The sequence below is a fragment of the Chelonia mydas genome, chromosome 20 (genome assembly GCF_015237465.2).
Source record: "Chelonia mydas isolate rCheMyd1 chromosome 20, rCheMyd1.pri.v2, whole genome shotgun sequence".
Lineage (NCBI taxonomy): Eukaryota > Metazoa > Chordata > Testudines > Cheloniidae > Chelonia > Chelonia mydas.
Genome location: NC_051260.2, coordinates 18,206,442 through 18,346,867, shown reverse-complemented (window position 1 = coordinate 18,346,867; position 140,426 = coordinate 18,206,442). Strand labels below are relative to the sequence as shown.

General features: G+C 60.6%; 1 protein-coding gene across 3 annotated transcripts; it reads right to left on the bottom strand.

Annotated features, from left to right (window-relative positions):
• Positions 1–44,724: 44,724 nt before the first annotated feature.
• OLFM2 (olfactomedin 2) lies at positions 44,725–133,270 on the bottom strand. Of its 3 annotated transcripts, none has more exons than XM_037887708.2 (6): positions 133,097–133,270; positions 81,491–81,640; positions 67,051–67,206; positions 54,147–54,366; positions 49,063–49,169; positions 44,725–45,629 (listed from the first exon to the last, which is right to left on the bottom strand). In XM_037887708.2, the coding sequence occupies exons 1-6, from the start codon at positions 133,151–133,153 to the stop codon at positions 44,952–44,954; spliced, it is 1,368 nt and encodes a 455-aa protein (XP_037743636.1). In that variant the 5' UTR covers positions 133,154–133,270; the 3' UTR covers positions 44,725–44,951. The 3 variants fall into 3 exon arrangements, with proteins under 3 accessions (XP_037743636.1, XP_037743635.1, XP_037743637.1); XM_037887707.2 differs by lacking the exon at positions 133,097–133,270 and adding an exon at positions 118,809–119,020; XM_037887709.2 differs by lacking the exons at positions 81,491–81,640; positions 133,097–133,270 and adding an exon at positions 72,181–72,507.
• Between the last annotated feature and the right edge of the window lie 7,156 nt (positions 133,271–140,426).

Here is a 140,426-nt window from a genome sequence, read left to right as displayed (position 1 = left end):
AGCGGGCCGCGCGGCATCCAGACACGCTGCCCTGAGCAGCATGGTAAGGGGGCTGGGCTGGGGCTGGGAGGGGGCGTTGGATAAGGGGCAGGGAGCGGTTGGAGGGGGCCGAGGTTCTGGGGGGCAGTCAGCGGACGGGGAACGGGTGGGGGGGGGTTGGGTAGGCGTGGGAGTTCCAGGGGTCTGTCGGGGTGGTGGTGGATGGGGTCAGGGCAGTCAGGGGACAGGGAGCGGGGCAAGTTGGGTAGGGGACAGTCAGGGGGGTGGGAACAGGGCGGGGCACAACCTTCCCTACTTGGCCCCCTATACAATTTTGCAACCCCGACGTAGCCCTCGGGCCAAAAAGTTTGCCCACCCCAGTCTAGTTTATTATTTTATTAACAGGGGTCGCACTTGTCTCATTCATTATGTTGATATGCATTTAATAAAGCACTACTTTGTGTCTATTGCAATAAACATGTAAAAATGGTTTTTATTTTTTTGATTGTTAAGTATGACTCCCCATGACTCAATGCATCGCTGCTTCTTATGGGGAAAGCTACAAAAAACACACACCGTGGCACATCCCTTCAATCAGGACTTTTCATAGGGAACCGGTGGTTAAGATTTTGGCAGCTCATCACTGCTGATATCCCACCACCATCTAGTATCAATGCAGACAGTAAACTAGTAAAACTCCCATGCAACATCACCAGGTTAATACTCCCTGCTCCGTCACATCCATCATTCCAAATTCCCCCTGATTCAAACCACCTGCCATCAAAGAATCAGCTGTGACATGTCTGACGACCTCCACCCTGGGATTAGTCACCAGTCGTATTTCTCCAGCCAATAATCCCAATGTTATTCTCTTTAACAGGTAATCCCTGGATGAATCTCCAGGCTTCATGTAATCTGCATTGGATAACGCCTTCATGGGTCTTTGACCTCTCTCTTTTCCTAACAGCATAATAAATCGTGGTATCAGCTGGTATGCTTCTGGCTGCCTGTCCAAAGCATTTTTCACTTGATCTACTGCCTGTCTAATCTCTCCAGTGGTAGCTGCCCTGATTAACCGACAAGATTCACTCATATTTAAATTCTCTGTTCCTCCTAATTCCGCCCACTGTACTAGACATGTAGCTAAATTTTTCATATTCACTGGGCCTAATGACTTTACCATCAACTGTAAGTCTGACGAACTCGCAGAAATTACTAGCGTTTGCTCTGACTGTATCTCCCCCATTGCATCCTTAATGGTTGATTTCCATTCTACCACTGCTGCAGACTTTCTGGTTTAGGTTCTCCCGGCCAGTTTCTTATTTCTTCCCTCAACTTAGTATAAAGCCCCTCTCAAGGTTGCCCAAATTTCCTTTTCTCTTGACCCCCTCGCAGATCCTCTCCATACCAAACATCATTGGAATCCAAATCCAAATCTCTCTCTTTTTGACACGTAGCCGTAAGTCGCAGGTCCTGTATTTTCACTTGTTTTTTCAGTGCTGCTACAGTTTTCTAGCACCATGTGTGAGCATCGCTTGTGATCTCCTCTTCCTTTTCCTTAGTCAAATCTCGAATTAACTGTTTCATTCCTATCACTTGATGGTCTAATTTATCTTTGTCTGCTTTAATCTTTTCCCGATCCATCATTCTTTTCTCCAATTCCCTATTTTGTTTCCCCATCTGTTCTGAGTTTGCATTATCTGTGCCTGCCTCACTTCCCGTTCCAAATTTTCCTGGCAAGTTTAAAAGGACCTAGGGGCCCCTGGGCTGGGGCCTGGAGTAGAGGGCGGCCCCGGATCCCTCCCTCTCCACTCCCCTCCTCTAGGACACTAGTGGGGCAGTTAATACCCCAGTTCAGGGGCAAGAAATGGTGCCCTGAACCCCCCACCAAGAAGAGAAAGCGCAAGACCCCTCATACTCGTGTAGGCAATTTGCCACCATTTGTAACTCTCAGAACATACAATTGTTTTTGCACAAAGCGTTCTAATGGTCCTTGACCTTAAGTCCTCGCTTTGGTTGCTAACTTGCAACGCACACATTCATGTCAAGTGCACGTCATTCGTACCAGGCCTCAGTGACCTATAACATATTAAAAGGATACATGAATCACTCTGTATATTGAGATATACACCCCAACACTGGGGAGGGGGGTAACACCCTTGGTCTGGGGCAGCAGAAAGAGCTCCTTCTCTTATCCATCAAAATAAACAAAAATGAACCAACATGCAGGGCAGCTGCTAGTGCAAAGGGGTGTGAAACACTCCCATTCCTGCTGGGTGGCATTTTACACTCACTTTGCAGGAGACAGAGGGCAACCTGGAGGGCAGGTGTACAAGCCCCAAAGAGCTTACAGTGTAAGTAGCTTGTTCACGCTGTGCAATGCGCGGCGCATAAATCCCTGCCCTGGGATCAGAAACGTCCTGTCACGGGGTGGATTCCACTGGGCTTTTTTTGGGGCGATCAAGCTCTGCTCGGACACAGCCCCCCCAGTCGCTCGTTATGGAGATTTGTTCACACAGACCACGCTTCACTGCAGCTGTCGTGTCCTGGGAACGCCCCTGCGACAGGCAGTCTCAATGACTCCGCTCCATTCCCAGAGGTCCCGCAGCTGGGGGGCAGCCACCCCGGCCGGTGCTGACATGCAAACAAAGGCTTTTCAATGGCCCAAGGAGCCCAGCGTGAGATCAGCTGCATCAGTGAAGAATGTCTCAGTTAATACGCTGAACCACAGGCAGGTGTGTGACTCTGTGTTTGTGTGTGCTTTTGGGCATGGGTGCATGCATGTGTGCGTGTGCGTGTGTGTGTGTGTGCGCGCGCCACACACGACTGCCATCTGAAAAATGAGTTGTTGCCATAGAAGTGAGTTGCAGGGGAGAGACCGGAGCAATGGACTCTGTGTGTGTGCGTGTGTGTGTGTGTGTGCGCGCAAGTGAGCAACACATGGCTGCAAACAAAAATAAGCGCTGGCTCTCCGTACAGCCGTGAAGGCGGCAGCCGCGCTGGTGACACAGAAACGTTCGGGAGGCCGTGATCATTCATTTAGCCCACGCAATAACCTGCAGCTGGAGAGAGACCCGCTGCGCAGCCTGGCGTACGGGGCAGAATGATCAAGGAGGGTCTGGAAGCAGCCAGGCCCCAGCCTTCCCAGCATGGAACTAATCGCTAGGTTTCTCTAACTGCAGCCATTCAGCCCAGGTGGGGATCCATAGCTATCAATTACCTCCGACGTGCGCACCCCCCAGGGCTGCTCAGTCCTTTCGGCTGAACATTCCCTGCTTCTGATGGATGATAAAGGCCTCACAGCGGCTGGGACTGATGGTGGCCTTGGAAACACAAGGGGGGGTCCCTAAAGGGGCAAACAGATACTGGAAGGCAGCGTGAAAAGCGATTTACAGTCCAGCCGAGGACAATTGCTTGAGGTTCGGTGCTTTCCTTTACGGGGACTGTTTTAAAGGTGACAGTTATACGCGCCTGCTGCGAACCGCTTCCCTTCCATAAATAAGCCTCAATTATCGTGCTCACACTGCATTTTGTTAGGGGAAGGTCCCTGGCGGGCTGTGAAGGGAGCAGCGGCTGCAAACACAACAGTAAGTCTCTGCTGTAAACATGATTAGTGTGCGTCCCCGTGCAGGCGGGAGCGGCGGCAGATCTATGGCTGCTTAACGATGAAGCAGGTTATTAATGGGGAACTCAGTGTTCCGTGAGCTGGGATCCCAGCCGGTCTCGGAGCAAGCATCACACAAGAGCTGTTTGGAGTTTGCAAAGTTAACCGCCAGGGTCTCCCAGGTGTCTGAGCCGCAGCAGGGCACGTGGGGAAAACGGTTGTGAGCCTGAGAGATCTGGCTTCAGGGCCTGGTTCTGCCCTTGGGCAACCCACTGCATCTCTCTGTACCTCAGCTGTGCCTAGCGAGCCTTCCTTTCTTCTGTCCCGTTGCCCAGTTAGACTTGGAGCTGCTTGGCCAGGGACTCTCTCCCGCTGGGCCCGTGCTGCGCTGGGCGCAATGGGGGCTGCTGAGCTAAGAGGCCTCCAGGCACGGCTAGACTATAACAATGGGCTGAAGTAACGTCGCACCGCTGTCTTTTCTGGGGGGTTTCCAAAGGAATCGAGGTCACCTACCGGCACAACACTGAGGGCAATGGGCTGATGGACCCAGAGGGGTGTTTGTGTGTGGACACGCGAGCGCGCCCTGCCAGGTTCGGTGGTAACAAGAAGGAGCGGGGCTCTTTGCAGCGTCTGCCGATTCTTCCCAGGGGTGGGAGCTGTCAGCTGTCCGGGCAGCGGCGTGGATTCTTCACCCAGCTGCAGGCATTTTGGAAATCCCTTCGTCTTACTGGGGCTCTTCAATCAAGGAGCCCGAGTTTCCGAACTGCTCCGCCCCAGCTCAGCCTGAGCCCCGCCAGGAACATCCCGCGGCTCCGGCAGTACATTTCCATACTGAGCTCGCTAGCGTCCCCGGCCCGGTCCCCAGCTGTCATTTCACGTGGACGACCAGCTCGGCTCCTGTGAGGTCTGATCCTTTGCAAGACTGACAACAAGCTGCAAAGCCCTGTCCGCAGAACAAGGGACTGAGGGACGAGGCCAGGGAGGGAGGCTGTTTTCCGGAAGAGTTTCTACGTGTGCAAGGCTATTACAGCCAGGAAGGCCCCGCCTAACAAATAACAGGACAAAAAGGAGGCGGTTTCCATCTTAACAGAAATCTCAGCTGTAGGGAAGAGGTGAGCGCCGGAGCAGCCGCTGGACTGTACCACTCCCAGTGAGTGGGTCACTAGATCGTAGCCACATTGACCGGTAGTAGCAGTCGTACCATCAGCGGAGACTGGGGACCCTGTCGGGCCAGGTGCTGTGCAGACACAGAGTGAGAGACCGTCGCTGCCCCTAGAGTGCACTGTAGACCATCACAGGAAGGATCAATAGCCCCATTTTACAGATGGGGAAACTGAGAAGCAGAGAGGCGAAGGCTGGGGCTGGGAACTAGGGGCTCCATTTCCATGGATTCGACCCCTGCAGGGTCCTTTAGGAACCACTGGCCAGCTCACAGAGGCACTGTGGGACCTTACAAGAGCAGAGGAAGCCCAGGAGGTAGCCTGGATCCCGGAGACTGTGAAATGGAGCAGGTTGTGGGGATAAACCCACTGGGGATGGGGCTGTGCACGTACCTAAGAGAGCTGCTGCCCATTGGCGAATGCTGTGACAGTGTGAACAGCAGGAGGGGAAGGAATTTGTAAAGATTTACCTCCTGCGGGGAATTTCTCTCTCCTCCTGGGCCTGCGGCTGTGGTAGTGGTGAAAGTGCTGAAGACAAAGTTCCCCCAGTAAAGCGATTCTGGCCAGGTGCGTTCACCTGGGGCACTGGTGCCAGGGCAGAGTGCCCACACCCTGTCTGGCTATTTTGGCAAAAGCCCTGTGCATTGTGGGTAGGCATCCCAGCATCTTCTGCACCACCGTAGGACTTGGCGCTGAGTACCCGGGGCAGCTGCTGTGCATTGTGGGATGCCTGCACGTCTCACAGGGAATTGTGGGAGCTTGGGGGTCACCCCCCTCCCCCACCGTTCCTCCTTGTCCCACGCTCACCAGCTCTTGCCTGTGCCTTTGCAACTAGCCCTGGCAGCCAGGGAACGTGGCGCCTGGCTCCACTGTAGGGCTGCCATCACTTCCTGCCAGCGAGTGGCAGGTTCCCAGGCTCCATGCTCGCTGGGCTTGGGCATCTGTGAGGCATTTCCCAGCAAACAGTTTCCTTGACTCATCCTGGGGCTTTGAGCCTTGGGCTGTTATGTGCAGCCACAGCCAGGCAAATTGCTTCTGTTCTGATCGGGTAACGCTCCACACCCACTCGTTGCACTGGTGTGACGTGACCGACGGCTTGGTGAGCTGGGCCACCGAGGGTCAGGCCCCTGAACCGTAAAGCCAGGAAGGAGCACAGGGACCCTCCATCGCCTCGCCCAGGGACTCCTGTATCCAGCCAATAGCTTGTGGATATGCCGGACTGGTTAGACAGAAGCATCGAAGAGCTGTTCCAGGGATGTTCCAGTTAGAGCCTTGCTGACTCCAACTTCCAGTCACTGGATTTAGTTTTGGGAGAACCCGGGAGAACCCAGGAGTCCTGGCTCCCAGCCCCGACTCGTGCAGGGGAAAGGTCTGTGTTCTGTGCTGCGCGCGTTTCCCTCCGACTGCTTTAAAAAACCACCTGCCATTTCCAGAGCCGCCCCGTCCCCCTGAGTGCACTCCTGCATCCTGCTGGATGTGAACTTGGCCCAGTACAATGAACTGGGTTTCAGAGGGTTCTGTAACAGCACGGGCAGCTCCTCCAGGTCTCTGTGTCGCCTTTCTCCTTGGCACGCCCCCTCCAGCTCACGCCTCTGAAACCAAGGCTATTCCCCACGTGGCAGCAGCTACGCTGGAGAGAGCTGGGCTCATTGCATTGACTGGCTCCCTCTGACGCCGCCTGTGTTGATGTTATTAATCAGAATTACAGTAGCCACGATGGACATCAGGGTCCCCCTTGTGCAGGACGCTGCCCAGACCCCGGCCGAGATCAGGGCCCCGTCGTGCCGAGCGCTGCCCAGACCCCGGCCGAGATCAGGGCCCCGTCGTGCCGAGCGCTGCCCAGACCCCGGCCGAGATCAGGGCCCCGTCGTGCCGAGCGCTGCCCAGACCCCGGCCGAGATCAGGGCCCCGTCGTGCCGAGCGCTGCCCAGACCCCGGCCGAGATCAGGGCCCCGTCGTGCCGAGCGCTGCCCAGACCCCGGCCGAGATCAGGGCCCCGTCGTGCCGGGCGCTGCCCAGACCCCGGCCGAGATCAGGGCCCCGTCGTGCCGGGCGCTGGCCAGACCCCGGTCGAGATCAGGGCCCCGTCGTGCCGGGCGCTGGCCAGACCCCGGTCGAGATCAGGGCCCCGTCGTGCCGGGCGCTGGCCAGACCCCGGTCGAGATCAGGGCCCCGTCGTGCCGGGCGCTGGCCAGACCCCGACCGAGATCAGGGCCCCGTCGTGCCGAGCGCTGCCCAGACCCCGGCCGAGATCAGGGCCCCGTCGTGCCGAGCGCTGCCCAGACCCCGGCCGAGATCAGGGCCCCGTCGTGCCGAGCGCTGCCCAGACCCCGGCCGAGATCAGGGCCCCGTCGTGCCGAGCGCTGCCCAGACCCCGGCCGAGATCAGGGCCCCGTCGTGCCGAGCGCTGCCCAGACCCCGGTCGAGATCAGGGCCCCGTCGTGCCGGGCGCTGCCCAGACCCCGACCGAGATCAGGGCCCCGTCGTGCCGAGCGCTGGCCAGACCCCGACCGAGATCAGGGCCCCGTCGTGCCGAGCGCTGGCCAGACCCCGACCGAGATCAGGGCCCCGTCGTGCCGAGCGCTGGCCAGACCCCGACCGAGATCAGGGCCCCTTCGTGCCGGGCGCTGCCCAGACCCCGGCCGAGATCAGGGCCCCGTCGTGCCGGGCGCTGCCCAGACCCCGGCCGAGATCAGGGCCCCGTCGTGCCGGGCGCTGCCCAGACCCCGGCCGAGATCAGGGCCCCGTCGTGCCGGGCGCTGGCCAGACCCCGGCCGAGATCAGGGCCCCGTCGTGCCGGGCGCTGCCCAGACCCCGGCCGAGATCAGGGCCCCGTCGTGCCGGGCGCTGCCCAGACCCCGGCCGAGATCAGGGCCCCGTCGTGCCGGGCGCTGCCCAGACCCCGGCCGAGATCAGGGCCCCGTCGTGCCGGGCGCTGCCCAGACCCCGGCCGAGACCAGGGCCCCGTCGTGCCGGGCGCTGCCCAGACCCCGGCCGAGACCAGGGCCCCGTCGTGCCGGGCGCTGCCCAGACCCCGGCCGAGACCAGGGTCCCGTCGTGCCGGGCGCTGCCCAGACCCCAGCCAAGATCAGGGCCCACATTGTGCTGGGCGCTGTAGAGATGCCATCTGAGATCGGAGCCACATCGCTCCAAAGACTGCCCAGAGGCAGAGTGAGAGGCAGGTGCTGCCCCAAAGCCATCCCAGGCTGTACAGACAAAGGATGGGAGAACAGAAGGATCGTGAGTCCTGTTTACAGGCTGGGGGAGGAGGCCCAGGGAAACCTGGGGACTTGCCTGGGTCACACAGGGTGTCTGCGGCAAAGCCAAGAAGTGAATTCAGGTTCCTAAGTTCCATTTTAGGGTCTGAACAACAGGACCAGCATGTCCAAAGGGACCCTGCTCCCACCCCGGAGCCGGCAGCCCCAGCCCCCGGCTGGCTGAGGGCAGCTGGAGTCTGAACCGGCAGGCGCGGGAGCTGACCGTTACTCCCTGGCACCTGCGCCTGGGTAATTTATTGTGGCTCGTAAGGCGCCATGGAGGGAATTACGACCTACAGGGGCATTACGCAGGAACCAGCGGAGTGTGTTACAGCCAGAGCTGGAATAGAGACATCGCTGACACATCCTCTGGCTCCTTTCCCGGCCCCACCACTCGTCGCTGATTTAACACGTGTGGCAAGTCTCTGGGCGCGGCGAAGAGCCCGGCCCCATCGCTATGGATCCAGCCTCACCAGCCCGTGGTTAGCAAGACGGGGAAATATTCCGTCTGGCTGCACCAGGCTCTGCAGGGTGGGAGGGCGATTTGTCGTCATGCAAACAGTGGGACAGCCCAGCCCCTGAGTGGGCTGCTTTTAAAGTCATTGCGGGGTAAGAAAAATGTAGTGGTTCCCCTCCTCCCCCACACAGCTCGGGGCTGGTCTAATGTTGTTTATTATGGTAGCAACTACGAGTCCATCATAGACCAGGTGCTAGGCTCTGTACATTGTTTGTTAGGTGTATTACGGTAGTGCCTAGGTGCTCCAGCCACAGACCAGGACCCTGCTGCGCTAGGCTCTGTACATTGTTTGTTAGGTGTATTACGGTAGTGCCTAGGTGCTCCAGCCACAGACCAGGACCCTGCTGCGCTAGGCGCTGTACAAATGCAGAGCAAAGGCCCTGCCCTGATCTAAGTCTAGGACAAGAGAAAACAGGTACAGCCAGACAACGGGGCGCACAACGAGACAACAGCCGCTACTAGGCAGCGTTATGGGGCGCGGGCTCCACCCACAAGCAGGCCCTGGATCACAAACTCCGTTTTCAGGCTCACCGTGTCTTCTTGGGGGTGGCTGCGCCTGCCCACTCAGCTGGTCTAATCACAGTGATTTGACTTCAGTCGCGGCTGACGCAACAGTAAATGGAAAGACCCTGCGCACGCCCGGCTGCAGCCGTGCCAGGCCTGTAATACTTGTGGGGAGGAGGCACTGAGCTCGGCGAGCCGGGCAGACCCCAGGGTGGCCCACAGTGGACAGGGGGCAGTGACCAGAACAGAGGCCGTGTTCGCTCCAGACGCTAATTCCCTTCCCTCCGGCGGCAGTGTGACAAAGTGGGACTGTTCTTCATGTTTCCTCTGAATAGTGTGGGGGTGCCTCAGTTTCCCCTAGGCAGTTCTTAAGTATCTCGGGGGTGGGGTAAGGGTGTATGATCCTTGCAGAGCCCTAGAGGGCAGGTGTGTGCAGGGGTCTGGACACAGACAATGGCCGACACCCTCTTTCCTGGCCACTGATGGCCTGGGCCCTTCCCCCCTGCAAGGTGAGCGCTAAAGGGTTGGAGAACAAAGGAATCAGGTGACCTCCTGGCCGGGGAAAGGGACAAAGCCCGGGGGGGGAGGGGGCTGGGAAGAGTTTCAGTTTGGGGCTGGCTGGGACGTGGAGTGAAGGGCAGACGTGGTTGTCTGGCTCACTGCCCCCCAAAATGGACCCGGCTGAGGGGTCCTTTTCTCTGCACCTGCAAGCTCTGTGTCAGACCATGTTCCTGTCGTCTAATAAACCTTCTGTGTTACTGGCTGGCTGAGAGTCCCGTCTGCCTGCGGAGTTGGGGGGCAGGACCCTCTGGCTTCCCCAAGACCCTGCCTGGGCGGACTCGCTGTGGGAAGTGCACGGATGGGCAGAGGAGGCTGAATGCTCCAAGGTCAGACCCAGGAAGGTGGAGCCGGGGGAGCTGTGTGTCCTGCAGACAGGCTGCTCCCAGAAAGGAGACTCCCCAGAGTCCTGACTGGCTTCGTAGGGAGCAGGTCCAGAGCATCGCCCAGGGACTCCGTGACAAGTGTCCAGACCCCTGCACACACCTGCCCTCTAGGGCTCTGCAAGGATCATACAGCCTTATCCCACCACCTAGAGACTTCAGAACTGCATAGGGGAAACTGAGGCACCCCCACACTATTCAGAGGAAACATGAAGAACAGTCCCGCTTCGTCACAGGCAGCACAAATGATTCCCCAGCATTAGCCGGGAAGGCGCCATAGCTCACCGGGCGCCACCGCTGCGGAGCTGAGAGGGTAAAGGCCTTGTACCATGCAAACCCCGCGGAAGCCATCGCGCAGCGAGCGCCCGGGGCAGACAGGCTGCGGGAGGGAGGGCGCGTCACAGGGAGATGCTGGAGGGACGGTGCGGGCCGGGCGGCAGAAGACTGAGGGGCATCGGCAGAGCCTGGCGTGGGGGGAGCCCAGGGCTGGGCTAGCAGGGGCTGCGGGTCGGGAGTGAGGGGCACTGGCAGCGCTGTGGGGGGGAGCCCAGGGCTGGGCTAGCAGGGGGTTTGTGCGTCAGGACTGAGGGGCATCGGCAGAGCTAGGCGTGGGGGGAGTCCAGGGCTGGGATAGCAGGGGCTGCGGGTCGGGAGTGAGGGGCACCGGCAGCGCTGTGGGGGGAGCCCAGGGCTGGGATAGCAGGGGGTTTGTGCGTCAGGACTGAGGGGCAGCAGCAGAGCTGTGTGCATGTTGTGGGGAGAGCCCCCCAGCTCTGCCGGTGCCACTCAATCCCGACCCACAGCCCCCTGCTGTCCCAGCCCTGGGTTCCTTTAGTCTTCCTCGTCTAGACGTCCGCCATGGCTCCAGCCCCTTCCTGCCAGTTCTCCCCTCATTAGGATTCACGGCCCTTTACAGGCCCCTGGGAATTCGTCTCCCATTTCTTACAGCTCCCTGGGCGAGGGCAGGCGGCCTGTGCCCCTCTGCAGAGCGGGGACAAAAGACCTGGGACACATCCCAGCGAGTCTGTATTAAGCCCTGTGGGTGGACGGGGGTGTGATGTTCTCCGGGCTCCCCGCCTAGGAGCAGCTGGGCCACGCCTGCCTGCTAATGCACACGTGTCTGGGGGAGCTGGCACGTCGTTCCACACAGGGCAGCCACTCTGGGAGCGCGGCTGGAGCCTGGCGGACCGATGGCCTCCACCGACCCCCTATGAAACACCCTGCGCATGGCCCGTGTAAGGCCCCGGCTGCTGCTGGAGTGAGAGGTGGCCATGAGGTCTCCCCGTCTGGCTCTGCCCTGTGTCCCGAGGCGAGGGCCGAGGCTGGCAGAGCTGGGGGGCTGGAGTTTTCACCGCAAGAGAAGGGGTGAAAGGGCTGCAGCTTGGGGAAGCGGCTCCTCTTGCAGGCAGCTCCCGGCAGAGGTGCAGGGCTGCGAGGGTGGGCGTGTTATGGCTTGTATGGCGGGGACCACAGGCTGTGGCCCAGGGTCTCTGTCCCTCGCTCTCCATCGGGGCCTCTAGGAGTGTCTGTGATCCAGACGTGAGCCCCCAGCCATGGTATGGCTCATGCCTGGTGCAGATTCAGCTGCAGCTCTGCAGCTTTGCTCAGCCCCATCCTGCTAATGTGATATATTGAGATCCTGGTCCCGGCTCCCCAAACGTTCCCTGCATGAGGGGCCCCACACCCTCAGCGTCCCCCTTCCTCTCACCGCCAGCTGCTGCGCATCACAGACTCCTCCGGCACCCATAACGCCGGCGCGGCCAGGAGAGACCCGGCAGCGGGGGTGGGTGGCGTGATCGCGGATGCTCTGCGCAGATGGCTGGTTAAACGCTGTCCGTCAGCGCCAGGGAGGGGGAGACGTGCTCAGAGACAACAGCTCTGCTCCACGGAGCAGGCAGCAGCGATTACAGAGAGCGATGGGCTGGCTGCATTCAAAGCCACTTAAATGTGGGAAAACCCTCTGTGTCCCCGGCTTATGCACGCGCTGCAGCAGCTCCTCAGCGTCGCGCCTCTCCGAGGGGCGAGGGACCCTGCCCTGACCCACGCCAGGAGCCCAGCGTAGGAGCTGCGATGACATAGACTCGCTTGGGCAATAAGGTTCATTTGCAGCCCAGATGTCCTGGGAAAGACACGTCCTTCCCCATGCTACCGCCTGGCAGTGGGTGCAGGCAGAGGATGCCAGGGCTAGGTACGTGCTGGCGAGGAGGCCCAGAGGTCAGAGTTCCTGTGTAACAAGGCCCACGGTGGGTATCGAACCCAGGACCACTGGCTCCTGTTTGCGCGAAGCACACAGCTCAGCCGCAGTAGCTGCGAGGGGGCAACAGTGAGTCCCTGTGCCAGCCAGGGGGATGGGTGCACTGTGCCGTGGGGAAGGCAGGGCGTCAGGAGATGAGCAAGTCCACTGGGGCCCTGGTTTCCAAAGTGCTCAGCTCCCTGCATGCTCCTTCCAGGACATGCTTTGGAAATCCAGCCCTGCTGTGGGTGCTGAGACAGGCTGGGACTCCAGCCTGAGTGCGGGAGCCCGCACCCAACAGGGCCTGTGACCAATTAACCCTGGGTGTTCCAGGCCAAACCAGCGAGCCGCGCACACCCCGACACTCGCAGGTTACAGAGCTGTGCCTGGCTGGGGGGGGCTGCCGCCCCTTTGCTAGCACAGCCCCAGGGGTGGAAATCCAGGAACACACTATGTCCCAGATGCAGTGAGATGAGGCGTGTGCAGTACGCGGCTTGCACTGGGCCTGGGCTGTGGTAAATCTCCTGGCTGATGAGTCCTCTGCGTCTCTGTCCTTCACGCTGGCCCAGCGCTGCGCTCTATCCACCCCGCCTGCCTTGCACAACACAGAGAAACCAACAGAGCTAACGAACCCCTCGCTCGCCCTCCCACCTTCCCGGCGGAGCCTTTCCAAAGTCTCAGCCCAATCAATCCTCATTACATAAGCTCAGGATCTCAGCACGGCCCAGAACAAACGTGGCATTTCGTGCCGGCTTGCAGAGGGCTCCGTCCTTGGGCTGAAGGTCGGGCGTGACCCCGCAGTCAGAGGACGCCGGCAGCGGGAAGGGCAGAGCGGCACTTGCAGGCAGACTGGGGGCTGGGTGCTCGGTCGATGGCCAGACAGCAGAGGCCTGAGCGAGGCTGGGGGTCACTTTGATCGGCAGGGTGTGTGGGCTGCTCTCCTGCAGTGCAGGGGCTAGCTGGAGCACACGGATCTTTTCTGTCCACTCAGCAGCTGCTGGAGGCCAAGCCAGACGGGCCCATTAGCTCCAGCCTGACCTGCCTAACACAGGCCACGACGTGGCTCCCAGGGACTCCTGCCCTGTGTGAGAGATACGCTCACCCCCGTCACCTGTGGCCAAGGGCTTGACACCCGCCGCTGGGGCTGGCTTTTGCTGCCAGCTCAGCACCCCCCACCCAGGGCTGTTCGGGAACTCAGGTGCACATGTTCAAACCTGGCTCCCAGTGCGGGTGCTCAGCCCCTCTGGAGAGCTGGGCCCTGGGTGTTTCTGCGCCTTGGGCCAGTGGGGCCCGGTTTGCTGCAAGACACCATCTTTTGTGGCACTGCTGGCATGGGGCTGTTCTGGGAGCAGGGGGCTGGATTGGGGCACAGGACACCTGGGTTCTATTCCCAGTGCTGACCTGGTGTGTGAGCTGGGCAGGTCCCTGTCCCTCTCTGTGCCTCTGTCCCCCCCCGCGTCGGGGGTGCCGGGTGCCACGGGGGCCTCACCATGCTGCTGCGATGCCGAGACCAAACAAAAACTGAATTTGCATTTAAATCACCAAAGCCCAGCGAGATGCCTCAGCAGAGGGCTGAATCAGCACCAGCGGGCTGCCAGCGTCCTTAGGGCTTTTATCACCTGCAGACGCGACAGGGGGAGAGTTAGAGAAAGCCAGCTGAGGGCTGCCAGCCCCAGCAGCCGGGGCCCGGCCCAGCCCGGCGCCCACAAACGGGCTTTATGGCTGCTCTGGCAGAGGAGTAAGTCAGCTGGGAAGGACACGTCGGACTTTTAGGGCCTCTTCCCACAGGCAGGATGCCAGATATGACCCCGGCCAGGAGTGCTTCTTCCGGGGCCCATCTGCCACATGCGATCTGCTCAGGGCTGGGGCTGGGGCTGGGGCTGGGGGAGCGCACCACTCCGCACCCTGAGCCCGGTAGGCCGGACTGGAACAGGAGCCTTGCAGCTGCATGAGGTGCGGGGTAGCGGGTACAAGGCGTCCTGGCAGCGTTGGCTATTTGGGTCCTTCTCTGGGGCATTCACCTGTCCCCCACGACCGGCCTTCGGTGGCCCCTGAGCCCCACTCCTTCAGCGGCCCCGGTGGCATCGCAAAGGCCCAGGGCCATGGGCAGAGCCGCTGGCCCTCGCTCCACGGCGTGTTTATTCAGGGCCCCGCCGGCACAGGTGCGGCTGATGCGCTGGTTTCACACCGGAAGCCGCTCCACAGGCCAGAGTTGATAGCGGCTGAAATATGGCCCCATTGCTCCAGCTGGTGAAATACCCGGCAGAACCCGGCTCTGGCGCTGCTCTCCCCTCGCCCGGCACAAGGCTCCTGCACCGCGGCTTGGCGGGACCAGTGCCTTTGGGTGGCTCCAGTTCATTCCGCTGTGGGGCTGGGGCCGCAGGACGCCATCTCTGAGCGGGGGCAGCCTGAGAGCTCGCGGGTGGCACATTTCACTGCACCCACTTGGGGGCTGGCACAGCTGCTTAAACTGGTGAGACTTGCAATACAGAGCGGGCCCTAGATGCCAACCAAGTGTTTCCCTTTGGGGTGCCCGGGGGCTCTGGCCACATCCCAGCCCCACTTGGAGAGACTCTGGAGAAAGCCGAAATCGAGAACAACCTTCCGGAGCGGCCAGCCTGGTGCTCATGTCTCCGGTTCCTGCCCGGCGGGTTTATCCCTGCGAGGCAGCCGTGGAAGCACCTTGCTCTGCCTGAGCTGGGTCCCTGGGCGATTCACGTGTCCCTGCCCAGAGACTGGCTCTCTTCATTAGCTCCTGTCACTCCAGGGCTATAAATAACTGTAATTGCTACAGACTGGAGCCCGCTTGGTCCCCAGCTCACCCCTCCTCTCCTGGGCTTTGGGGAGTCCTTCAGCGCCTTGGGCGTGGAGCCGAGTTGGCGGGGCAGGGCAGCGTGCCTGGAGATCTCCTGCGGGACTGGAGGCATGGTTTGCCGCGATGTTTCGATCCAGATCCAGCCTTTGGATCAATGGCAGAGTCCCAGCCTCGCTCCATGTCACTGGGTGTGACGGTGCCCCGAGCGGGCAGCAAACCTGTCACTTTAGCAATGACAGTGCTGTTAATTACAGTTGTTGTGTGTCTGGGCAGCACCCAACATGACAGGGCCCCCATCTCGGTTGCTGTGTGTCTGGGCAGCGCCCGGCGCGACGGGGCCCCCATCTCGGTCGCTGTGTGTCTGGGCAGGGCCCGGCGCGACGGGGCCCCAATCTCGGTCGCTGTGTGTGTGGGCAGGGCCCGGCGCGAAGGGGCCCCCATCTCGGTCGCTGTGTGTGTGGGCAGGGCCCGGCGCGAAGGGGCCCCAATCTCGGTCGCTGTGTGTCTGGGCAGGGCCCGGCGCGAAGGGGCCCCAATCTCGGTCGCTGTGTGTCTGGGCAGGGCCCGGCGCGAAGGGGCCCCCATCTCGGTCGCTGTGTGTGTGGGCAGGGCCCGGCGTGAAGGGGCCCCCATCCTGGTCGCTGTGTGTCTGGGCAGCACCCAACATGACAGGGCCCCCATCCTGGTCGCTGTGTGTCTGGGCAGCACCCAACATGACAGGGCCCCCATCTCGGTCGCTGTGTGTCTGGGCAGGGCCCGGCGCGACGGGGCCCCCATCTCGGTCGCTGTGTGTCTGGGCAGGGCCCGGCGCGAAGGGGCTCCCATCTCGGTCGCTGTGTGTGTGGGCAGGGCCCGGCGTGAAGGGGCCCCCATCTCGGTCGCTGTGTGTGTGGGCAGCACCCAACATGACAGGGCCCCCATCTCGGTCGCTGTGTGTCTGGGCAGGGCCCGGCGCGACGGGGCCCCAATCTCGGTCGCTGTGTGTCTGGGCAGGGCCCGGCGCGACGGGGCCCCCATCTCGGTCGCTGTGTGTGTGGGCAGGGCCCGGCGCGAAGGGGCCCCCATCTCGGTCGCTGTGTGTCTGGGCAGGGCCCGGCGCGAAGGGGCCCCCATCTCGGTCGCTGTGTGTGTGGGCAGGGCCCGGCGCGACGGGGCCCCCATCCCGGTCGCTGTGTGTCTGGGCAGCACCCAACATGACAGGGCCCCCATCTCGGTCGCTGTGTGTCTGGGCAGGGCCCGGCGCGACGGGGCCCCCATCTCGGTCGCTGTGTGTCTGGGCAGGGCCCGGCGTGAAGGGGCCCCCATCTCGGTCGCTGTGTGTCTGGGCAGGGCCCGGCGCGACGGGGCCCCCATCTCGGTCGCTGTGTGTCTGGGCAGGGCCCGGCGCGAAGGGGCTCCCATCTCGGTCGCTGTGTGTGTGGGCAGGGCCCGGCGCGAAGGGGCCCCCATCTCGGTCGCTGTGTGTGTGGGCAGGGCCCGGCGCGAAGGGGCCCCCATCTCGGTCGCTGTGTGTCTGGGCAGGGCCCGGCGCGAAGGGGCCCCCATCTCGGTCGCTGTGTGTGTGGGCAGGGCCCGGCGTGAAGGGGCCCCCATCCTGGTCGCTGTGTGTCTGGGCAGCACCCAACATGACAGGGCCCCCATCCTGGTCGCTGTGTGTCTGGGCAGCACCCAACATGACAGGGCCCCCATCTCGGTCGCTGTGTGTCTGGGCAGGGCCCGGCGCGAAGGGGCCCCCATCTCGGTCGCTGTGTGTGTGGGCAGGGCCCGGCGCGACGGGGCCCCCATCTCGGTCGCTGTGTGTGTGGGCAGGGCCCGGCGCGACGGGGCCCCCATCTCGGTCGCTGTGCGTCTGGGCAGGGCCCGGCGCGACGGGGCCCCCATCTCGGTCGCTGTGTGTCTGGGCAGGGCCCGGCGTGAAGGGGCCCCCATCTCGGTCGCTGTGTGTGTGGGCAGCACCCAACATGACAGGGCCCCCATCTCGGTCGCTGTGTGTCTGGGCAGGGCCCGGCGCGAAGGGGCTCCCATCTCGGTCGCTGTGTGTGTGGGCAGGGCCCGGCGCGAAGGGGCCCCCATCTCGGTCGCTGTGTGTCTGGGCAGGGCCCGGCGCGAAGGGGCCCCCATCTCGGTCGCTGTGTGTCTGGGCAGGGCCCGGCGCGAAGGGGCCCCCATCTCGGTCGCTGTGTGTGTGGGCAGGGCCCGGCGTGAAGGGGCCCCCATCCTGGTCGCTGTGTGTCTGGGCAGCACCCAACATGACAGGGCCCCCATCCTGGTCGCTGTGTGTCTGGGCAGCACCCAACATGACAGGGCCCCCATCTCGGTCGCTGTGTGTCTGGGCAGGGCCCGGCGCGAAGGGGCCCCCATCTCGGTCGCTGTGTGTGTGGGCAGGGCCCGGCGCGACGGGGCCCCCATCTCGGTCGCTGTGTGTCTGGGCAGGGCCCGGCGCGACGGGGCCCCCATCTCGGTCGCTGTGCGTCTGGGCAGGGCCCGGCGCGACGGGGCCCCCATCTCGGTCGCTGTGCGTCTGGGCAGGGCCCGGCGCGATGGGGCCCCCATCCCGGTCGCTGTGTGTCTGGGCAGGGCCCGGCGCGACGGGGCCCCCATCTCGGTCGCTGTGTGTCTGGGCAGGGCCCGGCGCGAAGGGGCCCCCATCCCGGTCGCTGTGTGTCTGGGCAGTGCTGACAGATGGTCACCCGATCACCACCCAGCCCCTGCTTAGCCAGGAGAGCTCACAGGCCGAACACTCAGAGGCGGATCAGTGGGGGCGGGGGAGGCTGTTTTACTGATGATCTGGCGAGGAACAGGCTGATGGATGCGATCACTGCCCTGTCCACGTGTCATGGCTGGAGCCCAGAGCAGGCTCCTGGCTCTGCTAGGTGGGGATGCTGTGCCCCCACACCCAGGTGCTGGTCATCGGCCGCCACGGCACTGCCAGGAGCTGGGAACCTGCTGCTATCTGTACCACTGAGGCACCTAGAGACCAAGGGCCTGTCATGCCAGGCGCTGCCCAGACCCCGACCGAGATCAGGGCCCCATCATGCCGGGCGCTGCCCAGACCCCGACCGAGATCAGGGCCCCGTCGTGCCAGGCGCTGCCCAGACCCCGACCGAGATCAGGGCCCCGTCGTGCCAGGCGCTGCCCAGACCCCGACCGAGATCAGGGCCCCGTCGTGCCAGGCGCTGCCCAGACCCCGACCGAGATCAGGTCCCCGTTGTGCCGGGCGCTGCCCAGACCCCGACCGAGATCAGGGCCCCGTCGTGCCAGGCCCTGCACAGACCCCGATCCATAAAGGATGGAAACATTCAAACTTCTCCTGGATGATGTTAGATTGCGATTCCTCCAGAGGGCAGCTCACTTACTTACCAGATCAGCAGTCGGGGTGACCGATGTGGTCCAACGTTGGCTGCATGTGTTCGTTCAGCGTGGTGTCCCAGCTCTGTGCAGGTCGCGGAGACAGCAGGCCTCAATTAAACTGCCCAATAAATTCCCAGACTCCGTTTTCCGCAAAGATGCCAGGCCAGGTTTATTGTCGATGGAGCACGGTAATAGCCCCTGGCAGACTCTACGAGGAGACTAGGACACGTCTGCCTGTGACAATGGACCAGCTCAGTCAGTGGTGGGACTTTCCAGTCCCCCCTCGGGTGGCCAAAGACACCCCCTCTGAGATACCTCTATACCCCGGTACAAACAAGTCAGTTCTGCCCCGACATAGTTACTGCCCCGACCTCGCCAGTTATCACCCATCACCTTGTACAGGTCGGTTCAATCAAAACATCTCTATTCATCATGCTGTCATCCTGACCGTATCTTTTAGGAGGGGTCAGTGCATTGCTGTTACCCTTGGGGAATGTGTCTGTACGATCCTTGACATCGGGATGTTCTGGTACCACGGGATGTGTTTGCCTGAGCACTGTGTGCCTAGCACGGCTTAGGAATGGGTATTTTTGCAATATCAGCCCTGTTCTTGCTAAATTCTGTGAGCAGGTCCTGCCTCATTCCAGGCCTCTAATACAAGGGCTTAGTCTCAGGCTCTCTTCCTACTACCCTCGTTAAATGAAAGCTGCGTATCTGACGTCACCATGAGTTGGGGCCCCGCGCACGGGCCTGTGGGGTACCTGGATTAAGGGGAGGGAGCCTTTTTAGGTACCTAGAGAGACAGAAGCAGAAACATCTCTCCCCCCCCCGCACACACACACACACTCACTGTCTGTAGCTCTGCACTTTCCCAGCTATCCTCTGTCAGGCCCCCATCGTTGCACTACCCGAGCCTCAGACTCTGCCGTGCATTCGTCCCCCGGAGGGCAGGGAAGCATCCCCCGCATGTTACAGCTGGGCTCGGAGACTGGGCAGACGCAGTGACTCCCCCAAGGTCACACGAACAGTCAGCAGCAGCGTATTGAACCCAGGTGTCCTGGGCCCCAGGATTGATGTTGCTCCCCCTTCAGCAATGATTGGTTAATAAAACTGGTGGAGCCGGGCCACCCTAATCCGCGGGCTGCCTTCTCTGCCCCTTTTCCCACCCCCAAGGGCAGAGGGAGGGGGCCGGGGCAGTGTTTCCTCGGTACCCTGCCAAACGCTGCCTGGAGCATGTTCTCCAAATCGATACCTGCGAAGAGCAGCTTTAGCCCTTCTCATGCCGCTGTTGCTATAGTGATGCGAAGATCCCTCCGCGCAGACGGGCCTGTGCTGACGTCTCCAGCTGCAAGACGGAGAACAAACTTTATAGCAAACGTGGAGCCTGGGAGAGCCCCCCAGCCCTCCCAGTGACTGAGTAGGGACATGACCCCTGGGCTCCCTCGGCAGGGGGTGCTCCGGGCTCTCCAGCACCCAGTACCTTGCACCAGCACATGCAAACTAGGTGGAAAACGCTGCTGAGCCAGCATCACGCTGGTGTCAAGGGCTGCACGACAGCCTGTCTGGGTCTCTTGCAAAGCCCCAGCTCCCTGCGCCCGGCCCACATTCGCAGCTGAGCTTGGGAGCGAAAAACAAACTGGGCAGGAAGTTTCTGCCCCTGGGGGCTGCAGAGGAAAGTGCGGGAACGTGGCCCCGGCAGGCTCAGGAACCGGACAGTGAGTGGAAGGAACCCACCACTGCTGATCCGTTTTACGATTTCATGATGTGGGGGCCTAGCTCCTGCCTGTTGCATGCCTGGGGCTGGTGATGTGGGCTCCAGGCACAGGGCAATATAGAACCAGGCCCTGCCTGCAATCTTACCCCAGAGCTCCCAGTCCTTTATCTCCCCCCGGCCCCCACCCTCCCTGCTAATCTGGGAACACCGGCCCCCGGCATGACCCCGCCACGCTGCGAGGAGCTCACCGGCTCTGCCGCGCTTGGTGCTAGAGCAAGTGACAGCTGGGAAGCCGGGGTCGTTCAGCGCCATGGCCAGCACCTGTGTGTGGCCAGCCAGCGCTTGCATCTTTCGCCAGCAGCACCGGGCCGGCTTGGGAACCCCTGGACTCACGGAGCCCGATTCCCGCCCACCCAGTACCACCCACAGCCATTGCACTAGGACAGGGTGGTCTCGCAATGCCACTGGTCACACCCAGGGTCACGTCCCGCCCCCTCTGGCTGGGTCCAGGGCAGCAGTCAGCCCGTTGCCCGTCCAGGGCAGAGCCCAGCCCAGGCAGCCAACGCGGGGCCGGGGCCTTGGAGAACCAGCCCCCCACCAGAGCAGGCTGTAGCCACCAACCTTCTGTAGAGACGCTGCGCCCAGGAGCCCTGCCCCTGGGGCCCTTGGCAAAGTGTGAGCGTGTGCACATGTAACGGTGTGCATGCATGGCGGTAGCGTGGACGTGAGCGTGTGCACATTGTGTTAGTGACTGCACAGGGGTGTGCATTGTGTCCCGGGGGGGAGGGGCCCGGGCGGATGCGAGGCACGCTGGTGAGGGGTTTGTGGGCCTTGTGCCTGCACCGGCCCTCATTCCCTCCAGGGAGGCTCCTGCGAGTTTAACGTGCTTGTTTGTTTGTCATGGGGAAACATAACCAGGCAGCCGTGCTGTGCCAGGCCCCCGGGAATTGCAGAGGGGGAGCAGCCGAAGGCAGGAGCCATTCAGAAGCCGAGCCTGATGGGGGCTACCGTCGGCCAGGCTCCCTGGAGACGCGGGGCTATGGGGCAGCAGCAGCCAGGGGGGATTTCACTCCCGTTCAAAGGCCCCAGTGCAGTCCCTAGGCAGCCCTGGCCCGTTTTGCACAGGGAAGGGAGCGGCAGGGCTGAGACGCCAGCAGCCGGGGCGTTGTGCATGCCCAGCGCGTCCGGGCTCGGAGGTCGGGCTGTCAATCGATAGTGCTGCCAGCGTCTTCATTTGGAAAACAAGGGCCCTGCAGCAGGAGCCTGCGGGGGAATCGATTGGCGGGGGCTGCAGTGACAGGGTGGCCGGTCAGGGCAGCGTGGGAGTGTCACCATCATTGACCAGCACCGGCTGGAAGGAGCCGCGGGGCCCAAGTCCCTGCAGCCGTCTGGCACCTCTTGGCTGCCTTGCTGCTCCAGAAGGCTGGGCTCTGAGCCCCCCTGGGCGCCTGGGGCCGCGTGCCGGGCTGGGCTCTAGGACACACAGGCAGAGAAATGCAGCCGCACCTCCCCATGCTCAGACCCTGCCCTGGGTCCCAACTCAGTTCCAAACGGCCACCCTGGGCAGCCTCGGCTGACCCTGCTGCATGGGCCCGCTCCAGCCCCTCCCACGCACATGCCCTGGCACCCAGGTCTGTAGCGTCCTTGTCAGCGCCAGCCCAAAGCGAGCATGAAGCGCTGCTCTGCTGGCTTTGGTGCAGCATCCCCAGCGGTGCCGGGAGAACCGGTGCCCTCAGCCCCTGGCCAATGCCGCTCGCCCTGCAATGCCACCACCGATAGGGCACAGCCTGCCCCTACCCCTGCCCCTTCATCATCTCCCCCCCCCCCCACCGCGCCTCTCTCCAGCACCTTCGGGGTGGGGGGGATGCTGTGAACTAGCCCCTGGGCGCTCAGGCTGGGGGCATTGCTCCAAGCGCTCCTAGCAGAGCCGGCTGCACAGAGCTCAACAGCTGGCAATTGGGAACCCCCATATGTCTGGGCCCCGTGCATGGGGTGGGGGGAAGAGGTGTTAGAGCCCCTGGGGCCCAGACGGGACACTCCACAGCACCCGCAGCTAATGGGCCAGTTTGCCTGGCCTAGCAGCTGCTTTGCCCCTTGGAAGAGAAGTTCATGAACTCAACTTACCTGCAAACGCTCCCTGGCTCATGCCCTCCCCAACCCAGCCCCCCACTAATAATGCTGGGCACACACACATGCATGGGTGCACGCACTGTGCACACCCCCCCACCTGTGCACACACAGGCCACAGCCCCCCCACACACACATGGGGGGCACACACGGGGTGCACACACACACACACATACACACTGGGGACACATACCCACACGCATTGTGTGCACACACAGGACACACACTGTGCACACAGAGGGCATGCACACACATACACACACACATGACACACACAGGACACACAGGGCATGCACACACACACAAACGACACACACTTTGCACACAAGGACACACACACACACATTCCTGCATGGTGCTTTGCAATCACCATTTAATCTCTCCCAGCAGCCAAAAGATAACAAATTAAAGCTCTTTGCAGGGCGGTGGCTCCCTGGAACTCAAGAGCAGCAGCTGCTGCTCCAGCCCAGAGCCAGATTAATATTCATGCCCACAGCTTGTTTAGCTCCCGCAATTACCGAGCCAGGGAGTTTCGGCTGGGCCCTAATTGCTAAACAACTGTCTGGGGGCGTCTTGTTTACTGTGCGCTGCCCGGGAGCAGGAGCGGATTGCCGCGCCGCTGATTACATTTTGAATTTGCCCTTTTACAAGAATGCCGTCCCGGCTCGCAGGGAGCGAGGGGGAGCTGAGAACGGTGCTGTACAGCACAGAGCGGAGATTGCCCTGCATATGCCACAACCTGTCAATGCTCAAAGAGCCTTCCCTTGCAGGAACAGAAGTCATTATGGGAAAGCAGCCTTCGCAGCTACAGGGCACTTGCCCCGTTGTTCTGAACTCCCTGGTGAGTGCCCCATGCCCTGGTCTCTTGCCTCCCCCCGGTGTTCCTCCCTCAGGTGCTCAGCCCACCCCCTAGGTCCTCTGTCCATAGAGAGCCACTTCCGCTCCCTTATGTCCTGGCTGGATAACCAGCCACCTGCCCCTCTCCCGGCAGGAGTGGTGCCTGCTGACAGGCACTGAGGGGTCTTGGGGAAATGCAGCCAGCTTGGTACCGCACACAGCAGGGACACTGACAATTGCCCAGACCGTCTAGTACTGGCATGACTGTGACGCCCAGACACCCCGCTGTGCTGGGTACTGCCTCAAAGAGCTCCCAGCTGCGCCAGACCCATTTCACACATGGAGACGGAGGCCCGGAGAGATCCAGGCTGGATTTTCAAAGCCACCTGGGCCATTCTCTGACCCTCGGTGACCTCTCCAAGGTCACCGCCGGGGTCTGCGGCACCATCAGGAATCAAACCCAGAAGACCCTAGAATCCGTCCTGTCTCATAGCCCCATGACTGTTCTTCCCCAAGGCCGTCAAGAAGTCAGCCCGGGCCATTTTCCCGCTGTAGATTTCTCTGCAGGAGGCTGAGTGGGGCTGGGCAGGTGTTTCATGGCCTCTCCCCATCCCGGTGAGATTCCAGTCAAGGTGGGCGATTCAACTGACCAAGATTTCATGGGATTCAGAGGGCAAAGCAGCAGCAGAAAGGCCAGTGACCGGCAGCGCCCCATGACTGCAGCCGTCCCTGGGGGCAGCCCGGCTACGCAGAGTTTGCTCCGGCCTTTCCCGACTGAGTGGGAAGTTTCACAGGCAAAAAGAGCAATAAAGAAGTGACAGACACACTGGCTGGCTCTGGGCAAAGTGCTCCCCGCCTCCGCCCGGCTGTGTTTAATAACGGTTTCCCCAAGACGTGAGGAGCTGGCTGGTGTTTCTCTCGCTCACTGTCTCCAGCAGCCCACGCATTCCTGGCAGCAAATTAAACTCCCTGCCTGCCCTGGGAGCTGCAGCCCCAGCGGGAACCAGAGCCAGTGGGGAGCCCAGCTTCCCTGCTAACAGGCGGGGTGGGCAGAGAGCCGCAGGGGCTGGGCTGAGCTGCAGAGCGGGAAAGGCATCGCTCCAGGGCAGAGTGACTAGGGTGACCAGATGTCCCAATTTTATAGCAACAGTCCTGATTTTGGGATCTTTTTCTTAAATAGGCTCCTATTACCCCCCACCCCAGTCCCGATTTTTCACACTTGCTGTCTGGTCACCCTAAGGGCAAAGTCAAGAAGGGCCCCAGCTCTGCCGGGCCCAGCTCACCGCTGGGTCCTGTGCACAGGGGGCGACTTCCACCCTCTGGGACCAAGCGCCAGCAGCGGGGGACGCGTGGCCGGTTTGCACTCTGCTCCCACTGCAGCTGCCCGGCGGGAGCCAGCCCCTGGGAATGGAGTCGATGGGACAGGCCCTGGGTGGCTGGGGAGGGAGCGAGGAAGCCAGGTGCCTGGGGGATTTTCTGGTCCCCGCGGGCTCCCGGCCCCCTGCCCGGAGAGGAAGGGTAACGCGGGGGACACCGGCTCTGGTGGGACTGAGCTGAGAGTCTGGGATTCCCTTCCAGCAAGTGCGCTTTAACCCTATCCTGTCCTGGCTGCATGACGCAGCATCACCGGTGCTCACGGCCCACGGGAACCTGCCTTTCCAGGCCTTCCCAAGCGCTCAGTGCCTGCCGGGGAGGGCGGCTGCTGGAGGGAGAAGCAGTTTTAAGAGCCCACACAGATTCTGCAGGGCGCTCCCTGCCCTGCAGCTGTGGTTCCAGCAAACACCTTGGCCCAGCTCTCTGCACAGGGACCAAGGCCGCTGTCCTGCTGGAATTAGGCAGGCTGCATGGGCCAGATCCTGAGCTGCCGGACATCAGTGCTGCTGACTTCCAAGAAGGGCTGGACGTTGGCTGGTGGACGCCCCCGTGCGTGGCACCTGGGCAGGAATTCTGTGCTGAAAGCCCCACTCCAGGCTGGTGCCTAGCAGCTGCCAACAGGGATACATGCAAAGTAATGCACTTTGGAAAACATCATCCCAACTGTACATGTAAAATGATGGGGTCTAAATTGGCTGTTACCACTCACGAGAAAGATCTTGGAGTCATTGTGGATAGTTCTCTGAAAACATCCACTCAATGTGCAGCGGCAGTCAAAAAAGCGAACAGAATGTTGGGGATAATTAGCAAAGGGAGAGATAATAAGACAGAAAATATCATATTGCCTCTATATAAATCCATGGTACACTCACATCTTGAATATTGCATGCAGATGTGGTCGCCCCATCCCACAAAATATATATTGGAACTGGAAAAGGTTCAGAAAAGGGCAACAAAAATTATTAGAGGTATGGAACAGCTGCCGAATGAGGAGAGATTAATAAGACTGGGACTTTTCACCTTGGAAAAGAGTTGACCAAGCGGGGATATGATAGAGGTCTATAAAATCATGACTGGTGTGGAGAAAGTGAATCAGGAAGTGTTATTTACTCCTTCTCATAACACATGAACTAGGGGTCACCAAATGAAGTTAATAGGCAGGAGGTTTAAAACAAACAAAAGGAAGTATTTCTTCACACAACGCACAGTCAACCTGTGGAACTCCTTGCCAGAGGATGTTGCAAAGACCAAGACTATAACAGGGCTCAAAAAGAACTCGATAAATTCATGGGGGATAGTGTTATACCAATAAATAAAAACCAGCAGGATCTTATTAAAGGGGAAAAGGCGAAATGCCACATTTATTGTGAATACAGAAAGAATCATAGTAAGCAGTTAGTTATAGCTATAACATTCCATTCAATCTCATATTTATTCACACATTCATTCATACAAACACACACACACACACACACACACACAGGTTCTGCAAGGTTGTTATTATAGTTACCAGCCTTAGAGTTGCTCATGCCAAGCCACTGGCCAGGTGGCCTGGACATGAGGAGGGAGCAGGGCCTTGTCAGATGCTCATCTGATGCTCCTGGAAGTTGGTTTGCAGAATCAGACCCCAAAGTTCTCACTTTCTAGAGTCCATTTTTATAGGAATTTATTCCTATGCCAGTCTATGGGAATGGCTTCATCATGCTGTTGCTGAATCAGTCAGCAGATGGCACATTCCTGACGGCTCCGTGCTGCCAGGTGTTCTCTTGTTCTTTGGTTCTCCCATCCTTGAGGCTGTTGGGTAGATTCCAGTCTGCCCTCCGGGGGTCCTCTGGTTATTTCCACTTGACGCCTTCTTCAGCCAATGGACACTGGATTCTTAGGCTGGCACCTCCCTGATCACTCAGTTATTATCCACACCAAGCATCCATCCACATACATCCTCTATCTCTATTTTAATCACAATTGTTAACAAAGCGAGATGAATACAACAAAAGGGCGGGGAGTCTCTGGGTGCTGTTTCTGCAGTTACAGAGTATTGCTTTGAGTCTCTCTCTGTGTGAGTAGTTGTTGTTACAAAGAATTGCTTTGAGAACAGACTCTGTCTTAGAATGTACTAATGCAATTAACAGCTTGCAAGTTTCACACAGAGAGGGAGAGAAACAGTACCAAAAGCCAAGAGACCTCTGAATTAGTAATACCCTGGAATTTAAACTATGGAGAATCAAACTCATTTGTGATTTTAATACAGAACTTCTTTAATATGATCCAACAATAGATCCATCAAGGGCTATTAGCCAGGATGTGCAGGGATGGTGTCCCTAGCCTCTGTTTGCCAGAGGCTGGGAATGGGCAACAGGAGGTGGATCACTGGATGATTCCCTGTTCTGTGGCCTGCGTTGTGCAGGAGGTCAGACTAGATGATCATAATGGTCCCTTCTAATGTCTATGAGTCTATGTTCATTCCCTCTGGGGCACCTGGCATTGGCCACTGTCAGAGGACAGGACACAGGGCGAGATGGGTCTTTGGTCTGACCCAGTCTGGCTGTTCTTATGGGAATTCTGCAGTGCTCTATGCTCCAGAACTGCCCCCATTCTGTGGGGTGGTCACGTCCCCCCCTGCCCTGGCTGGGATGATTTAACTGGGACTTGGTCCTGCTTCGAGCAGGGGGTTGGACTAGATGACCTTCTGGGGTCCCTTCCAACCCTGATATTCTATGATTCTATGCCCATGGCCTCCTCGGTGGGTCTGGAGGAGGCGGCAAACAGGCAGCGAGAAAGGAAGGTTTGAAAGGTCCTGCAGGACGAGCGTTGCCGCGAGGCCCAGCCAGACATTGGAGCTGCAGAGAGACTCATGGGAGAGAAGGCTGCTCCTCTGAGTGCCGAGCAATAGCAGTCGAGCGCCTTGCTACTTTACTGTCGCCAGCGGAGAAGGAAATAACCAAGAGGCTGGTGGGGGCGCGAGCGCGCCCTAGGGAGGCACAGGCCCAGCAGCTGTCGGCCAGGTGACTGCAATGGTGCTGGACTGCAAGGCTGATTCAGGCTCAGGCCACCTCGTCTCCCCCTCTGGCGGCGTAGTGGGACCAGAAGGGAGTTCTGCCAGGGCTGGCCACACCCTGGCTGGCACCGAAGTGGTGTGGCTGGCTCTGTGCCAGCCATGCCCAGGGTAGGGGGCAAGAATGCACTGGCCTGTCGTGCTGGTCCCCAGCACTGGTCCCCTTGGGGGCGCACGGGGAGCAGCCACAGCTTTGAGCAGCGAGAGGCAGCGGGCATAGGGGCGCCGGACCTAGGACTCCTGGGTTCTGTGCCTAGCTCCAAGCTGCTCCCCATCTCAGCGTCTTGGTTTCCCCTCCTGCCTTTTGCCTGTTTAGACTGTCAGTTCATTGGGCCAGGAGTGTCTGTGTCACATCCAGCACAGTGGGCCCCTGATCTCAGCTGGGTTCTGTGCCCTGACGCTCTCGTCCCCGAGCCTGCAGTGCAGGGACTGCCCCGGCACGGATCCTGCTGCGACATGTCATCGCCGTAGTTAGCACGGCTAGCCTGTAAAAGTGCAATGATTTACAGTCGCACTTGGAAGCAATTTACACTCCTCTCCTGGCACATTAGGCGGGTGGGAAGCAGAGGGCTCGTTAAAAGGAAATTGATTAATCCTCTAGCCTGCAGTGTCTTTGCTCCAGAGAGCAGCCGCGCAGGTGACACCAAGCTCACACCAAGGGTCACGTCTACTTTATGTCTTATATTTCAGCAGCACCTACCTAGCACCCCCCATTCAAGACAAGGCTGAACCATGCGGGGAGCTTGCCCAGACAGAGGATGGGATGGGCCCTGCCCTGAAGAGGCTGCAGTCTAAGCAGCCAGAGGAAGGATTAGCCCCGGAGAACCGAGCCCCAGAGAGTCACTCGAGAAGCCTAGAACTGAACCCAGCTCTCTGGAATCTCAGCCCAGTTCCTGAGCCGCCTGCAGGCCAGTCTTCCTCTCTTCACAGCCACAGCTCAGCCTCCCCTTCCGTGAGCTGTGCAGTGGGGCACGCAGGCTGGCGGGACACTGAAGCCCTTCCACCACCTTAAATACAAACTTGGCAAACAGTCTCTCTCTGGCTGGTTTCAGAGGAGCAGCCGTGTTAGTCTGTATTCGCAAAAAGAACAGGAGGACTTGTGGCCCCTTAGAGACTAACTGGCTGCAGTTATCTGCTGCCCCTGCAGCCCCAGCGGGCTGCTGCGTCTCACCCAGTCAGGGCTCAGCACAATTATTTCCTTCCCTTGTGCATGAAGCTGGAAGATCAATAACCAGAGACGAAGCGAGGCCCTGGTGTAACGCTGGGCGATAATGATTAGTGGGACCACCTGGGGAGCCCGTGATTAAACCCAGAGTGGCTGTGGAGGCGTGCCAGAGTCATGGGCTGAGCTGTGGCCGGGATCCAAACATCAGGAGAAACTCGGTGCCACGAGGGGAATTTCAGCAGTAGCAGGGGTCTGAAAGCAGCCACCTCACTGCCCAGGGAAAGGACAGTGCCCACCGAGAGCCAGCAAACCAAACTGTAAGCCCTGGAGACGATGGAAACCGCTGCAGGCCAAGGGGTGCAGCCACCCCCCCCAGCCCCAGCACCGAGGCACTGGACAGGATCGGCTGTGAGGGGGCAGAAGTCTCTGGCCAGACTGGACGGACAGCAGGGGCAGCAGCATTGAGCCGGTGGGCACCCACAGCCGGGGCTTTGCCACGGTGACAGGCCCTCCCTGGCATGGGGTTAATGGCTTTCCACAGTCACAGCCCTGTTGGGCGGAGAGAACACCACCCTCGCCCCCCAGGCAGTACACCCAGAAGCTGGCTCCGGCGGCTGCCCCCCAAAAGGAGAACCAGGCCAATTCTGGGTACAGCCTTGTGCCCCGAGTGCTGCTTGCTATGGCTGGGACTCACCCTGGCATGAGGCCAAGACACCCCCCTTGAGCGCTGATACTTCCTCCCTGGGCACCTCCAGCATGGCCTGGCCGTCTGCAATAAGTGGCAGGAAGGGACAGGAGTGGCCCCTGGGGGGTTCTCCCCCTCCCAGTCTGGAACTATGGGGAACATGACCAGGGTGCTTTGCTGTTCTCAGCCTGGAAGTTGGGGTGATTAATTCTGCCCCCCCCCCCGCCCTCCAGCCTGCACCTCGGCCCCGCACTAACCATGCTAGCTGCGCCCTGCCGCTATAAAAGGCTTCTGAGGAGGAGGGCAGGAGTCTCAGCCCGCTGGCCCCTCTCCTCCGTTCCTCTGCACCCGGCATCGATGGCCAGTACCTCGCCTGCTCTAACAACGCAGAGTCACACCCTTTGCACCCGCGCCCCCGACTGATTCCTGCCCTCCTGCCCGCACTTCGATGCCACCTCCAGTACAATCCCCAGGGCTGCTCTCCTGGGCTTGCACGGGTGGGATTCCTAAGAGAGGCAGACACCCACTTCAGGGACCACGCTTGGTGTGTGTGCCACTTCTTGCTCACACGCCTTGAGCTCAGCCACACCCTCTTTCTTGCACACGCATGCACACTTCCCTCTGCATTTCTCCCCACTGCCCCTCCCCGCGCCAGCCCTCGCGGCTCACGCTACGGCGGAATTAGCAGCCAGGTGGAGCCACGCTCCCGATCGAAATGCCTCCTCCAGTTTGGGAGTGAGTCCCAATGCCCAGCGGGGCTCAGTGTGCAGACGGCCACTGGGGCAAGCCCAAATCTCGGTCCCTACCACCATCAGGCTGTTGGAAAATGGCATCCTAGTGCCAAGGCATGTGCCCACCACCAGAGTTGCCATCCTGGGGCAAAGGAGACAGAGGGGGTTTCACCCATTCCCCCAGTGGCCCCCTGGCTGGGAGGAGCACCAACAAACACCAAGTACCTGGTTTCCATCAGCAGCACCCCACGATACAAATTGTTCCTGCCTCCCTGCACTCAGCCCCGCCAAGGCCAGAACCGCCCCCTGCTTCAGCAAGTGCTGCTGGCCTGGCACATTGCACTGCGACTGAAGCCAGGGCTGGGAGCGGGACAAGGAGCGCTTGGCAGGACTCGCTCACAGATTGCACGGCCACAAGGGACCACTGTGATCAGCGGGTCGCTTCTCCTGCATCGCGCCGGCCAAAGACCTGCCCAGAATCGTTCCACCCCAACCCTGGGTAAGTTGTTCCAATGGTTCATTTCTCTCACCATTAAAAATGAACACCCGATTTCCAGTCAGAATTTGTCTGGCTTCCACTTCCAGCCGTTGGCTCATGTTAGCCCTTCCCTGGCTAGACTGACCCATTGACATAGTTAACTATTTATAGAGTGGCATCAAGTCACCCCTGAACCTTCTCACTAGATGAAGCATCTTGAGACTGTCACTACTAATAATTTAATCCTTCTCGTGGCTCTTCAGTCTCTCAGCCTCTGTCACCCCAGAACTGGACACACTATTCCAGCAGGGATCGCACAGCGCTGCAGCCCCATCTGCCCTCGCTTGCCTGGCTTTCTGCCAGCCCCTGCCTCTGGGCTCCACCTCCAATCAGTGCTTTCTTCATCAGCCCTAGGGCTCCCCCCGGGTGCAGCCTAGCAGGTTACTTTGCCCCTTCTAAGCCACCGTAAATTACCCCTTTGGGGGTGGGGTGAGCACACCGTCACACGGCCAGAAGTGGGACTGGATGACAGGGGAGGATCACTTGATAATTGCCCTGGTCTGTTCGTTCCCTCTGGGGCACTGGCATTGGCCGCTGTCAGCCACAGGAGACTGGGCTAGATGGACCCTTGGTCTGACCCAGTCTGGCCCTTTAACAGAACTGGCCCAGGCTGGAACCGCACGTGAGGATTCCCTGTGTGATGTTACACTCCATAATGTTTTACGGAAATATGCTTATGAGTGTGAATATGAGGTGACTGGAATATGCTTCCTGCAAAAGGTCTCTTGTAAGGCACCATTACAAAGCGTGTGATCTACCGAGTGTGGTCACCCCAGTTGTCTGCGTGTGTCGTTTCTGTGTCTGGCGTCAGGAGAATAAGAGATAAACGTGTATCACTGATGCAAACATATTAAGTGGAGGCAATTAAGGGCGCTTCAGAAACCGTGACCTGTGAGTGGCTGCTTACTTCCAAACCTGCCTGGGTACGTGCAGGCCAGCCCAGGAAGAACGGAGGCTGGGGTCTCACAGTGACATGCGACCATGTCACCTGAACTGGAATCCATCTTAAACCTGGTGCTTTTCCGTTGAGAAGGAGGGGTGGGAACCCAGAGAGAGACAAAGGGTTCCCGCCTTTTGCGAAAGATATAAAAGGGGGTGGAACAGAACAAAGGGAGGTCCCAGTCATGAGAAAGCCCCTAGTTACCACCTGAGATGTCTGCTGGAACTAACAAGGACTGTACCAGGGAAAGGATTGGGCCCAGACTAGGATGGAGTCTAGTCTGTGAAAGAAGCTTATTGGAACATCTCTGAGGGTGAGATATTATCTGTAATCAGTTTCTTAATGTATTAGGCTTAGACTTGCGTTTTTTGTTTTATTTCGCTTGGTAACTTACTTTGTTCTGTCTGTTATCACTTGGAACCGCTTAAATCCTACCTTTTACACTTAATAAAATCACTTTTGTTTATTAATAAACCCAGAGTAAGTGATTAATACCTGGCGGAGCAAGCAGCTGTGCATCTCTCTCCATCAGTGTTAAAGAGAATGGACAATTTATGAGTTTACCCTGTATAAGCTTTATACAGAGTAAAACGGATTGACCTGGGGGTTGAATCCCATTGGGAGCTGGGTGTCTGGGTGCTGAAGACAGGTGACCTGCTGAGCAGGTTTTGGTTAAAGTCTGCAGCTTTGGGGGCGTGGACCAGAGCTGGGTGTGGGTTGCGGCAGGCTGGCGTGTCTGGCTCAACAAGGCAGGGTTCTGGAGTCCCAAGCTGGCAGGGAAAATGGGCTCAGAGGTAAATTCAGCACGTCAGGTGACAGTCCCAAGGGGGTCTCTGTGACCAAACCCATCACACCCTGTGGCCAGTTACTTTAGGCCACCGGTCAGTTAGCTGAGCCGGCTTTTAACCATTCAACGTCTGCCATGTGTCTGGCGGGTTTTTTTAATCAAAATATTGTGCGTCCCGAGACAAATGCCCTATGAAAACCTAAGTGTATTGTGTCAACACTGTTACCTTTAACAAACAAACTTGAGATCTCATCCAAGGAAGCCAGCCAGTCAGCCTGACAGGCACGATTGTCCACAGACCCACAACGATCCGCTTAATTCTATTCACCTCCTTTACTTCTCCAGGAAGGCTGAGCAAAAGGCCCAGCTCCTGGCAACTCCTCCTCTGCTTTGGCCAGTACGGGTACTGCCCACTCCAGAGCCAGAGGATGAAGAACAAACAAAGCCAAGCCTCTCTATGGCTGCTAAAAAATCCCCAGCTTGACCAGACTCGAAATACAGACTCTGAAATTTCCCTGCCTTCTAATGGGGCTGTGAGCTGAGGCATTTCCTGCCCGGGGATGCTAGGCTGGCCACAGGGCTGAGCACTGCGCTCCCTGCTCTGGCACATCTTTTCCCAGCCTCTGTGAGAATTGCCGGGAGTCCCCCAGGTGCTGAGAGACAAGGGCAGCCGTAGCCCTGACGGACGGTCCCCGGTCAGGCTGGAGGAAGCCAGACTGGAGGAAGAGAAAGCCGTCCTCTTGCTGCCGAGTAGGGAAAGCCCTGGCCCCAGTGTAGCGCTTTGGTTTGAGGGAGGAGAGGGGTGTGCTGGACTGCTTCCTTGAACACCCGCCTAGACCATGTCCCTGCTCCTGGGCCTTGCCTGCATCTGCACCCTTTCACCCGCCACTGGCCTGACAGAGCCAAGCCACTGTAGAATTTTCTCCAGGGAACCCCCCGGGGCCCGAGCCCCAGGGCAGCTGGGAGGGTCATTCCCAGACACACCCGCACTAGCCCTGCTGATACGGGCACCTAAAATTACAGCACGGCTGCAGCAGCTCAGACCCCTGCGTGCAAACCCAGCTATTTTCAGGTGCTAGCGGAGGTCTTTGCAGGCTGGAAATTGTGCCTCCCAGCTGCGGGGCAGACACGTCCTCAGAGACATGAATTTAGCTTCGCTTGTGGAAGGAGCATGGTCCCCATTTTGGGGACCAGGCCCAGAGAGAGAGTCTCCCGCTGCGACAGAGCCAGGAATTGAACCGAAATCTCCCGAGTGCCAGCCCACAGCTTTGCACACAGCATCCGCGAGCTCACGCGTGCTTTAACCTATGGCTCTTGGTACGTGTTACAAATGCTTGTTAGCAGAGACACCAACGCTCAGGAAAGGAGTCCCTAGTTCTCATGGGTGGAAACTGAGCGGCAGATGGGTAGGTGACGTAGCCAAGGTCACAGAGAGAGTCAGTGGCAGAGATAAAAATCTCTCTGCCTGCAGCCCAAGTAGCTGGATTTCTGTCCCTGGACACGGCCCTGCAGCACGTGCACAGCTGGGCATTGCTCGGGCATCCCAAGGATTCCTTCCTCTGTCCCGGCTTGCCGATTCCTTGTCAATTGGATTAAATTTTGCATTTAAAGGAGGCTGCAGCAAATACAAGCCAGCACAGCACAGAGGCAGGAAAAGCCGATCTCTCACCAGGGTGGAAACATGCATCTGAGCAGAGTGCCCAGGTCTCCAGTCTCCAAAACCCTCTCAGTTGCTTCTCCAGCACATAAGCACATAATGGGATTAGCAGGGAATTAGCCGCTTGCTCCCCGCTCAAGTGGGGATAAAGAGGCCATGGACCAGCCAGCCTCTGCTCGCTTCAATCCAAATGCAGTAAACTTTGCTCCTGTCTCCTGAGGCCAGGCAGCAGGATAAGGGAGGCGTCCAGAACTCAGCCCACAAGCAGCTGGCGGTACCAGGAGCCCGCAGCATTCTATGAAAGCCAGGGAAAAGTGTTCCCAATAAATACAAGGGCCAGATTCACCACTGACCTGCACCTCATTGTGCCACCATTTTCACCAGTGCAAAGTGCGTGCCAAGCACACCCAGAGCAGAACAGCAGGGCCTGACGTCCCGCTGGCTCCGGGGCAAACGGGGGCACACGTTGCAGGGAAGTGACAAATTAGGCTCTAAAAGGGGGGGGGGGGGCAGCCCTGGAGCATTGACTGTAGGGACCCCCCAGCCCTGGGGCCGGGAGGCACGAGAAGAGGCCAGGAGTTGAACGGGGGGTGCTCTCCTCGGCCCACCCAAGGATAAGTTCTGCCTGGCCGGTTGTGGTGCTGCTCACTGTCGATTGTGCAGACATTTCAGTACTATTCTGCGGTGCCAGTGACGCCATCGGGCTTTGATCCAGAGCCTGTCACAGGCAGACCTGTGCCTCGCAGGCTCCTGCAGGCTCCGAAAGGAGCCATTCCAGCCCCTTTCGGTCGTAAAGCTGTCGCCCAAAGGAACAGGCTGCATGGCTGCTCAGAGATAAGCCAGGTGGACTGAGGGGTTTTCCCTCCTTGCAAACGAAGGGGTTAGGAGATCGGTGGCAACCACTGCGTGTTGGCGAGAGAAAGCCAGAGGAATGGTGAGCAGGCATCTGGAGGAGCCGATCCAGGGAGAGGGGGACTTGGGGTTGGTTCTGCTGCAGGACGTCTCCCCGCTGATGACGTAGGAGGCAGGTGAAACTGGGCTGAGATTCCAGGCCCCGGAAGCAGGTTTCCCTCAGCTTGGAGGAATCTCTCCTACCTCACAGCCCTAAGCACACTCCACCTGGCGGAAATCAGTCACAGGCCTCATTCCTCCCACCTCTGCAGCGGTGCTGGGGGGCAGCCGCACCCCTGGCTTGCAGCAGTTCCCATCACCTCCGAGGGTTACAGTTTGGTTCAGTGGCTCTCGGCACCCCCCCTGCACAAACTGTTCCACGTCCCTGCCTCTCGGGGGGGGGCGGGTGCACCCTGCAAGCAGCCAGTGCAGGCTCCGCAGCTGGGAAGGGAACCCCAACCTCCCCCACCTCCCACCCCGTGCCTGGCACCCGCCCCAGCGCCCCGCAGTCTGCGCCAGGCCGGCTATTCCCCGGCCGCTCCTCCACTGCTAATTGTTTTGTAAATAATTAAACTTTTATCTTGAATTATTCACAGCCTCCTGAATAACAGTGCCCCTCTCTGTGGGAAGAATCCATCATCTCTGCCAAGCCGGCCGCTGCTGCTGACTCCCTGTGCTGGCTGAGGGGGCTCCGTTCCCCTCCCCACGGGCCCCCCCAGTCGGCACTAGCGAAAGGTTCTGGATTCTCAGCCCTAGAGGCTGGATCCTGCTGGTCACATCGACTGGGCAAGCTCCCCCCGGCTGCCCCTGCAACAAGAGCCCCACAACCGGGGGCAGCCACCCCGGCCTATTCACCCTTTGCCTTTGCTGCAAAGGCCAAGTGCATCTGGGTGCTGGGGCCCACCCAGCCCCATTCACGTGGGGGCCATCTCTGTGACTGGCCTTCGCAGTGCCGGAGAGGTGAAGGGTGGCCCCTGCTGTCAGCGACCCCCAGAACCGCCTGCCCACCCGTGCGGCTGCCGCACAAGCCAGTCACTGACTGAAGGTGCCCCGAATCTCCCTTTAAGCGATTCTGAGGCCAGAGGGACAGCTGTGACCTTTGGCCTGACGTGGCCCCTCGAACGTCCCCAGACTAAACCCAGCTGGCGCCAGGGCAGATCTGGCAGGAGTCCAGCGTCCACTCCCCGGCTCCAGCTCCGACGGGAGCCTTGAACGAACTCTAACCCACCCCCTCGGCCCAGTGCGACACCCCTCAGTGTGTGGCTGCTGTGTTGTCCTCGATAACCGGCCTGGCGCTGCATGCCGTGCAAGAGCTGGTGTTGGAAGAATTACCTTCTGCAGACCCCCCCCTCCGGCCCACGTGAGCTCCACTTGGCCCCAGCCTGTTCCTGGCACAGTGCTGCTGGGCCAGGGCTTTCGTTGGCGCCCCGGCCAGCCGCCCAGAATGGCAGCGACCCCATTTGGTGACATGCAGCTGCAGTCGTTGCCGTATCAAAACCAGCTGAACCCAAAGCTGAATCTTGCACGAAATAGCAACAAAAGCCACCAACGGATTTGAAAGGACCCGTTTATGTTTTGTTCAGCCCAACAGGAGCCACGGAGCCGAGACCTGCCAGAGCTTTGATCATGGGAGACTGAACCCCCAGAGATGACGGCAGCTGGTTATTCCCTCAGCCGCTGGGCAGCGGTCGCAGGCACCTGAGGAGGACGGTACTTAGTGCGTGTCTGCTCCAGCGGGAAGGGAACTGGGCTGGAAGCCAGGACACCTGGGTTCCAGTCCCAGGGCTGCTGCATGTGCCTCTGGCCTCTGTCCCGTCGAGTTAGGGCTTACGACCTCTGAGGCAGGGGCTGTCTCTTGCCAGGTGTGCATGCAGCGCCTGGCGTAATGGGGGGCTGATTTTGGTTGTACTGCCGCAGTGTGAATGACAACAATTTGCACGGTCAAAGCACTGTGTGGGCATTAGTTAGCTGATCTCCACCAGCCCACTCCTGTGAGATGTCACTATCGCGGTTGCTCCTAAAGGAGACTGGGGACCCACTGCACCGTCCCGTGGGGCAGGGACTGTTTGTTCATTCTCTGCGCGTACAGCACCTGGCACAGTGGAGCCCGAGTCTTTGATTAGGGCCCCTAGGTGCTATTGCACTGTTAATATCCCCACAGTACAGACTAGGAAACTGAGTCACGGAGCAGAGGCAGGTTAGGAACTCAAAGCCACCTGCCTCCTGACCCTGTGCCCATTCCTCCACAGCATGCTGCCTGAGACAGGGCAGCCTCCCGGGGAGAAACAGCTGCCTCTTTGGACGGGGTGTGGAGAGAGTTTCTGCCTCCCATGTCAGATCTCTCCCACTGCAGACTTTTCTCTCGCTGTGTGAGCAGGAAACAATCCTCAGGGTGGACTTCCTACCAAGAACCCCGCTGCGATATCCCCCCGAGAGCTGAGTATCGCAGCCACTGGAAACTCGACCCCGTGGTGCCCTAAAGCCAGTGGGCATCAGGTCTCTCGGAGCAGAGCCGCTCTCAGCTCAGTCACGGCTGGCGAGTTCCAGCCTGTACAGGAAACCCTTCTGCCAAGGGGCCTGGCAGCCATGAGGGGCCCTTTAACAAGGCTGGCTGGAGCCGCTAGCCAGAGTCTCCCTGGTATTCCTGCTCTGAGAATGAAATAAACACAACCGCTCTGGTCGCCTGCCCCATTCTGCCCAGAGGGGAAAGGAAACGCCAGAGGAGAATGTGGGAAACTCGGGATGATTACGCCCTTGGGCTAAGGAAACCCAGGCTGATTTGTCAGGAGTCCCTTGAACTCTCAGCCCACCTCCTCCACCTGGTACCTGGCTCGCAGAAGCGGCTGTTCAGAGCTTTCTGGCTCCTCCTGCCCGGTCTCACCCTATGGTGTGGCTGCAGGCTCAGCTCACCCCCACTTCCGTCATCATTGCCATGACACCTCCTCGAGGAGTTGGCTTGGCAGGTCCGCCCAGGGCCTCTCAGCCACGCAGATCAGCTCAGCATGGCTCCTACCACCTGCAAGATCTCTGCATTGCACCCATCACCACAGCACCCATGCACCTTGCAATGTTTGTTCAACGTCACTGCTCTGCGTGAGCCAGGCCCAGGCTGCTATCCCTGCTATATAAGCAGGAACTAAGCTACAGAGGGGCTGAACTCAGAGCTTTAAGCAAGATCATGCAAAGTCTACAACACAGAGAAGGGGACACCAATTTCTAAGTCCTAAACTAGTATCTCTAACCACTCCACCAGCCTCCCTCTGACCCCAGCTAACTCATTCAGACAAGTCAACCCAATAAGCCCCTTATCACCAGGAATGAGCACTCACATCATAGCCCTTTTCTGTTTTACTACTAGCCACACACCATGGCTCAGCTGTGCGTGACTGGAGTTACGGTTAGGGCGACCCCTCACTCAGGGCATATTTCATACTGTTCTTTGGCCCTTTTGCTGCACAATCAGGAGAACTGAATTCCATTACCTCACCACTCCAAACTTAAATGAATTTTTACCAAAATGACCAAAAATTTCACAGTGGAATGATGGGTAACAAAAATGCAAATGAAGCCCAGGCCCACACCGCTTTTTCCCTTGGACACCAGCAGGGGGGCGGGATAGAGACAGCTGAGGCCCAGATCCTCCCATTGGTTTTCCTGAGAGCTGAGCAACCTAAATACCTGTAGCCCTCAGAGCCCCGGCTATGGGACTTGCATCTGTCTTTGGCTAATGGCCATGTATCATGGAGTGTGGGGGAGTCCAGGCCCTGCACCCCTCTTCCTGGGATTCACTGAGACTCTCAGCCAGCCAGTAAAACAGCAGGTTTATTGGACAACAGGAACACAGTCCAAAACCGAGCTTGTGGGTACACCCAGGACCCCTCAGTCAAGTCCTTCTGGGGGAGCAGGGAGCTTAGACCCCAGCCCTGGGGTTCCCTGTGTTCCTCCTCCCAGCCCCAACCTGAAACTGAACCCACCGAGCAGGTTCCCTGCTGCAGCCTCCGTCCACATTCCTGGGCAGAGGTGTTACCTCCCCCTCCCCCTCCTGGCTCAGGTAACAGGCTCTCAGGTCTCCCGTCCCCAGGGCACATTCCCAGGTCAACACCCCCCCTCCCTGCTGCGTCACATCGTCACACCATGCTCCCATGCCAGGGGTGCGCATGGGTCAGGACAGTCTCACTGTGCATCCCTGATATAAGAGGGGGGTGTTGCCTCCGCACAGAGAGATTCTCTGGTACCAGCTGAAATCCACTAGCAACATCAGGGCCGGCAGCCCGAGCAAATGTCTCCTTCACGGTTCAGCACCAAGGAGAGAGGCCCACGCATGGCGACGGGGGGAGGGGGGACAGGCGTCGCTGAGGCGTAGCAGCAGCAAGGTCTGGCTGGGTGTTTATCACCAGGTAATAACACTGTCTCCGGCCCATGCAGTCCAATCGGCCCTCACTCCTCACCCCAGCGGCTATTGCTCCACAACAGGACGAAAAGGAGTACTTGTGGCACCTTAGAGACTAACCAGTTTATTTGAGCATGAGCTTTCGTGAGCTACAGCTCACTTCATCGGATGCATAGCTCATGCTCAAATAAACTGGTTAGTCTCTAAGGTGCCACAAGTACTCCTTTTCTTTTTACGAATACAGACTAACACGGCTGTTACTCTGAAACAACAGGACGACTGGCTGGGAAGCAGCGGCGGTCTCAGACTTGACTCCTGGGAACGTGTGTAAATGTGCATGTGTGCACTGAGCATAGGTGTGCACGTGCATGCATGAGTGTGTGCACGTGTGTGTGAACGTGAGTGTGTCTGCATGTGCACGCAGACGCGTGTGTGTGAGAGGGCGAGAGCCTGCCTGCATTTGCGAGTGTGACAGTATGTGTGCACACAGCCAGCCATGGGTGTGTCTATGGGAACAGGTGTGGATGTGGATGTGTGAGGGCAAGTGTCTGTTGTCGTGAGGATCCACCTTGCCTGTCACTCGGCTGGGGAGGCAGCAAGTCAGAAATGAGCCGCCCGCCCCTAGAGATGGGCCCTGAAATCCCCCTTATTCATTGGCTGTCCCTGAGTCCCTGACAGCCTGGGTAACTGTTTCCTGCAGACCTCACCCTTCACCAAAATCAATTAAAAAGAAAAAATAATCCTGCTCCGACAGTGCCCAGTACCAGACAGCGTCCTTCTTAACAGAGCTGGACTTTTACTACCAGGGAGCCTTGAGGCCCCAGCTGAGACGAGAGCCCCGTTGCGCCAGGCGCTGCCCAGACGCACAGCGACCGGGATGGGGGCCCCGTCGCGCCGGGCGCTGCCCAGACACACAGCGACCGAGATGGGGGCCCCCTCGCGCCGGGCGCTGCCCAGACACACAGCAACCGAGATGGGGGCCCCCTCACGCCGGGCGCTGCCCAGACACACAGCGACCGAGATGGGGGCCCCCTCGCGCCGGGCGCTGCCCAGACACACAGCGACCGAGATTGGGGTCCCCTCGCGCCGGGCCCTGCCCAGACGCACAACGACCGAGATGGGGGCCCCGTCGCGCCGGGCTCTGTCCAGACGCACAGCGACCGAGATGGGGGCCCCCTCGTGCCGGGCGCTGCCCAGACGCACAACGACCAAGATGGGGGCCCCGTCGCGCCGGGCGCTGCCCAGATGCACAACGACCGAGATGGGGGCCCCGTCGCGCCGGGCGCTGCCCAGACACACAACGACCGAGATGGGGGCCCCCTCGCGCCGGGCGCTGCCCAGACACACAGCGACCGAGATGGGGGCCCCGTCGCGCCGGGCGCTGCCCAGACACACAGCGACCGAGATGGGGGCTCTGTCACATCGGGCCCTGCCCAGACACACAGCGACCGAGATGGGGGCCCCGTCGCGCCGGGCCCTGCCCAGACACACAGCGACCGAGATTGGGGCCCCCTCGCGCCGGGCGCTGCCCAGACGCACAGCGACCGGGATGGGGGCTCTGTCACATCGGGCCCTGCCCAGACACACAGCGACCGAGATGGGGGCCCCATCGTGCCGGGCCCTGCCCAGACACACAGCAACCGAGATTGGGGCCCCCTCGCGCCGGGCCCTGCCCAGACACACAGCGACCGAGATTGGGGCCCCCTCGCGCCGGGCCCTGCCCAGACACACAGCGACCGAGATTGGGGCCCCCTCGCGCCGGGCGCTGCCCAGACACACAGTGACCGAGATGGGGGCCCCGTCATGCCGGGCGCTGCCCAGACACACAGCGACCGAGATGGGGGCCCCGTCGCGCCGGGCGCTGCCCAGACACACAGCGACCGAGATGGGGGCTCTGTCACATCGGGCCCTGCCCAGACACACAGCGACCGAGATGGGGGCCCCGTCGCGCCGGGCCCTGCCCAGACACACAGCAACCGAGATTGGGGCCCCCTCGCGCCGGGCGCTGCCCAGACGCACAGCGACCGGGATGGGGGCTCTGTCACATCGGGCCCTGCCCAGACACACAGCGACCGAGATGGGGGCCCCATCGTGCCGGGCCCTGCCCAGACACACAGCAACCGAGATTGGGGCCCCCTCGCGCCGGGCCCTGCCCAGACACACAGCGACCGAGATTGGGGCCCCCCTCGCGCCGGGCCCTGCCCAGACACACAGCGACCGAGATTGGGGCCCCCTCGCGCCGGGCGCTGCCCAGACACACAGTGACCGAGATGGGGGCCCCGTCATGCCGGGCGCTGCCCAGACACACAGCAACCGAGATTGGGGCCCCCTCGCGCCGGGCGCTGCCCTGACACACAGTGACCGGGCTTGGGGGCCTCATCGTGCCGGGCGCTGCCCAGACACACGGCGACCGAGATTGGGGCCTCCTCGCGCCGGGCGCTGCCCTGACACACAGTGACCGGGCTTGGGGGCCTCGTCGCGCCGGGCACTGCCCAGACACACAGCGACCGAGATTGGGGCCTCCTCGCGCCGGGCGCTGCCCTGACACACAGTGACCGGGCTTGGGGGCCTCATCGTGCCGGGCGCTGCCCAGACACACAGCGACCGAGATTGGGGCCTCCTCGCGCCGGGCGCTGCCCTGACACACAGTGACCGGGCTTGGGGGCCTCGTCGCGCCGGGCACTGCCCAGACACACAGGAACTGGGATCAGGGCCCTGTTGCACCGGGAGCTGCCCAGGACCCCGACCTCCTACATACAGCACCAGAGCATTTCTCTGCGCACTTCTCCCAGCAGCTCTGCTTCCCCTGGTCACTGGGGAAATTTCCTGTTTCCCAGGGTACAAGACCAGACGCTGAGCTGGTCTGAGCTCCTGCACAGGGCAGGCCAGAGACGGGCACCCAGTCCCCATGCATAGCGCCCTGTGTTTGGCTGCACAGCGGCAGGGTCAACACGTTTCGGTTAGCTGGTGCGGAGCAGCCCCTGGCTCCACCCGAGGCGGAACGTGGAACAACTGGCCCGCTTGGCTGACACTTCAGCGAGCCCCTGCTTTTTGCCTTGGCATACCTTGTTTGTCAGCGCAGCCTTTTGCCAGCAGGGCATGTGCGCCGAGCACCGGGAAGGGGTGCGGGGCTCATCCCTGAGTCAGCATCTGCACCGAGCTGGCACCGTGTCAGCAGGCGACATCTGACCCCCTGGGCCCGGGCTGAGCCCACAGGGGCTTTTGCAGGGGCTGGGCCGTTCTCAGCCAGTGCCAGGGGGCAGTGCCCAGGCTAACAAGGGAGGGTGAGACGAGGCTGATAGAGAGCTTAGCCCTGGAGCCTCTGGAACGCTGCAAGCACTGGGACGCCGGGAGAACCAGCCCCGTCCCCGAGCGCAGATGTGACCCAAATCCCCTTGACAACAGGGTGCTTACAGACTCCAGGGCAGGCAGGGCAACCCAAGCGAGCAGCTTGAGCCTGTGCCCTGCCAGCAGCCTCAGCGACTCCTTGTGTGGGACTCTGGCGGCTCCTCCCTCCTGCAGGGGGGCTTTGGCTGAGGCCCGTGGCGAGAGGCTGGGTCCTAGAACAGAACGCAGCCTCACGCCTGACAAGACGGGGTGCAGGTGAGGTGCCGGGCCGGGCAGTCCTGTAATGCCAGGCCTCAGCTGAGAGTGCCGTGGCCCCAGCTCCATGGCTCAGCAGGGCAGGGCGCAGGGCTGCAGCCATTCCCCATTGCACTCCAGCAGCCCAGCTCCCTTCTGCCAGCTGCCCAGGGCTCGTGCAGACACCGGTGTGACGAAGTGGGATTGTTCTTAATGTTGCCTCTGAATAGTGTGGGGGTGCCTCAGTTTCCCCTATGCAGTTCTTAAGTATCTAGGGGGTGGGGTAAGGGTGTATGATCGTTGCAGAGCCCTAGAGGGCAGGTGTGTGCAGGGGTCTGGACACAGAGAATGGCCGACACCCTGTTTCCTGGCCACTGATGGCCTGGGCCCTTCCCCCCTGCAAGGTGAGAGCTAAAGGGTTGGAGAACAAAGGAATCAGGTGACCTCCTGGCCCGGGAAAGGGACAAAGCCCAGAGGAGAAGGCGCTGGAGGGAGTTTCAGTTTGGGGCTGGCTGGGACATGGAGTGAAGGGCAGATGTGGTTGTCTGGCTCACTGCCCCCCAAAATGGACCCAGCTGAGGGGTCCTGTTCTCTGCACCTACAAGCTCTGTTTTAGACCATGATCCTGTCATCTAATAAACCTTCTGTTTTACTGGCTGGCTGAGAGTCACGTCTGACTGCGGAGTTGCGGGGCAGGACCCTCTGGCTTCCCCATGACCCCGCCTGGGCGGACTGGCTGTGGGAAGCGCAGGGAGGGGCAGAGGAGGCTGAATGCTCCGAGGTCAGACCCAGGAAGGTGGAAACCGGGTGAGCTGTGTGTCCTGCAGACAGGCTGCTCCCAGAGACGAGACTCCCCAGAGTCCTGCCAGGCTTCGTGGGGAGCAGGTCCAGAGCATCGCCCGGGGACTCCGTGACAGCCGGTGCCCGCTCAGAGGGTGCAAGAGGCAATGAAAGCAGCCTGGCAGCAGCTCACACCTGCTGGGCGTGGGGGTAAATGTCTGCACCAGCATCTGGCACAGCGTGGGAGGGGCAACCGGGAGGGCAGGGCATTGGCCAGCACCTGCTGGAACTGGGCCTGGTGCGCTCTCACGTGGGGCAGGGCTAGAGAATCCACCGGCGGGCAGACACGTTACATGCACGGGGGGCAGCCGGAGACCCAGACACCACGTATACCCTGGGTGTGTTATCAGCTGTACAGGGCTACCACCGAGGAGCCCCAGTCCTGGAGCAGGACCCCATTGTGCTAGACGCAGTGCGGCATCTATTAGGTGTATTACCGAAGTGCCTGGAAGCCCCAGTCATGGGCCAGACCCCACTGTGCTGGTTCCTCTGCACAGAACTCCTACAAAAGAACAGAAATGTTACAATCTGTACCACAGCAAGCCCAGCGCAGCCACAGCAAGGGCTCTGCGTGACACTGGAATAAGTAAATAACAACAAGGCGCTCGTTCTGTTCTCGTACGTCTAGGCTTTCACACTGACCAGTAGTTTACCCATATTGCATTTTAAAACCCATCCTTTCGAACACTTGCCAGTATTTTACTTGCATGTTTCCTTTTTAACATTTGTCATTTTAGCTGGATACATTTGATCTCTGTCACTTTTAACATTCACCATTATTCTAGCTGGGTGCTTCGGAGCTCAGCTGTGATGACGGCTGTTATTTCAATATTTAACTCTGGCTGTCGAATTTTTACATTCCTCACCCCTCAGGTTCTATGCACTGGATGTATAATGCACTTTTTGATGTTTGCCATTGTTCTGTGTGCGACTCTCACATATTTCTGTATTTACAGGGGTGAATTCCCCACAGGAATTAGAAACCCGTGTCCCCTGCACAGGGGCAGAGAGACATGGCCAAAATCGGAAAGAAAAGGCACAAGCTCCATCAAATGTCAAAGAGATCATTTTTATTTGCCACCAAAAAGAAAAGAAAAGAAAAGAAAAGAATTGACCTTGCCTCCAACGAAAGCAGATGAGATCCATGCGTCATGTGAACCACAGGAAGAAAGAAAAAAAGCAGCAAGGAAGAACCTCTCGGCTTTGCTTCATGAAAAGAACGGTCGACCCCGAGGTGTAAAAAACGAAAGAGCGAAGAACCGAGTCCGGCAGCGGTTTCACAACTCGCCCGAAGTCTTTATGACGTGGAAGAGCGTGACGTTGTACACGACCTGGTGGCCATTGTTCCACGTGTACAGCACCCTCTCCCGCGGGTTGTAGTCCAGCATGGAGATGTGGGAGTACTGGTTGTGGAACGGGATGTCCGTGTACTCGTAGCTAGAAGTGTTTGTGTAGTAGGCAAAGTAGATCTTGGCCCCGGCCAGGTGGGAGTTGGTGACGTAGAGGGTGCCGCAGATCATGAAGGACTCGCCGGCGCTGCGCTTGGGGTAGCCGGTGTCCCAGCTGCGCAGGATCTCCAGCGTCTGCGGGTCCACCTGGCTCACCACGATGTTGCCGGCGTTCTGGTTGGTGGTGTAGACCGCCCACAGCCCGTTCTCGTCCACCATGAAGTCGATGTCGGAGAAGCCGCCCCAGGAGTAGGGGAAGGTGTTGTTGTAGCCGGCGCCGTCGAGGCTGCGCTGCACCAGCACGCTGCGCGAGCGGAAGTGGTACTTCACCACGACGTTGCTCTGGTACTTGTTGTAGTAGAGGGAGCCGTTGAAGACCACGTGGCCCGTCCCGGCCCAGGGGTGCGGCAGCAGGTGCTGCACGAAGTTCTGGCCCGTGACGAAGTCGTTCAGGGTGCGGAACTCCAGCACGCGGCGCCCCTTGTAGTAACCGTCCATGTACCAGACCTGGCGGGAGGGAACGGACGCGCGGTTAGAGGGGGCGGCGGTTCCCGGGGGAATTCACCCCTGTTTGGGGCCCAGGCCCCTCCAGCCCCAACCCCTAAGCAGGGCCCAGCACGAACGCAAGTGCCCCCCCCCAGCAGGGTACTGACTGGCGACACGGGGCGGCCAGGGCAGGAGAGAACAGAGCCCCGTGCGCTCATCCCCCAACCTTAGCACAATTCTACATCGTGGCTGGAAATGCCACTTACCCCCAGCTGGCCCAGCCAGTCCGGCTCCCCCAGGGCCAGCACTGGGCTGAGCCCTATTCTTAGGGCAGAGGAGTCCAGGCACAAGGGACGCCCATCCCCACTGGATGCTGGCGATAGGCACGGGGGCTTGGGGGCTGGTTTGGTCCGTTGAGACGCCCCCAGGCCGCTGCCCATCCGGCTTGAAAACGCAAACCCCACAATCAAAAAGGCCGATTTCTGAATCAATGGCTCCTTCCTCTGTCGCATGTTAGAAATCCAATTTCTCCCAGTGGCCATCCATCAGCCCCTGCCGCTCACCCGAGCCACACACAAAATGTGCCATTTGCAGTGACACACAGCTCTCCCATCCATCCTGAGCCCTCGTTAATGAGCCAGGCCGCTCAGAGCTGCCAGCACTGGCCAAGCTCCCACGCAGCCCCAGAGCTACGGAGGGGCTGAACTCTGGCCTCATGGAAGCCTCTCTTCCTTCCTTAATTCAAGCCACCAGCAGGTGTGCATCTCCACTTGCTACCAGCCAGGCCAGGTGTGCTTTCGCTCTGCCTTGTGTGGGTGCTGGGACAGCGCTGCTGTACTGCGACACACCCACTAGGCAATTCTTGGGGTCACCCTGTCGTATCGGCAGCACTGGGCTCTGACGTGCCGGGCGCTGCCGACACAGAGCAACAAAGGACCGATGCTCGTCCTGAGGCTCAGAGAAAAGTGACTTGCCCAAGTGCTGGGAACAGAGTCCAAGAGTTTCTTGCTCTAAACCCGCTCCCCAAGTCAGGGCTGGAGCCCAGGAGTCCTGGCTTCCTTCCCCCCCTCCCTCGATACAGGAATAGAACCCAGGAGTCCTGGCTCCCAGTTTCACTTCCTGAAGCAGTAGGTTCAGTCCCTCTCTTTGCCAGCTTATGGCCGTTGGAGCTGGTGGGGGTCACCGAGGACTCCTCCAAGCCCGGAGCCTCTGGGCTCCAAGGCTCACTGATTAACACTAAAAACGTGATGAGCAGGGGCGGGGAGCAGCGCCCACGTGTGGGCAGCAATGTAAGACTGCGCCAGCTCTGGCAAGAATCCGCCACTGACCTGAGTCTGGAGGGCCTGGTCTAGTCCACGCAGCCTCTGCTCTCCTCTGGGGCACAGGGTGGGGCTGTGCGTGGCAGGGGGCAGGTGTGCAGGGCTGGCCTTCTGCCCCAGCTGGCACAATTCCTACACAAACAGCCCGGGCTGAGAGTGTCTCGCCTGGAGGGGCCAGGGCAGTGAAGCACCGTCGCATGGAACGGAGAGCACACACCCTCTGCAAAACGCCAGCTCCCCAGGAACGTGGGGCCGGGTGCATCGCCACCGGCACAGAGGACTCTGCGCCCCGTCTGGGTAACCCCCCCCCCCCCCCCCCCCCCCCAGTCCTGCATCCGTGGCAGGTTCCATCACTAGTGGACGCACGACACAAAGGTACAATGCACAGCCCCACAGAACCCCGCCCCCCGCAGCTGGCTATAGGTCAGCCTGCTACAGCTGGAACAGCTCTGCCACCGGCTCCAGCATGGCTCTGGCTGCGTTTACAAGGCCCTGGCTACAGGCCTGCATGGCCAGCAGCGGCTTCCCCCAGCTTCATATAACCAAGGTCCAGTTTTTGTATTGACGGGCACACAGAGAAATAAGGCCCCAATTCCCCCTGCACACGGCCACGCGTGCGCCTGCACGGAAGCAACCCACGGCATGAGCTGCAGCCATTGGCATTAGTCTGGCTCCACTTTCCAAGTCGACAAGGCCTAGGATATCTTTAGGCTTCAAGACACCATCTCTGTGGTGCGTGCAGCATGCTTCCCTGCCCCCATCCCCTTCCTAGTCCGCTTTATCCCAACTCCCAAGACCTGCTCCTGGTTGTTCCCAGCCCCGAAGCCAGGGCAAGGTGAAGCCAGGGGAGTCATGCCAGGTTACGCCAGCTGAGGGTCTAACCCCCTTTGTACCAACATGTGGCCAGCGGTTACTCCAGGCACCAGGCTCACTCTCCGGCTACGCACGTGTGACATGCTGCTAGGGGGCACCCGACACTGGTTGCAGGATGTGCAACAGAAAGATAATTAATGAGAGAGCTGTGGAATCAGAAACAGGATCCTCTGCTTCTGCTCCAAATTGTTAATATGCTCCAGCGTGCGGCCCTGGCACGCCTGGCAGAAAAGCTGGAGTGCATGGCTGCAGAAACGGGCTGGTGTCTCTCACGGGGACCAGGATTTCTCTACAATAGTAATTGCCTCTCCCGAGCTCCGCTGGGCTCGCTGTGCCGAGAAGCTGAGCTCTGCGGAATGAAGACGCTGCACCTTTGCGGGTGTTTCACCGCGTTTTCTTAGCTCTCCCCACCCCCCATTACTCTACTACATCACACATGGTTTTGCTCTTTCTGCAGAGCGAGCGCATGACGCCGTTTTAAGAGCTAAAGCGGCATCGTGAGAGAAATGCCTGATTTCAGAGCTGTCTGAGCGTCACTCCCACCCCGCCGGGCTCCATCTCCTCTGCCCACGGTTACAGGCGTTTTGTAAGGGGTGCGTGTTTCCCGATGCCTGATTAAATGCTGGACTGGCCCTGGGCACTTAAATACACAGAGGGGGGCTGGAATTTTCACAAGAGCTCCTTGTCCAGGATCGGGGCCAGCAATCCTTTAGGCCAGGGTTTTCAAACTGGGGGTTGTGACCCCTCAGGGGGTCACGAGCTGTCAGCCTCCACCTCCAGCATTTATAATAGAGTTAAATTTAAAAAAAAGTGTTTTTAATTCATAAGCGGGGTCGCACACACAGGCTGGCTGTGCGAGAGGGTTCACCAGTACAGGAGTTTGAGAGCCGCTGCTTTAGGCACCTGAATAAGTGGCCAGATTGTCTGAAGCACCCAGCACAGCAGATCCACGCTGGATGCTGAGCTCCTGGGAAAACCCTGCCTTGAGTGGCACATCCAGAGCTGCTGGGAGTGGAGAGATCCAGTCCCGACTGCGGGTGCTGCGGCCTTCTTGGGGGCTGGAGATCAGACCCCTTCCTCCACTTGTGCACCCAAAACAACCCTGGAAGCCTTGGCCTGCAGCCATCTGAGGCTTTGCAGAGTGATGCAAGCCAAGTGGGTGGATTGCAAGAGGAGAGGAGCCATGGGAAGGCGAGGCAGTCCCCGGACTCCTCCCGCCCCAGCCCGGCACTCACACGCCAGCGCAAGCCCTCGGCACTCACCCTGCTGTCAGCGCTGGGAGCCATGGTGTCGGTCATCCACGAGCCGAACCGGGATCCCGACGCCCGGATGGTGATGGGGTTACTGACACCCGTCAGCTTCCCACAGCCTGCGGCAGGGCAGAGAGAATGGTTACAGGAGAGAAACCTGCCCAGCCGCTGCAATGCAGGAACGGAGGAAAGGGGGGCAGGGATCAGTGGGGGGCAGAGCAGGGTGCATGGGAGGGGGCTAGGACTGCAGTGACAGAGACCCCTCCTCACTCGGCAGCCTCCTGTCCGGGCTGTGCAGTGCTTTGAGAACGTCCCCTACCGACAGCCAGCCGGCTGGTGCCTCCCTGAGCCAGGTAGATGCTGCTCCTGTCCCTGTCTTCATCCCTCACCAGACACCAGCAGCAAAGAACTGTGTGCGTCTCTAGCACTGAATCCCTTTAAACCCCGATTTCTGCTAAAGCAGTGTGACTTTGGGGGGAAAGGCACCCCCCCATCTCCACGAGGACCTCCAATCCCAGGCCAGAGCTAGACAGGAACTGGCTCGAGTCAGCCCCCCGCTTCAGCGGGTGTAAATTACTGCAGCCCCGGTGCCTTCGAGGGGGCAGTGTCGATTCTGGCCAGCGAAGTCCGACGTCTTTACAAGGCTCCTCGCCCTCCCACAGTTGATCCGGACCCCTGGGATTCACATCCAAGCAAGGCAGTGACCTTCTGGGGGGTTGTAGCCCCAAGCCTGATCTCAGTTAATCCAGTGTAGATCTGGAGTAACTGGGTTCACACAGGCGTAATTCCAGTCCGGGTCCCTCTCCATCGTCACTGACCCAGCTGAGAGCTGGGTCCCAGATTTTGTTCTGCCTGGCGAAATCAAACCCTCAAACCGCAGCTCAGAAGGGAGCAGGCCCAGGAGCCTCAACAGGCGATGCACGAAGCCTCCAAAAAACACCAGCAAGATCGGGCTGAAAATCCGACATGCAAATATCACTTTGCTTCGGGAGAATTCGTCCACCCCTGGAGCCTTGTGCCCGACTTCCACTGCCCTGGGCACAGCTCCTCACCGCCCGCCCCGGTGAGGGAGTGGCAGGGTCTGAGCCGAGAGGACAGAGTGCAATGGTCAGGGCAAGCCCCCAGGCCTTGGGGGCCCCGGGTTTAAGCCCCTGCTCTGCCACAGGCTCCCTGTGTGACCCGGGGCAAGTCAGTTAGCCCCTCTGTGCCTCAGTCCCTGTCTGTGCAATGGGGACACTAGCTCTGCCCTGCCTCACAAGGGAGCAGAACCGCCCCCAAACCCCCATCTATCACCCGCTCATATTGCCAGGGGTCAGAGCAGCCCGCAACCAGGCTGCCTTGTATACAACAGCCTTCATTTGACACTCCCCCCCCCAAGCCTCCCGCCCCCCCACCCCCACTGTCCCTGTGCAACGCCGGTAGCCAGCGAGCCCGAGCACGGCTGGGGAAAGCGGCTGAGTCCTGCCTACCCTGGTTATTACAATATTACGCAGAGACTGGAGCCCTGCTGTGCCGGGCGCTGCCCAGACCCTGACCGAGATCAGGGCCCAGTCATGCCAGGCACTGCCCAGATCCCGACCGAGATTAGGGCCCCGTCGCGCCGGGCGCTGCCCAGACCCCGGCTGAGTTCAGGGCCCCGTCACGTCAGGTGCTGCCCAGACCCTGACCGAGATCAGGGCCCCGTCGCGCCAGGCGCTGCCCAGACCCCTACCGAGATCAGGGCCCCGTCGCGCCAGGCGCTGCCCAGACCCCAACCGAGATCAGGGCCCCGTCGCGCTGGGCGCTGCCCAGACCCCAACCGAGATCAGGGCCCCGTCGCGCCAGGCGCTGCCCAGACCCCAGCCGAGATCAGGGCCCCGTTACGCCGGGCGCTGCCCAGACCCCAACTGAGATCAGGGCCCCGTCGTGCCGGGCGCTGCCCAGACCCCAACTGAGATCAGGGCCCCGTTATGCCGGGCGCTGCCCAGACCCTGACCGAGATCAGGGCACCAACTGTGCCAAGTGCTGCATGGGCCCAGCCACGACTGGGTCCCCCATCGCACGAGGTGCTGCATGGATGGAGAGCGAGGGACAGCCCCGGCCCCACAGGGCTCACAGGCTAAGCAGGCATCAGGTGGGAGGGCAAAGAGGCCCAGAGAGTGAAGTGTCAGGCCTAGAACCCAGCTCTCCCACTTTCCAGCCCAGCACCACGCTGGCTCATCACACACACAGGTTAATTGGGGGACGCGCAGCCTGGGAGACGCCAGGGGACTGGGGGAGTTTTAAGGAAAACGGCCTGATTCCCTCTGGCTCTGCACGGGGGCAGCGCTTCCCGCCAGCACAGAGCGGGCACAGAACAATCCCGTTCCACTCCTGCTCTGCACGGGTGCGGGGGAATCGGGCCCCAGGGTCTAAGCATTAGCACTCGAAAGGGATCAGCAGAGCGGCAAACCAGCCACGTGGACGCCGGGTTGCACTGGGACAGCTCCCAGCGCCTGCTGCCTGCATACAGACAAGGGGTTGGCACCGGAGAGCAAGCACAGCAGCGGCCCGGAGAGGTGGCGGAGTCCTACCCGCAAACTGCCTCTGTCTCGAGAACCAGGCCTCAGGGCAGCATCCCAAGGCCAGCCCAGCCCAGCCGAAGCACCTGCAGCCCTTGGCTACTGATGTATTTGGATTTCTAGCGTGTAGCAGCAAAGCCCGTGGGCTGGGGTCCTGGACAACGAGACACGGGTGAAAAGCAGCCGTTCCCAGCCCGCATCGGAGGGCAAGCAGGGACCCAAGCTGAGAGGGGAAAGCCAGGCAGCCCGGCAGAGCTGGGGAATCATATGCTCATCAGAGCTCCATGCAAGGGCTGCCCCTGCTTCATGGGGAACATGGCGCCCCCTTCTCCCCCCCCCCCGCCCCAACTCCTCCTGGCTCTCATCTCAGGCTGGTCTTACCCAGGGAAAGCACTCAGGGGACAGGAGACCTGGGTTTCTTGTCTGTTGGGTGACCTGGGGCCGATCACTTCCACTCTCTGTGCCTGCCCCCTGCCACGCCCATTGAATGCTCAGACGGGAAGGGATGGTCTCGCGCTGTGCCTAGCATGGTGGACCGCTAAAGGCTGCTGTAATGGTGATGCAAATAGCACTGTAGGAATAAACGCTGGGCTGCTCTCAGCATGGGACAACCCCGTACAATAGAGTCGTCTTCCAGGCCAAGGCTCAGCTGGATCTTCTGGTCTCCCTATCTCATAGCAAAGGGACGCTCAGTGAAACAAGAAAGTGGCAAATTCAAAGGTAGTGAGAAGGAAACACATTTTCTGTTGGCCAGTGGAACTCTCTGCCACAAGGTGTCGCTGACACAGAGTTCAGCAGCGTTCACAAAAGGGTTGGACATTCATACGATACAGAGACTATCCACTAAACAAGCAGGTGTTCTGAAAGGCTAGAAATCTTCCTGCTTCAGGGTATAACTACTGGGGGTCAGGAGGGGTTTTCCCTGAGGGCAGATTATCCCATCGCTGCCTCCTGCAGAGCTCCATACAACTTCTGACACTGCTGGAGACGGGACTGTGACGAAGTGGGAATGTTCATAATGTTTTCTCTGACTACTTTGTGGGTGCCTCAGTTTCCCCTAGGCATTTCTTAAGTATCCAGGTGGTGGGATAAGGGGGCGTGATTGTCCCAGAGCCCTAGAGGGCCAGTGCGATGCTGTCTGCACAGAGAATGGCCGACACCCTGTCTCCTGATGGCCTGGGCCCCTCCCCTGCAAGGTGCCAACTGAAGGGGCTGGAGAACAAAGGGATCAGGTGGCCTCCTGGGCCAGGAAAGAGACAAAGGCCAGAGGAGGGGCTGGAGAGTTTCAGTTTGGAGCTGGCTGGGGAAATGGAGGGAGGCCCCGTTGGGGCTCTGGCCTCCTGGCCCCCAAGAGGGACCCAGCTGAGGGGTCCTGTTCTCTGCACCTGCAAGCTCGGTGTTAGACCATGTTCCTGTCGTCTAATAAACCTTCTGTTTTCCTGGCTGGCAGAGAGTCCCGTCTGACTGCGGAGTTGGGGGGCAGGACCCTCTGGCTTCCCCAGGACCCCACCTGGGCGGACTCGCTGTGGGAAGTGCACGGAGGGGCAGAGGAGGCTGAAGGCTCCGAGGTCAGACCCAGGAAGGTGGAGCCGGGTGAGCTGTGTGTCTGCAGACAGGCTGCTCCCAGAGAGGAGACTCCCCAGAGTCCTGCCTGGCTTCGTAGGGAGCAGCTCCAGAGCATCGCCCGGGGACCCCGTGACAGGGACACTGGGCTGGATGGGCCCCAGTTTGCTCCGGGCTGGTGCTTGCTGCTCCTCGCTCTGCATGTGCCCGCTGTGGAGTCTAACCCGGCTGTCTGGCATCAGTCCCTCGGCTGGGGCCGAGCCTGGGAGCATGTGGGAATGAATCAGCCACAATGAAGATGGCATGAGGGTGACACCGTCCCAGATGCTTTGCAATGGGAGCTGGCAGTCCTGGCGCCCTTTGCTGTGGGAGCCCAGGGGAATTCCCGTCACCCTTCTGGTCTGGCATCCAAAAGTGAGAGAGGACCGTGGGCGTTCCCAGACTCAGCCCACTGGGGTTGAGCTCCTGGAACCAGACTCAGAAACCTGCATCACCTTCCCCAGCAGCAGGCGACACCTCTGCCTACTCTAACACCTCAGCCCCTGCTTCCCTCCCACAGCTGGGATAGAACCCAGGAGTCCTGGCTCCACCCCCTGCTCTAACCTCCCAGAGCTAGGCAGAGAACCCAGGAGTCCTGGCTCCCAGCCTCCCTGCGCTAACCCACCAGACCCTGCTTTCCTCCCAGAGCCAGAGATGGAACCCAGGAGTCCGGGCTCCCAGCCCCACTGTGCTAACCCCTAGACCCCATTCCCCTCTGTGTAGAAACAACACAGGGAGTGAGATTAGCCAGACCCTGGCAGGGAACCCTGTGCTCACTCAGCAAGCGGAAGCCACACCCAGTGGACGTGAAAGAGGCACTTTCATGCCACCCCCCCGAGCCCTCCCTCTTGGCCCTTTGCGAAGCAGAGAGGGGAGCCCCTGGGTGCTGTCCCAGGCATGCGAGAGGGAGAGGGAGAGGAAGGAAAGGGGAGGGAAAGGCGGCTGGTTCCATACCCAGTTTCTGCATACAGGCATGTAACCGCGCCTCCAGGACCAGCACCCTCCGCTGCAGCTCCTCATAGTCATACGCGCCCATCTCCTCCTGGATTGCCAGCAAGCTCCCCGAGACGTTCCTCACCTCGTCCTTCAGCTGCACGATCATTTTCGTGTCCGCTTTGTATTGATCCAGGACGGGGATCAGAGGCAGCAGCTCCGTCATTTTGTCCTTCAGCTCCTGTCAACATGGCCAGAGGAATCGGTGAAGGGAAAAATGCAACCTCCTGACAGCAGCCAGGTCCCTCTCCCTGTGCCCCCTTTGGACAGGCAAGCATCAGTCACCCCCCGCCCCCTCCCAGACACTCCCCCTACCTACCTACCGCCCGCCCGGGTGCCTCTGCTTCCCGGCCAACGCCAACACCAAGGGCTTCCAACATCCCTGACTAGCCTTCATGCTTTAGCCTCCAGACTAGACTTAAATTATGTGTATGTCACTAGTGCCTGGTCACCCCACATCCCAGCTCCACTGTGCCGGGCCCTGCCCAGACGCACAGTGACTGAGATGGGGGCCCCATCGCGCCGGGCGCTGCCCAGACACACAGCAACCGAGATGGGGGCCCCATCGCGCCGGGCGCTGCCCAGACACACAGCAACTGAGATGGGGGCCCCGTCGCGCCGAGCGGATGGGATCAGGACAAGGCTGGATGCCCCCTGCTAGGCCCTGGCGCATCTTAAGACTCCTCAGGGCTGAAGTGGGATTTAAGTGGTGCCCAGACCTCCCATGGGGCCTCTGCCCAGGGCCAACGTCCGGCTCAGCACAGAGGGAGGGTTCCCACGGCCTCAAGTCCCCCCAACCCCTCCCCTCTCTGGCCGACTCCCTCTTTGAACCCCCCAGCCTCCCTGGGTGGCTGCCCTTCACTCCTGGCTCACAGGAAGGCAGCTCCTGTAACACAGAACCCCTGCAGCTCTCCCGCGCTCCGGGAGGCGACAGCAGTCCCTCTCTCATCTCCCCCTAATGAAGATCAAGAGGCTTGTGCGCTGTTTACCTCAGACACGATAATGATGACAGAACTCTGGCACCATCGTTAAGGGCTCATTAATATGCCAGAGGCAAGTTCCGGCCCCTGGGTTAGAAATTAATAATAATTACAAAACTTAGCACTTTGCATCTTCCAAGGAGTCGGTGAATATGAGCTAATTAATATTTTGCGATCTGTGTTGGTGTCTCTGCGTTACAGGGGAGAAGGGGCTCACCCAAGGTCACAAAGGGAGTCAGAGTCAGTGTCAGGACCCACTCAGCCTGGATGGCTCTTTTGGAAAAATCCACGCTAGCTCAGTCACAAGATATGGGCTGGGTACATAAGTCACAGAGTGAAATTCTGCATCCTGCATTCCACAGGAGCTCTGACTAGGTGATCTGAATGGTCCTTTCTGGCCCTAAGAAGCGATGAAACTCAGCACCCCCCAGAGCACATGGCTGGTGAACAGCAAACCACCGGCAGCGTTGGCCAAGGTTTGGAAGACAGCTTACAACGAGACACAAGCTGCTCACTTTCGGTGGTTTCTCAAAGAGAGATGGTGAAGAGCTGACTTGTCCCCATCTGGAGAAGATTCCCCGTAGCACAGGGCTCTGGAACCCAGCAGACAAAGACAGAGCAGAATCCTGGAGCTGGACGCTGAGGCCCGACAGCAACGGACATAGCGGGGAGGAATTAACCCGGCAGAGTTTTACTAACGGTGTGATAAATCCATGGACGCTTTTCTTGGCTCACTTGCACCTGTATTTCCAGTGACACTGCTCTCAGGGGACATCTGCCTGGCAGCTGGAGGGGAGCAATGGCCGGCTCGGGGAGACCCCCGGACACTAGTTTTGATCGAGCTAGAGCCCTAAAAACAGCAGGGCTGGCTGCCCGAGCACGACCTCACCCGCGACCCTCACTACGTTTGCAGGGGGAGCCCAGGCAGCCGCCTGCACCAGTGTCACTGCACGGCGGCTTTCGTGCGCGCCAAGGCTGTGTCGTCACACGGGCCAGGCTTTCACGCCAGACTGCGGGGGCCGAGCAGGTTGCTTCCCTTCCCCGTTTACACCAGTGCAAAGCAGATCAGAGCAGCAATGACTCTGATCTGCAACAATTACTCGGCGCTGGTGTAAGGTGCCAGGCACCGGAGACTCTGGCCTTTGGTAGCTGGCTACAGGATCTGTGCTAGCCCCTGGGAGGGGAGCTCTGGCCTGCGCTACGCAGCCAGCCAAGGTGCTCCCATGGGCCCGTCTGCACTCGGGGGCCGGTCCTCCCCCTCCCGACGACCCCAGGAGAATGGTGGTGTTCCCAGGGGTGAGGAGAGGGAGGGGAATCGGGCCCCAGGGCCACGGGCTTGCTAGTCCCCACTGCTTCTCTGAGTCCAGATGCTGCTGTGTGTGCTGCTTTGTGCTCTCCCCCCTGCCCACACCGGGGGCGAGACACGGTGCAGGTCCTGCCTGCTGTTGGCCTCCATTATTCCCCTGGCATTTCCTCTGCCTTCCCCCGCTCCCTGCACCTTGCAGACCTGCACTGAGTTCTGGGCAAGGTTGGCTGCACAGAGAGACGCACGCCAAGCCCTGGAAAGCCGGCACAGTAATTGCTGCTGCGTTTTTTATGACCGCGGCTGGAGTGCCGAGTGTGAAAGAGAGGCCCTGGAACGAGCTGAGCTGCCAAGATCCAGCCTCAGGGACCGGCAGGGGGAGGGCAGTGCCAGCGGGGCGGGGGTGGGGGCGTCCAGCGAGGCGGGGGCAACGCAATAGCACTGGGTACGTGCATGCGGCTCTGACCTGGATGCCTGACTTAAATCACAGAAAAATACCCTTCAACTTGGGGAGACCAAAGCCAGTGACCAAAATCACCGTCCAGATTGACGGGACCGAATCCACCCTGGAGCTAAATCCAGGCGGCTGCAGCTGAGCGGTGCTTAGTGCCGGAGAGGGGAATGCGTCAGACTCACGGCCGAAAGTCCCTCCGCGAGTCAAAAAGCCCAGGCTGGGCTGTGCAGGCAGCCAGCAGCCCTGAGAATTAACGGCCACCCGGGGGAGTAACATTCCCAGCAAGAGCTGGGGTGGGGGGGAGAGAGCGAGTGAGGGACCCCACCCTGAGGATTAACCCCTTGGCACTCCACCCCCACGCGGCCAAACCCAGAGACCCTGCATCCGAGCACAGACACAACCCCCGCTGAAACCAACGGGAACCGCGCGTCCGGACCCCCAGGTGGCTTTGACAATCCCGGCCCATGGGGACAGGCGCTTCCAGAACATGCTGAGCTCTCAAGGGGACAGCCCGAGCCCTGGGCTCTGTGGTGCTGCACGGACACCCCAGCCGAGATCAGGGCCCCACCGTGCCAGGCGCTGCGCCGATGGAGAATGAGAGACAGTCCCTATGCCAAAGAGCGCTCAGTCTGAACAGACAAAGGGTGGGAGGGGAAACTGAGGCATGGAGGGAGGCAGTGACTTGTCCAAGATCACCAGCAGAGCCAGGAATAGAACCCAGAAGTCCTGAGTCCCTTTGCAGGGCCCCACCCAAGGGAACACGCACCTCCTGCAATGCCAGGAGCCCGTGGACGGCAGCAGAGATGGTTTAACCGCTGCAGAACCACGGAGCCACTGGGAACTCCGGGGCTGGAGAAAGGCTTTGTGGCACGTACTGGTGCTTCAGAAAGCAGCCGAGCAAAGCTCCTGCCAGGCACGAAGCCAGGGGGGGAAGGGGGGAGCTTGTCATTGAGCTCCCCACTGACGGTCCAGAAGCTGCGATTCCAGGCCATCACCCAAGGTTCATGTCACTCGCCCTGGGCTGCTCCACAGAGGCCCCCTTGTGCCCGAGTGCTGTGGACAGAAGCACAGACACCCCTGTCCATCGATGCCAGCCTCATGTGCCATCTCCGGGCTTGCCAGGGCACGGGTCTGGCCTGGACTCAGTGCCACAGGGTCGGCGACTGTTGCTGCATCAGCTGCCTCCCCCCTCACCTCACACGCCTGCCTCTGCCCAGTGAGTTACCGCGGCCGGACGCTCGTCTCATTGGAGATGCCGTGGGCTCCCAGGAACAACGCCCTCCTCACGCCACGCACTGGAGGCACTGTGTGTGACTCGCCCTCTGTCTCGGGGCCTGGAGACTCGCGCCCCTGGAGCGCTGCTCTTAGAAACCGGGGTGATAAACCTGCCAGCCAAGAGCACAACCCGGATGCAGGGGTGAGGGGAAAAACGAACAAGTGACTCCCCGGCGGGAACCAGCTGCTCTGCTCGGGGCAGTTCTCCAGCCTGGGCACAGCACCTGCGTACGTCTACACTGCAATTACAAACCCACGGCTGGCTGGAGCCAGCTGACTCAGGCTCCCGGGGCTGTTTGATGGCGGTGTGGCTGTCTGGGCTCTGGGACCCTCTCGCACTCTTTGACCCTGCAAGGTCAAGTGTTCCCCGTCAACACCCCAACTCACACGCACAAACCGATTCGCTTGGTATAGCCTCCTCTGGTTTTATCGCACATGTGAGGGGCGGGGGCTTGGCAGGGATCTCGGCCTGCGAAGCAGGGTCACCTTGGGGGAACGTGGAGAATCACCGAGCAAGAGGAAACGCTCTTGTTTGTCGATTTCAGGTTCTTGGTGGAGCCGGGGGAGGTAGGAAGGACGTACTGGCGAAGAGCTGGGGATTTCACTGTCAAGAAGGAACCCTTGTGATTATAGAGCCTGCCCTGAACCACCCAGGCCAGAGAACTCACCCCGAGAGGCTGGCACCCAGCCCCAAACGTCCCTAGTAAGAGCAGTTGTTATTTACTCCTTCTCATAACACCCAATGAAACTAATAGACAGCAGGTTTAAAACAAAGAAAAGGAAGTATTTCTTCACACAACGCACAGTCAACCTGTGGAACTCCTTGCCAGAGGATGTTGTGAAGGCCAAGGTTCACAGGGTTCAAAAAAGAACTAGATAAGTTCACGGGGGATAGGTCCATCACTGACTATTAGCCAAGACGGACAGGGATGGTGTCCCTAGCCTGTTTGCCAGAAGCTGGGAATGGGCGACAGGGGATGATGGATCACTTGATGATTACCTGTTCATTCCCTCTGGGGCACTGTCAGAAGATGGGATACTGGGCTAGGTGGACCTTTGGTCCGACCCAGTCTGGCCGCTCTTACGTTTTGAGCTACAGCCTCGAGCACAGGCTTCCTCCTCCACACCCGCCACCAGCTGCTCTGGTTAACGGCAAACACTGCCCGCCTGACCTAGGGCGCTGGGTTTGAGGAGGGCGGGTCTGAACTTCAAACGCTGCCGCTCGTTTCTCATCCCCCTGAGCGGCCCAGTTGTACCGATGTACGTCCATAGCGCAGACCCGGCCTGAGAGTCACCTCCCCTGGGCTGAGGCAGGAGGGTTGGCTGAGCAGATCTCGGCCTTGGCTCCCCCCTGGGCCACGCTGACCTGCGCCTGGCTGGAAATCGCTCTCCAAGTCGCCTTCACTCAAGGACTCCATAAATCAACCTGCCTTTCAGAGAGCGTCTCCTCACCCTCAGCAGCCGCACGAGGCCAGGAGACGACAGCGATTCCCCTTTTCTTTCCTGCATGTTACTGCGTTTCTGGGGTCCCTAACAGTGAGTGAGCCAAGGCCCACGGCTCTCACCTCCCGCTGCTGCAAAGCAAGCTGGAGGGACCTCTCTCCTGGCAGCGCTCGGCTCCTAGACCTGCCAGGGCCTCTTCCCTTGATTTGTGCTTTGACAGCTGGCCCTAGACGTGACCATCAGCCCAGGAGGGTGGTGAGGTTTAGCCAGCACCATGCCATGCTCCCTCTGGAGCTGGGCAGGAGGAATTGCTCAGAGGAATGGCCTGGGATCCCGTCGCCACCAGGGGCCAGCACCAGCTGCTCCAGAGACAGGTGCATGAAGCCTCACTGGGATTATCTGCCCCCTGGGGAAGTTCCCCCATGACCCCTGGCTGTTAGAGGTTGGAAGCAGGAGAGTTCAAGGCCATTCCAGAGTGCCTGTTTCCATCATTCCCGCCAGCCTTCGAGATGTGCCCCCTTTGGGAATAGCCACAGGACTCTCCGTTTGGTTCCTCTGTCCCTGCAGCCGGAACAGACACGGCTGGCTTCAGGCTCTGGGCATCTGCCTACAGGGACGCACGTGCTGACCCAACTCAGCCTCTTGCAGGGTACCAACCTACCTGCCTCACCCTGCCCGCTGCCCCTCACCCCCCCCATCCCTCCACATCTCACCCTCTGCCCAAGGCAAGGCCAAAATGAGAGACATGTAAGAATAGGTGTCTGCATATGGCACCTTGTTAGCACAGGGATGGGCGCATCCGTATCCAATGGGACAGACAGATAGCAGGGGTGGCAGGGCATGTGCATGGGGACAGACAGACAGCTAAAGAGGTGTGAATGGGGATGGACAACCAGACGATAGCTGTACCCAGCTGAGGCTCCTTTGCCAGTGAATTGACGGATCTGTACAACCCCATTCTCCTATGCTGTGCTCCCTCCTGCAGGCAGCTGGTGCTGGGCCCTGGCGGCTGTGTCCTTCCCGGTGGCCATGGGTTTGTCCTGACCCCTGCCCTCCCTGCAGCCTGGCAGACCCGCTTCAGTGAAGCAGGAAGGGATCCCAGAGAGCAGGGAGACCTTTCCTAACCAAAGCTCGCAGGCTTTGCTGGGAGAATGGCTCCGGCTCCTCTCTCTCCCACTAATGCAGGCAGCCCGTGTGAATCCCAGCCCCACCTTGCTCAGCACCGTCTGCAGAACGGCTGGTCCCCCCCGCCCCAGCTCCTGGCAACGCCAGTGCCAATAACCACGAGCCAGTAGCAGGGGCCGGTCGCGCTTGCAGTCCCCCGGCTGCTTGGTGGCAAGCAGCAGGCACCTGGGCCCCGGCATCAGCTGGGAAGGGTTTCATCCATTCCACTTCGCCTGGCAACGTGCAGCCTTCCTCAGGGCCTGACCCACCAGGACTGGGAGCAGTGGGCCCTGCGGGTAATTAGCAGCTCTTCACGTGCCCCGGGAGGTGGGCCAGAGTCCCTATCCCCACCTACCGGGGGAAACTGAGGCACCGAGCAGTGATGTTACTTACCCACAGTCACATGGGAAGAGAGTGGAAAAGAACCCAGGAGTCCTGACTCCAAGCGCCTTGCTCTTAACCACTACAACACGGCCCTCACCGGAGCAGAATTAGAGCCCAGCAGCCCCCCATTGCTGGTCCCTGCTCTAGCCACTAGACGCACGGGACCCATCCCCCTCAAGACCCCCATACCTCCCACCCTTCACAGGCCGGGCGGGCGGCTGGGGGGTTACTACGGCTGGTGCGGCTTGATGCAGATCTGGGAGGCCCAGACGACAGACAGATGGATAGATGGGCGTGGAAGGGCTGGACAGATGGACACTGGCCTGGGGAACGGGACTGGCCAGAGCACCCTGCGGGGAAGGTTATTTAGGGTTTTGGACTTTAGGACAAAACCCCAGCTGCAGAAGGGCCCAGCAGGCTCTGACCCTACTCAGCCCCAGGCTCATCCCTGGGTCTTGGGGCACCCCCCAGGGCCCGTATCAGCACAGGGTGCACCTCACATGGGGTCAGTTGGGCTCGGGTGCCTGGGTCACTGGTGAGTTACCTCCAGAGACCCCCATGCTCCCGTCCCAGCTGCAGTGGGGAGATTGCAGCTCTTGGCAGCTCTGCTGCCCGGTGGCTCTGGCTGGGTTACAGTTCCTCTCCCATCTGCTGCAGAAATCAACAGCCATCACTCCCAGCAAATGGTTTCTAATCACAGCAGCTTCAGAGCACCTGAAAAATGACTGGGGGGAGCGGGGGGGGCGGGGGGAAGGGAAGGTGATTGAATGGAGAAGAGGCTGGGGAGGCGGCCCGTCTGCAGTCATTTATCAGCACAGATTCCTCCCCAGGGGCTGCAGGAAAAAGCATTTGTTTGTTTACCTATTTTTAATTGCAAATGCCGGGCCCTTCTCCTGGTGTCAGCCTGGCGCTGGCCCACGGCCCTGCCTCCCCCGCTGACTCCTGAGCGGAGCTGCTGGAGGCAGGACCAAAGGGCTCCTGGCAAGAGCTGAGCGGCAGGGGCTTGCCTGTAACGGTGCAGCATTAACTCTGGCCCCAGAGGTACCAGTCTAGTGTGACCTCCTGCGGGCCAGAAAACACCCCCACGAGCCCGGCATCCTGCCCAGTGGCCTGCGGTCTGAGGAGACCACGTCATCCAGAGTCCCCTGTACCTGTGGGTCAGCTGTTCCATGGTCAGTCCCCTCACTGGTATCACCGCGTGCCTTTGTTCTACACTGAATTCGTCTAGCGCCGCCTGCCAGCCGCTGCCTCTTGCTCTGCCTTGTCTGGGATCGGAAATCTCCTCCCCACGTAGGCACTTCTAGGCCGTAATCAAGCCGCGCTGTAACCTTCTCTTCCGTAAGCCCAGCAGATTATCCTCTCGCTGTCAGGCAGGTTTCGCAGACCTCGAGTCCGTCTCCTGGCTTATGCTCAATTAAATTTGTTAGTCTCTAAGGTGCCACAAGTCCTCCTGTTCTTTCTGCGGATACAGACTCACGCGGCTGCTACTCTGAAACCTGGCTCTCCTCTGAATGCTCTGCAACTTCGCAACTCCCTTTGCCCATGCTATGACGCCAGCAGTGGATGCTGGTTTTTTGCAGTTGGGATTTGCAGTGCTGGGGAAGGCTCATGGCGATGCAGAAGACGCTAGAGACGCAGAGGCCACAGACCATGGAGAATAAGCAGCCGGGAACAAGCCCGTATTGCCAGCAGAAATGGGACGAGGTAGCCCGGCAGGGTCTTTCCATCTGTAATGTCCATGATCCTCCACAGGCATCACTGCAGACTTCCCAAGGGAGGGGCTGTTTGTGGGGGGACCTCACCTTGCCGCTTCCCATGTGAAATCTGTTCCATGCCCGGGGCTGGCAAGCCGGCACCTTTCACCAGACCCCACCATGCCAGGCTCCATGGCACCGCCTCCAGAACGAACAGTGATCCACACGAACCCAGCAGGGGCTTTGTCCCTCTTCAGCGGACATGGGAGGTTAACAGCTTACTATAGATACTAGCCAGAGGAGCTGCTCCCTTGGCTTGTGTGGCAGCTCAACGACTGACATTTTCAGATGCAACTAGAGTTTTGGGTGGCCCCATTTGGGGCACCTTAAAGGGTCCTGATCTCCAGGGACACGTACTTACCACACAGTCCCTTTAAGGCAGCTCACCGCTCGGGGTCCCGAACCGCGGCTTTCACAATCAGGCATTGCTTTTGAAAACATCGCACGCTGAAGGCCACGGGTTCAGACTCTGCTAATGATGCCGGCTGAAGTTTGCCAGGCCGGGGGGGTGGGAAGTTCTGAATGTACGTCTCAGCTGTCGGAGCATCTCTCGCTGAGCTGTAAAATGCTGCTGAACCCCAGGCGTCCCCTGCTTGCGGAATAGACGCCCGCCTCTGCGGCAGAGAGGAATCGCGGGCTCCTGAAGAGTCCGTCTGTACCTGCTACGCTTTGATTCCACCGAGCAGGACTGTTCAAAGCACCATCGGGGGAGACAACAGGATGAAATATTCATGTGTGCGGCTCGCAAACAGGCAGGTGGCAGCTCTGGGCAAGGATGCCACAAGCTCTCTCATTAGGGGGGAAGAGATGAGAAAACAACTTTCCAGCCAGCATCTCCCTCTCGGCAGCTCCTGCCCGTTCTGTGGGAGACACCTCCTCCACCAAGCAAGCCCGACAGCACTATGCTTTCCTGGCAGGGGCACAAAGGACACAGGGACGGCCAGACCGGAGCAGCTCTGGGTGCCATCTACCCTGGTATCCCATCATCTAGAGCGACCAGCACGAGCTGCTTCACAGCTAGGCGTGACCCCTCTTGCAGTCGGCAGAGATGGGGGGCAGCAGGCAGGGGTGGGCCTGGGGCAGGCCAGCCGCGGAGGGTGCAGGGAGCTTGTCTTTGGGGCGTGGGTGCTGGGAACGGGCCCACGGCCAGGGAAGCCACATTACAGGTCGACTGAGATCCCTGGGCCTCCCAACTCAAGGGCACGTGAAGACGCTTCACTCTGCAGCATTCACTGCCTGTTGCTTCTGCTCGTGTGGGGTGAAACTGACCCCCAAGCAGTGGGCCAGCCAAAGGCCTAAACCCAGCAGGACTTAAGTGATGCCTGGGTCTGGAGCTGGGCCCTGCGCCGGGGTGAGGAGCTGTGGGGGGAACAAGGCTTCATGCCAGGGCCTGCCCGGGGTTTGTGGGGGGTGCATGCTGGTACTTCTGGAATGGCATGGGCCAGCCCCGGTGCATGCGCAGTCCTGCAAAACAGCATCCCCCAGAACCCGTCAGGGACAAACTCCTCCAGAAACAGGCCTGGCCGGTTTAAACCTGGGTAATTGGCCTGCCTATGGGGGCACTGGACCATCACCGCTGTACCAGCGAGGACTCCAGATGGACACGTCTGAGATCTTGCTTCGTCTTCCCCTCCCTCGGGTGGCCCTTTCCAACCTGCCAGCCCAACACATCGCTCCGTGACGGAGCAGCCGCCCTGCTTTCGGAGAACAACAAAACCCGTATTTCCCCATCTGTACTGGCCTAGTGCTGCTCCCCCTCCTGGGTCCGGTTTGTGAAAAGCAGGCAGGTGCCCATTGCTCCCAGCCCAGAGCCGACCACCACCACGGGGGGGCTGGACAGCACGAGATGCTCACCGATGTCCAGTCTCTGAAGAGAGACCGCGACAGGCAGGGCTTACGTTTGCTTTCAGTCCTCACTCAGTTCAGTTTCAACCGGCCTTTTGTTTGGGTTTCATTCCTTGCCCCAGCACATTTGCCATGGCGCTGAGCAGGCTGAGGTCTCTGTGCCAGCCCCGAACCCTGGACAGCAACAGGGTCGTGTTAACACCTTCCACTCTTTGGGCCTTTATTCCACTCAATTTAATACAACAGGCTCAGGCCCGGGGCTGGCCCATCCCCTGGGGTGAAGGGTGGGAGGCCAGGCCTGGTGCTGGGCCCTGCCCGGGGGTGAGGAGCTGGGGGGCGGCCCTGGGCCTGGTGCTGGCCCATCCCCTGGGGTGAATTTCACTCACCAGGTGCAAGGCCCCACCCTACCTCTTGTCCTCCTTCGAGGCATGTTTTGGTGCCTGCAGCCACCCCTCAGGAGCTCCCCCGCGAGCCAGGGTCTCCTGGAAGCCGCTGACCAAGACCAGTCCTCAGCCTCCAGCTCCCATCAACTGAGGCTTTTCTCTCCGGTTCTCGCCAGGGCCATGATTCCCAGCCGGCGTCCTTGGGCCACGACTCCTGCCTCTTGACAGGATCGTATTCCAGTCCCACGGGCCTGGCACCTGCCGCTGTGATTAAACCCACGAAGACATTTGCTACAGCTCAGATGTTTGATCAACGCCTCGGCTCTGCGACTGTCAGCTCCGGGTCCCCGCTCCGCCTCCTTTGGCCAGGTTTCAGCATTTGGCTCTGGCCGCTCCCGAGACACAAACACACTTTGGCTGTCAGGGCTCAGGCTGACAGCTTCAGAAAGAACCCCATTCCCTCCAGGGAAGGTCCCTGTGTGTAGGGATCAGCCTGGTGCTTACACGGTGTTCAGTCACAGAGTGGACCCATTATGGCACATGGGAGCTGGTTGTCACTTGCTGGGTAGCAATTGCACGTTTGCCGGGACAGAGCCCTATTTCATTGACTCATGCACTTATTTAGGGACACCTAAATGTGGCTAAGGCTCTGGACTGGGAATAGAGACCCGGGCCCGGTCATTCCACTCCCTGCACCTTCTCGGTTGGGTGTGATTCTCCCACCGACATCTCTCTGCTGGGAGAAGCTCCAGTGCAGAAACAATTCTGCCACCATGAACGCACATAACCCAGCACAGACCAGAATAAGCCACACTAGCGTAAGTGCTTTTAGCCCCGACAGAACTGCCTACGTTATCACGGAGTGGGGGGGACTCTGGGGCCTGCACCCCTCTTCCTGGGATTCACTGAGACGCTCAGCCAGCCAGTAAAGCGGAAGCTTTATTGGACGACAGGAACACAGTCCAAAACAGAGCTTGTGGGTACAACCGGGACCCCTCAGTCAAGTCCTTCTGGGGGACAGGGAGCTCAGACCCCAGCCCTGGGGTTCCCTGCGTTCCTCCACCCAGCCCCAAACTGAAACCAACCCCCCCCAGCAGGCTCCCTCCTGCAGCCTCTGTCCACATTCCTGGGCAGAGGTGTCACCTCCCCCTCCCCCTCCTGGCTCAGGTGACAGGCTCTCAGGTCTCCCCTCCCCAGGGCACATTCCCAGGTCAACACTCCCCCCGCCCTGCCGTCCTCACATCGTCACAGATGTGCCGCGGCGTTTGAAGATGCTCCCTTCGGCCAAAGGCGGGGTCTCCCACCGGCGCAGGCACTCCCCTCCCTGAGAGGCGGTGCGAGGCTGACAGGAGAATTCGGTCTACACCAGGGGCTAGGTCGGTTTAACCACGTTGCTCGTGGGAGATGAGGGCGGTGGCGGATTTTTCACGCCCTGAGCGACGCAGTTATACTGCCCTACATTCCTAGCGCCGACCAGGCCTAGGGCAGGTTTGTGGCTGGCATGTTACAGCAGCAGGACATGAGCACAGATGAGGCCTTGGCCTCGTGCATTTAGGCTGTGAGCTCGTTGGGCAGGACGGTCTGTGCAGCACCCGGCGCCATGCAGCGCTGGTCACAGTTGGTGCCTCTGGGCACTCCTAGCAGACGCAGAATGGGATTTGCAAAGCCACCTCGATGCCCAAATCCCGCCAAGGCCTGGGCATCACTTATGCCTCCCTGCCTCTTGCCCCATCGCCTCAGCTGGACCCACGTAACAGCAGCACCCATCCCTATGCTCCAGGCACTCCTGGCATAACTCAGAACCGCAGCGCTGACAGCACCCAAGGGCAGCAGTACAGACAGCTAGACCACTGGCCAACGGGAGTCTGCAAAGGGTTTACCTGGAAGCTTTTAGTGTTCAGGCTTTTCTGGCTTTCGGTGGCCACCTTCAGCCGGGAATCCAGCCCCTTCATGAGGGACTCCGTGTGGCGCACGTACTGGAGGTCGCGGAAGGTTCTCAGGTCCAGCACCTCCATGGACTGGGAGAGGTTCTGCACCTGGAAAAGCAAAACAGAGCGGTGAGAGCAGGTGCGCTCTTGAGGGTACGGCCCCTCCTTCCCAGAGCAGCCCTGGGGACTGGTACAGGCGAGAGCAGGCGGTGTGTTCGTGGGACACGTGCTCTCTCTCTAGGTGCATTCGTCACCTCTATCGCTGTTCCCGGGGGATTTCCCTCCTACATGAACTCAAGTTCTGCAGAAGTTCAGCAATATTTCTACTTCCCAAAGCCCAGAGCTCAGGACCCGCAGGATTGTCCAGCTCCTTCCCCATCATGCAAAGCAACCCAGATCTATGCAATATAGATCCCGAAATCAGAGCTCAGCACGGATGAGAGCGGAGGAAGAGCTGGCCACCGGAGTTGTTCTGAGTGTTATTAATAAGGACCTGGGAACAGAACGACGCTCTGATTTAATACCAGAGCTCCAGGGAGATGCCTCATTGGCAGCGCACTCCTCTGCCTTCCCTGGGAAGGCTGCAGGTGACTTTCCCATTTGGATTCTGCAAAGAGTTGGCCAGAATTGATTTGATACGCCCTGCTCCCTTCCCTGATCTCTGTTTAATTAATGAGGCCCTCTCCCAGCTCTGCACCTCCTGCCCATAATGAAAAGATGATTGTGCTAAATGAATTACAGGCATGCAAGCAGAAAGCATTTTCGCTCTGCACCAGAGAGATGGGGAAAAGAGCAGGCAGCTGGCTTGGCAGCATCAGCAGCCATTAGTCACTCATTCGAGCATATTCACTGCATCCAGCTCCCCTCCTCCTTTTGATCACACTCAGTGTGGGAGCAGATTCTCACTTACAACCAGGCCCGTTTGTGCTGCCAACACCATGTAAAGGGGTTACCGGGTGAGTGACAATGAGGCCCATTATATGCCGAGCCACAGGGCACCAGGAGCGGTGTGCGTGGGGGTTTGTTTCAATCCATTCATATCCACGAGTGGATGGCAATTGGGTTACAGCCAGAAGCTTTGGGGTTGGTTTTTTTTCAAATAAACGTTTAGATTCTGGGCACCGCACTGGAACCTGCTGGCAAGCCTTGTGCCTGGGGAGGGAGCGGGAATTAGCGGGGAGGGCGCTGGATTGAGACTCAGCAGATCTGCCTTCTATTCCCAGCCTCTCTGGGCCCGTTTCTCTTTAGTCCGTCTTATCTAGCCACCCTGCGTGTTTGCTACAGCAAGGAACCGTCTCTCCCTACCAGGGCTGGGCACATCGCTGCTGGAACAGCCATGGAACTGACCCACGAAAAAACCTTTCACTTTGGGTCAAATGGAATCGGAATTTTTGGTGACTTTGGGTCTGTTCCAGAACAAGGATTTCAACCTGCGTCGCCCACCTCCCAGGTGAGCGCCCTAACCCCTGGAAACCGTGAGCCTAGTGGGTTAGGGTGCGAGCCCCGCCCCCATCTCCTCCTCCTGCAGCCCTTTCACGAGTGGCCGAAACTATTCACGTCAGAGTCACGAGTCAGTTCAAGTCGACCACAACTGCATTTTTCGCTGAATAAAATATTTGTCTGACAAATTTCACCCAGGGCTACTCCGTGCGCGTGAGCAGGCCCCAGCGCACGGGGCCGGTGTAGCTACGGGCCAACGGACTGCAGGGGAGCGCTCCCGCCCTGCGACAGCCGGCACCACACCGCACTGCTGGCTCCTCCCGTACAGCCACACAGCACGGGCATCTCCAGGCTGCAGGGGGAGCGGGCGGGCTGGGGAGGGGAAACGAAGCAGCACAGGGTACGTCACCGGTTCCCAGTTCATCACCCCGCACCGCCCAGGCTCAATGCCGGCTCTTTAATTCCCAGTGTGGCAGTGACGTCTCCGGGATGCCCCTGCCCCAGTGCCCTGCTCCCACCCTGCACCCCGTGGGAGGAGAAAGGGACAGCGGCAATGCTTGCCACTACCGCCTGGGCTGGAGAACGAGCAATCCCCACTGCCCAGCGTTACGGTCATGTAAACCCTGCGATACGTGGCTCCAAACCCCAGGCACGGCACGGCCAGGCTTCCTCAGCACCTGGGCAGACACGGACATACGCCCAGCAACGGTGACACTGAAACTGCCGGGCCCAGCGTTCCGGCAGAGGGAAGTTTGCCGTAATCGCACAGCAGTAGAACACAGGTGCTGGCCACGGATCTCCAGCTCTGTGTCCTGTGGGGAAGGCTCACGCTACAGCCTGACTTCCCCAACCTCTGCCTGCCCGGGGCTCTCTCTTCTCCCGCTTTCCTCCGCCAGCATCCGCTCCCCCGTCACACGCTGCAGCGCCGTGTCCGTAGCCCGGGGTGCGCGCGAGACGTGTGTGAAGATCTGTGCAAATGCAATCTGCTTGCTCACTCGGCTGCGCGCGGTGTCTCGGCCTGGCTGGTGCGTCACCCCCGTGCACCGGTTCTGGACAGACAAACTGCCCGCTGAACGAGAGGCAGCTCTGAGGGGACTGCTCACTGCAGAGAGCAGCACCGAGGTCACTAGCAAAGCCCATCCAGCTGCGGGTATTTAACAAACACCCAGCTTACCTCCCAGAGGCCAGGACAGAGCAGCTATAGGAGGCTAAATAAATACAGCACTGACTGATTACACACTACGGTCGCACCGACAGGCTCCCAGGGAGACCAGGGGCCTGCTGTGCCGGGCGCTGCGCAGACATGGAGATGGACAGAAAGTCCACCCCAGCCGGAGGGACTGAATTCTCCTGCAGGTCTGTCTAAGGCACCACCCCGCGCCAGGCAGAGAAGCTCTCCAGCTCAGACAAAACAGGATGATCACAATCCCGGCCTTGGAATCTCTGCAGCCCAGGTGTCCCGATTCCTGGTCTCGCACCTAGGGTGCATAGTTAGGCCACTTACATAAACACTGCCGAGAAGATTCCTCTTCCTGCAGGTTTCATGTATAAACTCCCATCTTTCGTTCAGGGCTGCCGCTGTTCTTTGGCTGTTAAACCACCCGAGTGCACATTTCTTGTGGGCTTCGGTTCTTTCATTTCATCGGCCGCCGCCACTAAAATTAGTTTATTTCAGCGCCTTAACGAGACGAGAACGCAGCCACGTTCCCTCAGTGGTTATTTATTTATTAACAGGGGCCCTGTTGGTGTTTACAGCTGCGGCTGCAGCCTCGGAAGGCTTCAGAGCCGTTTTGCAGCAAGTTATAATAAAAGTTTAATCATTTTTTTGTGTGTGAATGTATAAAAAGCCGAGACGAAATAAAAGGAAAGCCGCCTCCTCGTGGACTCTGCCCACCGCAGACGGGGGAATTGAGACCAGTTAGAAAACTTAACAGCTTTTATTAACATTTACCGCAGTAAAGCGACCCAGGGGGCGATTCCTACGTGGGGAGAGAGGGCAGGTCTCTCTCTGCAGCACCTCGCAGAGATGCAACGTCATCTCCAGAGGCTGCATCCCCCTGTGGAGCACTGCCAGGCACCCCGGGATGCCAACCTTTGGGCAAAGCCCCCCGACCTCCCAGGCTAAGCCGGAGGGGAGACCTCCAAAGGCAGCGAAAGTCTCGCCGGCACAGCCACCGTGCAGAGCTTAGCACCGTGGGCAGGTCTGCACTGCGATCAGAGGCCTGAACGCAGCCCAGGGAGCCACAGCGCAGTTAGCTCGGAGCCAGCTAGCTCCGGGAACAGCAGCGGGGCGGGGTGACTGCTCCAGGGCGGGGCAGGGTCCCAGGCGGGGCTGTGCGCTCATGCAGCTGTTGTTTTCCATGCTAGCTAGGCCCAGGTCACAGCGGAGACAAGCCCTGTGTCTCTGCTGGAAGTCCAGGGGGAGCAGGTCATTGGAGCCAGGTCCTCGGGGGCACCCCAACCCCTCCACCCCCCTTCCCCTAGAAACGTCAGCTCTGCGTGCCCCCTGGTGCCCCCTTCCCGGCTCGCCTCTGCTGGAATGCTGCAGAGAGCTGCCGTCAGCGAGCGCTGGGCTGTGGTCACAGCTCCAGACTGGGACTCCTGCACATCCTGCTAGCTTTGGGACCTTGTCCCTCCCACCCCGGCCAGGTCTCGTCTTTGGGACTGTAGCTCAGTACCTGTTTGTACAGCTCCTAGCGCAGCAGGGCACCATCGTGGCTAGCCTCTGGCACGACTGCAATGTGGACATTAAACAACCACCACCACCACCCTCGCACTGGTGTGACCGCTGCCTCGCCAGGGACCGGGCTGGGGGCCTCCAGAGCTAAGCACTTGAGCTGCTTCAGCTGTAACCGCCTCTCACGCTCTGAAGAACAGGCACTCGGGGACCCGTAACACCCGCTCCCCAGCAGCTCACACTCACACCTTTGCTTCTGCCGCAGCCTTCCTCTTGCAACCAAAACCCACTCACGCCGATGCAGCCCCAGGCACGGCAGAGAACAGTGTTCATAATTCATTGGGGGCCCCCCACCCCCAAGTTGGGTCTGACCTGCTGCTTCAGCACGCTGCTAGGGGGCCTTTCAGGCCCGCTGTCAAACCGAGCCCCTGCCGCCCACTTTCCACAAGCGCTCACGGGGTTAACCCTAATGTCTTCTCTTCTTAATCCTTAGCCAGCCAGGGGCAAGAGTTACACCTTGCCAGGAACAGGTTACAGGGCCCTGGGTGCGTCCCGGCTGGTGGGATCCTACTTCCCCCGTAGCACATTCCGAAAGCCGGAGTCCCCTCTGCGCCCTGCCCTGATGCCCGGCTGTTAAACTGACACTGCTGCTCACCCTAGAAGTAGCTGCCCCTCGTGTGTGTCTGGGAGGCTCCACCTGACTGGGCTGGGTGCTGTGCACATTGCCCAGAGTTTACAATCTAAGCAGACAAAGGCAAGATCATGGGTGGCCCCATGCTTACAGCGGGGGGAGCTGAGACCCACCGTCACATACACAGTCAGCGCAAAGCTGGGAGCCGAGACCAGATCTCATGCATCCCCGCCCACTGCTTCAATCCGCCAGGCCAGCCGGCCCTCAGCCGAGGGCCCTGCCTGGAAAGAGCCCACACAGCGAGCGGCGCCGTTAACGTCCACGAGTATCTTACAGCGGAGGCTGCACCAGCAGCAGGATCTCTCGTCCGTCTCCCCTCCCCGCACGTGGAACACGGGTCCTTCCTTTTGCAGCTCTCCCATCTCCTGCCATCCCAGCTGCTGCTGAGAGGAACAGACGGCTGGCAAAACGGGCAGCGCGGCTGCGAAGAGACTTCCCCTTCCAAGACACTGTTCCCCAGCCCCCTCCGCTCGCTGGGCACGTTGCATCATGCAGCCAGGGCTGTGCACGCACACAAATGGGCGGTTCGGGCGACAGCCTCTGATCGATAGCGGTGCTTAGCCGGGATGTTAGTGACAGAGCTGTGCAGAGGCCAGCTCTCTCGCTCGCTTGCTGCTTCCAAGCTATTTTAATTCCTGCCAAGGTCAGGGGCTGACTTCCCTTCACCACCAACTGAGCCCTCCTGCCACTCAGGGAAGATTTATGGGTCTTTATTATTTATTTTTGGCTGGGAGCATTTATCTGGGTCTGTGCAGACGTGGGAGCTCATCTCCCTGCCAGATCTCCTGCCGTCAGTGTCTGCAGCCCCTCACGTGAGCAACAGGCACCCAAGGAGCAGAGCTGACTAAGGAAAACCACGTCCCTACGTTCCACTCTGGACTTGCCGTCCAAAGCCTGGAACGCGAGGCCCAGGCTCCCAGTGGGCGAGGGCAGAACAGATCCAGGCACCTCGGTCACTCGATCTTCTCTCCATGCCGCGTGGAGTCGGGCTGGATGGCTCGGCAGGGGATCCGCGCTGCCCAGGGCTGTCCTGAGCTGGGTGAAATGAGGGCGCTGGGGGGTAAGGAACAGTTTGCTCCACACAGTGGTGAGATCTAGCGGCCTGGGACTCCAGACCCCTGGATTCTTTCCCAGCTCTGTGACCGTAGGCCAGCGCTCCTCCTCTTTGGAGCGGAGCCTGTCTCTTCTCGGAGTCTGGGCAGCTGTGGGCACAGCCGGCCCAAATCCCAGCTGAGGCCACTGGGTTTGTTGTAATGCAGATGTGCTAAGATCTCCGAGCACATGGCGATGCGGGACAAGGCTTTCACACGTGGCTGCGTGACGATGAACACGTTAAAGTAAGCATGCCCCAGTTTCCAGGGGAGCGGCGTGCTCACACCTCCAGCGAGGGCAGTGGCAGCTCAGAGAACTGGGACACGCGTCTAGCCAAGCACCTGCGTTTGGAAAGGGTTGACCCTGTCCCTCAGGTAGAATCTGCTTTCCATGGAGTAAATATAGCTTGACACACGAAAGCCAGTCGAGATTACAGCCTGCATTGCAATCAGCAACAAATGCCCAACGCTCAGCCCTCCACCAGAGCCACAAAGGATTTAAACCCGCTTAAAAATACCCATGCCCAGGCCCCTGCCAGTCACCCATCGTGGGAGAAGCAGGCATGACCCTGCACAGGGCCCAACTATGGAATCATCCCGTCCCACCCATCCCGCAGGGGAAGGAAAACTGCCCTGTTCTCCTCACTCCAAACCAAACCCACTGACTCCATCCAGACAGGGCTTGTTTCCCTGCTCAGCGTCTGGGACGCACCCCACGGTGGGGCTGCAGGCACCACTTCTGACCTTGGGCAAGGTCATCTGGAGAAACGTCACTCCACTGGCCCGGAGGAGCTCCGAGGCTGCGAGACCAAGGGGGCCCTGCATCTCTGAGTGCAGCACTCCCTCCACCTCGCCCATGGCGCACAAAATGATAGCAGTGTCTCCACGGTGGGGAGCAGCCATTCCAGAAACCATGAAGGATCCCTCCCCGCAACCCACCCAACCCTGGCAGCAGGGATCAGAGCCACCCGCTCCTGAGACATTCAGTATGTGACACTCCAGGCTAGAGGGCTCTTCAGCTCCCCGGTGCTCACGCCGAGGGATCATGTTAACGGGACGTTCTACCCAGCGCTACCGAATGTCTTATCTGCAGCCGCACACGGCAAGATGCAGCGCACTAGCAAGGCATCTCTGCAGCAGGTGCAGCCCCACCCATCCGCATTGCCATACGCCTTACGTGAGCGTCTGAGAGTCCCCAGGGGAGCTCCGAGCCCTAGCAGAGGGAGAGCCAGCCCTGCCCTGAAGAGGTGATGGTCTAAGGGTTCGAGGGACAGAGAGGTGCAAAGAGGAGAAGTGACTTCCCTCGGGTCACCCAGCAGGTCAATGGAGAGCCCAGCTCTGCTGTGCCCACCGGACTGCCCTGCCCGCAAGCGTCGCACCCAAGAGAATGACAGGGTGCATGGCGGGGGCCTCACACCTCTCTCTGGGCAAGCACCAGGCGTCATGGGCAAGAGCAGGACCCCAGGGTAGCTGGCACACGTGTGAAAGCCTTGTCCCGCATCACCGGGTTCTCGGAGATCTTCGCACATCTGCATTACAACATGCCCAGCGGCCTCAGCTGGGATCTGGGCCCTGCTGTGTCCCTAGATAAGACTCCCTCTGTGGCGGTGCCTCTCCACCGTCTGCGAAGCCCGGGGGGGGGGGGGGGGGAGAGGAAAGGACGACATGACACTGCAGAGACGCCGCAGAGTCTTGTGGGTCAAACACGGCCCATGCGTGGAGGTGGCGCGGGAGCAGCTCCCAGCTCTGGGGCGGACTCCCTAGGGAACGTGAGCTGAGCTCCCGCCTCTCTCTGGGTGTCCGTCCCCCACTGTAACAGAGGGGCAGCGGCGTGGCCGTGTCTCTTCAGGCTGAAGCTCCTTGGGGCAGAGGCTCTCTTGCCACGTAGCTGCGCAGCGCTGGGTGCCAGGGGCCCAGGACGCTGCCAGGGCGCAGATGCTCAGGACTCAGCACCGGGCTGGGCTGCAGGGGCAGCCGCTCGGAGGCAGAGGGTGGCCCCTTATTAAACCACGTGTCCTGCCAGCCTCGGCCCTTCTCCGTCCCCCCTCCCCCCTTTGCCCCCTGCCCCACGGCACCGACAGGGAGGGCTCTGCGCCTCTTCCGCAGGCTCTGGGCTCCTGCTTCCGTCCATGGAGGCTAAGCAGGAACACGTCCTGTGCGGGGGGGACCGCAGTGCGGCACTCGGACGCTGTGTGAGTGAGAGGTGACCTTTGCCGACTCCCCTGGTGGCACAGGCCGGGGGCTGAGCATTGCTCCTAGCTAGGGGTCTGGGCGAAGCAAGGCTGGGGAAGGCAAGCGGCGTTCCACCTTCCCTGGAGACACTGGGGCTGCCGGAGCCGCTGCTTCCCAGAGAGATTCAGCTCGCCCCCTCGGCCGCCCGCTGCCCTGGGCCCAGCAGCCAGCCGCGTCTCTGGTAACGTGCAGGGACAGAAGCAGATGCTCATCTCCGCGGGCCGGGTCGGTGGGCGGGCGATCCCCCGCGGCAGGAGGCTCTTAACCCTTCAGCCATAGGGGGCTTCGCTCTCCCACCCCGACGCATCCCTCAATGAACGTCTCCAACATTCCCGGGCTCCTGCAGCTGCCGCCTCCGAGAGACAGCGGGAAATGAAATGTCAAGCGCGTCTAAGCGCCAGGCCCCTACGGCTGCAGAGGTAACGTCTGTCCAGATAGGGGGCCCAAAGGATGTTTATAAAGCCAGGAGCAAAACTCCCCCAAGCCTGTTTTACCCTCTTTTACCAGTGTATCTGGGCGCCTCGCCATCTCCAGTGGATTCATCCTCACAACCCCCGGGAGGCAGGGCAGAGCTGTTGGCCACACTGTGCAGATAGGGAAACTGAGGCACAGGGAGATGTTGGGTTTGTCTACGCTACACTCAGAGGTGTGACTGCATACCATGCTACCTTTCACCCAGCCACCCCGGGAATAGGCAACAGGGGATGGATCACTTGGTGATTCCCTGTTCTCGTCACTCCCTCTGGGGCACCTGGCATTGGCCACTGTTGGTAGACAGGACACTGGGCTAGGTGGATTTTTGGTCGGACCCAGTCTGGCCGTTCTCATGTTCTTATATAAAAATAGCAGGGAAGATGCTCCACATAACATCGACTAACCCTGCCTCGCAGGGTCCTTGTGCCCCCCCCGTCTGTCCGCACCCATCACGCCGACCAACCCAGCCTCGCGGGGTCCTTGTGCTCCCCATCTGTTCATACCCATCACGCCGACCAACTCGGCCTCGCGGGGTCCTTGTGACCCCCGTCTGTCCGCACCCATCACGCCGACCAACCCGGCCTCGCGGGGTCCTTGTGCTCCCCGTCTGTCCGCACCCATCACGCCGATCAACCCGGCCTCGTGGGGTCCTTGTGACCCCCGTCTGTCCGCACCCATCACACCAACTAACCCTGCCTCGCGGGGTCCTTGTGCCCCCCCCCGTCTGTCCACACCCATCACACTGACCAACCCAGCCTCGCAGGGTCCTTGTGCTCCCCCGTCTGTTCGCACCCATCACACCAACTAACCTGGCCTCGCAGGGTCCTTGTGCCCCCCCCCGTCTGTCCGCACCCATCACGCCGACCAACCCGGCCTCGCAGGGTCCTTGTGACCCCCATCTGTCCGCATACATCACGCCGACCAACCTGGCCTCGCGGGGTCCTTGTGCTCCCCATCTGTTCATACCCATCATGCCGACCAACCCGGCCTCGCGGGGTCCTTGTGACCCCCGTCTGGCCGCACCCATCACGCCGACCAACCCAGCCTCGCGGGGTCCTTGTGACCCCCATCTGTCCGCATACATCACGCCGACCAACCTGGCCTCGCGGGGTCCTTGTGACCCCCATCTGTCCACACCTATCACGCCGACCAACCCGGCCTCGCGGGGTCCTTGTGACCCCCATCTGTCCGCATACATCACGCCGACCAACCTGGCCTCGCGGGGTCCTTGTGACCCCCATCTGTCCACACCTATCACGCCGACCCACCCGGCCTCGCGGGGTCCTTGTGACCCCCGTCTGTTCGCACCTATCACGCCGACCAACCCGGCCTCGCGGGGTCCTTGTGCTCCCCATCTGTTCATACCCATCATGCCGACCAACCCGGCCTCGCGGGGTCCTTGTGACCCCCGTCTGGCCGCACCCATCACGCCGACCAACCCAGCCTCGCGGGGTCCTTGTGACCCCCATCTGTCCGCATACATCACGCCGACCAACCTGGCCTCGCGGGGTCCTTGTGACCCCCATCTGTCCACACCTATCACGCCAACCAACCCGGCCTCGCGGGGTCCTTGTGACCCCCGTCTGTTCGCACCTATCACGCCGACCAACCCGGCCTCGCGGGGTCCTTGTGACCCCCGTCTGTCCGCACTCACACTTTTTCTCTAGGGCTGGCAGCTCTTTGGGGCAGGCCTGTGTCTTTGTTCTGTGCCTGAGCCGCGCCCAGCACAGCGGGGTTGTGGTCTGTGCCCGGGGCTCCTAGACGCTACTGTAGCACACCTAATAAATAATGTTCAGGGCCAAGCAGGGGGCCCTGGGCCATGACTAGAGCTCCTAGGCACTAGGGTAACCTTCCCCAATGGCCCCCTGCCCCCCCAGGCGGGGGTGCAGTACGGGGGCTGTGAGATACACTTACTACATAATTATAAAGATGCAGGGATATCGGCTTCATCATGGGTGGCACAAGCCAGCCCAAGAGAGCCAGCGCCCAGCATAAGCAGCATAAACAATTGCTTAGGGCCCCGAGGAGCTCAAGGGGCCCCCTGCTAATTATCAGTGGGTGTTTTGTGGGGGGGGGGCGAATACATTCCTGCTTCGGGCCCCAGGGGCCGAGCCCCGGCTCTGCAGCCCAGAACACTGGGCATGTTCTCGCGGGCCGCGTCTTGGCCGCTGGCTGCAGCCGGGCTCCTTGGAGTAAAGCCGGCAGGGATGGGCCGAGCCGCGCTGCAGCCCACCTCTGACAGCAGGGGAGATGCCTCTGAGGGACTCAGCCAGAGCAGCTGTGACCCTGGGGCTCCCGAACCTCGGCACTGGCCTCTGACGCCGCGCTCTGGGCTTGTCTGCCCCGGCCCCCCTCCGTGCAAAGTCATTCCTATTCTCACTGCCAGCTAGCAGCCAGGAAAGGCCAGGAACAGAGAGGAGCCATTCCCTACTCCCGGCCCACTTCTCCTGTTGTTATTAGGCGTTATTTGCCTTCAGCTAGCAGCTGGGGCCCTGCCTGAGATCTGCGTGCCAGGCACTGCATGGACACAAAGCGAGAGACAGTCCCTGCCCCATGAAGCTCAGCGCCTGAACAGACAGAGGAGGAGAGGGGAAACAGCAGAGTTTTCCAGATCTGACGATGTGACGCAGCAGGGAGGGGGGAGTGTGACCTGGGAATGTGCCCTGGGGATGGGAGACCTGAGAGCCTGTCACCTGAGCCAGGAGGGGGAGGGGGAGGTGACACCTCTGCCCAGGAATGTGAACAGAGGCTGCAGAAGGGAGCCTGCGGGGGGGGGGGGGGGGGGGGGGGGGGGGGGTTAGTTTCAGTTGGGGGCTGGGGGGAGGAACGCAGGGAACCCCAGGGCTGGGGTCTAAGCTCCCTGCTCCCCCAGAAGGACTTTACTGAGGGGTCCTGGGTGTCCCCACAAGCTCTGTTTTGGACTGTGTTCCTGTTGTCCAATAAACCTTCTGTTTTACTGGCTGGCTGAGAGTCTCAGTGAATCCCAGGAAGAGGGGTGCAGGGCCTGGACTCCCCCACACTCTGTGACATCAGAGCTGCAGAGCACCCACAAATCTTAAGGGACGGGAGCTGCGTGCGCTCAGAAATCAGCTGCTGTTACCGAGGGGGCAGAATGTGGACTTAGATCTGAGGCTCCAGCGGGGCTCCTGGAATCGGTTTTGGAGACCGGGCCCAGGCTGGGAAAGCTTGATCCAGGCTCTCTTTGCCCCGAGTAGCCACAGAGGCAGGGTGTCTTCATTCCGTCACCAGGCGCTGGGAGGCGGTGGGGGGCAGCGGGTAGGGGTGTGAACCTGGATTCTACACCCAGCTCTGACGCCCACCCACTGGGCGAGCTTGGGTAAGACACCTCCCCTCCGTGTGCCCGCCTCCCTTCCCACCCTTTGTCTGCCCCGTGAGCATCTCGCCCCGGGGTCTGCCAGCATCTCGCACAATGAGGCCTCTGGAAATCGCCTGCTCTTTTATTGCACACGGTCAGTCGTGATTTGACTCTAATCTCCCCCTTGGCTGGAGGTGCGTCCGTGTCGCTGCCTGAGATTCCCGGTCTTGAAGGCAGATGATAGAAATCAGTGGCTGCCTTGTTCAACCCCTTCCCTGCGAGGCCCGACCCGGCCGTCAGGAGGGAGCGCGTTGCCTGACGGGACTGCGGCCTGAGAACCGCTTCGGGTTAGCTGTCCGTCAGGTTTACCCGTTATAACACCACAGCGGGCTCACTGCGTGCAGGGCTGACGAACAGTGTGTTACTGCTTCGCCCGCCAACCTTGTCACTCCCATGCTCCCAGACACACAGTGGCCCGCGCTGGTGGTCGTAACAACTCACTGCAGTCACGTTACATCTCTGATAGCAGCTCTCCATCATTCGAATGGCTCTGGGGAACCAGGACGTTCCCATCTCCGCATCTCAGATAGAATGTAAAGGCATTAAAGATGCTCATGCCGGCAAATAGCCACTTTCCCCACAGATGGGGGGGCAGGGGGGCAGAGACAGAGAGAGCACTGCCATCATTTCTAGCATTGAAGAGTGCTCAGCTACAGTGAGGAAGGAGCCACCCAAAGACAATCGCCAGCTAGCCAGAGGGTCTGAGGCTAGGTGGACAGATCAGAGAGAGGGGTGCGTATAGGTAGGTAGAGAGGGAACTGGAGAACTGGTCTGAATTCAACAAGGTGAAATTCAATAAAGAGAAGTGCAAAGCACCACACCTGGGAAGGAAGAATCAGATGCACGATTACAGCGTGGGGACGCTGCCCAGTACTGCTGCAAAGAGCTGGGGGTTCTCGTGGATCCCACACTGAAGGAGTCAACAACGTGATGCAGTTGCAAAAAAGGCAAATGTCGTTCTGGGCTGTATGAACAGACATGTCGTCTACAACGCATGGGAAGTCACTGTCCTGCCCTCAGCTGGAGCCCTGCACCCCTGTCTGGGCCGCAGGCTGCAGGAAAGTTGTGAACAAACTGCAGAGCATCTAGCAGCAAAGATGATCCAAGATTTAGAAAACCTGACCCATGAGACAAGGTACAAAACCCCGGGCACATTTAGTCTTGAGACAAGAAGGTTCAGCAGGGATCTGATAAATCTTCAAATCTGTGACGGGCTTTTATAGAGAGGACAGTGATCAGTGTTTCTCCATGGCCACTGGAGGTAGGGCAAGAGTCTGCAGCCAGGATGATGTAGGCTCGATATTCGGAAAACCTGCCTAACTCCCCAGGGTGTGAAGCTCTGCGGGAGGTTCCCAAGAGGGCTGGGGAATCCCCGTCACTGGAGGGTTTTAATTACAGGTGGACAAACCCGTGTCAGGGCAGCTCTGGGTTTTCTTGGTCCTGCCTCAATGCTGGGGATTGCTCCCAGCCCCACATTTCCAGGATTCGGCGGGAGCTCGCTCACCCTGTGAGCAGGGGCTGTCTCTCGCTCTGGGTCTGCCCAACGCCCAGCACCACAGGGCCCTGATTGGTGACTGGCCCCACCAGCCGCGACTGCAACAGCAGTCACAAGGGTGAATATCTGGCCCCTGGGGCTAAGTGGGGCGTGGGCCTTTACCTGCACTCTGCGGGGGGCTGCTTCTCACCCCCACCAGACCTGGCTCTAGTGGGGAGGAGGCCGCTCCCCACTGTTTCACCACATCACGCTGACAGAGGGGCTTACGCCCACCCCAAGCGCCACCCACCCCTCTGCTCCCCGCCAGCTGCTCCCCTGCACTGGTGCTGACATTAGTAGCTCCAGGCACAGCCATAAATCCGGGGACTCGCCCCTCCCTGATCGGACTAATACATACGTTATTTGCAGGTTCAGAGTCAATAACAAGTTGGCTTCCCTGGCAGGAAGCGACGGGATTAATTGCATTCAAATCAGCTAGGATGGATTTGCTGCTCACCCTCCATTAGGAGCAACACAGACCCCATTTGAATGTCATTAGCGGAGGGAAGGGAACTCCTGCCTGGCTTCCCCCACCACCCTCTCCCTCCGTGGCTGCACTGGGCTTTCGGCTCAAAGCAGCCTGCTGCCAACATTTGCACGGGGCTGGAGAAAAACCGTTGCAATTAGGTGTTGGGGAAGTGGGTGCTAAGGACTTCCAGGGACGTGAGCATTTCCCAGGACAGAGAAAGACCAAGCCGCTGCTCCACACCCATTCCTATTGGCGCAGAGGGGAGGAGGCGCGCCGCGGCACACGGCTGCAAGGAGCAGCTGGGACAGGCTCAACACCACCCTGAAGGCTGGGGAACTCGGACAGCCAGTCCGTCCAGAGGCAGCGTAACCCCAGGTCTGTGTGCAGGAGCAAAGCCGAGGCTCTTACCTTTTCCATCAGCTGCCGGAGCTGCCGGCTGCGCAGGTCTCGGGAGCAGGTGCCCTGCACTGGGATGACCGCTGTGCAGAGGCATTTGCCATCGGGGGCTTGAGCGGAGGTGTAAACTTGCCATCCATCATCGGGGCTTTGGAAGAGAGTCTGCAACAGAGAGGGAGGAGACTCATCGGCCTGACTTATCCCATGGCTGCTACTTGGCTTCAGAGCCTTTGGGGAGGGACCCTGTCAAAGGCTCTCTTGAAGTCCAAGGATACCCTGTGCACTGGATCCCCCTGGGCCACCCCTTTGGCGACCCCCTCAGAGAATTCGAATAGATCGGTGAGGCGCGATTTCCCTTTTACAAAAGCCGGGGCGACTCTTCCCCACCACCCTGTGGCTACCTACGCCGCTGATCACTCTGACCTTCACTACAGTGTCAATCGATTGGCCTGGTACTGAAGTCATGCTCCCCGGCCTGGGATTGCCAGGATCCCCTCTGGAGCCTGTGTAAAAACCAGTGTTATCTTAGCTCGTCTCCCTTCATCGGGAGCAGAGGCTGATTTAAGCGAGAGGTTACACGCTCCTGTCAGTAGTTCTGCAGTCTCAGATCTGAGTTCACAGAATCAGAAAACATCAGGGTTGGACGGGACCTCAGGAGGTATCTAGTCAGAACTCCGGCTTAAATACCATCTGTTCCTCGTGACTTCCTACTTCAGGTTGTTCTAAAATCTCCTTTACTGACACCTCAGTCTGGGCCAGGTCCTCAGATCTGTGACCTAAACAGAATGGCTCAGATGTGAGAGTCTCCCTCCCATCCATCTTCTGCAGTGAATCCTGACGCAAAGAATTCATGTAGCTTCTCTGCAACAGCCTGGTCTTCCTTGGGGGCTCCTTTAGCACCTCGATTGTCCAGGGGCCTCACTGATTGTTTGGCAGCTTCCTGCTGCTGATGCACTTAACAAGTTGCCCTTCAAATTCTTTTTTGGCCTGTCTTGATTATACTTTTACACTTGACTTGCCTGAGTTCATGCTCCTTGCTATTTTCCAATTTGACTTACAATTTTTAAAGGATGCCTTTTTGCCCCTAACTGCCTTTCCTACTGTGTTGTTCAGCCATGGTGGCATTTTTTTGGTCTTTTCTTTTTAATTTGGAATATGCATTTAGTTTGAGCCTCTATTATGGTGTTTTTAAGATGTTTCCATTCAGCTTTCAAGAATTTCACTCTTGGGACTGTTCCTTTTAATTTCCCTTTAACTAGCTTCTTCATTTTTGTGTAGTTCCCCTTTTTGAAGTTAAATGCTACTGTGGTGGGCTCCTTTGGTATTTCCCCGAGTACAAGGGATGTTACATTTAATTACACCATGGTTGCTACGACTGAGCCGTTCAGCTACGTTCACCTCTTGGACCAGATCCTGTTCGCCACTTAGGACTAAATCAAGAATTGCCTCTCCTCTGGTGGGTTCCAGGACGAGCTGCTCCAAGAAACAGCCATTAATGGGGTCTAGAAATTTTACCTCTGTATCCCATCCTGAGGGGACATTCCCAGTCCATATGGGGATAGCTGAAATCCCTCATTATTACTGAGTTTTCTATTTCTGTAGCCTCTCTACTCTCCCTGGGCATTTCACAATCACCGTGGCCATGCTGGTCAGGGGGTCGGTAGTACATTCCTACTGCTAGACTCTTATTTTTCAAGCAGGCAATTTTCTATGGTACCGTTAGATTCATTTAAGATTTTTGCTACATTTCACTCTATGCTTTCGCTTGCACCCAGTGCACCATCCCCACCAGCACAACCTCCTCTGTCGTTCCTGCACGTTTGGTGCCCTGGCACTCCCGTGCCCCACTGATTATCACTGTTCCACCAAGTGTCGGTGATGCCTGTTATATCAGGATCCTCAATTAGTAGCAGGCACTTGGGGTCACCCAACTTCGTCTTTAGACTCCTAGCACTTGTACACAAGCGTCTATAAAATGTGTCAATATTCCGGCATCTGCCTTCACGGGATGTAACGGACTGGGACTGGTTTTCGTTTGACTGTTTCTCGTCAGTTCCTACCAGTCCTCTATCAACTTCTATCCTTTCCTCGTTACTAGGAAATAGAGAATCCCCTTCAATAAATCCTCCCCTCTGGGATGGCTCTGTCCCAACTGTGTGCGCCCCTGCGCCTGTCGGCTTTCCCCTAGCCCTTCGGTCAAAAACTCCTCTTGGGCCTTTTTAATTTTCCAGGCCATCCAGCTGGTTCTGGTTTGGTTTAGGTGGAGCCCATCGTGCCTGTGGAGGCTCCTCCTTTGCCAAAAGAGTCCCCAGTTCTGAATAAACCTAAACCCCTTCTCCCTACACCATCGCCTCACCTGCACGTTAAGACCCTGCAGCTCCGCCTGTCTGCCCGGCCCTGCGCATGGAACTGGAAACATCACCAGATACTTGCTCCCCGCAAGTTCTTAATCCTAGGGGTGACGTATGGGCAAAGCCCTCATGGAGTCTGTCCCATGACTGCAGGCTTTTGGCTAGAGCTGGCATCCAACGCCTTGGATCCCAGCACTCCATGGACATCTTGTGGTCTTTGACGTCACGCTAAGACACATCACTGACCCAAAGTGGCGCTGAGGGTTGACGCAGGGACTGGCAGCAGGGAGGAGGAAGAAGGGGCGGGTAGAGTTATGCTAAGAAAAGGTGTGGGCAACAGAGGTGTGGTTGGCAACCTAATGCATCATAAATCCCCTGGCAGCAACGCAGACTTCCTAGTCACTCCGTCTCTCTGTGCCTCTGCGGATACCAGCCCTGGCCTGCCGCAGGGATGTCAGGGTAAATACGGTAGAGGTGGTGAGGCTCAGACAGCAGAGGGGGGGGGCAGAGATAGAGTTAGGGGCTCAGCTTCTGACAGAATTCTCAGGTGAGCTGGATTCTTCATTGGGAACCTTTTAAATCCCTCCCACCTCCGCCAACGTACTGTTTTTCTCTGTGTGTCAGACCCACACGCCTCCATCCTCCCTTTCCGGGCAAGGAGCAAGGTGCAAATTAACACCGGTTGCTCCTGCAGGGCCAAGCGCACGGAGAGCCCGGCACAGACACAGTGCGAGTGCAAAGGATCTGTGATGTGTGTACCCGCCCACTCTCGGTGCCGTACAATAAACAGGAACGTGACGCAGGAGCGAACGGTGGGATAACATCCACGGAGCGGGCTACAAACATCGTACGGGGACCGTGCGAGGCCGGGGCCCCCGCGATGATGGGCTCACACAGAGCGAGAGGTGCCCCCTGCCCAGAGAAGCCGGACTAGCCAAGGGAAGGATCAGTTCCCCATTTTACAGAAGGGCTCAAAGAGATGCAAAAAGGTCCCAGCCACGAATCAAACCCAGGTTACCGGCATCCTGATCCAGCTCCTTCTCCTCACAGCGGCCAGGAAGCCAGTGGGAGCCTTTGCCCGGACTCCTGCGAGGTTTGGCCCAGGGCCGAAGGACAGGAACAGGGAGCGACGGCCCCATGGCACTGACCCTGCGGGCTTTATCGTAGTTCCCACCAGGCCCTTTGGCTCTCCAAACACCGGTGCTGCACTATGCTCTGTTACTCAACCTCTGGGGGGGGGGCCAGCCTTGGGCTGGGTGAAGGACGGGCGTTATTTGCCACCCAAAGTTCTAAACAAAGAATAAATTCATTTGCTTTGAAGTTTGTCATGGAACATTTCAATTTTTCAAAGAAATGCTGGTTTAGCATCAAGGGCTTAACAGTCGTTTCGGTTTGGTTTTTTGCATCTCTGGGGGGGACAAAAGGGAAAGAAAGAAGGGGGAGAAAACAAAAAAACAAAATGAAAAATGAAACTTTTCCAGTTTTCAAAAACTAACTATTTGATTTGAAACAAGAGAAAAGTAAAGTTTTCACTTTGCTTTTACCTAGTATTGAAAAAAAGCAAAGAGCATCATATTTTGGTCAGAATTTACACTTTGTCCTAAAAGCCTTTTTCTGCCCCAAAACCACCCCAAGAGATTGGGGCAAATGCTATGCAGCATCACAGGACCAGCACCCCCCTTCCAGAGCTTCCAGCAGCCTAGAACTGGGGAGACCTGGGCTAGACCCTACTCCACCACCAACCCCGCGTGGCTTTGGGAAAGTCACTTGCCTTTCTCTGGGTCTCAGCTCCTGCCTGCGAGAGGGGGAAATCATACTGCCTTCGCTGACAGTGCAGAGAAACACATTACATGGTTGTGAGGTGCTCAGATCCGGCGGTCACGGGGCCTGATAAGTACCCACAACTCCGAGGCTGCAAACACCATGGTTTAGCTCATTGGCAGGACCAGACCCACGCAATGCCCCCTCTGTTTTAAACATTCCCACCTCTATTCCCGTGCTTGGGACCCGGTTCCCATTCGGCTTGGATAGATTATCACTTTCCTGTTCCCAAGACCTGTTCCCACTCAGCTGGGGCGGATTATCACTTTCCCATCCCCGGGACCGGTTCCCACTCAGCCGGGACGCCAGGGCGAATTATTGCTTTCCCGTCCCTGGGACCGGCTCCCATTCGGCCGGGGCAGATTATCGCTTTCCCGTCCCTGGGACCGACTCCCATTCGGCCGGGACGCCGGGGCGGATTATCGCTTTCCCGTCCCTGGGACCGGCTCCCATTCGGCCGGGATGCCGGGGCGGATTATCACTTTCCCGTCCCTGGGACCGGCTCCCATTCGGCCGGGGCGGATTATCGCTTTCCCGTCCCTGGGACCAGTTCCCATTCGGCCGGGGCGGATTATCGCTTTCCCGTCCCCAGGACTAGCTCCCATTCGGCCGGGACGGATTATCACTTTCTAACAAATGCTGACAAGTGGGACACAAGCGGGGCTGGAGCTCTCCTTCCAGGCCAGCTCTGAGAGAGCTGCTAACTGGGGCCTGACCTACTTTGTACGTCCCAGCCCCCCCCGCTAAGTGCCGCAGCTTCCGTCCCTCTGCTCCTTCGCCCCCCGCCCAGGCCTTTCGCAGGCCCCTGGAGGACGAGCTGGGGGTGGGGGACCGGCCAGCCCACCAACCGGAGGACGCGCCCTTGTGAAGAAGCACGGCCTGTATTCCACAGCACACGTCTGGGGGGAACCCCCAAGCCAGGGCGCGGGGACGGAGAGGCGCTGATCGGGAGAGGACAGAATAGGTCACGCCCCAACTCGTTACACGAGGGCAGCGCGTCCCGGAGCAGCAGCAGCAGCTAAAAACAGGGGCGGCTCCGTGAACAGCGGGATTCCAGTTATGGATCAGCAAAGCCCCGACCGCTGCCACGTGCACAGGGCTGGCCCCTGCGGCTCTCTCGGTCCGGCCACCCCCTCAGGGCGGACGCCCCTCAGCTGCGCGTCCCGGCGTGCTGCGGCTCCCCCAAGCGGGCCGGGGCCGACAGAGCAGCTCCCCCACGCGGCCAGGCTCCAGGGGCACCGGGGCCGACGCAGCAGCTCCCCAAGCAGCAGGGCCTTTAGCACTATGCCCGAGGCAGGCTCGTTACCGAGGCAGCAGGAAGGGCGGATACCCGTGTTTCAAGCCCAGCATGCCCGGCTCGGAGCAGGGCTGCCAACGCCAAGCGCTCAAAAGCCGTGAGCCAGCTCCCCCCCAGATCATGAGATTGGCTCAAAAGCCAAGAGATTTTATAAACACCGCTGGGGTTTGGCACACTCGCCACCTCGTTTCAAGCCTCTACGGCCACGCCTGGGCCACGTTTCCTGGCGTTCCTCCCCAGATTCACCCGCGCCCGGGCCACGTTTCCGGGCGTTCCTCCCCAGATTCGCCCATGCCCAGGTCACGTTTCCGGGCGTTCCTCCCCAGATTTGCCCACGCCTGGGTCACGTTTCCGGGCGTCCCTCCCCAGATTCGCCCGCGCCCGGGCCACGTTTCCAGGCGTTCCTCCCCAGATTCGCCCAATTTTTTTTGCCAAATCAAGGAGCAGGGACTGGGAGGGGAATATAATGGACGGTTTTTAATATGAAACGTGGATCTGTCCTTCATCCTGATGACTCCGTATTAACGGCTGGCCAAAGCCCCCCACGAGCTGAACAACGACTTTCCCTACGATGCTTCTGCCGCTGCTCTGCTGCCAGCCGGCTCCGGGAAGGCAGCCGAAAGTTGTCTGTACTCCAGGAAGTCCTGGAGAATTCACGGCTTGGAATTCCGCATGGAAGAGCAGTTAGGTGAAGCTGCTCTACCCCACCTGCCTTTGCATAAAGTCACTGGGGCAGACAGAAAACAGCCTTGTGCCTGGAACCTCTCAAGCCTGGCCGTGAGCTCCCTTTCTTCTTGCCGGGGCTGGGCAGACAGCTGTCGTTGTGAAGTAAAGGAACGCTGCCCTTTGCCAGAACGTGACAGACGCAGCTACGGCGTCCGCAGTGCTAAGAAGAGTCGCGCTCCCGCGGTGCCTGCGGCTTTTGGGTGGGTAGCTCCGGCAGCACCGACAGTCACAGACACGCCGGGCTGCAAAGGCCCTCAAGGGGCCATGCACCCCCCACACACACTGCGGCAGGCTCCGGGAACAGGTGGCCCCGGTTCAGCAGCGCAGCACAAGGGGTGAAGATCACCCTCCTTCGATGCACGCTCCTGCCCAGGACGCCGGACGGGAGCTACAGGAGAAGCCTGGGAACTCTGTGCTGCATGGCTTGCTGACTGTTTGGGTCGCACCTTCCAGAGCAGAGGGTGTGTGCGGTTCTCTTCCCTTTGCTCAATTGTGGGGACTCCCCCCCGCACGAGCTGGGGCGAGTCGCTGCAGCTCTCGGTTCTCCACCTGTACCACACGGATGATCGTTTTGCCTTGTCCACGTAGGTCAGGAGTCCGTGCAGAGCCTGGCACCAGGGGACCCGGATCTCCACTGGGACCACAGGGCTGCTGCTAACACCACCTCAGGGGCGTGTTTCTCGGCCAGTTTCCCGACTGGTGTAACTGCACTGACTCGAAGGGAATCTGGCCCTGTGTTTCCCTGGTGGCGACCGTCTGCACCTGGTAGAGGAACGAGACAATTTCCCGCAGCCCCGAACCGTCCGTGTCTCGTGCTGACACATGAACGACATGCGGTGCCTTCGGGGGAGAGGCACTGAGCGAGCCCTCTATCAAACTGCAAAACTCAGACCCTTTTATCTAACAGTCATGGGATTGATGTTTCGGTAATTCCCTGTGCTGAGGTGACTCTCCCCGCAGGGGAGAAAAGCTACACGAACAAAATGCTAATTTATTTCCTCTAATTTCAGGTCCCTTTGCACATACTTGATGAGTTTGCCACGACTGAAGTGACAAAGAGCCCTGCTCATCACAGACCGGCGGAGAGGTGAATAGACGCCACCCCGGAGCCTGGGCAAACTGTTCCCTGCCTGCATGGAGGCCACAAGCAGTGAGAAAGGACTGACGAGGGAATGGCAATTAGGACGGAGCCTTTTAGGAGGAGGCAGGGGACCAATCAGCTGTTTCAGCCTCTGCTCCTCGAGGGTGAGCTCAGGGCCTGGCGCCCCAAGGTCCCTCACCCCTGGGAAGGGCCCAGCACGAGCTGCAGCAGGGCTGAAGTGGGGCCTAGCCCCTGCCCATGGGTGAAGGGCTGGGTGGGCTGAGGCTTTGCGCTGGACCCTGCCCCGGGTGTGAATTTCTGCCCTACGGGGCCCATCCTCTTGCATTATATCGGCTGGGGGTGCTGCCCACAGGCCGCAGCGGGGTGACCAGACCCCTGCTGCCACGCACTCGCTGCGAGACGCCCACGACAGGGAGTCAGGTGGTGTGAACAGGATCATGAAAACGCAGCTCCCTCCCCCCCCACGCACTCCGATTTCTCTCATTCACCCCCCACCTCCACACTCCCTGTCCCCCAACCCCCCCCGATTTCTAGGCACAGACACACCAGACTCTCCTGCAGCAGTGAGCAGTCGGGTCCCCCATCACGTTGGTCAGGACAATGCTTCTGCCCCACCCAGCACTGCTGCAGGCCTTGCGCCCGGGCCCTCGGGGGCTGTCTGCACGCCCGGCGTGCCTGTCTGTCACGCTCTCGCCCGTCCGTCACGCTCTCGCCCGTCAAGGTGGAGTCCTCCCCAGGTCATACATATGGCCTGGCTCAGCTGCCCTGCCTAGTCACAGCGTGTCCCGGCAGTCCGCCCTGGGGGTCAGGCAGGCGTCTGGGACCAGGGAGATGGTTCAGTTCCTGGCTCTGCCGCTGATTCCCTGTGTGACCTCGAGCAAATCATTTAACAGCTCTGTGCCTCCGTCCCCTCGTCAGGAAAAAGGGGTAAGAATCCTTCCAGTGCAGTGAAATCAAGGCGAAAGCATCTGGCACAGGGGCCAGAGGGTGGCTCTGTGGGAGTGCGAGCTACAGCCTCAGACCGGCCCCATGTCCCCTGCTCAGAACGACATCGGAGGCTCTCACTGGGCAGAATTTTCCAAAGCACCTTTGGCGCCTAAGTCCCATTCAATCAGGTGCCTTAATCCCTTAGGCACATGCAAAAATATTCCCCGTTCCCCATGGAGAGACCAGAACCTCCCCATGCTGAGCGGAGGACTGGGCAGCCGGCAGAAAGGGCCTCTGACACCGGTCCCTGCTCAGCGGGCGCCAGCAGAGACGAGGAGTTTCGTAGGAAGGAGAATATCCAGAGTTACCCCAGTGAGCGTTAAAACAACAGGACACACAGGAGTCCTGGCTGGGCTGCTGCTCTGGGGTGCAGGCTGACCCCTAACCACTAGACTGGGGGGGAACTTCCACCAGGCCCAGGTTACCCCAAGCACTTTCCTCGGCAGCCGGAGAGCACAGACTAGGCTGGATGGCCCCTGCTCTGAGCCGATCTGGCAAATCTCTGCTCCCGTCTCGAGGCTCCCATGAGGCTGCCTCTCCCCCGCCCCGATCTCCCTGGTCAGGGTTCCCGGCCAATCCCAGCATCTTTTCTTTGCTGATGGCTGCAACTGAGCCGCTGACCAGGCCCCGCTGGGCCGGCAGGGGCTACTCCCCGTGGCAGCGTGCATGCCAGGAATGTCCCTTCCTTCCCCGCCTGCCTGCTTCATTCAGGCCATAAGCCGGCACTTCTGCGCTGGGTCGTTTAACATTTCCTGGGCAATTCATCATGATTAAGTATGAAAATCAACAGCAAACTCGTCTCTCTTGGCTGCCACTGCACTGGGCCGGGCAGAGACAAATGACCTGGTGCCTGTAATGAGCCGGGGACGATACTTTGCTCGGCGCACAGTGGTTTTAACATCGTGTTTCACATGGGAAGGGACGGATTGGACACGGCGCAGGATAAAACTGCTCTCAAATCTCCAGCCCAATGGGTAGAAATTAGCAGACAGTGGGGTAACACGCTCCCTGATGATACTGAATCCCGGAGCCATCGCAGGGGGAGCAAACGCCCGAAGACAGGAGCAGAGCGACTGCCCACGCTCCTCCAGGCCAGGCCTGCCTCTGTCGGCAGCACGCGGGAAGCGACGCCTCTGAGACCTCGTCCAGGCTGGGAACGAGCCCCGCTTTCCCCACTCGACGTCGGGCACCAGTGGAGTTCAGCCCCGGGCTAAGTCTGACCGATGCAAATCACCGCTTTCCTGGCCCCTGGCAGCGTCACTGCTGGGCTGATGTCAGGGCAAACCTCCCATGAGAGCTGCCAGGAGGCTGGACGGTTAAAGCACTAGGCTGGGGCACAGGAGATCCGGGTTCAAGTGGGGCAGAGCCCTCTCTGCTTTGTCTGTGAGCTCGTGGGGGCAGGGGCTGTCTGTCCCCCTGTCCGTGCAGCGCCCGGCCCGACAGGGCCCCAATCTCAGCTGGGGTTTCGAGGTGCGACCATCAGGGAACGGGCTTTGAACTCTAACCCTGCCTGTCCCCTTCTCCAGCCAGGGGCTGCTGCAGAAACAAGCGAAGGAGATTAAGTCTTCTCTCCGGGGGTCTCTTCGCTTCGAGCTGCCGTCTGAATGGTCACAAGGGTGGGGCTGCGGTTTCAGCGCACGAACAAGGACGGGGTGGATTTCACAATGAACCTTTGGGGGAAAAGTGAGATTTCAAACCCAGAGCGCTTCTGTTCTCCACCCCACCAAACCTTCTCCTATCTATAGCCCCTTCCCCTGGGGCGTCACCTCACATCTGGCTGCACCATCAGCACCTGCAAAGAGATGGGTCCAGAGTCAGGCACCGCACTGTGCAGTTCTGCCTGGGATCAGCGTTTGCTCCCAGAGGAGGGGGTCACAGCTGTGCGGGCAAGGCCCAGTCCACACAAACACGGCGGTGGAGTGACCAGCACCAACCCCCTGTGCGGACGCACCTACTTCAACTCAAAGCAGGCTTCTTGTCCCGTGATTGTCAAGCACCCGGCACTGCTGGGCTGAAGCCTCCGGCTGCTGCCACGGTGGAGAAATCATGAAAAGCTGCGCCTGCAATTGAAGGACCGTTACGCAGGGCTGAGCAGGAACACAACCAAGGGCAAGCGGCTTCCTGCAGCAGCCTCCCACCAAGTTACTCCTCCTCCCTGTCCTCTCTCCACCCAGTTGTGATGAGTTGTGTCGGGCAGGGAAAGGCAGGGAGGGACTGGGTTGCTGGTGCTGGGGTGTGTTTGTGCACACTCATTGTGTGTGCGTACAGCAATCCATGCAGAAATAACCCCGCCCAAGTCCTCCCCGCAATCTCTGCGCAGCGCTGTCAAGCCGGGGAGCCATGTCTCCGGGTAATGGCCGTTTAGGAAGGAGGCAGATCTCCTGAACAGCGATGTTCACTTACGGCTATGACAGGTGAATTAATATGATGCATGATTATCAGATGTACTTGTCAGGAAAGACTTAACGCCGACAGCGCTCTGCCTGTCATCGCCCGGGGGCTGGAGAACAGTGCTGTGCCCTTTCTCGTGGGTGCGGACGCACGACACAATTCCTCTGACTGAGAAGCCGCCGTGTCTCACGGAAGGCACTAACCAACACGGCAAACAGGGAAACGTCGCCCACGCCCACCCAGCCCTGCTGCCCCGTGTGCGGGCCGACACGCAGGGGGGCGCTGGCAGGCTGGTGATGCACTTGGAGAGGAAAGTGCCACCAAGTTTTCCCGAGCCCCACATGCGCACGTTTGCACGTGCCCTAGGGACACAAGACGGGTCCTGAACTGGCTGCAGGGAGTTCGCCACACAGCAAATTGGGCACCATGTGCATCGACACCAAGATCCGCCTCCCAGAGCTGGGAGCAGAACCCAGGAGTCCTGCTCCAGACATTACAGCACATGGGCCCCCAGTGTGGTACAACAGATAAATTAGGAATCAGCAATTGGGGCCTGTCATAAATATAAAGGGAAGGGTAAACCTCTTTAAAATCCCTCCTGGCCAACGGAAAAATCCTCTCACCTGTAAAGGGTTAAGAAGCTAAAGGTAACCTCGCTGGCACCTGACCAAAATGACCAATGAGGAGACAAGATACTTTCAAAAGCTGGGAGGAGGGAGAGAAACAAAGGGTCTGTGTCTGTCTGTATGCTGCTTTTGCCGGGGATAGAACAGGAATGGAGTCTTAGAACTTTAGTAAGTAATCTAGCTAGGTATGTGTTAGATTATGATTTCTTTAAATGGCTGAGAAAAGAACTGTGCTGAATAGAATGACTATTCCTGTCTGTGTGTCTTTTTTGTAACTTAAGGTTTTGCCTAGAGGGATTCTCTATGTTTTGAATCTAATTACCCTGTAAGGTATCTACCATCCTGATTTTACAGAGGTGATTCCTTTACTTCTATTAAAAGTCTTCTTGTAAGAAAACTGAATGTTTTTTTTATTGTTCTAAGATCCAAGGGTTTGGGTCTGTGGTCACCTATGCAAATTGGTGAGGATTCTTACCAAACCTTCCCCAGGAAGTGGGGTGCGAGGCTAGGGAGGATTTTGGGGAGAAAGATGTGTCCAAACTACATTTCCCAGTAAACCCAGTTAAAGTTTGGTGGTGGCAGTGGATCCAGGGGCAAAGGATAAAATTAATTTGTACCTTGGGGAAGTTTTAACCTAAGCTGGTGAAAGTAAACTTAGGAAGTTTTCATGCAGGTCCTGACATCTGTACCCTAGAGTTCAGAGTTGGGGCCCTGTCAAGGTTCCTTCCCCAAAGTCCCTTGATCCAGACTCGCTTGGACAGGGGTTCCCCCATGCCTGTCTCATCCTGGTAACAGCCACCCCAGAGCCTGAGTAGCCAGAGGGCTGCAGTGCTTTCCAGTCCTCAGGCCAAAGCCTGTGAGCTCCCTGTGCCCTGAGCTCCAGCCAGGGCCAGCTCACCCAGCCACCCCTCCAGAACAGAACACAACCGCCTTGCACTTGGGGCAGATGTAAAAGGCTTTAAGCCTGCCCTTGGTGCTTCATGTCTGGGACCAGCAATATAAAGCGGAGCAACCTCAGGGCTGCTGTAACTCCAGCTCTGCTCCCCCTGGAGGCGCTGGGGAGCTGAGAAGACCTGCAGACTCTGAAGCTGGGCCCAGCATTTTGAGAAGGTGCTGAAGTGCCCCAGACTGCCATGCTTTGCTGAATCGGCTGCCCGCCTGTGCTGTGGGGTGGGGCCTTTCAGACAGCTCCAGGGGGGAGGGTTCTCAGGGGGCCGTGTCCACTCCCCAGAGTGGGGCCTTTAGCGTCACTGACAGTTGGTCCTGGTGATTCCCTTTTAACCCCCGTCGGGGGGTTCCCAGCACACGAAGCTCTGAAACCAGCTGGAGACGCTAGACCAGGGCCACGGGGAGCGGCTCGTCGCCCTACGCCCAGGCCCCAGCCTCTGCACAGCGCTAGAAATTCCTCCACAGCGCGGACTGGGCCCCAGCACACAGGTCCTGCAGCCCGTCGGGCCTCTCTGGTCCCACGGTCGGCTCCCCTCTGACCGCCTGCGCCCGAGCCTAGCTGCACCGTGCCCCCAGGAGCTGCCAGTGTGGTTAGGATCTAGCAGGCGGTGCGCGAGGTTGCCTATGGCTCATCTCGCTCGCTGCTCCCCGGACAAGGCGGGGAAGGCGACCGCAGCTGCAGCAAGAGCTCAGTGCCCCGGGGGCGAGCGCCCCCGGCAAAACGCCGCGCCCCCCCCAGCCTCCCGCCAGCAGCCTCGCACCCTCCGAGGGCACGGTCCTGTCGGACGTCTCCTCCACTCCTCACGTGCTCAGGGCACGTCTGAGCAGCAAACCAACCCCTGAGGTGCCGAGTCTCAGAGCCCAGAGTGACTGGCTGGGCCGCAGGGCTAACGGTAGTGGCGGGGCCATTCCCGCTCGGGCAGGGCTCTGAATCTCAGACGCCAGGCTCCAGCCCAAGCAGCACTGTCCACACGGCTTTCAGCCCTGCAAGCCCAAGTCAATCGACCCAGGCTCTGAGACTCCCTGCCCCAGCTTCCCTTTGCAGCATAGACGCGCCCTGATGTGACGTTATTGACATAATCTGGGACCGTATCGATCATTGTTGCAACCAAGGTCGTGTAGTGGCACCAAATCCTATATAAAGGGGGTCACATCAGGTGTCTAAGACAAGGTTAAGGTTTGCTGGTTAGGATTATGCTGTCTGTGTGTGTGTATCATTTTTTGTAGTTAAAGTTATGAATAGTGGCTCTATAGTGTCTGTATTTCAAATTTATGCTGTGCTTCTGGGGGACACCCCAGACAAGTTGGTGTCAGATCTGCCTAGCCTGCTGGGTGGCCCATTAAGGACCATCAGCGACACAACTGACCCATTGCGAGAAGGCAGACACGCCTGGGGACTCAGCCAGGCATCCAGGGACCTGCCTATGGACAGGACTCTGAGGTGTTTCCAGGCCATGGGATGGGCAGCTTGTCTTTGGGACAAAGAAAGCAGAGACCACATGGCAAGAGAATACAAAAGAGGCTGCAGCTCCTCCATCTTGTCTTCAATCCTGCTTCTTGCCTCTGGAGGGACTTTGCTACACTGAAGCTTTGAACCAAGGACTGAAAGACCCCTCCCAGCTGTGGGTGTTTTCCAGAGACTTGATTTGAACCTGCCGTTTATTCCATCACTGCTGCAAGCCTGAACCAAGAACTTGGCCGTTACTGTATGTCATTGATTCCATTTAAACAATTCTAGCTCTCGTCTCTATCTTTTTCTGATTATGAGTAAACCTTTAGATTCTAAAGGGTTGGCAACAGCGTGATTTGTGGGTAAGATCTGATTTGTATATTGACGTGGGTCTGGGGCTTGGTCCTTTGGGATCGAGGGAACCTTTTTTTCCTTTTACTGGGGTATTGGTTTTCATAACCATTCGTCCCCATAACGAGTGGCACTGGTGGAGATACTGGGAAACTGGAGTGTCCAAGGGAATTGCTTGTGTGACTTGTGGTTAGCCAGTGGGGTAAGATCGAAGTCCTCTCTGCCTGGCTGGTTTGGTTTGCCTTAGAGGTGGAAAAACCCCAGCCTTGGGCTGTCACTGCCCTGCTTTAAGCAATTTGTCCTGAATTGGCACTCTCAGTGAGGTCCTGCCAGCACCAGCATCGTTACAGTGTCCTGCCGACTACACCACTGTAACGATGCTGGTTCTGGTGGGACCCAACTATCGTCATAGGAAAGAGATCCAGATGAGAGCTAGAATCGCTTAAATGGAATCAGTGACATCCAGTCATGGCGAAGTTCTTGGTTCAGGCTTGCAGCAGTGATGGAATGAACGGCAGGTTCAAATCAAGTCTCTGGAGAACATCCCCAGCTGGGAGGGGTCTTTCAGTCCTTGGTTCAAAGCTTCAGTGTAGCAAAGTCCCTCCAGAGGTAAGAAGCAGGACTGAAGACAAGATGGAGGAGCTGCAGCAGGTTTTTATAGTCTCTTGCCATGTGGTCTCTGCTTTCTTTGTCCTAAAGACAAGCTGCCCATCCCATGTCCTGGAAACACCTCAGAGTTCTGTCCATAGGCAGGTCCCTGCCCGCCTTGCTGAGTCCCCAGGCTGCCTTCTCTCAACGGGTCACTTGTACAGCTGATGGTCCTTAATGGGCCATCCAGCAGGCTAGGCAGAGCTGACACCAACTTGTCTGGGGTGTCACCCAGAAGCAGAGCATAAATTTGAAAAGGATACACACATATAGACAGCATAATCATAACCAGCAACCCATAACCTTGTCTTAGACACCTGATTTGACCCCCTTTATACAGGATTTGGTGCCACTACACAACCTTGGTTGCAACAATGATCTATATGGTCCCAGATTATGTCAATAACGTCACACCTGAGTGATGCTCACCACTACTGCAGCCAGAGGGACCATGCTGCCAGGCCCTGCCCAGACACAACCCCCCCCCCCAGAAGAAATTACAAACCAAGTAGACAAAGGGCACAAGGTGAAACTGAGGCACAGGGAGGGGAAGGGACATACTCCGAGTTGCCCAGCAGGTCAGTGGCAGGGCCAGGAATAGAACCCAGGTGTCCCAGCTCAGTCCCCCATACCCCCTGCCCTGGAGCAGGCTACATAACTTGCCCAAGGCCACCCAGGGCAGAGCAAAGAACCAATCTCAGGCCCACACTCCTAACCCCTGCCCCATCCTGCTGCTCAACTGGCTCACGTCCAATTCCTGGCTCTGCCAGTGATGCCCTGAGCGGCCTTAGGCAAGTCCCTGCGTCTCTCTGTAGCTCAGCTCCCCCCCTGCACAATGCAAGTAACAATCCTGCCGCTGTAGACTGGGAGCTCTTCAGGGTAGGGACCGTCTCCTGCTCTGCCTGCAGCGCTCAGCCTGCTGGGCCCTCGCTCTGGGCGCTGCTGGACACTCAGCACCGCTCTCCTCGTTATCGCCAGCCGCCCCGTTGGGGTGAAAGCTGCAGTCGTTACCCTCAGCAGCCAGAGGCCCCAGCAGCTCATGGCCTGCGTTGGGCAGGCAGACCCGGGCAGCAAGAGGACGAGAGGCGTGGAGGCTGGGTGCGGCAGACCCAGAGCGCCAGCCCCGCTCGGCCACACAGCTGCTCTCGGGGGTAGACAGCCTGCGGCAGCTCCTACCATCACCCCCTCCCACCATCACCAGTGACTTGTGCTGTGTGTGGTGCCCCGACAGCTGGAGCTGGGGGGAGGCCCAGCCTTGCCTCCGCCAGATGTGGAGTCCTCCCCAGCCACGGGCTCCCCCCCCGCTGCCTGCCATTCCTCTCCCGCATCTCACCCGGCAGAGAGCAGCTTAACCTTGTTCTCGGCAAACAGGGCAGTTTTCCACGGCAATGTTCTTCCCACCTACCAACGGGCTGGGAATTATTCTGCTGCCTTGGCTGCGGTAGCCGCAGGCAGAGGCGCTGGGTGAACTCGAGCAGAGGAGGAAGCAGTCCCTCTGCCCTCGCCAGACGTACGGACACCGAACGGCCCCGTGCCCCTCCTGGCCCCGTGCCCCACGGCTGCAGAGGCAGCTGGGAAGCGACAACCAGCTGCTGTGCGGGAACTCGTTTCTGGCTGGGACACCTGCCAATAGCCCGGGCGAGTCCCTGCCGTGGGCTGGGGTGGGCAGCTGCCACCGGCTGCCAGGCCACGGTGCGGCCCAAGCCCAAGGCGTTGGCTGGCTGCAGGAACCCTGGGAACTCCACAGGCTGCACCACGCAGGACGCCAGGCCAGTGTGAGTCTCGCACAATCGGTGAGCTTCCCCCACCAGATTCAGCTCCCGCATCAGGGGTTCGCCCGCCACCGGCAACCGACTCCAGCCCTCTGGGGAATGGTCCTGCACAGCCCACTTGGCCCCCAGGAGGCAGGACAGCTGGGGAGGGGAGGCTCTGGGCCGGGACCCAGGATGCCTGGGTTCTATGCCAGGCTCCCCACATGACCTTTGGTGAGTTCCCGAGGGCCAGGGTCTCGAGAATTCAGCTCCCAAGCAGAGGTCGGGTTTCCCTCTCGGGAGCTTCGGGAAGCCTGGTCCTTTTACTGACTGGGAGCTGAGCTTGCAGGGCGGGCGCCGAGCCCCTGGTAACCCAGCCTGGGGGCTCTGGGGATGCTGCGGGGGGAAGCGCATCTGGGGGCACTGGGGCGACCAGAGCCAGCGCAGCACAGACACAGACCGAGCTTTGCAGTACAAACCCCCGGCCAGAGCCAGCCGCAGAGGGCTCTTCGGGCTCAGCCCGCTGGTTCCGCCCGCTTTCGCAGGGGAAATGAGCGTACGGGACGTAGTATTTATCCCCCCTAAACCCCTACCCCTTCTGCCCGTGCTCTGCTCTGCCGCAGCACAAGGGCCCTGCAACAGCGGCTCGTCACATTACCGGGACAGGGGGTATCGATTACAGCAGCTAATGGACGGGAAATCAATCCGGGAGGGAGCGGCACGCAGGCCCTTTCTCAGCCAGGCTATTAGCAGCCAGGCCAGAGAGATGAACCCACCGCTGCATTCATCAGCGTGGGAGAGCCAGGAACGTTCACCCCCGCGCATGGTGGCAGGGCTGGAAGGAGCCAGGCGGCTGTTGTGCGATTGCTCATACGGATTTTCCCTGCAGGCGAGCTGCAGCCAGGGCCCCTCTATTGGCTAATTGCCTCCAGAGCGGCATCAGAGCACAGGCACGAGAGACCCCATGCCTGGAGTCCCACCATCACGGCACGGTTGCAGCTTTCCTCCTAAAACGTCAGTCCCACGCGCCTGAGATCGTGAGCCTGAAAAACATGAACTGAGCATCACTAATGCAGTGACACTGCCTGGGTCTGCAGAGAGCCTGAGCCCATCGCTCTGAGAGGGGGGAGCTGCCCCAGATGTAACTGACATAGCGACACGGCCTGTGTCTGCAGCGAGCCTGAGCCCATTCCTCTGAGGGGGGGGGGGCTGCCCCAGATGTAACTGACATAGTGACGCGGCCTGGGTCTGCAGAGAGCCTGAGCCCATCGCTCTGAGGGGGGTGGGGGGCTGCCCCAGATGTAACTGACATAGCGACACGGCCTGGGTCTGCAGAGAGCCTGAGCCCATCCCTCTGGGGGAGGGGGGCTGCCCCAGATGTAACTGACATAGTGACGCGGCCTGGGTCTGCAGAGAGCCTGAGCCCATCGCTTTGAGAGGGGGGAGCTGCCCCAGATGTAACTGACATAGCGACACGGCCTGGGTCTGCAGCGAGCCTGAGCCCATTGTTCTGGGGGGGGGGGGGGGGCTGCCCCAGATGTAACTGACATAGTGACGCGGCCTGGGTCTGCAGAGAGCCTGAGCCCATCGCTTTGAGAGGGCGGAGCTGCCCCAGATGTAACTGACATAGCGACACGGCCTGGGTCTGCAGCGAGCCTGAGCCCATTGTTCTGGGGGGGGGGGGGGGGGGCTGCCCCAGATGTAACTGACATAGTGACGCGGCCTGGGTCTGCAGCGAGCCTGAGCCCATTGCTGGGGGGGGGGGGGGGGGGGCTGCCCCAGATGTAACTGACATAGTGACACGGCCTGGGTCTGCAGCGAGCCTGAGCCCATCGCTCTGAGGGGGGGGAGCTGCCCCAGATGTAACTGACATAGCGACACTGCCTGGGTCTGCAGCGAGCCTGAGCCCATTGTTCTGGGGGGGGGGGGGGGCTGCCCCAGATGTAACTGACATAGTGACGCGGCCTGGGTCTGCAGAGAGCCTGAGCCCATCACTCTGAGAGGAGGAGCTGCCCCCAGTGTGACCTCAATGTAGCAATTATTCTAGCCCTGGTCCGATCCAGTCCAGCGGGTCCTACCCCCCGTGTCTGTATTACATGCTCCCAATACAGCCCTGGTTAGCCGTGCTGTGCGTACAGCAATAAAATAATCCACATCCCAGCTGACAAGTCCCAGGGCACCACATCCCGGCAGGCCATTTCCTGTCACATCCCTTCACACCAAGCGCCAGGCTGGGGTGTGACAGGAGCCTGTAACGTGATGCGACAACGTGAAAAAGAGATGTGCAGAGACAAGGGCTTGCTAAGAAATCCAGCTGCTAGGCAAGAGATGTCTTGGGGAGTCTGCTGCCTGCCAAGCATCTTCGTGACAACTCACCATGATGGGAGGGGAGGGGGGAGGCAGCTGCAGAGAATTAAGGACTCTCGGTGCTCCACAATCCGGGGCATCAGCTGGGACGGGGGGAAAAATTTTCCTGTGGGAAACTTCAGGGGGGGAAAATGGTTTTCCCCTCTAAAATTTCCAGCATTTTCCCCCTTTTTTGGATGAAAACCCCCAAACTGAAAACTTAGATTAGGAAACCAGAAAAATTCATTGGGGGGTTAGAGGGGGGCTGTTTTGTTTTCCCCTCCTTCCTCCTCCCCCATTTCTTTCTAATTTTTGGAAACAAAAAGATTCAGTTCAAACAGAATGGAACTTCTCTGATCATTTTCTTTCCTTTCAGCCATGAACCAAAATATCCAGAAAGACGCAAACCTTGCCACAGAAATGCTCCTTTCTTCCAGAAAGCCATTTCACGCTCTAACCCGGGCTCAGACGAGGAGCAGCTTTGGCAACAAGGAGATATTTGCTTTGGGGCTCCTTCAGGTGCATGCCGGAGAAGAGAGGCCATTCCTCAGCACGCAGGAACCGTTCTGCTGTTGCCGGGGGGGAGGGGGGGACTCGTTGTAAGGGACCCACGTCCAGACCGTTTACCGAGGGGTAAGAAATGCCGAGAGCTGGGGGAAGCACATTGCAGACGGGGCAGCCCGTGTCCGGAGAGGGTTCCCTAGGCAGGCAGGCAGGCAGCCCCATTGCAGCCGCCCGGTCAGAACATCAGCAAGCCCCATCCTCCTGGAGTCACGGATTGCCACGGACACCCTCCCGCCCGACCCCCTGGGTAGCGCAGGCCAGAGAATCTCAGCCAGCACCCCGGCACCGAGCCCAATACCAGGGAAATAGCATCATTCGTATTAATTAGCTGTACGGTGGAAGCACCCAGGAGCTTCAGCCATGGCCCAGGCCCGGCATTGTGCCAGGCACTGTACATTAAGTATTAGGTGTATTACAGTAGCACCCAGTAGCCCGATTTAGACCAGGCCCCCCCATTGTGCAGGGTGCTGTACGTTAGTTATTAGGTGTATTATGGTAGTGCCCGGGAGCCCCAGCCATGGCCCAGACCCCCCATTGTGCCAGGTGTGACGATGTGACACAGCAGGGAGGGGGGAGTGTTGACCTGGGAATGTGCCCTGGGGACGGGAGACCTGAGAGCCTGTCACCTGAGCCAGGAGGGGGAGGGGGAGGTAACACCTCTGCCCGGGAATGTGGAGACAGGCTGAGAAGGGAGCCTGCTGGGGGGGTTTAGTTTCAGTTTGATGCTGGGTGGTGGACGCAGGGAACCCCAGGGCTGGGGTCTAAGCTCCCTGCTCCCCCAGAAGGACTTGACTGAGGGGTCCTGGTTGTACCCACAAGCTCTGTTTTGGACTGTGTTCCCGTTGTCCAATAAACCTTCTGTTTTACTGGCTGGCTGAGAGTCTCAGTGAATCCCAGGAAGAGGGGTGCAGGGCCTGGACTCCCCCACACTCCAGGACAACTGGTGGCAGCGGTGGGATGTACTGCACCCCGTGAACGGCGCTTCCTGCAGTAAGTGACTGGGGAACAGTAAAACGAAGGGGGATTGACGGGGACCAGGTGTGCTGAAGATTCAGAGAGACGGTTCCAGGGGGCAGTTAACCCCTGGGAGTGTGTGACCAGAGAGAAGGACTTTTGCAGTAACAGGGTCCCCCGGGGGATTGCAGCAAGCGGTCCCAGGGGCGGAGGAGTCTGCAGCTCGACCCTGGCAAAGAGGTGGTGACCTCAAGAAGGACTGGCACACGAGGGGCTTTTCCTGGAAACCGTGGACAGCTGCCCGGCCTGCGAGTGGCCAGCAGGGAGATGTACGCTAAACGCCTTAAGAGCGACCTGGTGGAGCTGTGCAGGCAGAGGGGGCTGCGCATCGGGAGGTCCACCGAGGAACAGCTGATTGCCCAGCTGGAGGAGAGGGATCGCTTGGATGACCCGATCCCTGTCCCGGAGGGAAGCCGCCCGGCGGACGCAGCGTGGGCCCTGGGGCCTGACCGGGCTGGGAGGGGTCAGACTGCTGCCAAGGACACCCCGAGACCCTTCCTACCTATGCCTGGGGGAGGGGCTGGGGGAAGCCCAGCGAATACCGAGGGCACCCTGACCCCAGCAGCCAGCAGGGGATCCTCCCGGCGGAGCTCCCCATCCCTGGAGCGGATGCGGCTGGAATGGGAGAGGGAGAGGAAAATGAGGGAGCTGGAGGATCATGAAAAACAACGTCAACATGAGGAGAAACAACGTCAACATGAGCAGGAGGAGGAGGAGAGGGAGCGTCAGGAGAAGGAGAAACAAAGACAGCATGAACTGGAGCTGGCCAGGCTGAGGAGCAGTGGGGCCCCGGCTGCGGTGAGTGCGGGGGGACCCCAGACTGCAAAGAGCTTTGATAAGTGCTTCCTGGCCCAGCGGAAGGAGGGGGAGGACATAGATAGCTTCCTGACGGCCTTTGAGAATGCCTGCGAGATGCACAGGGTTGACCCTGCAGACAGGCTCCAGTTCCTCACCCCCTTACTGGACCCCAAAGCCGTGGAGGTGGACAGCCGGATGACAGGGGCGGAGGCAGGGGACTATGAACTGTTCAAACAGGCCCTGCTCCGTGAGTTTGGGCTGACCCCCGAGATGTACCGGAGAAGGTTCCGGAGTCAGCGTAAAACGCCTGAGGCCACCTACCTACAACTGGTCAACAGGATGCAGGGATATGCCCGCAAGTGGACAGCGGGGGCCCAAACTAAAGAGGACCCGCTTGACCTGATCGTACTGGAGCACCTGTATGAACAGTGCCCTTCCGACCTGAGGCTGTGGCTGGTGGACAAAAAGCTCGCGAACCCCCAGCACGCAGGGCAGCTGGCCGACGAGTTTGTGAACCGTCGGTCCGGGGGTAGCCGGGAGGAGTCCCAAAAGAACAGGCCCCCCCCCCGATGCAGAGAGAGAGTCACCATGGGGCCTCCCAGTGGGGAAATAGGGAGAACCTGAGCTGCTATCACTGTGGCCAGAGAGGCCACGTACGGACCCAGTGCCCCGGGCTCAGGGACAGACTGAGCAGACCCAACCTACCCAGGGTTAACTGGGTAGGGACCCAGCTGGACGAGGGGCAGATGACCCAGGCAAGGGGGGCTGCCAGCTTACCACCTTACGGGGGTGGGTGGGACCCCATTCAAGGTGCCCGTGGCAAGGGTACACCTGAAATGGGGGGCCGAGGAGGGCCCCAAGGACGTGGGGGTGCATCACCATTTGCCCACTGAGGTTTTGATGGGGGGAGACCTAGAGGACTGGCCAAGCAACCCCCAGACCGCCCTGGTTGAGACCCGTAGCCAGAGCCGGCGAGGGGCACTGCACCCTGACCTTGGGGAGGGTACCACACTGGAGGCGCAGGACCCTACTCTGGTGGGGAGGGAGCGCCGAGGGGCACGGCTCAGAGAGGCTGAGGCCTCAGACCCGGCCAATGAGAGGGAGCCGGTCCCCATCCCTTCCCCAGCCGCTGAGTTCCAGGCCGAGTTGAGGAAAGATCCCTCCTTGCGGAAGCTCAGGGACCTGGCCGACCTCAGGGTGGGATGGACCATGAGGAGAGGCTGCCAGGAGAGGTTCCTGTGGGAGAAGGGGTTCCTGTACCGAGAATGGGCTCCCCCAGGGGAAGGGGAGTCCTGTGGGATCAGGAGGCAGCTGGGGGTCCCCCAGAAGTATCGCTGCCAGCTCCTGTCCCTGGCCCATGACATCCCCCTCGCAGGGCACCAGGGAATCCGGCGCACCCGGCAGAGGTTGCTACAGAACTTTTACTGGCCCGGGGTCTTTACCACCGTCCGGCAGTATTGCCGATCCTGTGACCCCTGTCAGAGGGTGGGGAAGGCCCGGGACAAGGGGAAAGCGCCTTTGAGATCTTTGCCCATCATAGAGGAGCCTTTCCAGAAGGTGGCCATGGACATCGTGGGGCCTCTCAGCAAGACGACCCGGTCAGGGAAGAAATACATTCTGGTGGTGGTAGATTTCGCCACCCGCTACCCCGAGGCAGTGCCCTTAGCTTCCATTGAAGCAGACACCGTGGCAGATGCGCTCCTGACCATTTTCAGCCGAGTGGGGTTCCCCAAGGAAGTCTTGACAAACCAAGGCTCCAACTTCATGTCGGCCCTGCTCCGGTGCTTGTGGGAGAAATGTGGGGTCCGGCACAACTGGGCCTCAGCTTATCACCCCCAGTCCAATGGGCTGGTGGAGAGGTTTAACGGGACGCTAAAGATGATGCTGAAAACCTTTATGAACCAGCACCCGCAGGATTGGGACAAGTACTTACCTCACCTGCTGTTCGCGTACAGGGAGGTGCCCCAAGAGTCTACCGGATTTTCGCCTTTCGAACTGTTATATGGAAGGAGGGTGAGGGGCCCCCTGGACCTGATGAGAGACGAGTGGGAGGGGAAGGCCACTCCCGATGGAGAGTCAGTGGTGGAGTATGTCCTGATCTTCCGAGAGAGACTGGCTGAACTCATGGGCCTGGCCAGGGAGAATCTGGCCAGAGCCCAGAGGAAGCAGAAGGTCTGGTATGACCGCACGGCGCGGGCCCGTGCCTACGCCACCGGGGATCAGGTGATGGTTCTCATCCCCGTGAGAAAGAACAAACTACAGGCCGCCTGGGAGGGCCCGTTCAAGGTCGTCAAGCAGCTCAATGAGGTAAACTATGTGGTGGAGCTGTCGAACCGGGCCCACCACCGCCGGGTGTACCATGTGAATATGATGAAGCCATATTATGCCAGGGGGAATGTGGTGTTAGCTGTGTGTGGTCAGTGGGAGGAGCAGGGAGATGACCCTTTAGTAGATCTATTCCCTGGGACCAGAGCTGGTTCCCCCCAGAAACAATTCCCCTCTCGGATCAGCTAACCCCTGCCCAGCAAGCTGAGATCGGGGGGTGCTGCATCCGTACCGACAGCTGTTTTCCAGCCAGCCTGGACGCACTAATCTGACTGTCCACCGGGTGCAGACAGGGTCACACCCGCCGATAAGATGCTCCCCCTTCCGAGTCACAGGGACAACTGCTCAGGACCTGGAAAGAGAGGTCCGGGACATGCTGGCTTTGGGGGTGATCCAGCCATCGGCCAGCCCTTGGGCCTCGCCGGTGGTGCTGGTCCCCAAAAAGAACGGGTCGGTCCGGTTCTGTGTGGACTATCGGAAGCTCAATGCCATCACTGTATCTGATGCCTACCCCATGCCCAGGCCGGACGAGCTCCTAGACAAGCTGGGAGGAGCTCGGTACCTTACCACCATGGACCTTACAAAGGGCTACTGGCAAGTGCCGTTGGATGCAAATGCCCGGCTGAAATCGGCCTTTATCACCCCTCTGGGGCTCTATGAGTTCCTGACCCTGCCTTTCGGCCTCAAGGGAGCGCCGGCCACCTTCCAGCGCCTGGTGGACCAGCTACTGAGGGGGATGGAGAGTTTTGCCGTGGCGTATATTGATGACATCTGTGTCTTTAGCCAGACCTGGGAGGACCACGTGACCCAGGTTAGACAAGTGCTGGACCGACTCCAGGGGGCTGGGCTGACTGTAAAAGCGGAGAAGTGCAAGGTGGGGATGGCTGAAGTATCTTACCTGGGCCATCGGGTGGGGAGCGGCCGCCTAAAGCCGGAACCGGCCAAGGTGGAGGTGATCAGAGACTGGCCCGCTCCCCACACCAAAAAGCAAGTCCAAGCCTTTATTGGGATGGCAGGATACTACCGAAGATTTGTGCCCCACTTTAGCGCCATCGCCACCCCCATCACGGAGCTGTGCAAGAAGGGGAAGCCAGACAAGGTGGTCTGGACCAAGCAGTGCCAGGAGGCTTTCCGGGCGCTGAAGGAGGCTCTGGTCAGTGGCCCAGTTCTGGCAAACCCAGACTTTGACAAGCCCTTTGTGGTGTTCACCGACGCCTCAGACACGGGACTGGGGGCGGTGTTAATGCAGGAGGATGAAAAGGGGGAGAGACACCCCATCATGTACCTGAGCAAGAAGTTGCTACCCCGGGAGCAACACTACGCGGCCATCGAGAAGGAGTGCCTGGCCATGGTGTGGGTCCTCAAGAAACTAGAGCCCTATCTCTTCGGGCGACACTTCACCGTGTACACCGACCACTCTCCCCTGACCTGGCTGCACCAGATGAAAGGAGCCAACGCCAAGCTCCTGAGGTGGAGCCTGCTCCTGCAGGATTACGACATGGACGTGGTCCACGTGAAGGGAAGTGCCAACCTGATAGCGGATGCGCTGTCCCGGAGAGGGGGCCCCGAACTTCCCCAGGTCACTGGTCACAGTGACCCCGCTCAGCTCAGTCTCAAAGGGGGGAGAGATGTGACGATGTGACGCAGCAGGGAGGGGGGAGTGTTGACCTGGGAATGTGCCCTGGGGAAGGGAGACCTGAGAGCCTGTCACCTGAGCCAGGAGGGGGAGGTGAGACCTCTGCCCAGGAATGTGGACGGAGGCTGCAGGAGGGAGCCTGCTGGGGGTGTTTAGTTTCAGTTTGGGGCTGGGGGTAGGAACGCAGGGAACCCCAGGGCTGGGGTCTAAGCTCCCTGCTCCCCCAGAAGGACTTGACTGAGGGGTCCTGGTGGTACCCACAAGCTCTGTTTTGGACTGTGTTCCTGTTGTCCAATAAACCTTCTGTTTTACTGGCTGGCTGAGAGTCTCAGTGAATCCCAGGAAGAGGGGTGCAGGGCCTGGACTCCCCCACACTCCGGGCCACCAGGCGCTGTACATTATGTATTAGGTGTATTACAGTAGCACCCAGTAGCCCGTTATAGACCAGGCCCCCCCACTGTGCAGGGTGCTGTACATTAGTTATTAGGTGTATTATGGTAGTGCCCGGGAGTACCAGCCATGGCCAAGGCCTCATCGTGCTGGGTGCTGCCCAGAAAATAACCGGCACCCCCTGGCCCCGTTGCACTCAGCAATCAGAGGTTTATGGTCATCCCCAGTATGCGGCTGTATCCCTGACCTGGCTAGCAGACACTAATGGACCCATCCATCATGAACTTATCTCCTCCTCTTTCAAATCCAGTTATACTTTTGGCCTTCAGAGCATCCCCTGGCAAGGAGTTCCACAGGTTAATCATGTGTTGTATGAAGAAATACTTCCTTTTGTTTGTATTAAAACTTCCTGCCTGTCCATTTCCTTGAGTGACCCTAGTTCTTGTATTTTTGTTTCCAGTGCCATGATGCCCTTTCTGAGATGAGGTGGAGGGGTGGGGGATCAGAACTGGGCATAGTATGCAGGCTGCGGGCGAACCAGGGATTTATACAGTGGCATGATGATATTTTCTCTCTTGACTAAGAGTTCCTACTGAGCGTTTCTGACCACTGCTGGGCACTGCACGGCCACTCCCCCAGAACAATCCCCGTTGAGTCCAAGACCTTTCACGTGGGTGCTACCAGCTAATTTAGCATTCAGCCCTGTCCTCTTCAGAGCTACCCTTTCCATAACGGTCAACTCTGACCAGTCCCCTCCTCCTGCCTCCTCAAGACTGGACGGGCCCAGTTCTCAGGCTTTCCTCACAGGTCATGTTTTCTAAATTGCTGCTCCCTGGAGCCTTCCAAAGGGCACTGACACCGAATGCCCCTTACTCCAGTGGGTCAGAGAATCAGCCTCTTCCAGGGGCCAGGACCCACCATTCACAGCGCCGGTCCTAGAGAGGCACAAACTAAGATCGGGGCCCTGTCATGCCAGGCACTGCACAGACACTGCAGGGTCTAAATGCGTGGATGAGAAAACGGTGTAGGCAGGAGGGGTTCCAATTTATTAGGAACTGGGGAAACTTTTGGGAAAGGAGGTGCCTATACAGGAGGGATGGGCTCCACCTAAACCAGATTGCTGGCACTTAACATTAAAAAGGTTGTAGAGCAGTTTTTAAACTAAGGGCTGGGGGAAAGCAGAGAGGTGCGGAGGAGCACGTGGTTCAGACAGAGACATCCCTTAGGGGAGGATCTATTAATGGAGATTCTCTATGTCCTAGTAAGGGGGAGAGGATGGAAGATGATAAAATACAGGTAGGATCTGATGAGAAACAGTCAAATGAAAAAGAGTCTCATTCAATTACATCATGCAATGGCAGACAGCTAAAAAGTGACAAGTTCTTAATGTGCTTATATCCCAATGCTAGAAGTCTAAATAACAAGATAGGTGAACTCAAGTGCCTCGTATTAAATGAGGATATTGATCTAATAGGCATCACAGAAACTTGGTGGAATGAGGATAATCAATGGGACACAGTGATACCGGGGTACAAATTATATCGGAAGGACAGAACAGGTCGTGCTGGTGGGGGAGTGACACTATATGTGAAAGAAAGCGTAGAATCAAATGAAGTAAAAATCTTAAATGAACCAAACCGTACCATGTGTCATGGGGTAGCCGTGTCAGTCTGTATCCACAAAAACAACGAGCAGTCCGGTGGCACCTTAAAGACTAACAGATTTATTTGGGCATGAGCTTTCGTGGGCTAGAACCCATTTCATCGGATGCATGGAGTGAAAATTACAGCTGCAGGCATTATTATACTGATACATGAAGAGAAGGGAGTTACCCCAAGTGGAGAACCAGTGTTGACTGTACCACAGAGTGTCTCTGGATAGCAATTCCATTCTCGAGTAATAAGACTATAGCAGTAGGGATCTATTACCGACCACCTGACCAGGATGGTGACAGAGACTGTCAAACGCTCAGGGAGAGTAGAGAGGCTATTAAAATAAAAAACTTAATAAATAATGGGGGATTTCAGCTATCCTCAGATTGGCTGGGTCCATGTCACCTCAGGCCGGGATGCAGAGATAAAGTTTCTTGACACCTTAAATGGCTGCTTCTTGGAGCAGCTAGTCCTGGAACCCACCAGAGGAGAGGGAATTCTTGATTTAGTCCTAAGTGGAGCACAGGATCTGGTCCAAGAGGTGAATATAGCTGGACCGCTTGGTAATAGTGACCATAATCTAATTAAATTTAACATCCCTGTGGCGGGGAAAACACCCCAGCAGCCCAACACAGTAGCATTTAATTTCAGACAGGGGAACTCCACAGAAATGAGGAAGTTAGCGAAACAGAAATTAAAAGGGGCAGCACCAGAAGTGAAATCCCTGCTAGCTGCATGGAAACTTTTCAAAGACACCATAACAGAGGCTCAACTTAAATGTATACCCCAAATTAACAAACATAGTAAGAGAACCAAAAAAGTGCCACAGCGGCTAAACAACAAAGGAAAAGAATCAGCGAGAGGCAAAAAGGCCTCCTTTAAAAAGTGGAAGTTAAATCCTAGTGAGGAAAATAGAAAGGAGCATAAACTCTGGCAAGCGAAGTGTAAAAACACAATTAGGAAGGCCAAAAAAGAATCTGAAGAACAGCTAGCCAAAGACTCAAAGTAATAGCAAAAAAAAATTTAAGTAGATCAGAAGCAGGAAGGCTGCTAAACAACCAGTGGGTCCGCTGGATGATCGAGATGCTAAAGGAGCACTCAAGGACAATAAGGTCCTTGCAAAGAAACTAAATGAATTCTTTGCATCAGTCTTCACGGCCGAGGATGTGAGGGAGATTCCCAAACCTGAGCCATTCTTTTTAGGTGACAAATCTGAGGAACTGTCCCAGATTGAGGTGTCATTAGAGGAGGTTTTGGAACAAACTGATAAATTAAACAGGAACAAGTCACCAGGACCAGATGGGATTCACCCAAGAGTTCTGAGGGAACTCAAATGTGAAATTGCAGAACTACTAACTGTGATCTGTAACCGATCATTTAAATCAGCTTTTGTACCGAATGACTGGAGGGGAGCTAATGTGACGCCTATTTTTAAAAAGGGCTCCAGAGGAGACCCTGGCATTTACAGGCCGGTAAGCCTGACTTCAGTACCGGGCAAACTGATTAAAATGATAATAAAGAACAATATTGTCAGACACAGAGATGAACATAATTTGTTGGGGAAGAGTCAACATGGTTTTTGTGAAGGGAAATCACGCCTCACCAATCTACTAGAATTCTTCGAGGGGGTCAACAAGCATGTGGACAAGGGGGATCCAGTGGATATAATGTACTTAGATTTTCAGAAAGCCTTTGACAAGGTCCCACAACAAAGGCTTTAAAGCAAAGTAAGCTGTCATGGGATAAGAGGGAAGGTTCTCTCATGGATTGGTAACTGGCTAAAAGACAGGAAACAAAGGGTAGGAATCAATGGTCAGTTTTCAGAATGGAGAGAGGTAAATAGTGATGTCCCCCAGGGGTCAGTTCTGGGACCAGTACTATTCAGCGTATTCATAAATGATCTGGAAAAAGAGGTAAAACAGTGAGTAAAAATTTGCAGAGGATACAAAATTGCTCAAAAGAGTTAAGTCCCAGGCAGACCGCAAAGAGCTACAAAAGGATCTCACAAAACTGGGTGACTGGGCAACAAAATGGCAGATGACATTCAATGTTGATAAATGCCAAGTAATGCACGTTGGAAAACATCGTCCCAACTATACATATAAAATGATGGGGTCTAAATTAGCTGTTAACACTCGAGAAAGAGATCTTGGAGTCCTTGTGGAGAGTTCTCTGAAAACATCCACTCAATGTGCAGCGGCCATCAAAAAAGCGAACAGAATGTGAGGAATCATTAAGAAAGGGATAAATCATAAGACAGAAAATGTCACACTGCCTCTATATAAATCCATGGTACACTCACATCTTGAATACTGCATGCAGATGTGGTTGCCCCATCTCCAAAAAGAGAGATTGGAATTGGAAAAGGTTCAGAAAAGGGTAACAAAAATGATGAGGGGGATGGAACGGCTTCCGTATGAGGAGAGATTTTTGCAAACTGAAAAGTCCCAGTTTTATTAGAGACGACTAAGGGGGGGGGGCTACGATTGAGGTTATAAAACCATGACTGGTGTGGAGAAAGTGAATCAGGAAGTGTTATTTACTCCTTCTCATAACACATGAGCTAGGGATCACCAAATGAAATTCATAGGCAGCAGGTTTAAAACAAATAAAAGGAAGTATTTTTTCACACAACGCACAGTCAACCTGTGGAACTCCTTGCCAGAGGATGTTGTGAAGACCAAGACTATAACAGCGTTCAAAAAAGAACTAGATAAGTTCCTGGAGGACAGGTCCAACAATGGCTAGTAGCCAGGATGGGCAGGGAAGGTGTCCCTAGCCTCTGTTTGCCAGAAGCTGGGAATGGGCAACAGGGGACGGATCACTCGATAATTGCCCTGTTCTATTCATTCCCTCTGGGGCACCTGCCATTGGCCAATATCAGAAGACAGGATATTGGGCTAGATGGACCTTTGCTCTGACCCAGTCTGGCCGTTCTTATGGCACAGGAAGAGCCAGAGCCTGCCCCAAAGGATTGAGAGAGGTCGCCTAGGGGCACCCAGCAGCAGATCGGTCTCCTGATTCCCAGCCCAGTGCCCTGCACTCGACCACATCATCTCACGTGAAACAGCTGCTCTATCCTAGTCCAGCACGGGCTGCATGTCAGTCGTGGGCGACACACTTCACCAATCCAGTTTGGGGTGAAGGATGCTATATAAAAAGGTGGGGCCAGACCCCCCACTGCCCTCCCCCTTTGTTTGCACTAGTGCAGAGGGGGCATAATCCTTCCACTCGTGTGAACAACTGCACAAGGCAGCTGAGACTCTGTCCCCAGAACTAAGGGCCGAGCGCTGCTGAGGAGCACGCGGACGAGACGGCCCGTTCCAGCCACATCAGCAGCGTTACTTCATCCCGAGCAATGATTTTGCAAGGAACACCACTGAGTGCCTAGCGATTAGCCAATTACTGTAAAGCAACAACTGCTTCACCGGGAGTGACACTAATGACCCTGCCACACAAGCACTGACCGTGTAGTACCGGGGCGGTTCCGCGTGACATGAGCCAGCCCTGGGCCAGATCCGCAGGCAAAGCTGCCCCGGACGAGCCGGCTGCATTCAGGCCCGAAACGCGACTCTAGGCACTTGGGAGCTGGGGGTTGGGCATTCCCAGGGGCGCACACGGGACATGTTTGCCGCATGAGCCAGCAGCGTGGAAGCGACTGGGGCGAGCAGTGGCCAACGCCAGGTGCCCCAGAGGGATTGAACGGAACAGGGAATCATCAAGTGATCCGTCCCCTGTCGCCCACTCCCAGCCTCTGGCAAACAGAGGCTCGGGACACCATCCCTGCCCATCCTGGCTAAAAACCATTGATGGACCTATTCTCCATGAACGTATCTAATTCTTTTTTGAACCCTGTTATAGTCTTGGCCTTCACAACATCCTCTGGCAAGGAGTTCCACAGATTGACTGTGCATTGTGTGAAGAAATACTTCCTTTTGTTTGTTTTAAACCTGCTGCCTATTAACTTTATTTGGTGACCCCTAGTGATTGTGTTATGAGAAGGAGTAAATAACGCTTCCCTATTTACTTTCTCCACACCAGTCATGAGTTTATAGGCCCCGTTACAGCAACGAAATACACCGAGCAAGATCTGATTGAACACGAAGCCAACGACACCTCAACCATGAGTTAGAAAATGGGAGAGGCAGGATGGTCGGCTGGCCTGGGACTCAGGCCTCCTGAGTTCTCCTCCAGTTTCTGGCAGTGCCCTGCTCTGTGCCTCAGTTTCCCCTTCCATCCTCTCTCTTTGGACTCTGAGCTCTTTGGGACAGGGTCCATCTCTTGCTGTTTCTGCAGCACCTGGCATAACAGCACCCCCCTCATCTCATTCAGTGTCTCTAGGGGTCACTGGAATATCTACAATCTCCTGTGTCGAGGACCCTGCCAACTCCAAAGAGGGGCTCATGCAAAGGAGCTCAGTAATTACAAGGTTAAGAGGCACGGCCCAGGTTCCCACCCGGCCCCCAGCCCAGCCAGCCAAGGGGTCCCGCTTGAGGGGGCAGGCAGCAGCCCCGCCCCGCACTCTCCCCCAAGCTGGTGACTTCCCAGTACTTTCCCATTTGGGCAGCACGCAGCCTTCCCCGCGATCCAGAGGTATTTCCATGCAGAAGGAGGGCGGCCTGCAGGCTTTTAATAGCATTCGCACGCAGCAGCTCTCCGGGAAAGGCAGGAGCTGGCATGGGGTCGCCTGCGTCAGCTCTTAATGTGGAAGGAAAATCTCTGCCAGGAGCAGTTATTGGCTGGCTGGAGCCAGATGCTGGGAGGATGTTTGGCAGGAGGAGCAGCCTGGGGCACGGAGGCAGGCGCTGGGCTGGAGGACGGGCAGAGAGCCGGAGCCCCCATAGCCAGGAGAACTGAGAGGCTACCAGGGGTACGACTGTGCTGGCCCCGTGTGCCCAGTCAGAGGGAGAGCCGGAGGGCCGTGTTCCCCCTGTCGTCTGACCGGAGGGCCGAGCGCGAGAGGAGGAATCCAAAGACAAACCCAGCTGGAGCCGCAGCTGGAGCCGCGTTGGCTCCTGGAAGTTGGAATTACACAACGCAGACAGCTTTGAAGACAAGTCTGATCATCTGGAGAAGAACCATCCAACAAGCCCAATGCGTGGCCATGGAGGAGACCTATTTCCCCCACATAGCTCTCTACCTGGGGCGGCGCAAGCAGGGGACCCGGAGATCAGGACTCCTGGGTTCTTCCATGCTCTGCCAACAACGCCATCTGTGCTCACGGGCAAGTCACTTAACCCCTCCATGGGGACAATGGGCTGATCCAGCTTTGAGGGCTCTGGATGAAGGCTGCCAAAGCTACCAGGGGCGCCCAAAACTCCTCCTCAGACCCACTTGGAAACTCCAGCCCCAGCCCCCGGCTGTGTGGGGGTCTCAGGCCATTTCTGGTGTAATGGGACAGCCAGCAACTCAGAGCTCAACAGAGCCGCTAGCCAGGGATCCAGGCCGGCCTGCATTACCTCAGTAGACCCACAACAACAGTGGGTTGTGGCTACATGGTCTAGACAAGGACTGAGACCCAGGACACCTGGGTCAATTCCTGGGTCTGCCACAGGCTTATTTACATTGCAACAGCATCTAGATAACCGAGATCGGGCCCCCGTCGCGCCGGGCCCTGCCCAGACGCACAGCGACCGAGATGGGGGCCCCGTCGCGCCGGGCCCTGCCCACACGCACAGCGACCGAGATGGGGGCCCCGTCGCGCCGGGCCCTGCCCACACGCACAGCGACCGAGATGGGGGCCCCGTCGCGCCGGGCCCTGCCCACACGCACAGCGACCGAGATGGGGGCCCCGTCGCGCCGGGCCCTGCCCACACGCACAGCGACCGAGATGGGGGCCCCGTCGCGCCGGGCCCTGCCCACACGCACAGCGACCGAGATGGGGGCCCCGTCGCGCCGGGCCCTGCCCAGACATACAACCACCACAAAGTCTCTCTCTCTGTTTTGTCACAGTGGGGCGCTGATCCCCACTTATGGCTGCTGCAGGAACGCAGATAAGGGAAGCACCGGTGGGTGTTTGCGTGAGAGCCGAGTTTACTTGGCCCGTCCTGCGGCATGCTGGCTTCTGGCCCAGAGACGCACCCCAGGCTGTCCTGCGCCTGGCTCCCGCGGGCCCGAGCAGGGAGATAAGAGGAGCTGTCCAGAGCACGGCGGTCCTGAAACACTGAGTTAGCACCACCAGCCGGAGCCGACCACGCGTGCCAATGCCAGGGCAGACGGGACCAGGCTCCCGGCTGAGCCCAAGCCGACAAGGGGGTGTTTGATGGGCCCGAGGGGGCCTGGGGAGGGAGTGGGGAGGTGAGGGAATCTAGCTCTGCCCCCGCAGGGCACCCCATTGGGAAACATGCCAACTCCACTGGCATCACCCCATCAAACAGCTTCGAGCCGCCGGCCAAGTCAAACCACAGGTGCCCTGGCTGGGGGGGAGGGGAGGGGGTGGTTTCCCGAATGTCGGCGGACGCAGGTCCCCGCGACAGGGCGCTGCAGGCAGCCCCAAGGGGGGTCCAGACCCAGAGCCCAGCGAGGCATTTCTGGCTGAGCTTGCAGCAGGCCAGCAGGCATGGGAACAACCGGGGAACACACCCAAGGGCTCGTGTGCACGCCCCGGTCTGTGCGCAACACGTGTGCACACACGTGCGTGTCCATGACCCACTCCTGCTGCCCCGTCTCCCGCTCACACCACAGCAATCGCCATGGAAACCTGCCACAGGCAGAGGGCACCACACTCAGCAAGAGGGGCTGCCCCACACCCAACAGCTATGGGGGGCCGCCACAGCGAGCAGCGAGTGCCCCACGGGGAGGGACTATGAGCAAAACGCCTGATCCGGAGGCTGCCCGTTACAGTGAGAGATTTTACGATTGACGGACGGGGTGGACAGACAGCAAGCAGAGAACAGGGAACGGCAGCAAAGCCGGGCACGGGGGGTCAGAGCACACAGCATGGTGCCCCCAGACGCGGCGGCTGCCGCCTGCTCTGCGTGGCCACGGCTGGTGCCCAGTCGAGGAGCAGGGCTCAGGACACTGCCTCCCGGGGCCCCGCGCTCCAGCCCCGGCCGACGGGTGCATTAACACAAACTCACTCACGGCAGGCAGCCGCCAGCACCGGGGAAGGAACCCAGGCGTCCTGCAGGCAGGCAAGTGGATCATTATTCCCTACGCAGCCCCAGCGCGAAGGCAGCCCGCGCTACAGGGTGCTGCCAACCACCAAGCCGGCAAACCAAACCGCGCCCCCGGAGCCGGGGCTTCAAACCAGCCTGGGCTAAACATGACGACCCCACCCAGAGCGCTTCCCCTCAGTGCCAACGCCCCAGGAAGCTGCAGCCCCAGGAAGCCGCCTGCAATGTGTGACCCCCCGCCCCAGCAGAGCCAAGGGAGTGGTGCCCATTCACACCGGCGCAGCCCCCAGCCCCCGCCGGACCAGGCAGCTTGCACAGGAGACACAAATCAGCAATTTAGGGCTTGGGTGAGGGTGGGGGGGGCACGGGAGGGCCCTTACAATCACTTTCCCCCCTGCCAGCCCCAGGGTGCTTTGCTCTCCAGGCTGTGCTCTGGGGCAGGGAAAATTCCCCCCACAGTCACTGCCCCACCCCTTCCACAGGGCCAGCACCCACACAGCCCAGCTCCTTGGGGGGTTAGCAACCTCTACCACACCCTCCACACTCGTTAGGGCCGTAACTGGGGTTAACGAGGATCTGAGCAAGCTGGGCCAGCTTCACACCAGCCACTTCCCCTGAGCTGCTCCCAATCCACACAGAATCGGGGCCATTTCTTCCTCTCCAGCAGCGGCGGCAGGTCCCCCTGCAAATGCCACACGGGACCCACAGTGGGCCCAGAGTCCACCCCCCACCTCCCTCATCCCCAGCCCCTCCAACTCCCTGCAGTCCCCTCACCCCCAGCTCCTCCAATCCCCCCTCCAGCTCCCCAAACCCCCTGCAGTACCCTCCCCAGTACCTGCAACCCCGGATCTCCCAGCCCCCTGCAGCCCCCTCATCCCCAGCTCCCCATCCCTGACTCCCCCAGCCCCCTGCAGTTCCCCCCACCTCCCCCAGCAGTTGTGTCCCACCCAGCTCCTCCAACCCCAGATCTCCCAGTCCCCTGCAGCCCCCTCAGCCCCAGCTCCCCCAGCCCCGGACCTCCCAGTCCCCTGCAGCCCCCTCAGCCCCAGCTCCCCATCCCTGACTCCCCCAGCCCCCTGCAGTTCCCCCCACCTCCCCCAGCAGTTGTGTCCCACCCAGCTCCTCCAACCCCAGATCTCCCAGTCCCCTGCAGCCCCCTCAGCCCCAGCTCCCCCAGCCCCGGACCTCCCAGTCCCCTGCAGCCCCCCCTCAGATCCCACAGTCCCCCCCCCCAGCTCCTCCAACCCCAGATCTCCCAACCCCCTGCAGTCTCCCGCAGCTCCTCCAGCCCGGGATCCCCCAAACCCCTTGCAGCCCCCTAATCCCCAGGTCCCTCATCCATGGCTCCCCCAGCCCCCTGCAGTCCCCCCCGCAGCTCATCCAGTCCGGGATCCCCCCAGCCCCCTGCAGTCCCAATCCCCCACCCACTCGTCCAGTCCAGGATCCCCCAGCCCCCTACAGTCCCCTGCCCCCCCCACCAGCTCATCCAGTCCGGGATCCCCCAGCCCCCTGCAGTCCCCTGCCCCCCGCACCAGCTCATCCAGTCCGGGATCCCCCAGGCCCCTGCAGTCCCCTGCCCCCCCCCCCCCCCAGCTCGTCCAGTCCGGGATCCCCCAGCCCCCTGCAGTCCCCTGCCCCCCACACCAGCTCATTCAGTCCGGGATCCCCCAGCCCCCTGCAGTCCCCTGCCCCCAGTGTGTTGAGTTGGTTTGGAGCAGACAGGTTTCGGACGCCGTATCTGAGCAGTCGCGGGAGGACCTGACACCCGGCTCGGGGAAGGACACACGAGCCGAGACAGCTCCAGTCCAGGAGTGAACAATTCTCCCCAACGAGGCCCCAAGGTGCACAGGAGAGAGGCAGCGGGCGCATCCCATCGCAAAGCCTGGATCACATCCCCAGCCCATGGCTGCCCCGAGGGGTCGGGCTGCTGGCTCTCTGGCTGGCAGAGCCGGGACCCCCTGGGCCGGAGCCCATAATTCAAGCCAGAGAAAGCGCAAAGTCTCTGGCGCATCCAGTGGGCGCAGAATCGACTCGGGCAGGCGCGAGGTTGCCAGTGCGAGGGGCTGGGGGGCATGGACGGCTGTCCTCCTCTTTTCGGGGGAGGCTTTTTCAAGCAATTAAGGAGCCCCAAGCGGGCCCCGCCCAGCACTGCCCCACTCCGAGCCAGCTGCCAAGAGCCGCGAGCGGCCGGCCGAGCCTGGGGGAGCCCCGGGCGCCTCCAGCCCTGCTCTGGCTCCTCAGGAGACGGAGCTGCTCAGCCCGGCGGGAGTCATTTAACGAATTGGGGGGGCAGGGGGGGCTACAGTTCGTTCAGTGCCTGCAGCACCTGCCTCCCAGAGGGGCTGGCTGGCAGGGTCACTGGCACTGCCCCATCAGCTCCCCTGCAGCAGCCGGGGGGCCACCAGCCCCTCGCCTGGTCTCCCGCAGGGGCCAGCGCCGGCTGCCTTGTGGGGGGGATCCACAGCAGGGACGTGTCTCTCCACCGTGCCATGGGTGCAGGAGGGTCTGAAAATCCCGCTCCACCCCACAAAGGGAACCGGAGCCAAAGGGGTCTGGAAACGCAGGAGCGTGACCGCCGGGGCCCCAGCCGGGCTCAGCACCGCGCTCAGACAGATGGGAGCGAACGCTGCAGCCAGTAAATCTGTAACAACCAGCCCCCGCCCCCCACAACGATGGGGACCCGCAGCACAGAGCAGCCGCTCGTCTGTTGTCCCCCCAGGGGTCCCGCCCTGCTCAGCCCCAGCGCACTGCTCTCCGGGGGGGGGGGGGGGGCTCTCCAGGCAAAGTGGGGGGGAGATCAACGGCAGGGGGGCAGGGAGCAGAGAGGCCGGGGCATCCCCCACCAGGCTGGGGCGAAACGCAGACGGCCCCATTAGGGTCCCTGCAAAGGCAGCCGGACACGGACAGACCCGGACTCCCCCGAGTCAGCCGCCCGGCAGCGTGCGGGGCACCCGGACGGACGGACGGACAGACAGACACCCCCCCACACACACACACACACCCCCAGCTGCTCACGTGGGCACCTGGCCATAGGGACTCACGATTTTCTCTGAGGTGCCAGCCCGGGAGATCGTGGTGCCGTTGAGCCCCACCAGGGAGGGCAGCGTCTGCGACATCCAGTTGGTGACCATGGCCATGGTGCTGAGCACAGCTCCGATCTTCAGCAGCGGCACGGTCATGTCGGCCCCTGCCTCATCCCCCCTCGGTGGGGCGGCAGCCTGCTTCCCGACCCTCGGCCCCCAGCCCGGGGAGCCCCCGCGCGCCCCCGCTCACCAGCCGGCCCCCCAGCCTCCTCCGGGACTGAGAGCGAGCCGGAGAGAGCCGCACGGCTCCGCTCCCGTCCTTATAAAGCGCCCGGCTGGAGCGAACCCCCGCTCCGCTCCCCATCACTTCCAGCCGAGTGACGTCAGCTGGGGCTGGCCACGGGCCGGCTGGGCGGGGGGGGCCTGAGCAGACATGGCACCGGGAAGCCCCGGCCATCTGGCCCGGTCTCAGCGGAGCCCCCGGGGGGGGAAGGGGGCTCCTCTCTGAGCCTCTAGCACCAGCCGGGAGCTTAGGGGGTTGTCGAGGAAACGGGGAGGAATCCGGGGAGGGAGGTTACGACAGCTCAGCCCTGTCCGGGGTGGGGGGAAGGACACATCAGAGCGGTGAGATGCGGGGGGCTGGTCACTGGGAGAGCGTCGCACGGGGGGCCCGTCAGTCACCTCGCCAATCGTCAGCAGGCTGCAGGGAGAGGCCCCAGCCCCGCGTGGGGTCTCCGTGGGGGCAAGGCCCCGGCCCCGCGTGGGGTCTCCGGGGACGGGGGGGGCAAGGCCCCGGCCCCGCGTGGGGTCTCCGGGGACGGGGGGGGCAAGGCCCCGGCCCCGCGTGGGGTCTCCGGGGACGGGGGGGGCAAGGGGTAGCGAGAGGCCGGCAGGATGGGAATGGCCCGGCCTGGGTTGCCCCCAGAGCAGGAGGGAGGGCAAATGGCAGGCGAGGCCAGGACTCCAGGCCTTTGCAGCCCCCACAGCCCTGCCGCCCCCTCCCTGGAGGGAACCCGAGCCTGCCCTTGCTGCTGACTCCCCACCCCCCATGCAGGGGAGAGGCAGCGGCTTCAGAAAGTGCCCAGACACCATGGTGGTGAGCACCGTATAAGCCCCAGACAGAGGAGAACAGCACAGGACACCGGGCCAGGGGAAGCAGGGGTTAGTGCCAGAGACCTGCCGAGACCTCCAGAAAGAGGGGGGAGGTTTGCTTCATTTGTAAACTCCCCCCTCCTCAGCTCTGCTGGTGCCCTTCACTCCTGAACCCGCAGCCCCTGCTAGGCCAGCCCTGGGTTCCCCCCATACAGTTCTGCCTGGCCCTGCCCCAGACAGCGGCCCCGGGGCCCGCACATGCCCCATCCCTGTCATTAGCGGGACTAGCCCCTTTGCCCCCGGGCTGCGGCCGCTGTGACTGCAAGAGCTGGTTCAGAGGCTACACGATCGTCCCCCCCGCCCCTCGTTCCCCTGCACCTGCTTCAGCCCAGCACCCCCCCGCCCCCCAGCGGATTAGTTCCCAAGCCCGGCGTCTCCATCTGCTGGCCACACCGACGTCTCGCTACCTCGCCTTCCTACAGAATCGGCCACAATTAGAGACACTCCTGCCAGGGGCCCAGCAGCGATCGGGCCAGAGAGCAGTTCCCTCTTCCGGCTGGGACAGAACCCACGAGTCCTGGCTCCCAGCCCCCTGCTCCAACCACGGGACCCCACTGCCCTCCCAGAGCTACAGCTAGAACCCAGGAGTCCGGGACCCTGCATCCACAGAACTCAGTACACAGGAAGGAGTTTCAGAGTAGCAGCCGTGTTAGTCTGTATTCGCAAAAAGAATGCATCCGATGCAGTGAGCTGTAGCTCACGAAAGCTCATGCTCAAATAAATTGGTTAGTCTCTAAGGTTCCACAAGTCCTCCTTTTCTTTTTACAGGAAGGAGTGTTTCCTTTGTTCCAATTAACGTAATTTCTGTGATGGGAGCACTTGGAGGCCCCGTCGCGCCGGGCCCTGGCCAGGCGCACGGCGACCGAGAACGGGGGCCCCGTCGCGCCGGGCCCTGGCCAGGCGCACGGCGACTGAGAATGGGGGCCCCGTCGCGCCGGGCCCTGGCCAGGCGCACGGCGACCGAGAACGGGGGCCCCGTCGCGCCGGGCCCTGGCCAGGCGCACGGCGACCGAGAACGGGGGCCCCGTCGCGCCGGTCCCTGGCCAGGCGCATGGCGACCGACAGTCCCTGCCCTGAAGAGGTGTCGGTTGTGAGACTTAGGGCCCTGGTTCAGCACGTTGTAACGCTTGGTGCCTCGTCCTGAGTCAAGAATCTGCATTCCCAGTGCCCGGAGCGCCGCTGTGGCCCTTCCTCGGGCAGAGGGGCTGGGCTGGGCTGGGCTCCAGCGCCGTTCCCCGTCCCCAGGGGCTGCGTCTCTGCTCTCCGAGGTGGGGCCCCTTGGGGCTGAGCGAGCTTTGGACGTGGTGCGAATGCCCTGGCCAGGTAGGCACCTCCGCCCAGCCTAGCGCCGGGAACCCAGACCAGACCGGACCGGACGGTCCTGCAGTGCCACCTTGTGGGGACTAGCCATCACTGCGTGCGCACGCCCACGCACGCCCACGCGCACGCCCAGCATCCCGGCTCCGACAGCACCACTGCTGTGGAGAAAGGCGCCCAGAGCCCTGCAGCCGGCAGCGATGGGATTCCCGGCCCCGGGGAAGGCCCCGCTGACCCCTGGGAATTAGACGTCTCCGGCCCAGCCAGGCCTCTTGGGCACATTCTGCCCCTCGCTGCTCTAAATAGGGATGTTCTTGTTAGCCACAGAAATGGCCGAGCCCTTTTCTAGACCCTGCCCAGCTCTCGGCTGCATGGAGACTGTCGGTTCTTCGGGGCAGGGCCCGTCTTCATTCAGTACCTGTGCCGTGCCCTCACCCTGGGGCCCTGGGCCCTGGCCGGGGCTCCTGGGTGCTGCCATAACACCCGTAAACACCACTCCTCAGCCTGGGTGAGCCCTTGTGGCAGAGTTTTCCATCGGCCCAGAGCGTGGTGGCGAGGCCACACAGCTTCCTCTGCCGCCTTCCAGCCTCACTGAGCCTCGCCCAGGCCACGGGGATGGGAGTGAGACGGTCACCCCCCCACCCCCCCCCAGCATTTATTCATCACGCGAATCCCTGCACCAGGCGCCAGCACCAGCTGCTTGGGCTCCGGCTCCCCACATTGGTGGGGGGAGTGGAAATGGCCCCAGGCCAGGCTGGCTGCAGGGATGGGGGCTCTTCCGAGTGCCGGGGGGGTGCAGCATGGAGACGGGATGAACCCGGGGGGGGGGGGGGGGGGGAGAAAACAGAGCACAGGGGAGCAGGAGGGGAAAGGTGGGTGCAGCTCTCCCCCCTCAATCAGCCCCCCCAGCTGGGCAGAGCTTGCAATGGGATGAGACGCAGGGTAAGGGGGGATCGGCGTCCCTGGGCTTTGCAGCCGCTTCCAGGCAGACGGTGCCCAGATGCTGCAGGCGGCTCCCCCCAAGCCCCCTGGAACTAGCACCTTGAGGGTCGAGGCCCTGCCCCACATGGCGAACACCAGAGACCCCAGGTCTGTCCCATCTTCCCTGCCCCGCGCCAGGCTGCACGCCAAGGACGCTGCCCTGTGCGTGGTGGGCTGCAGCACCCGGCGCCCCAGCGCTGCCCTGCCCTGACTGAGACGGGGCGGCCTGGTGCCTGGCGCAGGCAGGGAGCCAGCGAGCGTCGGGGGGCGGCCGCAGCCCGCGCCTCACACGCGTCCCCACGGGCGCCAGGCAGGGGCTCAGCAGCCACCGAGTGCGGGCAGCACCGGGAGACCGTGCCGCTCAGCCCTGCCCCCGCCCCGCCCGCAGCCCCGACCCCGCCCCTCTGCCGGCTCCCTCCCAGCCCCTGCCTCGGCCCCACCCCTGACTCTGCCCCTCTGCCGGCTCCCTCCCAGCCCCTGCCTCAGCCCCACCCCTGACTCTGCCCCTCTGCCGGCTCCCTCCCAACCCCTGCCCTGCCCCGGCCCCGCCCCTGGCTCCGCCCCCTGCCAGCTCCCTCCCAGCCCCTGCCTCGGCCCCACCCCTGACTCTGCCCCACTGCCGGCTCCCTCCCAGCCCCTGCCTCAGCCCCACCCCTGACTCTGCCCCTCTGCCAGCTCCCTCCCAGCCCCTGCCTCAGCCCCACCCCTGACTCTGCCCCTCTGCCGGCTCCCTCCCAGCCCCTGCCCTGCCCCCGCCCCTCTGCCGGCTCCCTCCCAGCCCCTGCCCTGCCCCGACCCCGGCCCCACCCCCCGACCCCGCCCCTCTGCCGGCTCCCTCCCAGCCCCTGCCTCAGCCCTGATCCCGGCCTCGGCCCTACCCCTGACTCCGCCCCTCTGCCGGCTCCCTCCCAGCCCCTGCCCTGCCCCGACCCCGGCCCCGCCCCTGGCTCCGCCCCCTGCCAGCTCCCTCCCAGCCCCTGCCTCGGCCCTGATCCCGGCCTTGGCCCCACCCTTGACTCCGCCCCTCTGCCGGCTCCCTCCCAGCCCCTGCCTCAGCCCCACCCCTGACTCTGCCCCTCTGCCGGCTCCCTCCCAGCCCCTGCCTCGGCCCTGATCCCGGCCTCGGCCCCACCCCTGACTCCGCCCCTCTGCCGGCTCCCTCCCAGCCCCTGCCTCGGCCCTGATCCCGGCCTCGGCCCCACCCCTGACTCCGCCCCTCTGCCGGCTCCCTCCCAGCCCCTGCCTCAGCCCCACCCCTGACTCTGCCCCTCTGCCGGCTCCCTCCCAACCCCTGCCCTGCCCCGGCCCCGCCCCTGGCTCCGCCCCCTGCCAGCTCCCTCCCAGCCCCTGCCTCGGCCCCACCCCTGACTCTGCCCCTCTGCCGGCTCCCTCCCAACCCCTGCCCTGCCCCGGCCCCGCCCCTGGCTCCGCCCCCTGCCAGCTCCCTCCCAGCCCCTGCCTCGGCCCCACCCCTGACTCTGCCCCTCTGCCGGCTCCCTCCCAACCCCTGCCCTGCCCCGGCCCCGCCCCTGGCTCCGCCCCCTGCCAGCTCCCTCCCAGCCCCTGCCCCGGCCCCACCCCTGACTCTGCCCCTCTGCCGGCTCCCTCCCAGCCCCTGCCTCAGCCCCACCCCTGACTCTGCCCCTCTGCCAGCTCCCTCCCAGCCCCTGCCTCAGCCCCACCCCTGACTCTGCCCCTCTGCCGGCTCCCTCCCAGCCCCTGCCCTGCCCCGACCCCGGCCCCGTCCCCTGCCAGCTCCCTCCCAGCCCCTGCCTCGGCCCTGATCCCGGCCTCGGCCCCACCCCTGACTCCGCCCCTCTGCCGGCTCCCTCCCAGCCCCTGCCTCGGCCCTGATCCCGGCCTCGGCCCCACCCCGACTCTGCCCCTCTGCCGGCTCCCTCCCAACCCCTGCCCTGCCCCCGCCCCTCTGCTGGCTCCATCCCAGCCCCTGCCCTGCCCCGACCCCGGCCCCACCCCTGACTCTGCCCCTCTGCTGGCTCCATCCCAGCCCCTGCCCCTGCCCTGACCGCGGCCCCACCCCTGACTCCGCCCCTCTGCCGGCTCCCTCCCAGCCCCTGCCTCGGCCCTGATCCCGGCCTCGGCCCCACCCCTGACTCTGCCCCTCTGCCGGCTCCCTCCCAGCCCCTGCCCTGGCCCCGCCCCTCTGCTGGCTCCATCCCAGCCCCTGCCCTGCCCCGACCCCGGCCCCACCCCTGACCCCGCCCCTCTGCCGGCTCCCTCCCAGCCCCTGCCTCGGCCCCACCCCTGACTCTGCCCCTCTGCCGGCTCCCTCCCAGCCCCTGCCCCGGACCCTTCAAGCTGCTGCTGTTCTGTGGCCCGTGTCGAGCCCAAGAAGGGACCATCCCTGCCCCGAGTGCCCAGCCCTGGCCCACTCTCTGCAGGACTCTGGCCAGCTGGGGAAGAGAGACCCCCTAGGAGGGAAGCCCCTTGTGCCACCTGGGGCACCCAGCTCCCGACAGGCATCCCAGCAGCACCCACAATGCCCGGCCTCGCTGAGATACGCACACCGAGCCCCACTCTCCAGGTCGCCAGCACCTCTGGGAGCACGAGGGCCAGGCCTGCCGGCGGGGAGATGGCACTGCCCAGGGGGCCAAGGGAGCGGGAGCTGGAGGCACTGAGGTACCCACAGAGGGGGCACAGACACCCAGACGGGAAGTGTGTTTTGTTACGCTACAAGCCAGAGACAAGTGACCCCCTCCGGGCCCAGCGCTGAGTTCCAGCGCCCGCCCACCCACCCCTCGCTCATTCTCTTCTCGTTTGCCCAACCCTAGCGTAGTCACTGGGAATCTGCATGTAAATTGCTCGTTAATTCAGGCTCGTTATGTGGCATTTAGCGCCGTGCTGGGGAATTTAATGCGGTCATAAGGAGAGAAGGAGCAGGGAGGCAGCGCAGCTCCCGGGGGAGGGAAGAGTCAGACACACGCACACCCCCAAACGTGTCCATGGGCACCAGAGCCAGAGCGGAGCAAGGCGCCCTCAGGAGACAGCGGCAGATCCTGGTGGCCCAGCCGCTCTTCTCGCTAGAACGCGGGGTAGCAAGGACACACTTGCGCAGGGTTCACAAAATGCTGGTGGAACTCTCTGCCACAAGATCTCTCCGAGGCCGAGAGCCCCACAGGGTTCAGGAAAGGGCCAGACGTCCCTACGAGTAACTAAAATACCCAGAGTTAGCTCATGCACCCTCCTGCTTGAGGGCATGAGCCCCAGCCTCTCCCGGGGGCAGGTCACCCCATCACTGCCTCCTGCTGCCGCTCCTCTCAGAGATGGATACCAGACTAGAGGGGCCCTGGGCTGCCCCACGACACACACACCCCCCCGCCCCCGCCCTCGAAATTCCTGAAGTCTGACCCTGTCTCCCAAGAGCTCTGCAGCAATCCGCAGGCGCAAGGCCGTGGGAGTGGGGCACTGGGGTATTATGCACTGTGACAGCACCTACAGACCCTGACTGGGGCCCCCCGTGGCACCAGGCGTCGCATAGACCCAGGCCAGGACCAGGGCCCCTTGTGGCACCAGGCGACGCACAGACCCGGACCAGGGTCCCCCAGTGATGCTAGGCACTGCCTAAACCCCTGGACCAAGCAGGAAATTACCGTACTATGTCTATGAACCATGTGTGCCTCAGTTTCCCCTATATTTTCAATGGCTCCCCGTCGCGGGTGGGAAGAAGGACTGTTTGTGCTCAGGTCGCCCAGCTGGCAGAGCCCGAAGGGATTACCGAAACAGACTGGCTGAGACAAACCCACATCACTGGAGAAACGGAGCAGCCAATGGCCACGAACACTCAGCGACCCAGGGGGAGACTGAGCAACATCCCTGGTGAGAACAAAGGACGGGGGGGGCAAGGAGGGGGGGCTGGGGCTCCCCCCGGGAACTGGCCAGCGAGGTCAGATGGAGACAGACGGATGGAGTTGGAACACGGGGTGGCTGCAGCATGGACAGGTCTGCCCTACGGACACCGCGCTGCGTCCGGGTGACTGACTGGGCGAGTGTCCCTGCACGTGCTGCACCCTCGCTTTGCACACCAGGCCCACCCGGCCCTCGTGCACCAACCCCAACCACTGCACCCTCGCTTTGCACACCAGGCCCACCCGGCCCTCGTTCACCAATCCCAACCACTGCACCCTCGCTTTGCACACCAGGCCCACCCGGCCCTCGTTCACCAGTCCCAATCACTGCACCCTCGCTTTGCACACCAGGCCCACCCGGCCCTCGTTCACCAACCCCAACCACTGCACCCTCGCTTTGCACGTCAGGCCCACCCGGCCCTCGTGCACCAATCCCAACCACTGCACCCTCGCTTTGCACGTCAGGCCCACCCGGCCCTCGTGCACCAATCCCAACCACTGCACCCTCGCTTTGCACACCAGGCCCACCCAGCCCTCGTGCACCAATCCCAACCACTGCACCCTTGCTTTGCACGTCAGGCCCACCCGGCCCTCGTGCACCAACCCCAACCACTGCACCCTCGCTTTGCACGCCAGGCCCACCCGGCCCTCGTTCACCAATCGCAATCACTGCACCCTCGCTTTGCACACCAGGCCCACCCGGCCCTCGTTCACCAATCCCAATCACTGCACTCTCGCTTTGCACACCAGGCCCACCCGGCCCTCGTTCACCAATCCCAATCACTGCACCCTCGCTTTGCACGTCAGGCCCACCCGGCCCTCGTGCACCAATCCCAACCACTGCACCCTCGCTTTGCACACCAGGCCCACCCGGCCCTCGTGCACCAATCCCAACCACTGCACCCTCGCTTTGCACGTCAGGCCCACCTGGCCCTCGTTCACCAATCCCAACCACTGCACCCTCGCTTTGCACGTCAGGCCCACCCGGCCCTCGTGCACCAATCCCAACCACTGCACCCTGGCTTTGCACGTCAGGCCCACCCGGCCCTCGTGCACCAATCCCAACCACTGCACCCTCGCTTTGCACGTCAGGCCCACCCGGCCCTCGTGCACCAATCCCAATCACTGCACCCTTGCTTTGCACGTCAGGCCCACCCGGCCCTCGTGCACCAACCCCAACCACTGCACCCTCGCTTTGCACGCCAGGCCCACCCGGCCCTCGTTCACCAATCCCAATCACTGCACCCTCGCTTTGCACACCAGGCCCACCCGGCCCTCGTTCACCAATCCCAATCACTGCACCCTCGCTTTGCACACCAGGCCCACCCGGCCCTCGTTCACCAATCCCAATCACTGCACCCTCGCTTTGCACGTCAGGCCCACCCGGCCCTCGTGCACCAATCCCAACCACTGCACCCTCGCTTTGCACACCAGGCCCACCCGGCCCTCGTGCACCAATCCCAATCACTGCACCCTCGCTTTGCACGTCAGGCCCACCCGGCCCTCGTTCACCAATCCCAACCACTGCACCCTCGCTTTGCACGTCAGGCCCACCCGGCCCTCGTGCACCAATCCCAACCACTGCACCCTCGCTTTGCACACCAGGCCCACCCAGCCCTCGTTCACCAGTCCCAATCACTGCACCCTCGCTTTGCACACCAGGCCCACCAGGCCCTCGTGCACCAATCCCAACCACTGCACCCTCGCTTTGCACGTCAGGCCCACCCGGCCCTCGTGCACCAATCCCAACCACTGCACCCTCGCTTTGCACACCAGGCCCACCCGGCCCTCGTGCACCAATCCCAATCACTGCACCCTCGCTTTGCACGTCAGGCCCACCCGGCCCTCGTTCACCAATCCCAACCACTGCACCCTCGCTTTGCACGTCAGGCCCACCCGGCCCTCGTGCACCAATCCCAACCACTGCACCCTCGCTTTGCACACCAGGCCCACCCAGCCCTCGTTCACCAGTCCCAATAACTGCACCCTCGCTTTGCACACCAGGCCCACCAGGCCCTCGTGCACCAATCCCAACCACTGCACCCTCGCTTTGCACACCAGGCCCACCCGGCCCTCGTGCACCAATCCCAACCACTGCACCCTCGCTTTGCACACCAGGCCCACCCGGCCCTCGTGCACCAATCCCAACCACTGCACCCTCGCTTTGCACACCAGGCCCACCCGGCCCTCGTGCACCAATCCCAACCACTGCACCCTCGCTTTGCACACCAGGCCCACCCGGCCCTCGTGCACCAATCCCAACCACTGCACCCTCGCTTTGCACACCAGGCCCACCCGGCCCTCGTTCACCAATCCCAATCACTGCACCCTCGCTTTGCACACCAGGCCCACCCGGCCCTCGTGCACCAATCCCAATCACTGCACCCTTGCTTTGCACGTCAGGCCCACCCGGCCCTCGTTCACCAATCCCAACCACTGCACCCTCGCTTTGCACACCAGGCCCACCCGGCCCTCGTGCACCAACCCCAATCACTGCACCCTTGCTTTGCACGTCAGGCCCACCCGGCCCTCGTTCACCAATCCCAATCACTGCACCCTCGCTTTGCACACCAGGCCCACCCGGCCCTCGTTCACCAATCCCAATCACTGCACCCTCGCTTTGCACGTCAGGCCCACCCGGCCCTCGTGCACCAATCCCAACCACTGCACCCTTGCTTTGCACGTCAGGCCCACCCGGCCCTCGTTCACCAATCCCAACCCCTGCACCCTCGCTTTGCACACCAGGCCCACCCGGCCCTCGTGCACCAACCCCAACCACTGCACCCTTGCTCTGCACGTCAGGCCCACCCGGCCCTCGTGCACCAATCCCAACCACTGCACCCTTGCTCTGCACGTCAGGCCCACCCGGCCCTCGTTCACCAATCCCAATCACTGCACCCTCGCTTTGCACACCAGGCCCACCCGGCCCTCGTTCACCAATCCCAACCACTGCACCCTCGCTTTGCACACCAGGCCCACCCGGCCCTCGTGCACCAATCCCAACCACTGCACCCTCGCTTTGCACACCAGGCCCACCCGGCCCTCGTGCACCAATCCCAATCACTGCACCCTCGCTTTGCACGTCAGGCCCACCCGGCCCTCGTGCACCAACCCCAATCACTGCACCCTCGCTTTGCACACCAGGCCCACCCGGCCCTCGTGCACCAATCCCAATCACTGCACCCTCGCTTTGCACACCAGGCCCACCCGGCCCTCGTTCACCAATCCCAACCACTGCACCCTCGCTTTGCACGTCAGGCCCACCCGGCCCTCGTTCACCAATCCCAACCACTGCACCCTCGCTTTGCACACCAGGCCCACCCGGCCCTCGTGCACCAATCCCAACCACTGCACCCTCGCTTTGCACACCAGGCCCACCCGGCACTTGTGCACCAATCCCAATCACTGCACCCTCGCTTTGCACACCAGGCCCACCCAGCCCTCGTTCACCAATCCCAACCATTGCACCCTCGCTTTGCACACCAGGCCCACCCGGCCCTTGTGCACCAATCCCAACCACTGCACCCTCGCTTTGCACGTCAGGCCCACCCGGCCCTCGTTCACCAATCCCAATCACTGCACCCTCGCTTTGCACGTCAGGCCCACCCGGCCCTCGTGCACCAATCCCAATCACTGCACCCTCTCTTTGCACGTCCGGCCCACCCGGCCCTCGTTCACCAATCCCAATCACTGCACCCTCGCTTTGCACGTCAGGCCCACCCGGCCCTCGTTCACCAATCCCAATCACTGCACCCTCGCTTTGCACACCAGGCCCACCCGGCCCTCGTGCACCAATCCCAACCACTGCACCCTCGCTTTGCACGTCAGGCCCACCCGGCCCTCGTTCACCAATCCCAACCACTGCACCCTTGCTTTGCACACCAGGCCCACCCGGCCCTCGTGCACCAATCCCAACCACTGCACCCTCGCTTTGCACGTCAGGCCCACCCGGCCCTCGTGCACCAATCCCAATCACTGCACCCTCGCTTTGCACGTCAGGCCCACCCGGCCCTCGTGCACCAATCCCAACCACTGCACCCTCGCTTTGCACGTCAGGCCCACCCAGCAGCGAGTGACAGGCTCACTTTGCACAGGGGTGCGAGCGACAGCAGAACTAGGTGAAATCAGAGCAGGGCACTAACTCCCCTCCCCGCACCTGAGGGCAGAGAGGGGGGCAGGGTGGGCTGAGCAGGGGCTGTCTAGCCAACCAGAGCCCCAGGCGCATCACGCATATTCAGCCGGCAGAGCCGGCCAGTGGCAAGCGAGCCTGCCCTGGTGCTTATTCAGCAGGCCCAGCTGTCTAACCAGGAGCCCGGGAGCAGCTGCAGCCTCCACGTCCTGGGACAGGGCTTGCAGGTGCCAGCTCTGCCAGGCTGACTCAGCCACCGCTCGGCGGGGTGGGGGCCAGGGCTGAGGCTGGGGGACCAGAGTCTGCAACGAGCAGCTCAGCGGGACCCCACCCCCAGGGAGTCCAGCCCTGCAGGCAGCTGAGCCTGAGCCCAAAGGGCCACCGCAGGTGCCCACTGCAGATCCCGGCTCTCCGACGGCTGCTCCCCGACAGAGCCCTGCCAGCCCCAGGCCGGGGGCGTCCCCTCCTCCCCGACCACAGCCCCTCTCAAGCACCGCCTTGGGGACCCCTGATCTAGAGACTTAAGTACTGCCTAGGGGAAACTGAGGCACACACCCAGCATTCAGAGAAAACATTAAGAACGTTCCCACTTCGTCATACCGGGCCTCTGGGGTCACGGCTCCCCCTGGGTGGACTCCGCCCTGCCCGACCTCCCCGGGGAACTGATAGATGCTGCCCGCTGGGCGGCCTGGTCACTGCAGACGCTCAGCTGGACTCACCCCAGGGCCAGAGCCCTGGAGGCCGCGTGCTCTGCCCACCTGGCCTCTGGGATCAGAGCCGCAGCAGCTGCTGCACCCAGGCCCCATTTCCTCCCTCGCCAGCCCCCACCACAAGCCGGGCCCACCCGTCACCGACACAGCCTGGGAGCGTCTCCCAACCAGGGTCATACGGGTGGGAGCCGGCCCCCAGGGGAACCCGTGGCACCCCCAGCCGTGACCCCTCCCCCTGCAGCGTGCAAGCACAAGGCCAGGCTGCAGAGACCCCCACACAGCTGTATGCATGGGGGTCCTGGGCTCAGCCCAGCTGGGGAGGGGCCGCTGCACCCACTGGGGGGCACACGGGAGCAGAAGCCTGTGGGCAGAGCAATGGTGGCTGGGACAGGATGGGACTAGAGGAGGTGGGGGGGGGGGGAAGGGAGATGGGGAAGGGGCTCCTGCACAGGGGCTAGGCCCCTGTTTCAGACATTGCAGCTGCACAGAGCATCCACCCCCAAAACTCCGGTTTCCCTCTCCCCAGAGAGTCCCTCCTCCCCTTACAGCTGGGGCACCGAGAGACTAGGCCTGGCACACCCCCTGGCTCCTGGGGACAGAGACACCCCCACCATCAGCCCAGTACTGAGGCCCTGCTCTCACCCTGGCGTGGCCATTCCCACACGGAGGGACCAGATGCCCCTTGCTCTCAGCCGGGATCCTGAAGCCTTGGGAAGCTGGAAAGAGGAACTGTAGGGCAGTGCTACCAACTCCCTCCACCCCGAGCTCAGGGTCCCGGGGGATAGGCACGGATTTCCCCTTCAATGACGGAACAAGGTAGGAATTTTCTGTAATACTGTTATGAAGCGAATGCATGCCTCAGTTTCCCTCTGTAACCCTGCTGCACCCGCGGGGTAGCAGTAAAGCTGCTCTTGGGGCAGAGCAGGAGACGGGAGGGACCATGGGATCACACACACCCACCCCGGCCCCTGCCCCCGAACTGAACAATTAACCCTACTAAGGAATTTCCAGAAGGCAGCACATGGGAACAGGCCCGGGACGATGGCCCGGGAGGTGTCAGGAGGCTGGGGGTGAGGACAGGCCCGCAGAGGGGCTCAGCAGCTCTCACCAGGACTGACAGAGCCGGAGATCCAGCCCAGACGGACCCCACGGTGGCTTGGCCGGGCGGAGCCCTGGCTCGGCCGCACGGACCATGTGTGTGATCCTTCGCTGCTCTGCGCCAACCTGGGGCCTTCCCGGGCCGGGGGCTAACGAGCCCGTTGCTGCTTGTGGGCTGGGGGTCGCTGCCAGTCCTGGCTGACCCGCGCTGGTCCCGGCAGAGGGGCCAGGTCTGTGCCCAGGCGTCTGGCTCAGCCGGACCCGCCGGGCAGAGCTCACGGCGGGCAGCAGGAGGGCTGGGGCCCAGAGGCTCAGCCTCAGAGGCCGTGTGGCCAGGCCTGCAGGGAGAGCGGGTCCCCTGGGGGCTCTGGCACGCCGAGGGGCTCCTGCCCGGGACGGCTGGAAGCCGGGGCTCAGCACAGAGCCTGTGCGTCCTCGACCCCGGCGGCCTTTTGCCATCGGGTGGCACGAGTTACTGACTCTCCCGTGGGAACGGGAACTTCTGCCAGCCCCAGGGTGGGGCGGGAGGAGGCAGGGAACCGCGACGGGGCCTGGCCTGGGGGACAGCAGGTGCCATTTGGCCCGGGACGTGGCACGGGTGCCAGGGACAGGCCAGCAGGACAGTGACAGCCTGCCGAGCCCTCCGCAAGCTGGAGGAACCCAGGAGTCCTGGCACCTCTCTGCGGCTCTGCCTGAAAACACGCCCCGTCCCCCTCAGTCCGCTCCGGGGGCGGCGGCCCAGGGCACTCACCAGCCCGGCCGAGAACAGGCACCAGAGGGGCCCCAAGCGCCGGCGGGAGCCGAGCTCCCCTGGGAGCCACCCAGCGCCCTGGGTCCGAGCCCCCCTCGGCCCGGCCCGGGGCTCCCGCCGCACACCTGGGCGGGGGCGAACGGGGGGGCTGAGAGCCACTGACCCGAACTGTCACCCTGGGGTGTGACGGGGCTGCGCCGCCGGCACCCCTCGGCCCAAGGGGAGCCCCCCTAGGGAGCTGGGGGCCCAGCCCCCCGGAGCCACACACCGCCCCCCCGGGCCGCTCGCCCCCCCGCGCCTACCTGGGCTGCCCGGGACCCGGCCGCCAGCAGCAGGCAGAGGCTGGGGAGGAGGCGCATGGTGCAGACGCGGAGCCCGGCCCGGGCGGCTCCGGCTCCCCCGCTAGCGGCTCCGCATCGCGGCTCCCCGCGGCCCCGGCGGGGACCCTCCGCCCCGCGCGGCTCCACGCGGCTCCGCCTCGCGCGGGGCCCCGGCCGGGCTCGCTGCGCGCCCCTTGCGCCGCGCACCGCGGGGCTGCGCCGAGCAGGGAGCGTGCGCGGGGGGCGGGGCCGGCCCGGCCCATTGGCCCCGCGCCTGCCGATGCCGGGGGGGCGGGGGGCGAGGCCCCGCCTCAAACACCTGCAGGGGGCGCTGCCCGGCTAGTGCCTAGCGGGGCTGGGCGCCGGACTCCTGGGTTCTCTCCTGGGGAGGGGCGGGGCTGGGCGCCGGCCTCCTGGGTTCTCTCCTGGGGAGGGGCGGGGCTGGGCGCCGGACTCCTGGGTTCTCTCCTGGGGAGGGGCGGGGCTGGGCGCCGGCCTCCTGGGTTCTCTCCTGGGGAGGGGCGGGGCTGGGCGCCGGCCTCCTGGGTTCTCTCCTGGGGAGGGGCGGGGCTGGGCGCCGGCCTCCTGGGTTCTCTCCTGGGGAGGGGCGGGGCTGGGCGCCGGACTCCTGGGTTCTCTCCTGGGGAGGGGAGGGAGGTCTAGTGGTTAGAGGGGAGGCCGAGAGTTTCACGGGGGGGTTGAGACCCCTCTCCCTCCCTCCACTGTTGTTGTGGCCTGGGCTGGGGGGGGCCCTGCTCCCTGTTCTGCTGCCCAGCTCCTTGTGCCCATCATTGTGGCCTCTGGGTGCCCCCTGCTGGGGCTGCACAGCGGGACCTGGCCTAGAGTCCAGCCCCCCCGAGGATTGTGCCCTAACCAGGCCCGTCCCGCCTCCCAGGCGGCCGTGAGGGGTGAGCCAGGCAGATGCCCCTCCACACGCCCGGGGGAGCCGAGGGGGCTGGAGCCGGCAGGGAGGGTGCAGCTGGCCCGGGGGCGTGGGGGGGGAGGTGCTGTGAGTGGCTCCACATGGCCCCCACCATCTCACGCAGAGCCAGGGCTGGGGCCTGGGCCACCCAGTGACAGGACGCGCCCTGCAGGGCTCTGAATCCGGGGGCCGGTGTGTTGCCGGTATCAGAGGACCGGCACCTCCGTGTGACCACACGGCGCCCAGAGCCGCCACAGAGAGGCCGTCTGTGTGCCTGGGGTCGCGTGGGTTGGGGGACAGGGGAAAGGCCTGGGATTGGGGGGGGCTGCCGGGGGGCAGGTGGGAACTTGTCCTGGGGGCAGGTTATCCCATCGCTGCCTCCTGCAGGGCTCCATCCACCACGCTCCAGAGCAGTGGGGGCTGTTGGAGACGGGATGCCGGGGTAGATGGGCCCCTGGGCTGGGCAATTCCTGCGCTCTTCAGAGGAGTGGGAGCCTTGTGCCCCAGGATTCCCCGCGCTGCTCGGGGTGTTCTTCTCCGCTCTGAACAACCCCAGCCCGTAATTAAGCTGCATGGCGCAGGCTGCTATGAACTGCCGGGGAGCCTCATGGCACACGGGTGTCTCTGCAGAAGTGCCAGCAACTTCCCTGTCAATCAGCCGCCCCCACCCTGGGTTCCTCTCCCTGAATAAATTATCTCCTTGTTTTTAAGAGTTGCCTGGCAGCCCCTTGACAGCTCCCCCAGCACCTGCACCCGCACCTCCACCCCCACGCGGGCTGTGACAGCTCCTGGCAGGGCTGTAATTCCTTAATTATCCTCCTTCTCTGCAGCTCTGTCCCCAGGCTCCCTCCCCGGTCACTGGGGGCAGCAAAGAGCCACGGGGAGGTAACTGACTTCGGGCCAGTGCTTGGCCCTTTCAGCCACAACCCAGGCTGCTCCTTTCCCCAAAGCAAGGGACCCTGCCAAGGCCGGGGGTGGCAGCTGCTCCTCGTTCACTATTCCTGGGCACGGTGGGACCAGGGTCTAAGGGGCCGTGCATGGGGGCCGCTGCCCTCCATTGGCCTGGGGCGCAGCGGAAGCCGGCCCGTTGTGCTGAGGGGTCTGTGTCCTCCCCTCTCTTGGTGCAAGGGGGAGACTCCCACCCCCGCTAACAGGGGAAAGGGAAGACTCCACTTTGCCAGTGCCTGGTGCGCTCGTTCACACTCATGCAAAGCAGGTGTGAGACATGGAGACAGCAGCGTCTTACACCCCCCACACGCTGGTGCACAAGGCTCCGGTGACGGGAAACAAGGTCTCTTCTTTTTAACCACCACATCGTTTGGGGGGGTGTATTAGAGCCAGGCCAGCCCCCCCCCACCCACTGAGTCCCTGCAGCCAGGGGTCCTGCCAGCTGAGCCCCAGTCCCTGTGGGATTCACATCCCCACGAGTTCTGACACCCGATGTGGGGTCAAGGGTCACCCGGTGGCTTTTGGGATGCAGGGAGGGACGAAGGAACTTCCCGCACCAGCCTCTCTCGCCCCGAGCCCAACGAGCGAAGCCTGTTCAAAGCGTGGGTTTGGTCTGGCCCAGGAAGCGGAAATGGCTGGTTTCATGCCAGGACCGGCTGCCTGGAGCCAGGGGAGCTGCTGGGGGGCTGATTCCCTCAACCCGGGCCTACGCCGCGGGACTGCCAACCTCTCTGCACCATCAGCGTATCAGCAGCACGAGTCTTTGGGGCAGAGGCTCTGTTGTGTGGCATCTGCAGCGTCCGGCCCATGGGGCTCGGGGCAGCTCTCGCTCTGCTATAGCGTCGAGGGTGATTTTCGCTCCCTTCTCCGTTCCCTTGAAAATCTCTCCCGCTAACGACCCCCAAAGCAAGTGACTTGCTGATCGCTCTAAGGACGCTCCCAGCATCCTCGTCAGATCTCTGCTGCTGATTGCTGGCCAGGCCGGCCCAGTGAGCAAGAGACCCAGGGAGCGGCACTCAGGCGTGGGGCGACTGCTGGCTGCTCCCAGCTGCAACGGGCAGGGCCTGGGGAAAGTAGAGAACCGTGCCCAGGGCTGAGGCCTGGACTGAGCCACGCGTGGGGGCCTGGGCGACCTCTGAACTCTTCCTGCAGGAATAGTAGTCATGGGTCACACATGAGCATGTACACACGCATGGACGCACGCACGCGGACACACACACGGACACATGCACAGACGCACACACATGGAGAGATGCGCACACGCATGGACGCACACGCATGGACGCACGGACGCATGCACACGGACACACGCATGGACACGGGCACACACATGAAAGCACCATGGACACAGACGCACCTGTGTGGGTACACCCCCCCCCACACGCACACCACCACCGTTCTGTCTGGGGTCCTCGCTGGTTTCTCCTCTGCCATTCCCGGCTCTCCAGCTGTGGCCTGGCAGAGATTGTTGGTTTTCCTGCAGATCCCCTGGCTGGGCACTCAGTTCTGAGCGGCCGGGGGGGCGGGCAGGAGGCTACCTGGGAAAGGGGCTCCTGGCTGGGTCACCTGCCAGCCAGCGGCCCTGGGTGCATGGAGTAGCTGAGCCGCCTGGCAGCCCCCAGCTCCATTTCCATTTCTTCATCCCTCATTTACCAGACAGTTAATTATAGAATACAAGAGCCTGGTCATGGGCTGGGCTAGAAGCGGCTGAGCGCGTCAGCCCTGGGATGGAGCCGCCCGGCTGCAGGAACATATTGAACCCTGGCACTCGGAGAGATTCCGCCCACCCCACATGCACCCCCTTCTTCCCACCACCTCTCCCCTTCCCCCGCAGTCCTGGCTTCCAGCACCGCTCTAGCCACTGCAACACGCCCCTCCCCGAGCCAGGGACAGAACCCAGGAGTTCTGGCTCCCAGCCCCACTCCCCTCCCCTAACCACTAGACCCCACTCCCCTCCCCGAGCCAGGGACAGAACCCAGGTGTCCTGGTTCTCAGCCCCCTGCTAACCACTGGACTAGACCCCCCCTGCCCTCCCTGAGCCAGGGACAGAACCCAGGTGTCCTGGCTCCCAGCCTCCGCTCCCCCCCTCCCCCCCAGCAGTAGGGCCAGCAGATGGGCGTGGGTGGAACATTAAAAGGGACCAAAGACTTGTTTCCTCTGCCCCGCCCCCCCCCAGTTAAGAGGAGACTGGCAAGTGGCTCCCTGCCGGCAGCTGAGTTTGCAGCGGGGGGGAGAGACTCAGACCCCCAACACGAAGGAACGGGTTCGCTGGGCTGCTTGGCCAAGGATCGAGGGCTCAGCACAGAGCCGGGGGGCTTTGCCGGGTTAGCCCTGACACGCACATGGAGCCGGCTGATGACAGACGCTCCTGTTACCTTTTGGAACAGGGGGTGGGGTGTGGGGGGGTAGGTGGGGGGGGGTGTTTTCAGTCTCCCCACGTTAGCCGGGTAACTAACGCTCCTGGTTTGGCCAGCCGCAGCTGGGTCTCGCAGGATTGGCTGCAAGCGATGGCTTTGGGTGAGGGCTCAGGTGCGATTGCCCTCGGGTCAGTGGCAGGACCTTTGGGACGGTCGCTGTGATCCCTGGTGGGAAGGACCGTCTCTCTGGGCAGATCACAGGGGTGGCGAGACAGAGCCGGGCACCCGCGGGGACTCCCCAGTGTGGCTGTTGCGATGCCCAAGGTGTTTACAGGTGAGGTTTGGTTGGGGAAATCTCAGCCCAGATCTCCAGCCGATTTGGAGTTTGTGGCCTGGTTCCTCCTGGCCTGCCCTGAGCCGGGCACTCGCCCTTGGGCCGCAGCACGACAGCCAGGCGCTGGCAGAGCCGTGGCAGGGCTCACATCGCACAGGTCAGCTGAGGGCATAGCCCAAAACCCCGGTGCCGGTAACGGTCAGCCCCGATCGTGCTCAGACCTGGCAAGTGGCCCGTCCGAGGAGGGTCCTGGCAGAGCCGGCCTGGAACGTCTGCCAGAGGGAAACCCCAGCTCGGGAGGGAGAGCTCAGCTCTGACCAGGCGCCGAGGGGAGGGACCCCAAGGACCCCCTGCCCCGGACACCACAGAGGAGACCACTGCAGCGGGCCTGGCCTGACCGCAGCACCCGGGAGCCCAGGCGAGCGGCTTGGCTGACGCTGGAACAGCGGATCTGGGGACTGAGGTGGCCCAAGGTGCCGTCAGGCCCCGTGCCGCGGGAGCCACCGAAGCCACGTGGAACAAACGGCAGCAGCCAAAGCCAACGAGGAAACTGAGCCGGGTCCTCAGGCTCCTGAATCCCTGCGGGACCGTCTCTGAATTCGCAGGTGTGAGCAGGGGCTGGATGAATTCGCCCCTGAGCGCTAGCTGGGCGGGGAAAGACTCCAGGAGCAACCTGTGTTCACATGAAGACGCCTAGTCTGCCTAGATCTCCAGGACAGAGCGAGCTGGTGCTGGGCTACAAATCACCGCTGGGGAGTGCCATGCTGTTGGCAATGCTGGGATGATGGTGACTAAAGGGGAGCAGAACCGGTCCCAAAGGAGGGCGTCACTCTCAGCTGAAAGGACCAGGGTGGCTGGCAGAGCGGGGCAGTGGCCGAGTGCCCGAGCCGCGGAGAGGGGCGAGTAAGGTGCCGCCTGACCTCCACCCACAGTGGGAGGTGAACTCTGGGTCTGCACTGACAGGGCAGGGCCTGCGAGTGGGGTGCAGAGAGGGACGGGCATGCTAAAGGGACTTTTGGGTCTCTGGACATAAGACCCTGAGGGGAAAAGGACACTGGCCGACTTACTTGGGGGTGGGACTTTTGCTCATGGTTTATGTTTATGAACTGTGTTTCCCCAAATTAATGCTGTGTCACTTCCCTCCTTTTATTAAAAGTTTCTTTTCTACACTGGGACTCTGGCCTTGCGAGGGGGAAGGATTGCCTCTCAGAGGCGCCGGGCTGGTGTGTAATTTCCCCGGGTTACGGGGCGGGGGCTTGAGCCGGGTCTGTGTTGTATCGATGGAAAGGAACCCCCAGATACGGAACCCGGCCCTGGCTGCGCCTGGCAGGGGTCGGACCGGCGCTCTCCTCGGGGCTCGGAGTCAGCAGGGAGCAGCCGCCCGCGCCGGGCAGGGTCTCTGCCCCGCCGCCCTGCTAGACCCAGCTCCGCGGCCTGTCGTGCTGGGCTGCGCATGGCAGCTGTATTCACCTCGCCCCACAGTCGCCAGCCTGCCGTGGGGCAGATCTGCTGCCCGAGGGGCTGGGATGGAGGAGTAAGGCCCTGGGCCCCAGGAGCCCCACGCCGCATCCCCCTGCTCCTCGCGGCAAATTCAAACCCGCCGGGGCTCGCTGCAGGGGCAGCGGCCGGGACAGACCCGCAGCAGGTGAGAACAGCCCCAGGGCATGGCCCTTGCCGCTGAGCCGGAGAAATGTCCCCCTCGGAGCGTGACCCTTCTGCCAGGGACTGGCGGCAGAGCGAAGGGCCAGGGTCAGTTCCCCCCCATGCATGCAGGCTGCCCCCCACTGCCCCACAGACACGGGCCGTTCCCCCCCCCACTGCCCCACAGATGTGGGCCGTTACCCCCCTGCGCTGCCCCACGGACAGTGGGTGGAGATCTCCCTGCCCTGCGGAGCCTCTGTCCACACAGATCTCGGCCTGGGACGCTCCCCCACATCCACCAATGGGGAAATAGTGATCCCCCTTCACCGGGCCCTCAGGCCTCAGTACGAGGCCCCCCCAGCCCCTCCCCCCAGGCAGGGCTTCCCCACACCCGGTCACTCAGGGAACAGCGACTGATGGCAGCTCTGCCCCCCCTCAGGGAGCAACCTCCTGCCCTCCTCAACCCCCCAGCCCCTCGGCACGGAGTGCGGGTGGGGCAGGCTGGCACCGAGCCAAGTGAGGGCGAAGCGCGATCGACATGCCAGGCAATTAGCGTTAATTACAGCATGTCGCTTCGCTCCCAGCGTCTCCCCATTGCCCGTCAAACGCTGCGTGACGCCGGGGGGGGGGGGCAGCTCGCAGGGGGGCGGTGACCAGACAGCGCCAGGCCCTTCCCGATGGGGGGCGGGGCTCAGGTTCACGGCCCAGAGGCACCAGTGTCTCCTCCCAGCCGCCCTTGGCCTGGCCCCCTCGCTGAGCCGGGTCCATCCCTGCGCCAGGGCGAACCCGGGTGTCAGCTGCCAGCAGCCAGCCACTTCCATTAGGGTACCGGGGCTGCGGGTCGGGAGTGAGGGGCACCGGCAGAGCTGGGGTACCAGGGGGCTGCGGGTCGGGAGTGAGGGGCACCGGCAGAGCTGGGGTACCAGGGGGCTGCGGGTCGGGAGTGAGGGGCACCGGCAGAGCTGGGGTACCAGGGGGCTGAGGGTCGGGAGTGAGGGGCACCGGCAGAGCTGGGGTACCAGGGGGCTGCGGGTCGGGAGTGAGGGGCACCGGCAGAGCTGGGGTATCAGGGGGCTGCGGGTCGGGAGTGAGGGGCACCGGCAGAGCTGG

What these genes read in the sequence shown, in the direction of transcription:
- OLFM2 (XM_037887707.2), bottom strand. Translation starts at nt 118,946, where the DNA reads ATGACCGTGCCGCTGCTGAAGATCGGAGCTGTGCTCAGCACCATGGCC. An exon ending in TCCGGCAGCTGATGGAAAAG is followed by an intron (nt 67,207 to 81,490) that starts GTAAGAGCCTCG and finishes TTGCTTTTCCAG; the next exon opens with GTGCAGAACCTCTCCCAGTC. An exon ending in CTCCCAGCGCTGACAGCAGG is followed by an intron (nt 45,630 to 49,062) that starts GTGAGTGCCGAG and finishes CCCTCCCGCCAG; the next exon opens with GTCTGGTACATGGACGGTTA.